The sequence below is a fragment of the Apteryx rowi genome, unplaced genomic scaffold (assembly GCF_003343035.1).
Source record: "Apteryx rowi isolate R43461 unplaced genomic scaffold, aptRow1 scaffold_549, whole genome shotgun sequence".
Lineage (NCBI taxonomy): Eukaryota > Metazoa > Chordata > Aves > Apterygiformes > Apterygidae > Apteryx > Apteryx rowi.
Genome location: NW_020450815.1, coordinates 437,727 through 581,905, shown reverse-complemented (window position 1 = coordinate 581,905; position 144,179 = coordinate 437,727). Strand labels below are relative to the sequence as shown.

The 144,179-nt window shown below is 38.8% G+C and overlaps 1 protein-coding gene across 1 annotated transcript; it reads left to right on the top strand.

The window, feature by feature from the left end:
* Nucleotides 1-50,524: 50,524 nt before the first annotated feature.
* SLC9A3 (solute carrier family 9 member A3) lies at nt 50,525-107,540 on the top strand. Its single transcript, XM_026081386.1, has 17 exons — nt 50,525-50,720; nt 76,024-76,326; nt 82,655-82,815; nt 84,829-84,907; nt 85,290-85,467; nt 86,370-86,590; nt 88,500-88,702; nt 89,526-89,615; nt 91,842-91,912; nt 94,402-94,531; nt 97,947-98,062; nt 99,512-99,641; nt 100,178-100,354; nt 100,914-100,989; nt 102,815-102,928; nt 104,271-104,514; nt 107,216-107,540. The coding sequence occupies exons 1-17, from the start codon at nt 50,525-50,527 to the stop codon at nt 107,217-107,219; spliced, it is 2,493 nt and encodes an 830-aa protein (XP_025937171.1). The 3' UTR covers nt 107,220-107,540.
* Nucleotides 107,541-144,179: the final 36,639 nt, after the last annotated feature.

Sequence of the window (144,179 nt, the reverse complement as noted above, 5' to 3'; positions counted from 1 at the left end):
AACAGAAGGTGTGCTATAACTTTTATCATCCTTGTTGCTCTTCTTTCAAACTTTCCTAGTTCTAATATATTATTTGTTAGAGTGAGCCAGGACTGCACATAGATTTCAAAGTATGGGTGAACTGTAGGTTTGTACAGTGGTGCAATGATGTTCTTGATTTTGTTCTCTGTTCCTCTCCTGAGAATTCCTTACATTTGATTTACTTTTTTTGACTGCATATTGAGCTCATAGTTCTGGCAAAATATATATCACATCCTCAAGAGTTCATTTCTGAGTGGTGATAATACGCTAGTGGTGACTGTGAATCAGGATTACTTTTCTCCACATACACCACTTTACATTTACCAATGCTAAATTTTATCTGTCATTTTATTGCCCAGTCCCTCATACTCCACGCTACCCTGAATAGCTTTGTAATATCAGCCGACTTTCTCACGTTACTGCTAACTACCTCCTTATCCACCATTACATATGGGACAGGATAGGTCTTATCACAGAGTTCTTCAGGACTTTACTAGTGAACTTCTTCCATTGTGAGAACCGACAGTTGAGTCTTATAACTCTAAACTGGTGGTTTTTCCATGCAAGAACTTTCCCTCTTATCCCATGATTGCTTAGCTTAACCGCAGCTCTCATGCAAGTGTAAGTAACTGGAAATTTTCAAAGGCACCCCTGCCATATGGGACCTAGCAGTCAATAATTTTGCTTGATGATTCCTTATCTGCCATGTTTGCCTTTGAGAAAGGTACCCCTAGGAATTTATGAGGAAGGCCTATAGAAAAGCAATTTCTGGATTGAGCAGTAATAAAGCTGTAGAAGATATAGTGTGCTCAAGAGAAAAGACTACATTTTTCTTTAAGAGTCTAGTTCAGGAAAAAACAATGAAGAAGATGCTAAACTAGACTTGACTGGTCAGAAGAAAAAGGGAGAATTGGAAGTTATTAGATAAGGTTAAAAGAGTCTATAAAAATGGTTAAAAATATCTGTGGCTTCTAGATATTGGCATTAAAATAGCTACAAATATGTTACCTTAGTTTTAAGGTGATTAAAATAATGTTTGAAATAAAGTCAGTTCATGTTCCAGGAAACAATTATCAGTTTGGGTTGGAAAAATAAAGACAGGAGGATTAAGGACATCTAAAAATATCTGACACCACAGAACATGCTGCATGATAAAGTAGGAGGTATCATACAAACAGTGGTACTTCTAAGGATTGTGTAAGAGAATGGAATTCATTCCTGCCTCTGTACTGGGGGTCTGAGAGATTCTCTGCACCAGACTTGAAGCTTAGTCACCCTTGCTCTGTGTGAGGATGTTTCTCCGAAATTCATTCTTCTTTTCCATGAGAATGAATATTATGTTTTCCTAAGGTTTTTCTACGTACTTTTCCCTTTCTTGATATATATATGCAAAGCACTGGAGAACTGGGCCTGTACAATAATATTGAAAATTCTTCACGTTAGTGGAAGGATAGAGCACAGGAAGCAAGTTATTATATTAGTCACAAGAAACGTGGTCTTCTAAATTGCAAACAATATTGAGAAATGTTGTAAAAAAGAGACAGATGTGATGTGAGTTATTAAATGTTCTAAGCTTGTGAGATATACAGAATGAATTTCACCTTGCTTATTTTATTTACTCCTTTGGCTGTTAACTGCATCAAAATTCTTTCTAACTTCCTGAAAAAAATGGGTTTTCATAGTAAAGTAGATTACAGGAACAATTCATGTACCTAACCATAGGCAGCAAATGTCATTTTAGACTGTTTATAATATCTCAAGGCATCTTATCAGGGCTGGGAGAAATGACACAGGATATCTAAGAGATTAATGACCTTACAGAGCAGTGGCTGGAACCACAGCAGGTTACCTTCATGTACCTACAACATCCCAAGATGCCTGCATATAGACAACTGAATGCCATTCTGTGTCTATCAAATAGACAACTGAATGCCATTCTGTGTCTATCAAGTCTTGCAGGCTTCTATACTAACACACTCTGATACAACATATCAGTGGCATGTAGAAAAATTCCAGAACACTTAATTAAAAACAAATTCCATAATTATTTTGGGAAGAAAATTCTTCAAGAACCTTGCAAGATATTAAATAACTGTGCACCATAAAATATGATTATTCTTATCTTAGCCTACAGTTAAATATACTAATAAACAAACAGTCTTCTATAAAATTAATACAAAGTGCTTGCCTCAGTTTTTTGGGGGGCAGAAATAGAAATTGAGGGAAAAGATTCAGAGAATATGTGTAATTCTGAAGCCACTTTTAATATCTAAGGAGAAGAACACCAGCTAAACTGAATATCAGACAAGGGCTAAAGCCGTGTCAGTGGACAAAAGAATAGACAACGGAGAGAAAATGTGTTAAGATGGATGAGAATCATTGCTGATGCTGTGCTTTCTCAGCCATTTTCATCTAGAAGACTGGGTAAAGTTTGTATGAAACAACTGAAATGTTTTTATCCCAATCCCCGAGCCTATGTTACAAAACCAAGTGATTTGAGCTAGTGCAACTTTTGAATTGGGTACTTGTGGCAGAGCACAACTGCCCCCCACCCCGCTCCTCCAGTCTCAGGCCCCAGCTGACCACAAATAACTGACAGCACCCAGTGCTGACCAGGAGGAACTAGGCTATACTGGTTGCAACTGGTGAGGCCAGAAGAGGGTGTGAGATCAGCAAAAAGGGTATATTTTCCCCATCAGGGCATGAGGTCGGCAAAAAAGGTGTATCTCCACACCGAATATTGTATGACCATGAGTCAAACTCCATGCCCATAAATAGCGCTGCAGCCTAGAGCCCATTGAGCTCTCCTGCACTGCACTGGGCTGCAGGGCAGTCAATCTCCCCTTGAGTTGGGACACCTCTTGAGGTTACTCTCCAGGAGTTAAGAGAACCTCTGACAAGAAACCGTTGGAGAGGTAAGAAACCGAGACTCAAGCAATAGCAAATGTGCAGTAAGATTTGCTTGCTATGACTACACTGTATCGCCATCTTCAATAGACTTGTTTGCAATAAACCCAGAGTTAATACCCCACCCCCATCCCCTGGTGCAACAGTACTCTACCAATAACAGGAATGTGGCAGAATAGACACATATGTTTTGGGGATATTCAGTATTTTGGAAAGATAAAAATACAGGTAAAGCTGAAGGATAGCATTGTGCATTGAGGATGTAATAGAGGATAGAAAAATAAGAACAGATGATGTAAATAAAATAAAATAGCCATGGATTCTTTTTTTAAGAAGGAATGAAGAAGTTATGATAGGAACCCCCTTGGGTCATATTTGATTATGAGAGAAACACCATTTTGAATTTCATTATTGGGAGACTTCAGAGTAGCCATGAATATTCAGGAAATGGAAGAATGGACAGTTCATTAAATGAAACTCAGAGGCTAAGAAATATAAAAGAATGAATTGAGAATTTCCAAAATTTGAACTGAACTAGACCTTGCAAAAATGCTACATAGCAAAAGATTCTCTAAATATATACATAAGGACAGAACAATAACAACAAACTGAAAAGGGACTGCTTTCCAATGAGAATGGGAGAGGGATTAAGGGTAATAAGTGAGTACTTTTCCTTCATTTTCAATAAGGAGGGAGTTCTGAATACAGAGTAAAGGCATGACTGGTCATGGGAACAAGGATGTGGGAATGGAAAGTACTATGGCCTTACTGAAAACAAAATTTAAAGAACTCAATGCATTTGAATGAAAGGAAGAGCAGAAGAACCAGATAATCTCCATTTAAGACTTCTGAAAATGGTGCCTTATGAAACTGCATATTTGAAATCAAGTATATTTTAAAAGTCTGTGAAGACAGGGTGTTGCAACATTACAAAAAATGGGAAGTATAGTACGTAGATTTTAAAAGGATAAAAACATTAATCTATGGACCTATTAGTCTAACCTTTGCAATATGTGAGAATCTAGCAAATTTTTGAAAGAATGTTGAAAAATTATCAAAACGGATTATGTCAGACCAACCCAACAGAGAAAGGAGTTATGGCACAGCTCATTTGTCAGGTCTTTATCAAATGATTTGATACGATGCTGTAAACAAAATGATGAAGCTGGAGATGTGGTTAGTAGAAAAGTTGTGTGGTGGGTAAACAAATATGGAAACAGCAATGATTATCATTAGAAGGGAAAATATCAAGTCGGAGGAAGTTTACCAGTGTAGTTCCTCAGGGAACAATCACAGTATCGGTTTTGTTTAACACTTATTAACAATCTTGGTACATAATGAAGGAAAATTCCAGTTAAACTCCAGTTATGACACATAAATGGGAGCACTGTCAATAAAGTGGAAGATTGGAATATTGTATATAAAATACTAAATGACCTTGCAAATTTGACCTATATAGGTAGGCTGAAAACCGTGATGAGAGGTTGTGGAGACTTGTAGCAGACTCTAGCTACCTGCTGAAAATTCGTCAGGTGGAAGTAACTGAGAAGATCCTCACAGACTGAAAAGCTTATATCATGCAGTTGTGGAAAAGGAAAATACAGCCCTAGGATGTTCTGAGTGATACATTTCTAGCAGAGTTCCATTATTTCGCTGATACAATTCCAGTTTTGCTATCATTAAGAAGGACTGTTAAGGCATCCAAGACTGAAGAGTCCATTTTATGAGAGGAGACCTGAAGAAGTTTGCCTATTTAATCTAGTAAAGCTGCATTTGAGGGAGTCCATTTGAGTACACTGTATCAGTCTGGGTCACCCAAAGACTGTCCTATAAAAGGATTAATATCCAATGATTATGTGCATTAGTTACTCAGATGTTTTCTTCCACCAATTAATCAGACTGCTGTGACATTGTGTAGCTTTTCAAAATTGGTTTGTCTTTCAGTCAAGTGAGAGTATACTGTTCTGAAGGTGATACTGCCAAGGCCATTTCTACATGTTTTCAGGCAGTGTTTACCAGAAATGAAATACAGTGTGCCCTGTACCCTAGGGTCTAGAGCAGAACACTGAAAGGTATAGAGCAGTTAGAGTCCTCACTACCATATTATGATAAGCAGTATTGCTTTGGGAGTAGGATTTTCTAAGCAAGATAAGTGCCGATTTCTTTTGAATTTCAATGAGAGGCATGTGCCTAGTTCCACTAAAATCCCTTAAAAATCTAAGTTTCATGGCTGAATTCATATAATAAATTAGATGCTGCTGAATTCCATTACATTCTGATGTTAATTCTGGTATGTATATATAAATAAAAAGTCCTTATCTTTTCTTATTGTTCTGTATTTCACTTTTCTCTCTTTGAGATTTTTTGGAGATTTTAATCAGCCTGCAAAAGGTAGTATTTGGCTTTGATAACCACTAAGTTTATATGCTGTAATGAACATGATTAATATGATGTCAGAATTGCTTAAAGGAATTAATGTATTAGCAAGAGCAAAGAGTAAATAACTAGAAAGTAGTGAGATAACTTGAGTATTTCAACACAAGTTTTCTAAATAGTTTTGCTAGATAAAATCCAAAAAGGAGTATGTCATCCAAATCAGCAGCATACCATAGAGTTTTGACTCCCTTCTTCATGTCAGTTGATAGAAGTTTTAGGCTGACTAAGGCTATTCATAAGAAACTAAAACAAGTCATAAGGCATTTCATGCCATATACTTTTAAGATAGGCTGGGAAGAAAAAATATTTATTGCTGAAATTCTGAAATAGCTTGTTAGAAACAAGTGCCACCCTAGAACCTGTTACCATAAAAAGTGCTTGGAGTGCATTCTGCTTGTGGCAAAGATTATATGTTGCAAATGTTGTATTCTGTGCTTGACGATCATAAATTTTCTTTTGAAAAAATGTGAAACTTATAAAGTAAAGCTGCTCTTATTCTTTCATTTCTTCATTCTCAAAGACAAGGTTTACAGGTGCCCTGTAGCAGGTAGCAATCAGGGATGCATGTTGTAGTAGAGATCAGGAATAAGATTAATATCATTAAAATGTTCAAACTTTAATTTGTTATTACTTCACAAGGCTTCTGACTCCATTTACCAGCTGAAAGAAGAAAGTGAAGGTAACACAGTTTAGCATGTAGCACAAGCAGTAATCATTTCATTTCATGTCAGATCAGCTGGTTGCGATTTATTCCATTATGAAGTAGAATGTATGGTGACAGTATACATAATGTTGTAAATGTCATCCTTATCTATTCTGAGTGATTAGGTCTGTCTTAATTTACATATTTTTCTTTACAATATTATTCTTCAAAATAGGTAAGCCTTTACACATGTTGAAAAACAGCAGTTCAGTCATGAATGTGGCACTGTTATGCAAGAAAAACGATGTGAATACACAGTGTCCTATGGTGCAGTATAACTAAAGAAGAGTTATCATAAATAATTCCTATGGAAATGTCTAGAAATTACCATGCAGTAGTTCTTTGGTGATTCTGCTGATTGTGTTTAAAGAAATCTCCATTCATATTGACTGCTGGAAAATGCCACATTTTCTGAATTAGTACCAATTTCTTTGTAAAGTGATTTTTAACACTATGTGCAACATTTTCTTAATGCTTAACTGACTGATACAACAACAGCAAGCATTTTCTAGAACTTTCCTAAGCAGGAATAGAGTTTTAAAAAATGTTAGCAAAAGCAAGAGGTGGTTACAGCAGTCTCTGATTAAGTTAATATGCGAGAAGCACCTGAGCCTTCCTAAAAGGCTCAGATATTTGTATTCTCAGGCTCAGAGATACATATTCTCAGAAATATGCTCTTATATTATCCATTAATTATTATCTGTTAATTGTATCATTATTATCCATTAATTATTATTATCCATATTATCCATTAATTATATGATTATCTTAACATGTCCACACTAAATAACATTTGAAACTGTAGTGCACTGAGACAGGTTACTTTACAGTTATACACTTGAACCAAAAAAAAAGGTTGACAGAATACTCTAACCTGCAGAAAGTATTACTTGCCATATCATAATATTAGTCAATATAGTAGTTTCTCTGTATTTGAACACAGGTCTCTACTGTCTCATATCTGCATACTGTGGAATAAATCTTTCACTGCCCCCACTGAATTCCACTTCATACAGTTTCATGCAGTTAGTATTTAATAATCCAGATAATGTAAGAGTAGTTTCAACAGGGAAGAAGGAGAAAACTTCATCCTGGTATACTGAAGAAGCTGATATCTGCAACCTTTTATTGACATGTCATCAATGTGGGTTCAGTTCCCACATAGTTTAAAGAGATAGGAAATAACTCACTTGGGCTGGGGCAAAATGTCTGATGGGGCAGGCACATGAGCTAGTGATGAGCCAGTATCAGACTGTCAGCAATTTTGTCCATGTACAGTGAGCAGTGGTCATGGGAGTGGGGAGGAAAAGGGGAAAAGCATGTATGAAAACCAAATAATGTGAATATCTCTAAATATTTGGCATACATGCCCACCAGGGTACTTAGAAATGTCTGCATGGAGCTCCCCTAAAACACTTGGTGTTCAGAGAAGCTTGTTTGCTTTCTGTTTCTTCGTGCGAGTTTTACCATCTCACTCTGCAGAACTGACTGCTTGCAACTCCTTACCAGCAAACACAAATGTAGTTCACTTGTGGRTAGTGACTGTCTCATCCTCCATGTTTGCAGGGTGTGGTTAGTGTGTCCATGCTTACAATGGGGCCAGTTAACTTTTGTACTTAATAGCACATCTAAACAGTACATTATTCAGAGTCTCTAGCCATTACCTTCAGAATGTTTTTTAATGTCTGCCTAGTCTTTTGCCCATGCCCCAAGCCAATTGGGCACCATACTAAGCTCAATGTTAAGCTCAATACTAAGACTGAGCTAATACACCCTGCCTGTCAGCACTGCCTTAACTGAAACTACACAGCTATCTCATGTCTAAATTTTTTTAGAGTGTGGGCAAAGTAAATGTTTGCCTGCCTATGCAGATGTATGCTTCCTATCGTTGAATCTCTGTCCTCACTATTACTTGAATAATTATTCTAATTAATAGTTTTCTTGATCATGAGTTCTTTGGGGCTGAATGACACTTTATAGCTGTTCTTCTGCAGCTGTGATAGCAAGCTGAGCAAATCCAGGAACAATTAATCTCATGGTGAAGCTTCCTGCTGCTTTTTTCCCTTCCCACCCTTTCTTTTTTTTTAAAATAGTGATATAGACTGTCACACCCCAAGACTGTCTTGCATCTTTCTCATAAATTTTGTGTTTCTACATGTATATATATCTATGTGAGACAAACTGAGCCATTCTAACAGCTCACAACAGGCTGATAGGCCGCCCAACTCTCCTTGCCTGTGAGCTCTCTTCTAAATATATATATATATATAATTTTTTCCCTTTCACCGTTGAATCAGCTTAGGTAAAGATTAGGCCAATTGCAGAGGTGGTGCAAGAATACGGGTGGAGGTACACAGCATGGAGGGGGTTGCAAAATGGTGGATTATTAGATTAGCTCAGCCGTTTCACCCAATGGCACCCTAAAGGTGAGATTACATGATAGAGTCAATGTGATCTGACAGCTTGCTACCCCTGACAGGGGGATACCTCGCTTCCTCCTCCTCCACTGCTGTTCTTTGCAGTGCCAGTTCTTACCAGGATCATCACAGAACCATGGAGTAATTTAAGCTGGAAAGAACTGACTCAAGGTGTGGTGAACACCAGTGCAGGATAAATGATGGAAAGGCACAACTAGGAGGTAGGGTAGGGTTGGGAGGAGGAAGTGAAGGGAGTGGGCTTTTTCCTTTCTGGAGTGATGAGCTCTTTGATTCACCCAGTCTTAATGTAGTTTAATGTAAGTTTACCTCTAGGCTTGACCTCTGTTTGGCTCTGACTTAACACATATTTAACTCTGATACTCCTCCCTGAAGAATGGTGCATTAGGAGAACTGGAATCATTTTGAGATAAATTGCCAGTCTAATTTATCCCAGTCATAATTCTCTTAGTCCACCACGAGATACTAGTTTAACTCAAACACTGTGTGTGAGGATAATGATACAAAAGTTTTCCAACAAGTTTATTTTCCCCACATGAGAAAAAGAGAAGCCATGTCAAATAATGTCAGCATGATTTACAAATTTGTTTGCCTCTAGGACAAACAGGGGTAAATTGCTCAGAAGCATTAAGATCAGTGGTTTGTTCCAAAATTTCATGTAATGCACGAATAATTTGCTTTCTTGCATAAACTACTACTCACTTTAACAAGAGAGCCATTCAATAAATATTTGATACCTGTAACTAATTGGCATTAGTTATTAAGGCACTTTAATATTCTTTCATTTACAGCCTTCTAAAGAATTAAAGTTATAGCTCTCTAAGCAATAAGATAGCAAGAACTAATCCAGTACTGTCAAGGACTTGAGGATCTCCTGTGCTTCTTATCTAGCATACTTTAGGTGGATGCAAGATTAGCTGAAATTAAGCAAGTGATTCTTCTGTGTCTTAAAAGCATAAAGACATTCAGCATGCCCTTCACCTTTCATTGAAAGGCATGAAAGCCTTTCATTTTCCAACAGGGATATTTTAAAATTACCTGTTTCAGCTGATTATTTCTGTTCTTACGATGGTTCCTAGAACTCTGTCTTACCTAAGACTCAGCTGGCATTAGAAACTACACATATGATATTGAGAGCAAATTTGTTCTTATTTTGATATTCACATCTTGTTTTTTGGGGGGATTTGAACAGATAAGTAGGAAGTGCTGAGTAGGCTACCTGGTGAATGCTCTTACTAATCATAATGGAAGGAATGACTTTTGCTGCATAAAAAAATAGAAAAAAATGTTTGTTATTGCAGATCCTTATAGATCAATGAGCTTGAAAGCATATCACTAATAAATACGTACTGATAAGTACGGTGACCAGGCAGGAACTAGCAGAGTGTATAATCAGTAATCACATTCTTGTGCAGCTTTTCAGGGTTCATGCTTGTGATGATAAATTCACAGTAAACTAATGTAATTAATATAAAATGTGTTTGAATTGTGATGAAGCATGAAAAATTAGTAAATCAGTTACATTAATATTCATTACTAATCTGCTTTTTACAATCTCTTCTTCAAGTAGTGGCAGCTAATATATCATCCCTTGTGTATACTGGGACTGTTAGAATTGACTTACATTTATCTCGTTACAGGTATCTGGATGACGTACCATTTTGTTTGTAATAACTCTTTGTATGTTGGATCATTATTATATGTGTATTTCCATCTTATCTCTATGATAAAATTCTGAGTTAATTCTAACTACCTATTTTCCCCAAGTTTTTCATTCACAGTTAGAGGGTTGACTTTTTCTTTGTTCAGAAACTCAGCAATAACCTTGCTTAGGCACACTTTGTGACATCAGTTCTGCTTTTCTGTTTTCTTTTCTTTGAGCTGCTGCTCCAGACTGCTGGTTTCCTAAGGCCAGATAAAGGAGTCTTTCTAATGATCTCAACAGATTTCAAGATTACTGTTCATTTACAAAACATATAAATTTAGTAATGGAGAACCGACCTTCCTAACCCTGGAGACTTACATCACATATTTTTATGACAGAGAACTGCAACAAGCTTGTCATGTACTTGGGACAATGAATGAAGCTAGGAATTCTGAAAGGAACTCATTTCCAGAAGAGGACAGTGATTTATCAGAGCTCTCACTGCTTCAATGTGGGATGGGGCTCAGCTGGGCATGTGACTTGTCTCCCAGGGGAATCCCCCAATACCAGTTTGGGGAAATTTTGTTAATTCTCTTTCTCCTATAGCCAGAGGTTTGGACTACTTAGTATTCCCTGTGCTGGCACAACTGGTTACTTGAAGTGGGTAGCCCCAGTAAAGGAGCTGTATTTGAAATGTTTGCTAGCCATGTGTGGCTCTGACTGGCCATCCCTGATGTACAGCTTTTTCACCAATGTAATACCTGCAAGTAGTTTGGGAATCATTCTTAAATCAACATTTGATTATGTGTCAGCATCCTTTGATTCCTTTAATCAAAGCTGTTTCACTACAATCCATTACAACAGGTTTGGTGATTATAATTTCAGAGAAGCCGGAATGATACGTGCTTTCAAAGTAATGTTCCCATTAATTCTTGTACCATAGGCAAAATATGTCAACTTCAAGTCTGCAGGATGGATGCGGACTGTGGTGTAAAGACACTTCCATAACATTTTATTTCATGGTGCATATAGTTCGCAGCGTGTAAATTTGTTCAAGGAAATTAGCTGGTTTGGACTTTAATCTTTAAGTTTGATGTAGTTTAAGAGTTTTACAACCACCTGCGTAGGCCTTGTTCCTAAGTCTAGCAGTTAGTAGGTTTTTACTCCTAGTTCAAATTAAACCATGAGCTGATGTAAAGTGTGGCACTGAAACTTGTATGCTTCCATGAGACTCGGTGAATTGATCCAATAGCTCACCGCTGCTGTAACTCTCCTCTCCATCCCCACTCCTGACCATGTGATTCTTCCTTCTCACTGCACAAGCTGGGGCACTTGTGAAGACTTTTTCTGAGCCAGTTTTACTCACAGCTCCATCAGAAAACTGTCCATCTTTGTTGTATGGGAGAAAACATATTCCTTAGAACTGTCTGCTCCCTCTTTTCCTTATGCAGAAATGGTCTGAGAGGACTATAACCATTTTCCTTGTACACTCCTGATAGATTTAAGGAGAAATTTCTGAGTTTTGGGTAGATTAGTGTTAAGAGTGGAAAGTTACTTATTTTTATATTCCTCACTCCCAGGATAGTTCTGCACCTCACACACTGAAGGGTGTTTTTCCCTATTGTACATTGCAAAAATCTCTGTTTTCCTAAATGACTCATTAAAGGTGGTAGGACAGCAATACTTTTTAGTGACTGGTGACTGATCAGCCTATGTAAAATGAGTTGTTAGCTCCTAATGTAACTTCCAAAGGACAGAAAAAAAGATACATGGATAAAAGTCTTCTTTATGGACTTAAAACTGAGGATACCACAGGTGTAGGAACTGCAGTTATTCTGTAAATATCAGTGCCTGCTTCATTCATTTCTTCTCAGAATATGTATGGAGAAAAAATAAAACATTCTGTTTTTTAAATTCAAATCAAATTTAATCTGTTATAGGGAAGTTCCATGAAACAGCTGAGCCAATCTAATAACTGCAACTGCTGGAAGGGGGAGTTCTTGCTCCTGGCTCTGCTTCCAGCTGCCTAGTTCCACCTACTCCTTTCTACCAGGTTTAACGTTTGCTGGACCTTTCCATGATTGATTCAGCTCATTAATGTTGCAGCAAACTGTCTGCACAGCTAAAGCCAGGGTAACAGAAGTACCATGAGCACACAGCAAGAGCAAGACAGCCATTCACCAATGGTAAGCCTTGAGATCTGCTCAGTTTGTCTTATGCAAGTTCGCTCCGAGGACTCCATTTTTCCTCTAGACCACTACAGCTATGCAAAGGCACATGACAACATCTTTTTAGTACTGTTGTCACACAAAATCTTTGGCCTGAATTCAGTTGCTAGGGACAAGGACTGCATGCTCAGTACACTATTTTGCAAATAAATGGATGGAATAGTGCATGGATAGATGTGGTTCTGCCACATTTGCCTTGCTGTGGTGCAAAAAGTCTCTTTCTGGCTCATAATTCCTCACTAGGGTCCCTATGGAATGATGTTCTGGGACAAAACACAGCCTTAATGTTATACTTTCTTTGATGATGCTGAGCTAGTCTCCTAGCTTTACCAGCATAGTAGATGGTTACTAATATTAGTAGATAAGGAAAGAGAACCCACAATGTGGTCTGGATAGATCTGGGAATAGGGTATATTGAATCTTTTACTTTTATATTTTTGAATAAGATGTAAAAATTAATATTGTATAACTTTAATGTGGACAGTCTGTAGCACATTCCTCATTTTATCACTCTGAAATGCTGTGACATTAAAATTGTTATGAAAAATAATTTATATAATTTTATGTAATTTATCTTTTCAACTTATGTCAAAAGTTTTATGCATAAGAGGAAATAGTTTCATCATAAATGTTTGCATATTTTAACTTACTACTGTAAGGAGATATACTGGTAGGTGTCGGTAAGCCCCTTCCATTCAGATACATTCATGTATAAAAAGAGACATCCCTCTTTCCTTAAAACAGGAAAAAAAACAGTGGTAAGAAAAAGAGTTGGATAATTCTTGGTTAGAATTCTTACTTCCAGCACTGCATCAACAAACAAAAGTTTGGGACTGCACAGTTAAGGAATTTAGAGAAACAGAACAAGTGGACTTCAACCAAAGAAACAGTACATACTTCTAAATGTTGTCAAAACTAATTTTTAAAAGTGCAAGTTTTTAAAAAAAAACAACTGGGCATCAAGATAAGTGGAAGCAATATCAAGTCATATTGAGTAAGGTTTATTATTAGGCAGAAAAGGTGTAACTGGGAAAGAAAATTTAAAATCAAGGAAAAGACAAATCTATAGTAGAATTGTTGACAACAAAGGCAGGGACGTTGAAACTCCGTTAACCTGTGATGTTGGCCTGACTGTTTTGCAGTCGGGGGAACTAGCAGGACGTGTCTCCTACTCAGTGCTGTAATTACAGCATTTGAAACATTCCAAGACATGGTTAATTTTCTAGACAGAGAAATAGAAATAACAGAAGTAGCACTAGCCATGAATTCAAGTTATTTGCTTTCAGTTGGCATGAGGTTCATGTACCCTATGTCATTTCTTTCTGGGTCCTAGTGGCTCTTGGCATTCATCTGGGTAAATGAACTATTACATGTTTACTTTGTTATTTTGAAAATGTGTTCTTATGACATTGAAAGATTATTTGTAGTGTGTGTGAAACTGATTGTTTTGAATCACTTGTGGTATATTTATCATAATATCAATTATAACGAGTTTTAGAGTGGGAAAATTTGAGAAGATTTTTGTAGCAAATCTCTCACAAACCTTTGCCCCTTTCTTTCTTTCAAATAGCAAACAGAGCTTGATTGCAGTAAATGTATTTGTTAGCCTGCAATTGGAGTAAGTTTGTCATCCTTTAAATGTAGGTTTCCAAGACTGCGGTACATACACTACTGACAATACGTGAATTTGTTGGAAGTGTGGGTTGTTGTTTTTTTTAAGCCACCCCTAGAACAAAACCTTTAGTTCCARGCAGACAACCATAGGTACACCAAAAAGTGGCAAAGTAGTAAAGAGCCCTAACTGCTCTCAGGTGATTAATATGTACCAGTCGCACCAGTCTCACACTGTTTTTAAATTTAGCAATGCCTATGTAGTGGGTATGGATCTAACTTTCTGATGAGCTTGTCTTCAGCTTAGAGCTAAGCAATATGAACAGTTGAGGAAAACTCAAATTCACTACAGTGTGGACAAAACATCCTTCATAACAGCAGCAGTTTCACTTTCTTCCATTCTTTCCTCATTTTCCTGATGACAGCATCAGCAGCAAGCTCAGTTCTCCACAGCTTTTATCATGACCTCACTTGCTCCCTCTCTCTTTTTCTGGTGCTAGTCCCCTTCCATCTCTCCGCTGCTGTGGAAGCAGCTTGGGAAACGCTGGAGGGGACTGATATTAACAGGGAAGACCAGCTTTTGGCTGGGAGAGGAGGAAGCCCAACTGGTGATGAAGGGGTTGTTGTTCCCAGGAAGGATTTTGGGATGAGCATTCTGTGCCGGGGGGGGGGGGGTGTCAGTACACAGGAAGTCTCAGGAGGAGGGTGGAGGTAAGGAGTGGAGCAGTTACGTACCCTAAGATCAGAGGGTTGAGAGGTTAGAGAGAGGAGAAAATGGTTCCTATTTCCATGTGCCTGATCCTTGCTTCCCTTCCATCTTTCCCTTTCCCTCTTTTTTGAAGTCTTAAATTATTTTTTGCTATTTGCAAGATAAGGAAAAAGTAAGTTATAGATAACAGAAAAGGATATGTAAAGGGTATAGGAAATGGAATGAAAGGACAACATTTATTTAATCTATTCATACCCACTATGTGGTTAGACAAGATAGCTAAACCTGAGCAATAGGTGTTGGGTCACCAACATGGTCACCTCTCACCTCTCCTGTCTCTGCTATCCCATCCTCTCTCTTGCACTGACTGTGGTATTCATCTAATTCCTTGTAACACATCTGGCATTTTGTCAGAAAACTAACCTATAAAAAATGTACAACGTTTCTGCCAGCATACTAGGCTCACCAAGGGGTCAGATGAGCCGCAATGCTGACAACAGGAATGAGCAGGGGTACACAAATGTGGGGGAGGTTAGAGGAACTACCCCTTTCAAGGAGAACGAGGAGTTAGATCTATTTATTTCATTCAAGTAAACCACACCCAAAATTAAATTAGAAGGGTCTCTTTCTGTTTTATCCAGATCACCTTCTATCATTCCATGATAAATAACTTTCAGGGATACTCTCTTTACCCTCCATCTCATGTTCCATACATTAATATGTGAAGCCTTAATCAAGGAACACCCTGTTTTTTGGTGCAACATGTTAATCCTCATACTCAATTTCTTCTTTAAAATGTTCCAGGAGTTCAAGATTTAATTTCCTGAAATGAAAACTTACTCATTTCCCTGCTTTTTCAGGACATGATAGTCTGTTTAAATAAAATGAGCATCATTTCACTTCCTTGAAAGTGAAGATATCTCCTTGCTAGGTCTCTTGTACTTGACTGACCAGTGAACAACTCCTTTTCCCTGGAAGGGGTAAATTCTTCCCTCCTGCACGTGTTTCACTGCCAAGTGTGCTCTACACYGAACCAGTCTGCCCAAAAACAAACCCAGAGGAAACATATACATGTGATACATTTGTATAACCTGTTACTGTTTCTTGACTGAGACTGGTCAGAATAATGCCAAACCTCTTCAGAGTGATAGTGAGTTTGGTAGGATTGATTCCCCAACTATTCTCAAGCATGTTGCAATAAAAGGGAAGTAACAAACTCTCTACCACACAAAAATGGGCTGTATTGTGGGCTGTTTTGATTCATTTCTTCAAATACCATTCTGAGATACAAGTTTTTCTGAGGAATTTTCATTTTGAATATGGCAATCGGTTTGCCAGTGAACAGCAGATTAGCCTGATGAGCTGATCATGTTCAGTGACATGCCAGTTTAGAGACTGAAAAGCATGCCTTTTAATGTTAAGGATGCTGCACTTTATTACAGAAGAATGAGGAAAATGAAATTATTGCTACTATAACCTTGGAAAATGTCTTTGAAATTGAATTGAAAATTTATCCTAACATTGCTGTTGAAATAAAAGATTTTTTTAATTTTTTCAAAATTCAGTGTGTGACTCTAAGATACTGAATAGTTTGTTCTGATCACTGTTAAAATCTCAACTAGCTTTGCTGCAGCATGGGATCACTAGCTGAAGTTTACTGTATCTCATTTTAATTAATCTAGTTTTGTTCTGAGGTTAACACAGATTTCTCATTAATATCAGGGTTTTTCTCTGAAACACACAAACTACCTTACTTTTAATTATAATTTCACAGAAAGGTAAGCAATTAGAACTTTGCTTGTGTTCAGTTTATCTAGATAAAAGTTATTAAAATTACTGACAAAGTACAGTGACATACAAATATATCACTTTGCTATCAGTAGTTTTTCTATCCATCATTTTGGAATTCCGTCACCAGTCATTTAATACTATGCTCGAAGAAACGTCATCACTACTGTGTTTTTCTGTACATGACACTTGATTCATTTGATTGACTTTGATTCATCTGAGGAAGATGATGATGACAAAGGAAACGTAACCATTCAGAAAGAGGCAGCAAGAACACTGACACTAAACGTTTTGCAACAGGTGTTCAGTTTAGTAGATGAAGCAACTAATGTCTTTCAGAACAATAATCTGTTCCAAAAAGCCAGAGGCCTTGAAATAGCCAGCCACTGAAACTGAGCATCTCCTCCAGTTGATGATCATAAAACTCCTGCTCCTGCCTCTCCATTCTCCATGTCACATATATCATCCCCAGGTATTTAAACTGTATAAAAAATTAAGTACACATCCCTGTTATTTTCATTCTTACAGGAAAAATTACTTTGCTATCCATCAAACTGCTAACCATTTTTGATAATAGTCACATTGACTTACAGAACATAAAGCTAAGAATATGCATAAGCCTTGGGAATATTTGTATGCCTATAGTGTTTTTAGTTTCCCTGCAAGTCGCCACAATTGATATATTTGGATTCAGCTTTTGAGGTAAATTTTTAATCAACTTACAACAACACTGACTTAAAACAGAAGTTGGATGTAATCTAAATTTAGAAAATAAAGCCAGTTTAGACAGATGTTCGGACTGTAGAAGCAGACATTTATCCATCTAGGGAATTTCGTAGTCTAAGAGGTAGGTACTAACATAGTTAAGATAGCTCGCAGATTTTTTGGGGTTACTGTGTCTACTCAAGCCCCAGGTTATATCTCAAAAATTGGCTTTGTGGAGCTCACCCTAGGTGAGTACCCAAGCTCTAAGTGTACTTGACAAGTGAGGAACCCAGTGTTACTGTCAGAAAGAGAACCAGCAAACCTGTTTGCAGTTTTCTCTGTCCAAATACTTTCTAGGTATATTATTCTTTGTATACGTATGTCTGTTGAGTGAAACATACATCCTTTAATATTTTCTCAGAGTAATTTCCTTCATTTCTTAATTAAAAAAACCCAAACAGTTAAACTGTAAGTTAAAAAAAAGAAAAAAAAAAGACATTTTTAAGCTGGCTTTTTCAAAGCATTTATGTGAAATGAGATTGTGAATCTCAGGTTCTACAAGTGGCTGAGCTCATCAGATGCTTTTTTTTCCCCTGAAAGGAGCATGTCTTACAGCTTTTTTTCTCCTGCCTTGCTCTTCCCTTTGCTCCCTTGTTCCTGATCACACGCTACTGTCTTTCTGCAGGTCTGGTGCTTTTCAGACCCTCTGAAGAGCAAGGCACTCACTAGCAAGGCAGAAAACTATCTGACTTTACTTTCTTGCTAAACTGGGTTTCTGTTATTCTTGTGAACTAACAACACTCATGGAAAGGTCCAAAAACCCAACACAGGCAGCTGAAGACATGGGGCAGGCTGAAGACAGGAAAGGGAAGGGGACACAGGTGGAAGGGAGCAAAAACTCCTCCCTTTGGCAGCAGTGAGCATCAACTTAGCTTAGCTTATGCTGAGGCGTCTTGAAGTTGGATCTTCAAATCTAAATTCCCTTTGTAGTCCATGAAGAGAAACAGGCATAGCCGCATAATAATTCATCACATAGGACAGCTATCTAAGACAAGTTGTAGGAATCACCTTTTTGTAATGATTGTTTCTTTGTGGATTATAAAAGGAGCTGTGGGTGAATAGGGTACTCACATTACCTATGTAATATGTATAAAATTAAGAGAGATGAATCTTATTTTCCTGGCTTTCAGCAAGTCTTAGAGTAAGATTTGAGATCCCATTTTCCTTCACAATGTATTTTAGGGCAGGCTAACAGTACACACATATTCAGTTACAACAGTTTAGCTGGTGAGTGGTCACCAGGTAAGTTCTGTTTTCTCAGCTGCTTGAGGTCACTGGTCCATACCATCAGCTTCTGCTCATGCTGTAGCCCAAGTTGGCAGGAAGAACAAATTCTGCAACTGGCTGCTGTAAATTCCTTGTTCACTATTGTTGCCCCTGGGAACAAGTTTCAAGGGAATGGGCTGTGCCACAAAGCTGAACTATATTATGTTAAAGGGCATCATGTTGTTCGGAAGAGTTGTCATAAGTGGAAGAACAGATATGATATGCAGCTCAGAAGCAATCAGCACAGTGGTGTGTTGCAGAGTATGGGCATGAAACTTATTACAATTGCTTTGTGTTTCAGAAGCAAGCTTTAACCATATTTCTGAAGTGGAGCTGAACAAAATTTGTTTTTATTTATACTTCCTTACCTGTAATCTATCTATAGATCAATCTAAGCTAACAGCCACTTGTAACATTCTTGTAACAGTTTTTCTATGTGATAGAATATAGAACATGTCTCTCCAGAAAGAATATTGTACTCCAGATCCCTTGTAAGCAGTATAATTTAATTTTTGTATTGTAATAATTTTTCCAATAGATGGCAGTATCTGCTTATTAGCTGTTAAAAATTACCATTGGTAATACAATATACAAACACAAAGCAATAAGGACCAAATATGTTCCTATATACATACTTCACACAATTTGACAAATAATTTGATATATACCTGTTTTCCTCTAAGGTGATAAGCAGTTTTAAATGTGACTTACTGAATTTCATTCTTAACTGTTTTAAACTGACAGAACACTGTTTCCTGCAACAGATTTTCATGGTTTTTTTTCCACTTGTTTTCACCATTAAAGGCTTTAATTGAAGTTGTTTCTTATAATGTTTTAAATAATTTATCTCACTATTTAGGGAACTCATATTTGAACCCAAAATGCTTTATGCATATTTTTCTTTTGAGTCAGTTGGTTAGTTCACAATTATTTGATAGCTTTGACTACTGTAAAGCTAAAAAAACCTCTTATGGGGTTATTTAGGGTGTTAAAGAGAAATATATCTCAGAGCATGCTTCTGGAAGTGCTTCATGTGTCAGGTCCCTTAATCTCTGATATTAAATGATTAAGGATCTTCCAAATTCTACAACAAAGAATTTGTAGCAATGAGTACAAAAAGAGTAGAGACTAAGTCTTCCTCATTTATTACTAAACATGACAAGCCCAGATGAGGTAGTTATCTTCATCTTTGGGTACCTAAATACTTTCCGTAAACGTGGCCTCTAAACTGAGAAAGGAACTCATATCTAATTTGTGTTGCGAAACGTCAGGCTTACAATTTAAAAAATTGGAGCGCTTTCTCACCAATAAAATAAAATGTTATTTTATTCAAAAGGAAAAAGTTGAAATAGTTGAGTAATTCACTTACTTAAAATCAAAGAGCAACTAAGGACTTGTGCTTAATCCACAAGCTAGCACTTTTTTCTCTCTTTTAAATTGTAAGCCTGACATTTTCACAGTGGTGCTACATAAATTAGATATGTGATCCATCTGCATATTGAAACAAACACATTTCGAGTTTTGTTTAATTATAAGTAGGACTGTAATTCCAAAACATACATAAGCTTAACAAAACTGACCAGTCATGATGTCAAGTGTCTTGATATCATGCCAGACATCATATCAAGTTTTATTTTTTATAGGAAATTTTGAGGTTTTGACCTCTATTTGTCCATCCTTCAACAAGAGGCAAGGCCTGTGGGACATTTCTCTATGTTAAATATCTGCTTTTAGAAAGCAAATTGGAACTTCTTGATTTGGTCCACTCTGAGCAGAAGAGCAGGCCCAGGCCCTTTAAGTCTCTCCTAACAGAAACTTGGGAGCCTAATAGAAACATTTCACCTACAGTGAAACCTGATGGTAATAGCTTTGGAAATTTGTCAGTCAGCTGTAATTGGAGCTCATGAGGATGGGGGCGGGGAGGGAACTAGTAAATTTGGTGCAAGTTTTAATCTTTGCTAAATAAGGTTCTTACTACGCTGACTCCTCACAAGATCATGTATTTCAGGAAGTTCTCATTCCCATAAAGGAAAAAGTCCTCCTGAAATACACAAATTAAATGCACTTACAAAAAAGAAAATGTGTAAATATAAGTAACAGGAAACTACTATTGTGCAAACACTGTTATATAGTCTATAGAAACTAAGAGGTAGAAAATATTATTTACTCACAGGTGCACATATAGACACAGATATATTCTCTTACATTAGAGTTTAAGTGTCTATAGTAATCTTGCATTTTTGACTCAGTTTAATTCAGTTACAAGCTTTGAATACCCCACCTAATTTGCGGGAAATCCTTTTTTTGTGTTTACAGATTTTTTTTTGCAAATGAACAATGGTGGCGCTTTTATAATGCTTTTTATCTTTTGGAATTCTTAGATGTCTCACAGCTCTGCTGTCCCTAGATCTTTTAAGAGAAAGTTTAGCTTTCCCAGGTTGTGTGTACTGTAAAAGAATAACTCTGTTTTGAAACTTACAGCCTGCCTTCCAAGGTTTTGTTCCAAAGTTTTGTGAAGCTGGCTGAAGTGCTGCATCTTTTTAGAAAAGGTAAAACCAATTCCTTTTTTTAGACACAGCTTTCCAGCTGATATAATCCTGCCAAATCACCTTAGCTAGTTTGCTCTAGGCTAATAGAAATGAAAGAGGGATGTAGCTTCAACCCTTGCATCTGATGACACTGCATCCCGTCATTGGACCTGCATTAAATTACATTGCAGGCACATGCCTCTGCATTGACAGCAGATACCTGCCAGACCCCAGGCACCCCCCTTGCATTCTGGTCTGAGGTTTCCTTTTATCTTCTCCCCTGCTACAGCCTTCCCTCCAATAAATACCTTAGCAGTTTCAGAAGCAATGATCAGGGCAGGGCAGGGCTGGTCTCAGCTCAGTTTTCTGAGGTGGTCAGTGAGTTTATGCAGTCCATTTTATCGCGTCCTATCTTGATTTTCAAATGATAATGGTTAAGACCTCTTTCCAGAGCATGTTCAAAAATTTCATGTAAGACCTAAGTGAAAGTATTGTTTGGCTTCTCCATTTAATATAAATCCGGGGTCTAAATATCCTCATCATAACTGACAACCTCAGACACTCTTTATCCCAGAGATTATGTAGTTTATCTTAGATAAAATACAGATTTAGATAGAGACAGAAACATATCACTCAGGTACCTAGATTGTTTATAGATCACATATATCAATTTTCATTCTGATTTTTATCTGAGTTGTAAATTTCAGTGCATTATAATATGAGTTTGACTAAAAGGTGATGATTTTATGTGTCTGACGATTGGGGGAATGGTTGTATTCAGAAGGACTTAACACTGATAAAATAACATTAACAAGTTATGATGCACATGTAAATTTGCAATAAATAATTTGTTCAGTTTTTCAAAACTAATTTGTTGCAAGTAGCCATATGTATAGTGCCAAAACCTAGCTTATGATGCAAAACTTAAGGTCTTTTCATTCAGGTGCTGATGAATAGTAATATGCAGTTTGTCTAGGAAAGCGAAAAGTGATTGCTGGTCTGTTGAATAAAGACTTCCTAAATCATTCCTCACTAGAAGACAAATCAGCTACTTTTGAGCAAAATCCAAAGAAATAGCTGGACAGTTAATCTGTAAAGGCGTCCCATGGCTTTTGCTCATAGTTCAGTTTAATTATGAAGGGAAGGCATCTTTCTGAGAACAAAATGTTATTTAGACTATATAAATATATATACTATCATTTAAAATAATATGTTATTTTTAACACATTAGGAAATAAAATAATTTAGTAAATGCTGCTAGTGGGTTTCTTAACCCTGATGTGCTATGTACTTGAGTTTTCTCTGCACTTGTAAGGCGGTGGCTTTGGAACTCTCCTTTATTGATATTTTCCCTTTTAGTATGATATTGTGGGGGTTTAAGTAAGCTTTTGTGAATTGATTTTGAGTCTAGTCCACTATTTCTGTCAGGTTATTTGTCCTTATTTCTAGTATTTCAGAAGTGTTGCTCAATAGCACAGTATCCCCAAAAGCTAGGTCCTCTATGGTTCTGCGTATACTTACTCTGCTGGTGGTTTTTTTTTTTGTTTGTTTGTTCAATTCTTCATTACCAAGTCTGTGGAAATGCCAAGCAGTAGTGTAATCCTGTTTTAACCTAATGATTCCATATTGAGTTGTTCTGTCTTCTGAAGGTTAAATCCCTATAAATCACTTTCACACATCTGAACATGATGATGTTGATGCCAAACTGACATTCCACAGCATTGAAACACACTCCACACTACAAGTCTTTGCAGGATAACACCTGCTGAAAATGCACACATCAGGTGCTGTCCAGTCTATGCATACCTCTTTGAATGTTCTTAGTGTGAATACCTACTAGTATGCAGTATCTTTAACATACAGTATACAGAATAACAGTATCTCTAGGTCTACTTTCAACCTTCTGTAAGCTTTGCATGCAGCACATGAGGCTTTTGTATCACACAGCACAAGGCATTTTCTCCAACAGGGATTATCAGGACTTCCATCCGGTTGCACTCAGCAAAATGTGCTTTGTTGGTTATTCTATCAAAGGTTCCACATCGCTTTCAGTGAGTGGTGGGTCCCTTTCTCAGATGTTACCCAACAGTTCAGTTAGGTTGTCAATTTATTTTGAGGGGCGGCTGCTCTTATAAACAGTGCTCTGACTTGAGTGTCTCATTTTGCTTCTCTGTTTTTCAGTTCCTTGATTATAGTCTATCTTTCTTGTATTTTCATTGGACTGATGGCTCATATTTTTCACCAAAATCAAGTGATGTGCTGAGTCAGCAGACTGTAAGGAGAATCCCTTTGAAATGCTGTGCCCATCTGCTTATTTACCTCCCCCCCTCAATTATGAGTGAGTTGATGTAGTATGAATAATTGGATATTCCCAACACATGTGCAACATGATTTCTCTCTTTCATCTAATGGCTCCCTGATTCCTTCAAGACTATTTTAACAGCTTTGATTGGTTGTACTGCCTAAAACAGCAAACAGAGATGAACTTGCAACCTGATGCTTTCCATGGCATGCCAAATAAATAGATCATTACTTTACCAAGATTCCTCCAGATGATGGTGGAATGCAATACAGTGAAATCCTGCTTTGACTGAAAAGCAGATCCTTCTGTCCATAGCCTGCAGCTTTGGATATGTCTGCATCCCGGAGTGTAGCTTTACATAGCAAAGCTGGAGGCAGTTCTGAGCAAGCTGGTATGTTTGCAGAGTGCAGCTCAGTGCCATACAGAGATACTAGCTTTGATTCCCAAAGCAATATGATCACATTAGCTCAGGCTCTGCTCTCAATGATACATCCTGTCTCCCAGTAAGACTAATTGCCCAGCACAGAGCTTTACACTGAGGTGGCTGCCCTGCTGAAACCTTAGCTAATTTGTTTTGAATTAGCTCAAGTATCTTGATAAGGCTGTGCCTTGTGCTGCATACAGGTACTCTATATTGCAATGCTAACTTATTATTTCACCTTGTTTTGTTGAGTGTGTGTTGAAGAGGAATGTGGGATAAAGAAAGGGGAAAATTTCCAAACTAATCAAGGTCTGCTTGTAATTTCGGACTTGAATTCAAATGTTTCCAGGGATGCATGTGAAAAGAAACATGCTGCTTGGTTTCAGTAATTATTCAGTAATCATTCTTTTCCCCCACAAGGAGCATTGACTCAGCTATCACAGCCCTGCAAAGGGTAGAGTCCACCTTATCCTTATTAAGGGTCACACAATCCCATAATCACAGAACAGTGGAGGTTGGAAGGGACCTCTACAGATCATCTAGTCCAACCCCCCTGATCAAGCAGGGTCACCTAGAGCRCATTGCCCAAGACCCTGTCCCGATGGCTTTTGAATATCTCCAAGGAAGGAGAGTCCACAACCTCTCTGGGCAACCTGTTCCAGTGCTCTGTCACCCTCACAGTAAAGAAGTCTTTCCTCATGTTCAGACAGAGCTTCCTGTGTTTCAGTTTGTGCCTGTTGCCTCTCATCCTGTCAGTGGGCCCCATGAGAAGAGTCTGGCCCCATCATCTTTACATCCTCCCTTCAGATATTTATATACACTGATAAGATCCCCTCTCAGCCCTCTCTTCTGCAGACTGAAGAGTCCCAGCTCTCTCAGCCTTTCCTCATATGAGAGAGGCTCCAGTCCCTTCATCATCTTAGTAGCCATTTGCTGGACTTGCTCCAATAGCTCCTCAATATTCAGCACAGCTCTGTTCTCTCCTCTTCATCCTGAAAACTTATTATGGTAGTTGTGCTAGATTCAGACTATATAGTGCTTAAGAGATATCAAAGGTTGACTTCAAGCCCTTACAGATACTTAAGCTTTAGGGAGTCACTTGATGAAGGTAACGTGGATGTTTTAGCTCCTTTGCTTCTTTGTGAAAATTTTCTTACCAATGTTTGAGGAGATACTGACTGAATTTTTCTCTAAGTGTCCTGTTTTATGTGTGCTTATTTAAAAAGCCAGTGGAGACAATGGGTGCTTTGATGGTTATGTTTAACTGTGTTGTCTACATTGAATATTTATTTTGATACCAATCCTCCATTTACAGTAGAACCTCTTTCCCTCTCATTTCCCCATCTAAGCACTTTATAATGAGTACAAAAAAAATTGCAAGTTTTCTTCCCATTTTTTAGGAAAAATTTACCCATACAGTACTGGTTTACCTAAAGTACATTATCAAATAAACTACCAAGCATTGACTTGCATATTATGGTTATTTGTTGTAAAAGAAAACTAAATAAGTTTCTGTAATTCAGGTCAAGTCTATGCAAGCTTTTGTATTGAAAAAATTATGTAGGTGGGATATAATAGTATGATCAATATATAATATAATCAATAACAACACAGTTCCTCACTGCAGTGACAAGCTTTTCCTAAAATAGTAGGTTTACTATCAATAAACTTTCACAGGAAGTTGAGGGAGGGCGGTTGGTGTCACATTGTGGCTGAGACAAATGAACAGCTTGCTCCTCTTTCTCCCTGCTCCCCACTCTGTAATTCCCTCTCCACCCTTTTGCCAGTGCTCCTTTGATTACGTTGTAGGCTGACTCAGTTCACCAACTGAGCATTTCTTAAATTGAATGAGCTCACAGTGCAAGCAGAAAAGTGTCAGAGTTAACACAAGGTAAAAATAGTGTTTGATTAGGAAAGGAAGGTGGAGAACAGATGGAAAGAGGAAGTGGGACCTCTCCTTATAAGTGATGAAAAATTATTAATTTGGCTCAAACTGTAATATAAAACTACATTTAATTATACAGGTAGACTGAAAGTACAGTGACTGTTCTGCAGAGACAAGGATTATATCAATAAAAATATCTAACATTTCTCATTTCTTTGACGTGCTTGAGAATTCATAAAATGCAGTGGTTTGCAGGATGGCTCACACTCATTAATAAGAACAAGCACAGTTTGACTGTAATTCATGTTCTAGAAGAAAGTTACACATTGTTGAACGATTTTGGCTAAAAGCCTGTATTACCTTCTATGACTTACATATACAGCAATGTAAATTTTATATTCACAACACTAATTGCTAATGAAAAAAGGTATGAACTAAGTGACTCTTGTTAGGCTGCTTTTTGCTAAACTCTGTTTCTAAAGAAACCTAAAAAAATGTCAAACTTATTAGGCAAATCTAAGATGACAGATTCTTTGCTCTCAGACAACTTCAATTCAAAATTCTTTGGGCAAGCTACCGATGAATAGGCTAGAATACGCTAAGGAGTAAATACAGTTTGTCAGAAAAGAGGAAAAGTACCTATTGAAGTCTCCTTTCTAAAAGTAATCTTCAGAACCTTTTTTCTGTGTTGTTGTTGTTCATTAGTGATTTGCATGTTTGAAGCAGAGAAGCATACAAACTTTTCTGTGAGTAGCGCTACCATTGCCAACTGGGACTATGTAGAGCCCCACTGTTTCTATCAGTGGAATTACAGGTCATATTCCCAAGCTTCTAGGCTAATCACTTTAGGGACAATGTAACTGGAAAGTCAGGAATAGAGATTTAGCAAAGAAATTTCATAATCAAGTCAAGTCGTTTTGTCTTTGAAACACTTAGATGTTAGAGATACACCTTATCCTCATCTGATTTCACCTTTTCTGTGAGTCCAAATAGGCAAAGCTCTTTTGCCTGCAAGACTTTGTTTCCTGTATTGCCACTTTAATTTGTCATCCCAATTGCTTCTCAGGCAAAGTTCTCCGTGGAAGCATCAAGCTTCCCTGCAGTGTGACAACTGTCAGGAATACAGGATGTTAACTGTTGCAGACAACCTAACACGTATATTCAGCATAAAATGCAAACTGAAGTTTACAATTCATTCAGGTATTTCCCACTCTGTCCCAACCTCTTCTAATCAAAACCATTTTCTTTAGTATATTATAAGTTTACCTATATGTAGTTTCCCAATACACTAAAATATCTTCATTCAGAACACTGAATGTTGAATTTTACTTATTATTTAAAATACATACCTTGGGTGTCTAGATTTAAAAAAAGCAAATAGAATGATTCTTGCCTGACAACATATGTTCTTCCTTATTCACATCCACAAGTCTGAAACATTAAAGCTTCAGTCCTCAGTTAAAGCTTCAATAATAGTTTGGCTTGGTATCTGCTGGTCTCAAGATTGCCCATCAGTAAAGGAAGTGCTGTCTTTTTGTAGTTCCAGGAATGATCTGATGGTTTTCATATTGGAAGAATCTTGGTTTTATGATTACCAGTCCATTGTGCACTCAGATAAGGCAAATTTTAGTATATTACTTCCTGTTATGCTTCAGGGCTGATAAGAGGAAAAGATTTAGGCATCCATAGGAAAAAAATTAAATGGAAAAACATCCCACTCAACCCACTGTGGTTTTGGTGGTGGGATTTATAGCTGAAGGGAAAGGCTCTGAAACAAAAGTTGAAAACTGATTCAGAGTAGTCTTGCACTTTTTCTGGTCACTGATACCAGTATAGTTTAGATATTACACATTACATATATTTTGCATTCAGAAAGGGGTCATCTCCCTGTGTTTTAATTTAGAAATTCAAAAGTTTCAAACCCGGTTTTCTTGAAGCATCACTTGGCAAGAATGACACTACCTCAGGAGTGCCCAGACTTGGAAGTTCTCCCACTTCAGCTGGGTTGGTAAACTCTTTAAAATAATTAACAGAGGTGTCCTTCCTCAGTTTTACTCAGTGGAAATCAATAGTCTATTGAAAAACAAAATAATAATCAAAAGGTTCTAAATTACCTGATTATAAAACCTTTCCTCACCTGTTGACCACTGTTCACTTTCTCAACTTTTGCAATGCCATAATTATACTTGTTATCCAGTTGCCATGTAGTCTCTATGATAGATAAGACAACAGTTTAGATCTGTCTGAACTATTGTTTGTATTGGAGACATATTTATATGTATATACATATATACATATACATATAAAACAAAAACACATCAGCTTTTATTCATACCAGTCACTTCCCTTCTGCTATTTCTTTTACAGATTTAGAAGGAAATTGAAGTATAATATCAGTTCATGTATTTTCCATGTATTGTTAGGTCAAAGTTTTAACACATCCTGCCAGATTGTACTCTGGATTTCTTACCCACACTTCATTGTTCAGTTCATCACAGTTATTTTCAAGGATCAAAGGACTGGGTAAGGTAAGGAAAAGAACAAAAAAGAGCTGTGAAAAGAACAAGGAAGGTCTACAGCTTTATGTACAATGGTAATAATGAGTCAATATCTTGAATCTTGAAAGAAGCTACAACCAGATGGGACAATCTGCACACAAGGTCAATATTCAGAAATTCCAGAAATTTGCTGGCAAAAAATTTTCATTAAACATAACTCGTGCCTAGGGGGGAAGCACTGGACACCCCAGAAGCAATGGGAATTTTGGAGCCCATTTTGTTTGGGCCAAATTTTCCCCAGTAACACATACTGCAAGTCAGTATAGGTGCTGGGAACAAAATTAGTATGCAGGGAATGTTTCAAACTAGTGGCCAGTGTTGAGGGTTATGGACACCTGCTCTAACAGTCATGTTACAGCATGATCCCATCCAAGAATCTTTATGACTATGTTTGTTGAGCTAAAGAAACCAGTTCTTTAAGCTTAGTTTGATGTCATCAACCAGCAAAGATGTGATAGAAAGCTAGGAATTAGCTGTTTACCTGTAAGGCTTATAGCCCTAAGACTTTCTCCAATTTTGTCTATGAGAACAGTATAGAAATCATGGTTCTACCTTCACTCCTTAAAAGAGGTTCATCTTTTATCTCAAAGAGAGAAATGCATGTGGACTATTGCAAAGTGAAAGATACAATGAAGATAAAGTGCCTCAGGTTTAACAGTTAAGGAGTGTGAAACAGGGATACTGCCTTTCTGATAAAATTGAAGCAATTTGTCTTCATTGTGTTCTTCCTCCAGGAGGATTCATCGGTTTTGATTACCTCAAAGTCAAAAGCAAGCAAGCAAACAAACAAGCAAAACCTACTGGGAAAGCAGATATTGAGATGCTGTTTCTGGCTACGGTTGGAGAAAATCTTAGTTAAAGCAAGCCTTTTTGGATTCAAACTATTTCATATGTTCTGGTGGAGCCTTCAACCTTTTATAATATTTTTTTGTTACTTTTCAATAATTATCTTTTCTTAGGATTATACAAATGATTCCGACTATTTTTTTAATATTTAATTAAATGAAGCCCAACATAAAAGTCTTACTTTTAAGCTTACTTGTATTAAGTAATTAAAACATGCAGAACAAATATGCTTCTTTTCTTCCCTCCGGGCTTTATTTGGCCACCATTTTCCACCAATAAATACTTCCAACTACAYGTTTGCCTGCAACTAGGTAAAAAATGAATTAGAAAGAGACAATAAATCTAATTCATATAAAAAATATGAACTAAGCATCAAAAGGAGAGTAGCAGGCCTTGTGGAAACCTGAATTTTTGCATAAATTCAGTGGGAGAATCCTGATCTCCAGTGACTGACTTGGACTAGGCACTTGCAAAAGAACCTGGGGAAGAAAGACCCTCTCAGATACACTTCTTTTCCTCTCTCTGTGCAGGCTGCCCACCATGTTAACATGCACAACCATCTCAGGGCATGGAGACAGTAGAAAACATGGAGGAGAAAAAGTCTAAGCTTTACCTCCTACATGCCCCAAGATGATGGCCAACATTGCTGATGGAATAGTAAATTATTACCCCCCTAGAGCAATGAGGAAACAAGGTATATGTTTTGCCCCTGAGGTGTGTCTCTGGGACACAGTGCTTCCTGTGACTCCCACTGCCATAATGAAGGTTAAACACCAACCTTTGCTTAGGGCTGTTCCCAAAGGTAAAATCTAGCTTCCAGAAGAATATTCAGGCTTTATTTATGGCCTTAAGTGCATGCAGTTAGCCATGATACTGAATAGGGAAGACTATATCAGAAGAGGCTTGATCCTCCATTACAGTAGTGCTAGGAGAAGGCTGACCAATATTCAGATATTCCTGAATCAGCTTTGTGTTGTTCTATTTAGTTGTGGGTGAAATGTTGAGACTTCCAGAGCTCTAGTTTCATAAATATGCAGATGACATTTAGTTTCAATATGTATTTTTGTTTCTTTTGCTTTCCCTGGGATGGGTGGAGCTTTGATTCTGGATGAGGTCAAACTAGGCAGATAATAAAGTGAGCAGAATGGGCTGCAGAAAACTTTTAGAGAATAAGACTTATTTTCTAAGGGATTGCATCCTCATGAAAGAGTCAATGATTTGGGCAATAGCCTTTTGATGGCCTTTTTGTATCTAGATTTTTCCAGTATTGTCTCAGATCTGAGCCTGGCTGCTAATGTGAATGCAGTGGTATATTTCAGGGCCACTATATAGTGCTGTTACTTACCACATCGTGTATGTGGGAAATGCTTTTAGGAGTGTTTGCTTGAATCTGATTGTGGCCACCTAAAGCTATAAAACAATATGAATGCATTCTATAAAGCTATAAAGTAATGTGGATACATTCTATTAGTGCTATTTGTTACTTAATGTATTCAGTAAATAGGGCTTGTTTACCATGATGTTCTTTGAGGCTTCTGTGGTATATTTCTACAATACATGGAATTTTGCAGTGCAAAATATGTCTGTACTTGTACTGTCCTAGACTAGAAAGTATGTATAGGCTCCTCAGTTGCTTTAGCACTCCTTTCTGCTAAAGCTGTATCTCCAGACTACTGCCTAATGGCAGGACAAGAGGCAACGGGCACAAACTGAAACATAGGAAGTTCCATCTGAATATAACAAAAAGCTTTTTTACTCTGAGGGTGACTGAGCACTGGAATAGGTTGCCCAGAGAGGTTGTAGAGTCTCCATCCTTGGAGATATTCAAAAGCCATCTGGACAGGTCCTGTGCAATGTGCTCTAGGAAACCTTGCTTGATGAGAGGGATTGGACTAGATGATCTCCCTTCCAACCTCAATCATTCTGTGATTCTGTGATAGTGGAAAGTCTGAGAAAGTGTTGCATCTTATTACCTACAAAAGCAATTTGCTGGACCTCCTGAGTTGAAAATAACTTAGAGACAATAGGGTGGAGGCCAAGACCTGATGGAATACCCTACCTTTTTCAGTTTGTCTGTCTCCACCAATTTAGGTTGTTAGCCTTTAGGGCACATTATTAGTCTTCTTCTTGAGGAAGTAGGGTGGAGGGGATTTCAGATAACCTCATATGCTCTCCTTATATCAATAATTGAGGAACTTACAGGATACAAATAGCTATGATTAATATTACATTGACCGACCCAGAGCTTCCTGAAAATGATCATTAAGCCTCCACACAGGCACATTAGTGTTAGTTTATTCAGAGAGATTCCCAGGCAAGAGCCAAAGGTTGTGAAATGGCCCTTTGCTCTCTGATTAATGATAGACTGGCCATAGAACCATGTAGTCATGGTTCATCGGAAATATCAATATTCCCCTGTCCTGAAATACAGAAGGTAATGAAGTGTTAAGCCTTATGCACAGTGGCAGGTGAAAACCCAAGAGAGAAAGAGACCTGCTCCATTAACCCATGTGTGCAAGTTTAGGTAGTCTACTACAACAGCTGGGGAGCAAATTTCCCATTCATCTTGGCTATGGTTACTAATATCCTCATTTTTTCTGGTCTGTCTCACTTTGATGTCAAACTAGTTATTAAACAACTGAGTATCTCCTTCTGGCAAAAGCCCTTCATAGGAAGTCTGTCCACAGATATGAAAAGGTGATAGTGAATGACAGAAATAAATATGCCTTGTAGCAGTTCATGTAGATTTGCCAAAATGCCAGCAGAAGTCCAACAAAAGGGGACTGTTAATTGTCTGTTAATAATCCTGTCTCTATGATACATAAATTATTTTTGAAAGGTGACCCATCCCACAAAAGCCTTCATAGCAGCTAGATGTGGTTCAACAGAAAAGAAACTGTCATTTAACATCCTGCTTTGATAAATTTCTAACCAATTACTGAGACGTGCTGTAAAAGCACATGACATCTGCCATCTAACTTACAAATCTTTATTCAGGGATTTGGGTACTAGCTTTAAGAAATGCGGTTATGTATTACTTTTGTCTGGTTTCTGTGTATTTTTGTTCCTGTATAAATAATGCACTGAAGTATGTTTCCTCTTGGGCATAGTGTAAAGAGAATCCTATGTGCTCCGTATGAGTGATCCCAACTTGTTTGTTAATGAGTGGTTCACAGGGGTGAGACACATGGGCTTCAGAGGTGAACTATAACACAGGGCCCAAATAAATAAATTCTCTGTTTGTACCATCAAACTGAGTTCGAGTGGCTGCCCCAAACACTGCTGGAACTAGATGTGTTAGGGAACGTGGTTCACACACTAGGGATTTTGAATGGCTTTATCCGATCTTGTTAGTTAGCAGATTTTTCCAAGGGACTCTGTTGGAGCACTTTTTTTTTTGTGTGTGTGTGTGGAGGGGGGTGTTTTTGTTTTTTTCCTGAATGTAAAGCCTGATAAGGAAAAGCACTCACTGGTATTCCTATCTGTCTGTTCTGGAGTTTGAGACAATGTTTGTCCCTCCTAACTGCAGATTCCTCCAGTGGGGCTACATATATCAAGGGACTTTTATACTATTGCTTTCAGGCAAAGGGATTTGACATTAACATCAAGATTGGTGTGCTTTAAGCCACCTTTCTGAGCCAAATGACTTCATTTTAGTGAAAATCTGAGGCTGATTAGAATATTTCCATAATTTCCATCTAAAGTTGTATTGTTATGTTTTTGAAAAAAGATTACTTCAGAAATACTGACTTGGATTGGGGTCATTTGAGTTCTTACTGTGTTGTGGCAACAGTGGGAAACATTCCCACTGAAAGTGGTTTAAGTGCTTTTTAACTTGTAGCACTAGGTGTGCAGCTCCCTTCCTTCGGTGGTGGTAATTTCTTTATCTGCTCTCACAGTTCAAAATCCTGACTTGACTATATCCTCAGGTGAGTAGTAGGGCATCAGAGTTTCAGGGGAAACTTCAGGGGGACTGGAGTTTGTCTCCGGAAAAGCAAAGTACTACAGACTTTGCCTCAGGACATTTAAACTAGTTCCAAAATGAAAAGTCAGCAGACTGAAATGAATAGGTAAATAGTCACTAGCATCTATCATTCATGCTGTAAGACCCCTTTTTATACACCACTTGGTCAAGGAGTAATAAAAGGAAGAAAATTTTAATTTTCAAATGTTGCTGTTCCCATTGCAGTTTTCAGTTTTGAAAATTTTAATAATCATATAAAGTTCTTCCTTTTGTTGCCTTGATCCTTGATGCTCCCTGTTTTTTCAAGAAAATGAGTTTATTATTGCTCAGAAATTTTTTACTCGTGTTCTTTTGTTTGTTCAAAAATGTCTGCCTAACCAGATCGGATTGTTGTACAACTGTGATGCTCAAGTATGCAATTTGAACTCTTCTGGGAGGGGCAGCTAAAGGGATTTTGAAGAACAAAGTCTGTTGTAGACAAGTCCCCATGGCTATGACTAAGCCAGTCAAGAAATCCAAATTAAAAGTAAACTCTCTGCAAAATCCCACCAAGTATGTAAATGGGGCAGGTGAATTACCTTGCTTTGAACCAAAAGTGGAGAAGAAATAGTCAGCAAAGTGTAATTGCTTAATGCAAACAAGAGCAATTCAATCCTGGCCTCTGACACAGATGCAGATTGCTTTTCAGTGCACGTCGCTGAAGTTCTGTGGTATGACTGCAGAACCATGGCAGAAGGTAAAAGAGAGGAGAGAGAAAGGATGGTGGTGGCATTATAGCTGATAAGAAACCTGGTATCAAAGCCTGAAAATTTCACTGGGAACCCATTTTCCTCTAGCATTTGACAGCATCAGCATCCACTCTCCTGAAACTAATGGAGTTACTGTGAATTAAAATTAATGTAAATAAGGAGAGAAACAAAGCTGTACCAACTGACTTAGGAAATAGCCTTTCCTCATGGCAGCAATCTGAATACTAGTTTTATCTTAGTCTTGCCTTCACCTTACAGTATGATTTCTTGGGTCCTTAGTGAGTTTGCTGTGATGGTGTGACTAATCAAATCTGCAAAGATATATATAATCTTCTCTTTTACATGCATGGAAGAGTAAAAATCAACCAGGAAAAGAGAATTGGTTATTTCTCTCCCTCAATCAAAGTCTGATAATGTTCTGTGTTCCTTCAGCAGCAGAACTGTAATAAGTGGATGGTGCCAAAGCTTGCAGTGAAAAAGAAGGGATGGCAATAAAAAGATTTCTTCCTGCTGTGCTTCTGCAGCACCTGTGTGACTGACTTTGCTTGTGGGTCCTGACAGCAAAATCTGGGACCATACATGCTGGAACTTTTCCTGAAATTCGGGAAGTGAGAAAGTAAGAATAATTGCATCATTAGTCACACACATCCAGGATGACAAAACCAGAAATGCCAGCAAGACCTTCGGAAGGTTTGCCGACTCTTACTATGCATACTGTGTAGTTATTGCATTGCTAAACAATGACAGAGTGATCGTTTCTGCATCCATATCTCACACAATCCATATCTCACCATTCATAGGGGATGCCCTACAGTTGTGCAGTGTTTGAGGAGATTGAAAAGAGAATAAACTTACATCCTTAACAGAGTGGAACATATATTGTTCTCTTTGACAGCGTAGCAGAGAAGCATGTTGCTGTGGCATGCATTTCCTGGGATTTTGCAGAGGGAAATCCCACAGACATTTCTCATTCCCTAGCACATCCTCTTCACACCAGAGCTAGTAACAGATTTTTCAGTGAAACAAAGATTTGCCAAAAAATATTGATTTCTTGATCCAGAACATCAACACTTGAGATTTCCCTGCCATTGAAGGTCCTGGAAGCCTAATCTCTCTTTCTGCCATGGGGATCCTGAAACTTTAGGATAGGTTTCATGGTTCTGTGGCTTCTGGCCAGCCTGCAAGGTGAGCCTGCGCCAGGACAGGTGTCGATTCCCACCCATGCTGCTGCAGTTGCTCAGTGAAATTGTCATTCCTGTCAACTCCAATTGGTAATTTGTTGGAACAATAGCAGTAGCTACATGAACTTTAAATTCCTTCAGCAGCTGCAAGGCACCCAGGTCATTTTTCCTGGAATTTCAGGATGTGAAAATTAGAACTAAATAAATAAAATGTTGTCAGACCTCTTTAGACCAAATTTAAACGAGAGTAGGAAAACCCTGCTTTTCAGTGAACTTGACACCTCCTTGTACTTCATGCTTTCTTCAGCAAGGACTGTCTTTTAGTAGACATAGTCTAGACACTAACATTTTGAAATTAACTCAGTCTCTGATTTGCTGAACCTCAGCTCACCTCTTTCTTAATCAGTTACTGTACTAGAATAACAAGTTATACTTGATTAGAGACCTATTGTAAATTGGAAGAATTAGGGGATGTGCAAGGATTAATGTTCTAAATTAATATAATGCAAGTTTGTTTTTGAAGTATTTCTCTTAGTGTTGATCAGTGTCATTTCATTTATCTTCCTGTGTATTACAATCGATAATAGGACAGCGTTGTTCTCTGTTGTGCCCAGTGGATCATGCGGGAACACTTTGATCCCAAATCAATTAGGATTGCCAAAAACAAAGTCAGTACAGAGAAGCCATCATCAGGCCAATTCACCCCACTTACCTAGTGTTGAGAAGAAACTAGTGAAAACAGAAATGGAATGCAGGCCTCGGTCAGGCCTTGCGTTATATCTGAATCTACCTTATCACTCTATCAATATGGATCAAGCCAGCACTTGTGTCAGGAAAAAAAATTAGAAAGAATTAGTAGTGCTTCCAAATTCTTTCTTTAGGGAGAGATATCTCTCACTGATAATAAAGCAATTCAGAGAGTAAAAATAATGATCACTTTGCATATTGTTGTCTATACTTAAACCATGTCAATTCTTTTTTAAGAAAGTTCAGTGATAATCATAATTCCAAGAGGACTGAACTGCTTATTGCAAGATAAGTTTTACCTGAAAAAATTGATGAGAGTGATGAAAATGTTAAAATATCTGAACTACTGATCCCTTAAAAACTGTCATTTTTAACTATGCTAAGTCAGGTCTCTTAGTTTCATGTAGACCACTTCTTAGAGATTTTAAATGATTCCTGTAACTAGTAGGATACCTTCATGTAGGATTTTAAAATGTTGGATCTTTTATTTTAATGCTTCTTAAAAAAAATTATTTAGCTATTGGTATTAAATAAATGTCAATAAAAGCAAATATTTCTTAACAGTTTTATTAAAATAATTCTTTTTCATTTTCTCAGCTTTCAATTTCTTGTAATGTCATTATTTCACTCTTTCTATAGTCCTTATAGAATCTTCCCATGCAGCTATATTTGGTGTTACATGGCAGCACAGAAAAGTCCTCATTTTGGTGTACTTTATGTCAATAAAAAGGAAAAAAAAAAAAGACCTAATTGCCAGACACCTTTGTGATTGTAGGCAAAAGATTACTTGACTCCACCAGTAAAAACATTCCTGTCCACCTCCCCAGAATCACAGGTGCAGAACAACCATTTGCTTTTCTGCCATGAGCTATCCCTCTGCTGTAATTAAAATAAAGTTTTCTGGAGAAAGTATCTTAATGATCATGTTGCAATGTACACATATTTTTGGTACAAAATCAAGTGCAATAAAGCAATTTTCTGGGAAAAAAATGTAACAATTAAGTCCAGGTCTGTAGTGCTTTTTAATTTGAATGGAATCTTGTGGTTTCGGCTAAAACATTTCAAATATGCCAGATAACAATATGACTTCTTAATGATAATATGTGGGAGGCAAAAAAAATTTCCTGCAAGAGATCTTTCCTAAGTGTCCATTCCCCACTTGTCTGTAATATCTCTGGTGGGGTAGTCACTGTATTCAATTTCCTAAACCAATACAAGTTACAAAGACCCCCAAAAGGGAAAAGAATGACTGAGGTTGTATTAAGCTTTGTGTTTGATTTGTAGGAAGTTACTCATAGCTGTAAGGAAGAAAACCTTTTAGAAGTGGCTTTGTTGTTGTTGCATTTGTTACATTGCCAAGATTAGAGTTTACCAAAGATCATAGTTCAGTTTGAAAACTAAAGCAATGTCTCATTTGATCTAAAATAAGATCATACTCTCATTAGTTCAGCTGAAAATACTAATCATTTTTATAAAACTGTAAAACTGCAGAGAGATTTTAGCCATTGTAAATAGTGCTTCTGAAAACAAATTTGCAGGTAATATCATTTTACTGATTGCAAAAGACTGAAAACCTTTGAATCAAAAGAAATTGAGCCTTAATTTCCCTCCTTAAGAGAAAATAACTTTATATGTATACCACTTCCTTGTTAAAGATCATTTTAATTTCAAATTTATTTAAATTGTGCTAACTTAAATTTAATACTCTTGGAAAATATGTGAGTGATATATAACTGAAATTAGTCAGCCAAGAGAAGCCTATGAGGAACTTCAGAGGCACTGACTAAGCCAAAGTAAGCGACGGCGCAAGATGCTGCACATCAGTGTTGATTAATGCCAAGTATTTGTTGGGAGAGGGGGAGATTGGAACTCCTCACACTGCTCATATGATTCTATGTAAACCGTATCATCCTCAGGAAAGGTGTATGGAAATCATAGCTGCAGCTCAAAAAACCCTCTGGCAAACATGTAACAGGAATAAGGATGCTAGAATCTGAAAGAAATGAGATGGAATATTGAAGAGAATGAGAAAAACATGCTACAGCTTGCAGGTGCACTCTCCTGTAGAAAACCTCATCCACTGTCTGTTACTTCAGCCCATGTTCTTCTCRCTTAATTGTTAGATCCTCACCAAGGTCCCTAAATTACGGTAGTAGACCCCTTCCATCCTAGTTTCAATAAGATAAACATGGACACTTCCAGAAGGTAATTCACTTTAATGGGGAATGCCCTGAGTCTCCCCACGGAGTGCCTGTGTCTTTCTGCTGAATACAGGAAGTCAAAGTGAATATGGTCCTAACTTCTGTCAGATGCATAAAGCAAAGTTAAATTAATCTGAATCCAAATCCAAAATACCAGAGTGGTAGCACTGAGGAAGTTGGGAAGCATGGGAAAAAACTCTCATCTGAAGAGAGAGTGGAAAAAATTATGTAGCTTAAGAGTGAAGTGAGTAAGAGGGTATATGATAAGTGCATGTGGTAAAATAACACAGGAAATAAGAGTGGAACCTTTTGTTTTTCCTATCACATAACAGGAACAAGGAAGTATCCTGTGAAATTGTAGGATAATAAATTTAAAACTCATGAGAAGAAAAAGATCACTCAGTGCCTAATTACAATCCCAGAAATTAGAGGTGGGAACAACAAGGGAGTTAGTCGGTGCTTATCAGTGCCAGGTCATTTCTTGTAAATAATAAAATCACTGAATGCTCTGTTCTGTAGCTCTAAATCCATCCTTTTTTTTATTTGTTTAGAAATCTCCAGGCTTAAATGGTTACTTACTTTATGAAAATCTCTCATACTGAACTTTGCTTATATAGTGYCTAATCATTCCAATTATTTTGTAATCTCTATCTCTGCTTATGATTTCAACTATTTTTTAAAACTGCATTGTTCATATGCTACTGCATTCTATTTCATAGATCTGGTAATGTTGCCCTTTATTTCCCTGCTACCTTCTCATGCATTCTGTGTATTACATCTAAATATTTGGCTGATATCTTGCTTTGAATGAGAAACACACTGCTTAGCTTGTTTCTTTCTTTGCTAGATTAGTTACTAGGTCATAAAGTTTGCCCTTAAAAGTTACCGATGAGCACCACTGCTAGAGCTAAATGCAATAGGATGGTAAGGATATAAGAAAGGCCATACTGGGTCAAACCAAAAGGTCACCTAGTTCTCTGACAGTGGCAAATAACTGGTGACTAGTGAAAAGTTCAAGAACAGGGTAAATATACCTCTGGCATCTTTTCTCTACAAACTGTGTATTTGTTGTTGGAATTTTGTTTGAATTTTGATTTTCAGCTGCTATTATAATTTTAGGCAGCCTGCAGGTTGTCAAGGTGCCTTGGAAGTCACTTATGGGAGTGACTTCTTCCTCTGTAGATTATGGCTTAGACTATCAGAAGAATTTCAGTGACCTCCTTCCACTGAAATACCTTTGAGCCTCTTCTTTCCTCTCTCCCACAGCTTGCAAACCATTATAGTCATTCTCTCATTGATGTACTTGAGAAGTAAATTGATATACTTGAGAAGTAAATATGATTTTTTGAATAATGTCTCATGCCCAGCGAAAGGATGAGAGGCAACAGGCACAAACTGAAACACAGGAAGTTCTGTCTGAACATGAGGAAAAACTTCTTTATCGTGAGGGTGGCAGAGCACTGCAGCAGGTTGCCCAGAGAGGTTGTGGAGTCTCCTTCCTTGGAGATATTCAAAAGCCATCTGGACAGGGTCCAGAGCAGTGTGCTCTAGGTGACCCTGCTTGATCAGGGGGGTTGGACTAGATGATCTGCAGAGGTCCTTTTCAGCCTCAACCATTCTGTGATCTTAATATCATCAGCTAAATTATGGTACACTTATTTACATGTAAAGTGACCAGAATTTAATCTGCTATAATTTACTATGGGAGAGAAAGAAAAGGCATTTTCTCAAGAGGAAATGAGAAACAAAGGCTTTTACTGATACTTCTTGTAGATCTATCACCATTGGTAATCATGAGTATTTAATCTGTTCTAGAGATAAAAAAAACTCTATATAAGCAAGGAGATGACATGACAAGCCATTTGATTCATCCTTAAATATGGTGTTCAATCTATAGTATTCAAAGAAGCAGTACCATTATGCAGTACAGAAATCCAAATAAATTAACAGAATTAAATCATTTGATACACATACACGTATGTTTTTCCTCACACCGCTTATATTTTGATAGGTCTTCTTTTTAGTGGCATTAAGGTTGTAATGTTTCTGTCAAAGTGACACAGCATCCACATTGTGACATTATCCTTTCTCTTGGCAATTTCTGAGAACTCTCTGCAAGTAGGGCCAGAGGGCTGAAATCTTTCCCTTGAGTCATAAACATGGCTTCCTTGAGATTCAAGAAGATCTCTGATCTAACTGAAAAGCAAGAACTGTGATATGTGTCTTGTACACATGTCTGAACCGGACACTAGCTTATACTGCATTATAGATATGGCTTCTGGTATGATTGCTTGCTTTAGAAGGTACTTGCCACTTTGACATGGCGAAGGGTATATTCACCCCGATCTGACATTGAGGAGTGGGATAAAGATACTTGTTGCAAAGTTACTAGCACAGAACATGATGCTGCACCAGATGATACTAACTGATTTAGTAGAAACCAAGACTTTATTCTGTGACTCAATATCTGGACTCTCACAGTTGGTTCTCAGCCAGGAAGTTGAGAAGTGATACTTGAGGTAGCTTGTGTGTTTTCCCTCAGATGCAGAACACTGCACTGTTGAGTTAGCGTTCTCTTTGTCTCTCTAGAGAACAAAATAAGTGGAGCAGACTTCTAGTAACACAGGAAATAAGTAAAAATGAACATGAAATAAAGTTAAGGAAGTTGCTAATTTGTTTAAGGGGAGAAGAATGTGAAGCATATGGTATGTTGACATCGTATGTTTAAAATGTTATCAAAAAGAGTAGTAAAAAGTTATTTCTACTGAATCTCAATAAGCAAAGYGTTAGATGTGCTTCTCAGTGATTTATCTTTCCACAGTTATAATTAAATGAAGTAAAGGTAATAAGCAGAAGTAAAAATGCAAACTGTAATTATGTACTGTTTTCTATCCTGTATTGATATTAATATGAAGATCAGTAAGTCTTAAAAGTTCTCTGGAGCCCTACAAGAATGTTTGATGCTTGCTTTGCAGAGCACCTAATAACTTTAATGGTCATAGCAAGAAAAGAATAAGCAAGACATGCATGAAGCAAGTGACACAGGGAAACATAGAATTTGGCTGATGCCTTTTAAGTGTAGATCTTAAAAACACTCTCATGGGAAAAGCTTTGGGGAATATGTTTGTACTTTACAAGCTAACTTGGCAAAATATAGTGTTTTAGTTCATTTTGGGGCATTTTAAACATTCTTTCCTTTTGGGGGAAATAAAAACATAATAGGCCTACTCTTTATGATTTATTATCAAATATGAAAACTAAATGTTTTTCTTGCAGTCTTGAGAAGAACAGTTTTTGGTAAAAAATAGACTGCTCCATTTCAACAAAATTGGACTTTCAATGAATGAAAATCCAGGCCAAATTTTCTTTTATAAATATTTAGAAGGGGATAGAAATTATGTAAGATTAGGGAACACAATGGAGTAAAAGCAGTTTAGGTAATTTTTTTATATTTAATTTGAATTAAACTATTCAGCATTGCCAAAAGGGAAAGACTTTTGTTCTTTGCCTTGCATCTGCTTCTTCCTCCTTTCCATAATCTGGGACATCCAGCCCTGATTTCTTCCTTTGCCCCAGCTCTGAGGCAAAGGAATTGGATCTTTTATAGACCAGTTCAGCTCACTAACTCAGCAGAAAACTGTTCTGCTAGGTTTTTTTTGTTTGTTTGCTTGTTTTTGCTGCACTATGAGTTGTGTCAGGTCCAGGAGGGTTCTGTTGACTGTTAAAGCCAGAACAAGGTAAGTGGCAAGCTGCAGCAGTGAGGAAGTAGAGAAGGGCAGGAGCCGTGGGGTCCTCCCCCTCTGATGATGTTAGGTAAGTTCTCAGCATCTCAGTGGTGAGATGTTAGATCAGTTCACTGTATCATTTGAAATTGTAGACTCACTTCATTAAAGAAGCAAAACAAAACTGGATGGTTATTCTCAAACCTAGCTCCAAACTTTCTCACAAATCTGAAAAAATCTATAGGAAACCACAATTCTTCAAACTGGACGTAGCAGCTTTTGATGACCATGGGTTTCCCAAATTGTCATAAACTCTGATTTGGTTTAAGAAAAAAATTAAGCTATATGAATGCCTGTTGCTGGAGTTGCTGGTTCTATATGTGGACCACCAGAGAATATTATAGAGAGAATATAGGAGAATATACATATATATTAGAAAATTCAAATAGCTAAATCTGTTGAGCTGACAATTTGCTAAAAATGTGGGCCTAATTTTGTTTAACTTGATGTAAACTTTTTTTTTTTTTAAACTAATCATGATGGTGAAAATTTTGCCCCAGTTGTTAGTGTGTACCATGCTGCGATAGCATTATGTGTTCTTTCAGAACATATATAACTGGAAATAGGTACTATTGAAAGTGGGGGAGATAATCAGGCTGGAATGAGGGAAAAAGAGGAATATCTCAGTGTTATACTTTAGGATCCATCTTGTTTAATATTTTTGTCAATAATCTCATCATCCGGAATAGAATTGCTGATGATGCAACGTTGGGAGTCACTATCCATACAAAGGAAGACTGTACTGGAAGGACACTGAGGACTCAAATAATATGAACATAATGGAAGTCCACTCTGTGAAATAAAAGATCATGCAATGCCAATAAAATAGTCGACAGTTAGAAGTTCATTGATTGGAAATCCCCAGAAAAAAAGTAGGACTTGGGAATATTACTTGATTTCAGGATAAGTGTTGTGATTGCTTCAATGATGCAGCCATTAACCACAAACACCACTCCAGCGCATTTCAGGAGGGGTGTTTCTGCAGTGATAAGGAAGTGTTGGTGCCAGCTTACAAAGCCTTAGTAAAACCTCACCTGTCTGCAGGCCTGCTGAGCTGTGTTTAGGCAGGATTAATCCAAGCTGTAAACTTCTTGGCAAAGAAGGACTCCTCAGGTGGTCAGGGGATAGGAGAGCCTGTCACATGAGAGCTGACTAGCTTGGTTAGGCTAACAAAAGAAATGCTGAAAGAGGGTATCATTACTGTTATAGGATAAAAAAGATCAGCGCACTGTGGTAAAGGACAACACTGACACAAGAATAAATAGGTTATGAACTGTCCGATGAAATTTAGTCTAGAAATCATATGAATATTCATAACCAGCAGAAAGCATTTGAGACAGTGTTTTAAGAGGACATGTGGTTATGCAGAAAACATACAATATGATACCTTTCATCCTAGGAGACAGGATTTAGTGACCAAGGCAGCCCTTATGGTCCCATCTTTGTATATCTCTCTTGGATGTTTTCTGTATTTCCATGCATTTTGCTTCATTTTTTAAGATGAGGTTAAATATATACATCTTGATGATGTCCTGGACTGAGACCAGGCTGGTGAGAAATACTCAAAGCAAGTGCCTCTGCTATTATTATCATCCCACGTGGGGACTGCAGCAGACTGCTTACTCCACTGGCGTCCAACACTCACAACTTGCCAAAAGAGCCACTTCTAAAACAGGAGGGGTTCAACGTGGTCTCTTTAGAAGGGGTGGGAGGGCACAAGTTGTGATCCCCGTTTCTCCCAGAGACATTGTCACTATTGTATCTTAAAAGGACATTTTATGGCAAATGAGCTGGCTTCCCCAGTTACCACTTCTTTCCTGCACTGTCGGAATATTCCCACTCTCTCTTGTGGCAGGTGCAATGTTACAATGAAATAACCTGGTAGAAAACTATTCACTTTTTTGATGGACTAGTTTTCTGCCAAGAGCTGAAGGGGGTCACCAAAGGTCCGGCAAACAAATAGAAAGAAAGCAGTAAGGCTGTGCAGCCAGGGGCAGGGAAGCCTTAGGCTCACACACAAGGTCTCCAGCAGCTCCCAAAGATGCAGTGTGTCTCTGTGTCATCACACTGAAGTGTGCCTCCAAGATTGCTCCACCATTAAAATTTAGAAAGATTTTCCTTCCTAATTACTTGTTTGCTATGTGGATTTTTATTTTCATCTAGCAGAGTAAATGAATAACTCTCCTCTGGGATTTGTGAGGTTTATCTTTCTGTATCTCCGAAAACATAACTTTGAAAGAGAACAACAGTTTAAAATACGTGAGACTGACAAAACCCTGTTCCACTGCATATTTTTATCAAGCCCATTTATACGGCTTCATGACAATAATTTCTAATAAGTTTCTTTCTTGTTTTCACTGTAAAGCTATCACATTGTAGTTACTTTTTTCCATATCTTAACTGATTCTAACAACATGAGATATTTTATATACTCTTAAAAATTTAATACTAACTCTGATCCAGCCTTCCTGGATGGCAGAAGTTTGTCAAACCAGATTGTTGTAGTTAATTGTTAAATACAATAGTGTCAAGATATTTTGCATACTTAGAAAAAAATCCCTCTTGCTGTTTACACATTCATTTACTGGTCTTAGTTTATGACCGTTATTTTGGTAATGTGGAAGCGCATGCCACGCGCATACTGCACCTCATGGCCTTTGGAACTGCAGATGATAAGCAGCAATACAGTTCAGATTCCCTCAATTCAAGGCAGAGCTCCCTCCTACTTCAAAGAATCACTGTCACTTTTTGCACCAGCAGCAAAAGTCACTGTCTCCTCCATCTCCACTACTGTCCAATTGACGAGACATGTACTGCAGTCCTTTTAAATTGACATTCAAAATACCACATGCAAACTTCTCCAAACTCATTATAACTTTTAGCACCGTTACTGTAAACATTCATGTACTGATATCATAAAGGCTTTAGAAAGCTCAAACTGATAGAAAACCTGAGTTCTATTTTGCTCAGCAATTGAAGTTTCAACAACTGCTTTTGTTTCAGTACAGAACAAAATGGAACTAGAACCATCCTAATTTCTTCTAACTCATGATCAAGATCAGGGCACTTGCCTGAGATTTTTGAGGTTCAAGATTATGTTTTGAGACTGAATTAGGTGGATTATTGGGGTTATCATTGGCTGTGAAGTTTTTTTTTCCTCTGTAGTTTTGACTAGGAATCCCATTCTGATCCTAACAAAAGATTCATAAAAACATGTATGTTCTCATTAAAGTGTTCCATTTCAATTACCTGGAATTAGCCAGTAAAACTCTCCACACGCTCTAATAACATCCTGCTTAGATATCTGCAAGTTTTGAACAATGCATAAACAACAAGGAAGCAGTGACTGTTATTTATGCCTTTATTATTGCTCAAATTGCCAGAATCAATTCCTTAAGCCATAAATAGTGTCAGGCAGATTTTATTTGCAGTTTAATCCATTTAATGGTTTGGCTCTTTAGTTCATCCAATTTAAGTTCAAACTTGCTGCTAATTATTATATGATCACTGTTACACATCAGTCAAGGTTCACTGTTCTCTTTTTCACAATTGAGGTGAATGGAATAAAAGCCAAACACTGCTCTCGCGAAACCTCAACTGCCTCCTAAAAATGTGTCAGAGGAAGGCATTTGTGTGTAATGACAGAGGAGGGGCTTTGTTCGGGCATCATGACTTTAGGAGGTGTCGTGGAGGTAGGAGGAGCTTCGAGCAAGCCTCAGGTGGATGCAGCTGCAGGAGGCCCTGCTCCCACCCAGCAGGTCACGGGCACGCTCAAGTCTGGGTGGGCTGCAGGGTCGCTCTCTCTGCTGGAAGAGGCTTCAAATTACAACGCGCAACTCAATTCACTCCAGTAGCTGAGCTTTGAGCATTGACTTCCACCCCATGGCCTACCAATAGGAATAAGCGAAAATCACTGTATGACTCTGGCTGCTGCCAGCTCTGCAGACAGCAGGAGGCAATTTAGGGAGGCCACAGGAGACACTCTCACTTAGTCTTGAGGGGGAGAGATCCGGAGATATCACGGATGATTTTGAACATGTCCTATGTGCCTGGCAAAAGAGGAACACTGGGAAGGTGAAACTGAATTCTGTAGTTGCTGTAGGTAAAACTAGCTGGACTTTTTAAGGTGAATGTACAACGTGTTAAGCTAGGCATGGGACGTGGAAACTATGGACTTCAGAGGGCTACGGTGAATGGAGACTCAATAAACAGGAAAGACTCCCTCACCATAGATCTGCTCAAATCTTAAGATCAAGAAGCATCTGAGCCTAGATACAGAAGGAAAAAATAACACTAGAAGTATCTTGCTAGAAATTGAGACTATTCTATTTAGCTGCTTTTGTTATTTAACATGTGCTTGTTTTTCCTCTTAGCAACTCATCTCTGTTTTGCTTTCCCTTTCAGGTTAAGCTAGAGAATGCTGAATACTTACCCACTGAAACAGTGCAGAGAGATGCGCTTTTATTTCCTTTTTTACCAACTTTATGTCTGAAATCTGTGGTTGTGGCTTCTGTCACACACACACACGCACACACACCAGACTTTTTGACACAGAGCAAAATAACAGTTCATTTTTAAAGACCAGCAAATATATACTCATTTAGGACTAGGCAAACTACTAGCGAGCTGTGTCTTGAGACTGGTATATGCATTTGTTTTGGTCTGGCTGGCGTGAGTAGCTGAAAAAAGGATATGTGGGGAAACATGACAAAGCTGAATTTGGAGGGATATAGAGCAAGGCACGTGGGAGATTAAGGACTGGGATGAAAGTTCATATGCAAGTAGCCATCGAGTGTTCCTTGGGTCTCAGAATTTGGGATTCTTGGTGAGCATGGACAGAAAACATTTATGGAGAGGAAGGAGGCAGAGACCAGGAGCACAGAGAAACCGAATAGAAATGGGATGCCAAAAAGGGGGAAATGTGAAGGGTGCAGTATGAGTAGGAGAGTAGAAGATGCAGGTTGGAAAAGATGAAAACTCTGCCATCTTAAAATCTAGATTTAAGGATTATGCTATGTTCTGTATTTGACCAGTACCAAGCCCAGGAAAGTCCTATTCCACAACAGAAAAATGGTCTTTAAAATAGGAAGTTAAATAAGGAGGAGTTTTTATACAAATGACATTTTATAAAAGCATATTTTTTTCTGAACATAAGATGATAAAATGTATTAGGTATCTGGTGTCAAAAAGACATGGGACTAAAAATGGGTGATCTGGTTAAAAATCCACTCTATCTTCTGTCCTTGAAAATTCAACTAGTCATGTCTTGAAATGAATCACGAAAAAATCATGCAAATCTGCTCTGACCTTCCACTTTCTAGCCAAAAAATCCACCCATCTCTCCATCTGACTCACACGGCCCACTCCAGCCTTCTTTTTGTCCGCTTAAACTTGTAGTAATGTGCGTGGGTTGTAATAGTACATTGCTTCTCACAGCCATTTGAGAGGTCCATACTCGTCATGCTGTAACATAATATTCTGCAACGTTACTCAGTTCAGCAATATTTGTCCGACTCTTTGTAGCATAAACTGGTAGAGCTGCACTCATTTCATGCAGAGAGAAATTGGCACGATGTCAGTTGTTGTATCAGGTAGGTTTAACTATAAATTAATCCAGCTCTGCATTCATCTGCATATAACCCACATCACATTAATAGTACAGGTATGTTGGTTCCATGCCATTCACAAGAATTAGTGTTCTTTTTAATTATTTACTTGCTAGTGGAATTATGGCATGAATATATTCTCTGGAACGATATTCCTTTCAAAATCTTACCTTACCTACTCATGCATTTTATAGGCATTAATATGAAAACAGTGCATTTCTTTGAGGGAAGTTGAGGATGGTAGTGAGTGGTGGTCATTTATATTGTGGCAGGAGATTTTCACACTTCATTTGCAGATTCTTCACTTAGATTTATTTATTTTCTTTTACAGAAGTCCTGGGTTCCACAGGAACATATTTCTTAATTTCACCTCATTTAAACACATTTGTTTGTAAATGTCAACATTCAGCTTTCTACCTCTGTCTGTGGTTAGTACAACTGAAATTCTCAGCATATGCTTTCTAGAGAAAACTAATGTAAAGATTTAAATTTATCTTTTTTTATTGAAATTGTTTTTACCTCATCTTTAAAATAATCCCCAGAGATTAATCCTGTAACACATAGAGCATGTGAAGGGTATATGAGATATTACTAACTGCATTCAAAAACCCTAAGCAATTATTTACACAGTATTCCCAGAACAGACAATGTTGGAATTTTTTATTTATAAAAAAATCACTCAGGTGCCAGCCAGTATTTCATAATAAGCAGAAATGATCCTTTTGTAATATTTCAAAACTCTTGTCTTATTTTGGAGAGTCAGGAAATATCAGCTGTTGTGTGATAGGAGATTTTTATGGCAAACATAGTGCTGAAGCTTCTGCTATTTGTTGCTGATACAGAATGAAACTTCAGGAAACTACTTGAGGACTTCCACAAAGGACCTTCAAGAATATTGCATCTATGAATAAATATATACATGCAAACTTATTTTAATATGGGATTGCTCTTAATGTGCAACTATACATTCTGTACATGGGTGTGTATATATTCAGTGGACTGCTCTTTCAGTATCTATTCATGCACATGTCTGTGCTAAGATAATATTGCTAATATTTTTCCTGCTCGCTAATACTGCCTTAACTCCACCAATATCAGGAAACTGAAAGCTTTCATGTAACTTAGTTTCTGTGTTGCCACTGCTGCCACGAGTGGAGCATTGCCTAAGGACAACCAGAAGCATGGTCTTGGCTGTAGCTCCTCCAAGTGAAGTGTCAGCCTCCACTTGTCTGTGGAAAGGGTCCATTGGAGGGTTTCTCATATTTTCTAGCACAGCTGCATGTGTTCATGCTCTCTGACCCATTTGTCCTAACATTGATTAGCTTCAATGCTTTTAATAGTCAGGTTTATTTTTAACCCAGTTATCATTCCGATGGAACTAGATTTGAGAACGATTATGTACATAAGCTGGAACACTATGGTAGTTGTGGCACCCTTCTATCAGCTGCAGCTAAAACAAGCTATTTGATTGTGATGTGATGGAATAAATTGAGATACTAAAAACTGTGCTGACAGCTTGTTTCCACTAAAGTTCCCCTTTGGCTAACATCAGTGAATGGAACTGATGCAGACAGCAAGGAATTGCTGCTATCTACAGGTCTCAGCAACTTAGGATACAGAGATGATCGGCAGCTACTTATTTCCTTCCAACTATAGTTTTTTCCATAATGGCAGTGCACAAAAATGTTATTCTATGATTGGTCAGAGCCATTCGCAAAAAACTTTTAAAAAACTAAAGCCCAAACTCTCTAGGGTATTTAGGTATCTAACTCACACTTAGAAAAAGCTAGAAATAGTAAAGATAATTTTTTAGTTGTTAGGCACCAAAACATTCTTTTTCTACAACATTTCCTAAATGTAAAGAGAGTATATTACTGTCTGTGCTGTTTCCTAATAAATTGCCCATTCCATCTTCAGACTGTCTCCTAGTCTAAAAAAATCCCACATAATTTTCTTACCCTTAAGTAATGAAGAAGCAGGGGAAATGAAAAAAAAAAAAAAAAAAAGATATTTAATTGTTTGACGAGAGGCATCTGGGCAAGGCTGGCACTTGCTTTGAGGTTATAACTGAATCTTCAGTGAATTAACTTAGCAGAACTTTGCTCCCTGAGTTCCTTAGCTAAATAAGATTATTATGTGATGATGGACACCCTTCGCAGCAATGACATTCTATGCAAATTTATTGTTTTAATTGATTTATAGAGTGTCTGTGCAGGCTTTTACCATACTTCACCTAGGCTTCCAAAAAGTACCTTGTTTTTATCCCAAGTGATTAAAATAATCAGAGCTGTTTCTTTATCTTCTGAACATTTTGCAGGAGAGTTTATCAAGCTCATTTTTGAACTCTTAACAAAACCAGCTCTCGCGTAAGGAAAGTGAAGAGGTAGTATTTTTCCATCAAGAGCCCCATATGCAGCAGACTGCACGTGTGGCAGCCGGATTGCTTCAGAGCACGCAGGGGAGCCGGAGCTGCTGCTGTGGCGGGGAAAAGGTGCGCTGAGCTCTGCTCGCCAGGAACGCGCAGCTTTGCTGCGTTTTTACTGCGGGCTGATGATTGTCCTGGCTCCACCTGCCTCCAGCGCATGATACGCACCGGCTCGGAGATCAGGCAAATGGGGTCAGCGAGAAAGAAGGCTTGGGGGCAAGGTGACAAACTTCCGACAGACTTCACGTTATAACCATATAAAAGAGCAGGGGAAGAAGTCAGGGAGCACTTTTAATACAGCACATCTTAACAAAAAGCTGAAAGCAGATCTAAGCACGCAGACAAGCCCTGCTTGCTAGTACGACCTCCCCTAGCGCCCGGGAGAGAGGTGCTCTCTGGCGGACAGAAGAGCAAGCTGGCGTGAGAAATGCACTGTGCCCTCAGAGCCTGGCGGGCCGGAGCCCGGCGCGGTGCGAGGCTGAGCGGCAGCAGGAGCGCGGACCCGCGGCGGCGGCTGCGGGGCAGAGGCTGGCGAGGCCCCGCGGATTTCCTGCTGGCCTGGCACGAGGCGAGGCGCCCGGCGCGGCGGCTCCGCGGGCGCGGCGGGAAGGCTCCGCCTCCGGCGCTCGGGGCCGCCCCATAAAGGCAGGTGCGGGCGGGCGGCGACCCCACCGCAGAGCATCCGCTGGCGCACAGAGCCCCGGCGCGGCCGCCCCGTCCAGGCGCGCAGAGCGACTCCGCGCGGGCCCGAGGAGCGGCGGGAAGGCTGGGCTTCTGCGGGCAGAGGCCGCAGGAGCTGGCTGCGAGGTTGGGCGATGGGGCCGGCACCCTGCCTGGGGCTGCTCCTGGGGCTGCTGGCTCTGCCGGCGACGCTGGGGCAGCGGAGCTCGGGCAGCCCTATAAATAGCAGCCAGCCACAGAGCTTCGCTATCGTCTCTTTCAAATGGAATCACGTCAAGGACCCTTATATCATTACACTCTGGATACTGGTGGCCAGCTTGGCCAAAATCGGTGAGTCCGGAGTTATATCTTAATGCATACGTCCTCTCCTTTCCCCTCCCCCCCTACCTTCTCCCACCCCACATAAATGAAGAAAGCTTATCGTAAGTCCACTGACCCGTTTTCAGGGGTTTTACTGTACTCTGTCCTGATTTCATAATACTGTCCTCCACTGTGCTTAGCAGTGTGATTTTTTTATTTTTTTTTTCACGTGCCCCTGGCGGGTTACCTGGTTCGTCTTCAGTGCCTGGGACTGCGGCTTTTCTGCCTGTCTTCTTGCAAACCCTCGCATTCCCTGAAACCTTGCCTTACTCTTGCTCCTGGGAAAGGCTTCCTACGGGAGTGAAGCGGAGATCGCGTCCTGCTGCTTAGACAATTATGGCTGCTCTAGCTTATAATATACCGTCCTCCTGATTATGATTGGTAGCTATATTACCTAACGCTCTCCCAAATAAACGCCGTAAGCAAGACTTACACGATCTTAACATTCTCTGTTCTGCTGTGCGTTGTTTGAAAGAGAATAAGAAAACAGAGTTTGCAGAGAAAGGTAATAGGTTTTATCAGACCATAGAATGCAGCTGACAAAATACAGACTCTTGAGCACACAGAATTTTCTTCAAGAAAATGGAACAAGTGAAAAGCAGGGACTTAGCAACTGGAGTATGAGTAAATTTATATGTATGCTCTAACTCCTGTGTTCTGAAGCCCGTGACTTTGCCAAAAGCAATCTTATATTAATAAGCCTCCAAAATCAGTCTCAACTTAGAAGGCGTTATCAACTGAAAATCATGCAAATGCTTTTCTGTACTTGTATTGATAACACTACTTGGAGATACCAGAATCATCTTGCATGTCACACAGAGTCAGCGATGTAAATGGACAGCACAGGTATACACTGACTAACACACAACCTAAATGCAATAAGGTTTGGGTGGAAGTGCTGTCTCCAAATACAAATAAACCCTAATAAAACGTTTAAAAAATGAGGGGAAACATCACATAGGTGATGTTGTAAAACTTTTTTTTTTTTTTTAAACTGATACCTGCATCTTGGGCTTCAGTGGTTTACATGTTCATATATAACTTTAATATCTTTATCTGGTTCACTATTGGTCTACACCTTGTAAATACTTTATGTTCAGATAGTTGATGTGTTAATGACATTATAGAAAAAATATAATTTTGATTTAATTGACTTCTATTGATGGGCTGTATCAACCAGAAGGATAGGGGAACCAAATACAGGAAAAAGAGTGTCTGTGTTGATTCCCTGTAAATTTGTTCTAAGACACAGTTTTCTAGTTAGAAGAATATCTCAAAAAGAATATTCAAAGTTAATATTTGACTTTGTGTTATTAAGGTTTGACTGCTTTGTATATGTGTCACTGATGTACAGAGTAGTATTTGTGCTGCACAGCTATATCTGTGCTGTGTCAGAAACACCATACAGCTAACAGGACTGTGAGATTGTCCTGTATTTAAATTGCAATGGCTTGGATTAAGATGAGCTGTTTTGCCATGAAGTACTCAGTACACCTATAAACTCTTGATAAAGTACTAAGTGTTCTTGGATTTTGTGCAGTATTACTTCAAAACAGAAGTAAGAAGTTCAGGAACTGAATGTTGCTGGTTCTATTTTTAAATTATGTGCACTCCTTTCACAGCTGCACGGAGCATGTCACCTACTAGTAGACAGCATCTATCGTTATTATCTGCATCAGTTTCCTTCCCCAAAGCTCTCAAACTTCATTCTCTTCTCTTCTCTCTTCACATTTGTCATTGTAATGCCATACTCCTCTGGCCATAGTCTCTGAAGAAGCAATGGACAACTGCTGTGCTCCACTGAGAGCCTGTGAACCCCCCTGGCTTTCCCACTAGCCACAAATAAAATACAGATGAGCAGAAATGTACACTCACTGTTCAACAGCTGGTTGATGCAGAAAGCATGGAGGGGTCCATACAACCCAATGGGAAAGGGCACCGAAGGACAAGGAAACCTGTGAGCCTCCTGCCAGCTGGGGTGTGTCAAGGGCTCTGGAGAGTAGACCAGAAACCAATTAGAAGATTTTGAAGAGGAAAAGTGCCAGGACCAAGAAGATAGATTCCAAAAGCAGATGTAAAAGAACTGAGGAAGAAAACACAGAACACGTGCCCCTGTGTCTCTTTGCTACCTGAAGGGGGGGGAAAGGCAGCAGAGCTGAACCACAGCCTTTGCTGTGTGTTATTCAGCAGGGTGAGGGGCAGTTCTCACATATTCTGGCTTGTCTCTCAATGGCTACAGAGGATGGTAGAGATATTTTACTGATGGATAGGTTTTGATGGCAATTGAGTTAGCAAAGAGTCTTCTGGGAACTGCAGCAACTTGATGTATTATTGAAAACTCAGGATGAAAATTGTACAAGAGGATCTTGCATTCTTTTGCTTTAGGAAAACCTTAGTTTTATTTTTTTTTTAACAGAACTGATTCATTTCATTATTTTATATGGCTTGGGGGAGGGTGCATTTAGTAGGGGATTCATGTGGCTCTACTGAGACTTGATATTCCTGTTGTGTACATAWAGAATGCAAATTAGTGCTGACATTGTGTTCTGTAACAAACTATTGTTTGTGAAGTCTTCTAAGCATCCAAAATGCACAAAGAAGCACCTAATGTTTTGGGCTTTGTGGAAAAGATGCCATTTTTTTCCCCATTCTTCCTTTTTTTTAAAAAATGTGAAGGATACTTATCTCTTGGGCAAGCCTAAGTATTGTTACAAATAAAACTGTGGAAGAAGACTCTTCATACAGCTGACTTTCATGCACTACAGGAAAACAATTAATTTGTCTTGTGTCTAGTATGAAACTTTTGATGCCTCTCAAGGTACTGTTTTACATATTATAACTGATTTGATCCTCTTCATTTGAAATGTTTGAACCCTTTATTCTAAGGTACAGAGTGTTTCACTTTGGCTAATGATCTTTATTTCYGTTTTTGATAGGCTCTCTTATCACTACAAATGAGTGCCCTTATGGGATAAGGCCAATAAACTACTCACATTTGTAAAGTTAATCCTTAAAAACATCTTATCTGCATGAAGAAGGTACGTGAGGTACATCTGAGAAACCCTCCTAGTGGACTTCAAGAGTCCACTTTCTTATACCCCACTTTTCCAAATGGAAGAAGCAATACCAATGAAAAACACATGTGCATGCATGCACACACAATGTATGTATTTTATATAAATACATACAGATAAACACATACCTATTTAGTTATAGACTAGGGCTTTTCCTAGTGTAACCATGTTGATGAGGGATGTAACTTTTTTTTTAATTCAACATACTTACACAATGTAGTCCTGACTTAAGATTAGACATACACGCTGACGAGCCTTGCACATGCTTTCTAAGTTCACTTCATCATGTTCTCTCCTCCTTCTTTATATGTCTTGAATAGAACACATCTTGAAAATAACCTTTTAATAAACAGGAATGTAGGCAATAAACACAGCAAGAGATGAGTCTGCTATAGTGGAAGCCAGAAGTAGAGGAGAGATCAAAACCAACTTTTTAAACAGGTAGAAGGAAAGGAATAATAAGCTCAGGAGAAGGAAAAAAAATAGGCAAGAAAAGAATAACACAATTTTTTTCTGAGGACAGTGGCTATTGCCTAAAAAGGTATGCTTTTTACTGGGGGCTATTCACTGCTGCTACTTTATTTGCTCAAAATACTAGGAGGGAGAGAGATTGTAATTATATTTTCATTGAGTACTAAGCTGGGGAACTCATTGTAAAATTTCTTTATGTGATTTACATCCTTTTGTGTACAGTAGTGTTTTTCAGTTTATTGCTTATCCCACAATAATAATAAAAACTACAGAACACCTCTTGTTTTTCTTTTTTGCAGTGGTAATGTAACTGGTGACCATGAGGCTCATTACATTACCTACCTGAAGTCTGAATAGTAAAATTTAGTGCCTTCACCTCTGTCATCTTACCTATTAACTTTACACTTTACTGGCCTACCCAGCACAGGTCTCCACAAGGAAAGTTTTACCAGTGTAATTATCTCAGTATGGCCAGATTGGCTAGATTAAGCTAATTGCTGCTGTTAAAAAGGTCATTGCACTCTTCCATTCTTCTTCATCTGTCTGTCCCATGTTTGCACTGATACCAGTACCCATCTGAGAGATAAAGTGACCAGCTGTGCCCTGCTCCCTCACCCCCCTAACATATACACTTTTTATTTTCAAGATACTCTTTCTGCCCATTTAGCTCCCTGAACTTGCTTATTGTGGATCAGATAAGCATTGGAGATGGTGCAAAAGAGACAGGGGGAAAGTGGACAGCTATGGACAGGAATTGGGAAAGGTACACTGCCCTTTCATTATCTGATTCAAACCTCTTTGCTGATTGCTTTTGTTGGTATAAGTTATGCTGAGTCTAGGAATGTCATAAAAGCTCTTTTTATGTCTGCATAGTTACACCCAAATTCTGAAGTCTGTTATAATAAAAATTTAGAAGTGGTAGTGAAATTTGAATGCAGGGCAGCTGGTAAATCCATCTTCAGGAATGCCACCATCCTTCAGAGGAGGAGTGGGGAGGTGGGATTCAGTAATAATGAACACTATGGAGAAGGCTGCCTCAATGATATTTCAAAAAGATGCTCTGTCAGATGGACTTGTGTCCATCATCMCTAAAATGTCATAAAACGCATTGTATCTCTAAACTTATAGAGATATGGGTTCCTATTTTGAATCAGCAGCATGAGTTCTATGAGTTTCTTTTGCTGAAACCCTGACAGCAAACTACCCTAAAATCAAGGTGTGGTTATTACACCTATAAATAAATTGACTTGGAATGTAGGGGTACATTAAAAAATAATTAAGAAAGTCTTTATCAAATTTATTTTCATCATGTCTTAGTTTTCCTTTGGTTCCCCAGCCCTTGGGACACTTAGATCCTATGACCTGAGAAGCTCAAAGTGGTCTCCTATAAATGTTCTGGTTCCTACAAGCCCAGGCTCCTTCATATTGTTTAGAACTATTCTGAGAGCTGATATAAATTCAGAGAAAGGAGCTTTTCGGATGGAGTATTTTGTTAACGCCAACATCACTGTGGAAAATTTTAAGCATGTTAGGGATGGGCTAACAAAGAAGCTGTGAAATGCAGGACTAGCAACCCTCCCAGTTTAGACCCCTGGGCAATATTTTCTTTATAGAAATCATTACCCCTTGCTCCAAAGCAAACTGTCAAAACAAAAGCCCATTTCACTCCAGGTTGCTCCTCCTGGCATTTTAGTAGTAGTGAAAATAGTCAGTTACTCAGAGAATAAAAACAAAATTGTAAGAATAGCTGTTCTGTTGGCCATTCTGTGTGTCCATTTTCAGTAAATAATACCTTCAGGAAGAAATGTTGAAGGATGCTTAGCAGAACTTTATGGGAAGTGTTTAATTGAAAAGGGCATGAGAGACTCACATAGTGATGACGCTACCAGTGCCTGCAAAGTGAAAAGCTAAAGTGCCAGCCTTATCATGACTGTAGTGCTTGTAAAGAGCTGTTTTCATTAGCACTAAGTGATAATATGAAAAATGACTCTGCACTGTGACTAGTAAGACTGGTCTTGGTTTCCTTCCCCCATAGTCTAAACCCTAGCCTAAGGGAAGATACTTGATGAATAGAAATGTCTTGTACTGTATTTCTTGTTTTATTGTTTCAGAAGTGATAAGGACTTGACGTTTTTTTCACTGATCTCAGTGGAAGCTGGAATGGGTTGGCATTTATAAAGGAGGCACCTACATTTCCTTCCTGGATATACCTCTTTATTATCTCTCTTAGGGTAGCAAAGCAATTGCATAGAAATGCTATCCATTTGTGTTGGCGACCATATTATATAACTGAGGTACCTTCATGTTGGTAAGACACTATATTTCCTCTTGCACAGTGTTGTTCGAAATACCTGTAAGCTAGCAATATTAAGTAGAGTAAGATCTCTGCCTTCCAAGGAATTAACTTATCTACACATTTTAGGCAACTGAAAAGCAGGTTTCCAACACAGAGTTATAGCTTAGCATTTGCAGTTCTAGGAACAACTGTGTAAGCCATGTCTTTATTAAATTTACAATCTATAAATGGATGCCATTTCTGCATTTTGTTTCCATTTTACTTTTGTATGCCCCTCATCCTTTTCCTGTCCTTCCTGCCTCCCTGAAACACACGTCTCTCTTCTCTCCTTCCCCTCCCCCCAAGTCCTGCGAGTCGCAAGTCTTAATTATTTAGAGTAAGGAAGAAGATATCAGGACAGTATAATTCTACAAGATTCAGATTACATCCCCCGGCGAATAGCAAATATACAATGACAACTTGTGTGAATTACATAAGAAAACTATGGCATTTTGAGAATGGCCCTGAGTTGAATACAGTGCAGGCATGCATACCTAAGAGAGGATCTCTGCCATCAATTACTTGAAGGCACCTGTGTGCAAAGTGCTCGGTGTTCTCTGTAGAACAATGCGATCCTTTTAATACTGTAGTCATAGGGTTGTTGAAACCATTGATTTACTGTCTTCAGAATTAAAGCCACTTATTACTAAGAGTGATCTACAAAACCCAGAATTTATTGCAAGTCTCTCATGTGGTAATGCAGCAGACCGCAGGCCAACAAGTAATAGGCACAACCAGCAAACACCTTGAGGTGCACACCACTTCTGCAGGGGAAAGGCTTAGCGAGATCTCCTCTGGTTTTGTGGAATTTTGAGTGTTAGAGATTCATAGCAGGGATGTTGGTATTGGAAACATTGATTCATTATTTGGACCCAGCAGTAAGAAAGTTGCATTTCCAGTGGTTTTGGCTCTTGTCACCAGATGTCTACCAAAAGTCAATGAGTTTCACCATCAGCTTACCTAAAGAAATGTTTTGAATTCAAATTCAAAACTCCTTTCCTTTCTATTTACCATGTTTTCATTACTCTGAAATAGTAACTTCAGAAATGGGCTGATGACTGTGGTTTTCTATAGCTTCTGTCTAGCCCTTTCTATTCCAAGATGAAATGCTCTGTCCAAATACTTAGAGGAACATTTCTTATCTGAATATTTTTTGTTTACTTTTAGTGCAAGTAAACTAATGTCCCAAGGGACAAGGGCTCTCAATTCTTTATCTTGCTACCAAGTGGAATCCATTTACAATTATAGACTATTAAAAACAGTCTTTGTAAACTGGAAAGCGTGTCTGGCTGGCTGGACTCTATTGTAATATTTTGATTCCTTTTGTAAAAGAGCTTATAAACCGTTCACCTCTATGAAAGGAGTGACGTGATACCCAGTTGGCTGCAACGTAAAGCACTGTAAAGTCATAAATACTGAAACTGCAGGCTGACAAGGAAGAGCCAAGATGGAATGCAAGACCTCAAGTGGAAACATTTTTAATTAAGGCACGAATAGTTAATGACTGCTCATGGAAGAAGAAAACTGAAAGATATTCTGAAAGGCCTAAGCAAAAGCAGGGTTTTTAAGTAGATGGCTCGGGGAGGGGGTGTTCTTTTTTCAATAACTGAAAGTAGAAGTCGTTATTCTGAATTCACTAATATGTGCCTAGGTGAGTTCTGCTTTTATTTATTGAAGGAAAAAATGTCTAGCCCTTTTGCCAATCCCAAATATTAGACCTCACGAAAAAAAAATCCCAAGTAGTTTATGTGCTGGTTTTAGAAAACATTTGATTATATTTTTAAACATTTTTTCTTCATCCATTACCATTTTTTTTCAAATGAAAAGTGGAAGCTTTATGGATTTACTTCCTTTGAAAAGCTGGGTTTTGAGGAAAAGTATGAAATATTCAGAGACATGTAAATGTCTTGAGCCAGTAAGATTTCACTGGTCATTATGAAAATTTCCCAAGTGTAAACAGATTGTAACTAATGCAGTGACTTATCTAAACACAGTTTTGCTTCTATGTCAAGTACTTTGTCATAGCTAAAACATTATGACACCTTCATTGACATGAATGTTGTTATATTGGGTCAGTGGTATAAAGATATTCTTATTCGAGGACAAGATGACATAGGTTGGTATAAGATGGCTTTATGTTAATATAAGTACATTGATACTAACAGTTTTACTGGAGGTATAATTGTAATGTGACAGTTTAATATATGTAATAACTAAAAATAGGTGCAGTATGGATGTATTACAATTAAATCCTGCTACTGCAGTGGTGTAGCAGTACTGCTGGAAATTTGTATGTAGATTCTCAAGCCTCAACAGCTTAGATGTGCATTCACTTAACAACTGTTATTTAGTTGTTTAACCACATTCTCGGCAGATTGAATGAAACAGTGTTTGAATGCTTGCTCTTCTGTTTCATTGCATAGCCTAGAGAGTTAGTTTAAATTGCTATAGGAGCTAATTTGAATTAGGTTGCCAGCTTTAGCCCTGAAGCAGCTAAGATCCTCACCCATGCCATTCTGTTGTCTTAGTTTTGGGGACAACTTTGGGACAATAGTGAACTGGGAAAAAGTAATCTTTCAAACTGGGACAGCCAGTGAGAAGTGACTGTGTTTAATGCTTAAGTCCCTGCTCCCATGGTGTGACTGTCCCAGAAGCTGAAGGCTGGGGAGGAAGAATACAGGAATAGTCTCCTGTAATACAGCCATCTAGTTCAGTAATGTTTTTTACTGGACACTGGGTCTGCTGTAGGGTCAAACCTGCAGATCCTGGTCTCTGGATTGGCAGCGTCCATAGGAGCAGGGAACTTTATCTGCATCATACCTGGTCAAAGAAAGCAACACTTCTGCTGTCTCTTTTGATGGAACTAGTGTACTTTGATTAACTGGAGAATGCTAACATACAGAGGGGAGGAGAATATATGGTGTTAATACTGGGCCATGCCATCATGAGTTAAAGAAAGGAATGACAAGATGCCAGGAGAAAATTCAACTCTCCTCTAACCCAGATTCCTTCTGATCAAAATGGGTCCTATTTGCTTTCACCAGTTTGGATAAGCTATGTTGCCCACTCTTCTGCTTTCTCCTAGCTGATACAGTGCAAGGTCCATCTCTTATTTCAATCAACTTAAATCATTCCCCATGATGAATTGATGTTCCAAGGAATAGTATTACTTGACTGGAATGTGTAGTAGTGAGGACTATTAACTGGTAGTGCCAAGTTCAAGCTGTAGCTAGCTAATTCAGCAGGAACATGGGCAAACCTGGAGGTGCTGGATGTACTGTTCCATAGTTCCTGCAGAACATGGTGATAGATCTGCTTCATCCAGATTCCTCTCCGCTTACAACTGTATATCAGAAAGCACACTTCTGTAGCCCTTCTCTGAATGAGGTAGGTATTATTTCTGGGTCTTTCACTTACTTCAATTGCAACACTGGTACTTTTTTTATCCTAGCTCAGCTTCCCCATTTATAACATGATTTTCTCAAGAAGCCTCCCCTGGTTCTCCTACAAAAAAGCAAAACAAAACTCAGGCAGAACTATGCGGGTGGATCATTACGTCATTACAGTCCTTTTCTCCCCTACAGGAAAGACTAGGAAATCTCAGTTCTTGGCAGTTGCGACCATGGTGGTCTCCTATCACTTCGTTATATGATACTCATTTATCTCCCATCTTCCTTTTACTTCACAATGGACTGTGCAAGCTCTTACTATAGCTAGGATGACATTTCTCCTAATCAGACTGGTATTTTTTCAGGGTACGTTATTGGAGGGTATTTGAGCTCAGTTATCTGTTTAGATTAGTTGCAGTGGATGATCATTAGTGGAGGACAGAGCACTCTTTTTTTCCTAAACAGAAATATTCCATAAATACTGTGTTTGTTTTCATGCATTACTGTAATACTTGCTACCATAATAGATGCCATGTGGAAGTGCAATCAATAGATACATTTATAAGCAAACAACTAATTTAAGTTGCATGCACACTTTTTCAAGCATAATGAGCTGAGTAAGACAGCCTACGTTCAAATAAAAAACAGTTTTGTATTGATCAGTGTATTGATCAATAAGGGAAAAAAGTAGGATAAAAAAGTACTGTGAGAGAAAGGACAGGAAGGAAGAGACAGATGAGGGTGCTGTTATATATACTGCATAGAAATGATATAATTAGATTGTGAGGGAAAAAGGAAAGAGAGTAGAAAGTAATGATTCCATGGACATCTTAACATTCAGTCTCTATACAGATCTTTTCACTGAAGTATTTATTTCTTAATTTATGTTCATTTGTTACCATAGAGGAAATACATATTTGGCCATAGTTCAAGAGGTTTTCTGATAACAGTTGTTCCATTCATTAAAAGGATTTTGTCATAAGCTACTGCCTGACAGACTCTGTAAATATGGCCGTTAGTCATAATCTCATAGCATGAATAGGCAAAGTAAGATTTTTTAGACTTTGCTCTATAGAGATTCAAGAGGACCTCAGGGTGACTTACCTGTGGTTCTATATGTTGCCCTATAGAATACAGTGTCTGTTAGAGGATATTACCTTTTAGATGGGTAAAAAGAAAAAAAATGCATAGCATGGCTTATTTTTTCCCCACTAACAAGGCAACTCCTAGACAAGATGGATAGTCAGCATTGCTCTGGTCTGTTCAGTGCTGTGCTAAGTATTGCTTCAAATCATGGAGCCACCTCCCTATCTGCCTCCAATAATCCTATAAATCTTCATTTTATCTGGGTCAGGTGCTACATTGTTGCTGACCTGTATAGGCTTATATCTCACAGGTTAAAAAAAAAAAAAAGAAAAAAGTGTAGAGCAGCTATCCATAGTTGCTGAGAGTTTGAAATGCACTTCTTGTTTCTACTTCTTTAGTATCTATTCTTTTTCTTTCTTTTTCTGTGTTCCACAGTCTGTAATGCAGCAAACTCTTATAATTCAAGGACAAAGAGAGTGAAAGATACCTTTTAAAACAAGGAAGGTGGGAGCTAGCTCAGGTTTTGGTGGTTGTGTAGGGTGTTATGGATGGACAGACATAAGAAAGCCCTGCAGTGGTGAAAACTTAGATGGCTTATGTTACTTTTTTCTTGATAATATTTAGAAAAACTTATGCAAGCTTCCAAGATTTTATTAGAAATAAAAATTATAGCAAGCTCAGAAACTACTCTTCTTTTCTCAGTGCAACAGGTATAGGATTGAACTCAGATGAAGATAAATGCCTTGTAATTCACCCCGCCACCCCCCTCCCTGCCTGAGTTAATTCAATCAACTTTCAGCCATGCTCTGGTCTGAGGACGAGGGTATTACTCTTCATGTATAAGTCTAAAGAAAGGGCTGTCACATTATCATGGGGTGAAGGGGAGTGGCAATTCTTTAGTATATAATACATTAATCTTATTTGCAGCCTTATGTTCCTAAGCATTTCAGTAACAGAAGTACATCTTGTTTCCATGTCTCAAATATTTGTGCTGAAGAAAAAACTTTTTTTTTTTTAATAGCTTTTTCCTCTGAGGCAAAGCATTTCATTTTGAACACTTGATAGGGCATCTTAATTCTTCAGTCTTTCCTAAGAAATATAACATGTAGTTTACCTTACTAAAAAGCATGGTTTTCAAGGCGTGTTCACTTGAATAGTGCTGTTTGGTGTTTGAAAGTATGAGGATGCAAAAACAGCAGGAGGAAGTCTGAAGTTTCCTTCTGTTTATTGTGATTTAGAAGTAAAGAGTAAAACCAGTCCAAGATAAACCTGCTGCTGAAGGTGGAAGCTGAGCTTGTGTATGTGTCTTGAAGCTGTTATGTCGGGAAAGACCTATCCAAAAGTAAGGATAAATGGTCTGTAGCCACCATTTTCCTAGTGCTGCCTGGTGTAGCCTGTTCTGTGTCACAGGATGGAGGACTCCAACATTGTGAACATCAGTAGGAGCTGGTCTATATGCCCTCATATGATAAATGTTTTGTGATGATAGTCCAGTGACGCGGTGCCATATCCAACAGCTCCTGCAGCAGCGTCATGTTGTAGTGCCAGAAACACAGAAGCTATACCCATGAATGAAAGAAACCTGCTAAGCAGCCCCATTCATCAGGAAGTGCTCGTCAGTTTGGAATATCACTGCAGTACAAATAAATCACCAAGCAGATTTATTTGTTGACAAACTAAAATCTCATTACAAAAAATGAAAATAGTGAAATATTACTCAGATGCTAGTGGACATAGCAGAAAGTGCACAATCCACAGATTTAAGGAAAATTCAGCTGCAACTTTCCAGCTTGACTTTTGTTCATCTTTCATTTCACTCTGTCAGGACTAGGAGCCTATTCAGGTACTGAGTTTCTAGAGATCAGTGGAAAAAGCAATATTAGCAGAAAATTATGAAGTTTAGCAGTTCATAACACTTTGTGTTTTAGACAGAAGTATGACTGACCCATCCACGTTCATTTATAGTTGGTATAAAGCAATGTCAGTTCAGCTAGGTCTTTCTATTGGGTTGATGCTTTTTCACCCTAATATTTTTTTTCAGAATCTGTCCTGGCCTTTACCTATATATGAAGATGCTACACTATTTCATTTAGAATTAAGTCCACATATACATTTTTTTAGATAAAAGCTTTCTCTTGCTTCTGATTTTATCTGAGTGTAAATAATTTAACTTCCTATAGTGAAATTAGGCTCATATATATGAGCTTATATGTTCCATATATATGTGGTTCAAGCAGACAAAAAAGCAGACACTTCTGTGCATATACTTGGTGTAACATTTGGCTCACACTGAATTCTTACTGCTCACTTACCAATGAATTTTTGCACAGCTGTTTTTAGGGATATTACCCCATGCCTACAGATAACCCACTGTTTCTATATAAAGCAAAGAATCTTATGTTGATATGGTTTTGTACATTGTATCATGTTATTCTATGTGTATGACATTTTGGGATGCTGTTTTTTAATTAGGAGAAAGTTTGCGTCTTATTTCTACCCTCTTTTTTTTCTTGAAACAGACAGTCATCAGCAGTAGCTAGAAGGTTTGAGTTGTGAGCAACTTCAAATACAGCTTGAGACAGTTGGAGATTTTTCCTTCCTTTTCTTTCTTCAGCATGGCAGATTAGCTTAAACTAATCTCCTTGTAAACTTCATTTTGCATGCTTAGCAAAGCTAACCTTTCTCATTTTCCTTGTGTATACAATACAAAACACTAATGCATAACTGAAAAAATAGCTGCCTCACCATCACCTTTCTACTCCATTTCAAAACATCAAAGCTATTTTCCATGTACTACATTTTGCAGTATAAGGACATTGCTCAATCCACTATTCTTTCTGCTATTATCACTGTGTACTTCACCTCTCAAGTGAGATAATGAAGAAGGCATGAGAGTTAATGTATTACTTCATCAGAAAAACTAAGAGTAAGGAGAAAAATCAAAAGCCACATTAAAGGACATTCAATAATAGCAGTATCTCAGAGCCATTTGCAAGAAAAGTGATATAAATTAAGTTGGACTTTGCTCTTCTTAAATCTGTGGGGAAAAAATCATGTAGCTGGATTTCTGAGCAACATATTTTCTTTATGGGCAGGAAAGAGTGCATCCAGTAAGGAAGCATGCAAAGTCTTTTGCTCTCTATTGTCTAAGCCCGAAACTCCCAACCATGACTGGTGAAGTTGGTGCTTTCCTGCTGTGGAACAAATAGACGGAGCAGTGTGCAAGTATTGCGACAGGAGACTCCCTGCCTCCATCTTTCCCACCTAGCATCTGCTTCACTGTTCAGCTCCTTACTTTCTCCTTTCTGACTAGCACTACTAATGCTCAAAGAGCCACTCCGCCGTTAAGTAAAACTCCACAAAGGGATTTGTATTTGGAGAAATAGATGAGTCACGAGTAATTTCATCAGCATTCTCATAGAAACAGGTTTCTATCTGCTTCTTCTCCATCTCCTGAAAAAGCTTTGGAATCCAAAATATAGCACTGAGGGACTTCCACAGCCCTGTAAAAATCCCAGGCAAAAACTCTATCCTTTATGTGTTGGGCTTATTCTGTTTGCCATTTTGGAAAGCTTTTAGCAATAGGGAGTGTTTCACCTTAGACTGATTTTGACTTGTTATTAAAAATAATCTCATCTAGAAAATCTAAGAATAACCAAATTCATAGTACATGTAAATAATGTATTTGAGTTTCTGAAATTATTTCCAAGAGCTGCCATCCATCATGAAACTCTTGTCTTATCAAGCTACTGGAGCCTTTCCTCCAGCATGAGGCACTGGCAACAATTTGAAGACCTGTAGGGTGTGCAGGAGTGCTCACTTTCAGCAGAAATGAGCCATGTGTATTTCTTAACTTTGCTCAAATTATGTTAGTTTTCAGTATTAAGCAAGAGCTACTTGATACTTGTGAAATTTTTGTCTGTAGCATTACTGCTAAATTGGAGTACCCTGATTTTGATTTTAATTTACTAATGTAATCAATCGGGACTACTTCCCCTGTAGTCCCATGTCATTCTACTTGGACTGATTAGGATCTCACCAGGGTGGAGCATAAGGTGTAGGAAGCAAGGCAACCCATCAAGGCTGGAAAGGGAAGCGCTTCCTTATCCCATGTCTTAGAGCAGCCTTGATAACTATCCCCCTAGCCTATTCCCCTAGTGCCTCCAGTCTCTCACGCACTTCCTAACAGGAAACAACCAGTAGCACATCCTTGCCATGCCCTGCAAGAAACAGTGCTGGGAAAGAACAGGAATTTCCTATAGTGTAAGGAAATTTTCAAAGTGCCTGAACCTCCTGTAGGGCTTCTTTAAATGTTCTTCTTCATCTTGATTTTCTTCCTTGTACAGTGGACCTGAATCAAGGAGAAGAACTTGTTCTGTTGTGTGTTCGGGCTTGGATAATTCCTTGCGCAATTTATCTTGGCACCAGAAGAACTGCTTCCATGCGTACTAGTAATTCATTTCTTTGCTGTTCTTTATCTGTATAAGCAAAAGCCAAAATATTCCCAAATTGAGATCTTTGTTTTAATTCATTTATCATGTTAAAGTGAAGGTCAAAAGGAAACATTTTTTTTTTAATTCGTGGTGTGAAATGAGTTAACTCAGCATTTCTTAGCATTTCTTCATTTCGCTCAGTCCTTCCTATATTATTAGAATATAGTTTGCTATATTAAAAATAAAGACAGAAAAAATTGTTTATCTGTCTATTAAGTTTAATGTATTTTTGAAGACTATTTTAAACCTGGAGGGGCACACCTTTAATAAGAATTAAATTTTACCCTGTTTTCGTGCCCTGGAATGCTCTTTTAATTTGTACTGTAAAATCAGCTGGTGGATTTTTAGACCTCAGGCAATCATTTTAGTCAAAACAGCCTTAAAAACAGGTCAGGAAATTACTACTAATTCTACGTATAATTATTGCTGCCCTTTTAACATTTAGTTGGAAAGGTCTGTAACAGGAGCAGAGGCTCTTTTTATCCTCTTGTATGTAAAGTAACTCTAGTATGTAACACTATACAGCTGTATTTGAATTATATTTGTATTCAGGATGGAGTATTTGTATTGAGAGAGCATCGTAAACACAGTAATCCTTAGCTGAGTTCATTCTGTGAGAAATATTAACTTGGCTATGAAGACTGTCTTTCAGACTTAGCCTTCAATCTAATATCTTTGCATAGGAAGTCCAATAGTCCTGATATGTCTGCTGTCCTGTTTTATATCCTCTACTATATTTCAAGGTGTTTCTAAAGTGGTCTTTGCTCTCATTTGGAAATATTATTTCTGACTGTTCCCATTTTTCTTTCAGAGCTGTTCAGTTCTATAAAGGCCACATTCTACCACACTTGCACTGCAGTGGGACTGTTCCTTCAAAAAAGAATTATTTGGCATAATTATGACAATCTGTCCCTAACTGTTTAAACCTCATTATGTTCTAACTGCCCACAGAGGTAATAGTTGCCTACTCACACACTTCCTTGAATGTGACTTGGGGCTATTATGTTATGTTATGACCTATCAGCTGGGAACCTTGACCTGTATGTTGGTCACATTTTTAATTGCTAATGTGTTTTGTTAATTGTTCACCTACAGAGAGCAGCGACCTAAAATCTCCTATTTAATGAGCTCGTTGCAATGCTGTACACTTTTTAAATCATTAAATATGTGGCAAATAAAGAAAGCTTCCTTGAGCTGGATAAAACCAAACTCTAACCAGTTCACTCTAAACAAGTTCAATATGAAAGACTTGGCATTTTGCTCAGGGAGATGCCCAGGATCAAAAGCGAATAGTATTAATATTCATGTTCATATAGCATACTTTAAGACACTCTCCAAGGACCTATACCAAAGTGTGTCTTGTACTGTCTTGTTGCACAAGACACTGTATTTATCTCTGAGTTTCTTCAATAAATCTTTCAATTTTTGCCAGATTTGGTAAAAGCATAAGATACTGTTTGATACAAGGATTAAATTTTTGCCTAAGTAATGTTGGTCAGAAGAAATTAGCAAAAGCTTCTTCTTTAAGAATAGTGTAACATCTGTCTATAAACAACTCAAAATGGCAGAATCAATTCATAAGACCAGCAGAATACCATTGTTGAGAGTTCCACAGAATAGAATCTCTTAGGACCATAAAATATGCTATCAGTTTCCTGACCAGGAAAAAAATACTGAGTGCACCCCATTGCAAATGATTAAAAAGGCAAATGCAAGTAGTAATGATCAGTTTCAGCCACCCAAAGTCTGCTCAGACATCTTCTGGACAGACTAGAGAAGCAGCAGTTCTAGTGTCTGAATTCTTGCTTCAACTGAACCACTCTAAAAACACAGGAAGAAAATTTTTTCTTCACTGAGGCCTAATTCAGCTGATAATAAGACAGGGCTGAGAGGAATTACTGGGTGGCTAAGGAARAGACAACATAAAATACAAGAAGGTTATTAACGGGAGTCTTTAGGTTTCAGTTTTTCGACTAGTCTTACAAGACTTTTTTGGTTTTGGATTTGTTTTTTAATAACCATGACACAAAGAGGTGAAGTATCCTGCTGAAGGTTTCTGATGACACATTTCAGTAGGCACTATCAGAATCCATGTAGATCTCGCTATTGTACTGGAAGAACTATATAATCTTGAGACCTAGCGGAATGGAATGAAACACAGTAGTACCAAGGGCAGTTTCACTGACTTGGTGACTAATAACAAGAATTTCTGCATGAGATTGTCGATGAGAAAGAGAGGAGGGGTACACTCGTGTACTAAATGAACACAAGATGACTGCGAGTCACCAATATGATAGTGAATCCAGGATGTAGCTGAGTATAGATTCCACCACTGTTAGGAAATTATTAGCACTGTTGGACCTGCTTCCACTGTGACTCATGCAGAATACAGTCTATATTTCTGAAAACTCAAAGTGAAGAAAGATGAACTCAGATTGAAATGGATGAGAGAGGGCTGAAGTGGAGACTAAAAGAACTGGTTTAGTTTAACAAAACAAAGACAAACAACAAAAAGAGAAGATGTGTTTTTCTCTGTGCATGCCTAATAGCAAATGAGGGATATAACATTAGGGAAAACTGTTTAAGAAAATTACATCATTGTCACAAAAGCAAATGGGTGTAAGCTACCTGTGAACAAGTTCAGGCTAGAAATCAGAAGAAAGTGTCAGAAATGAGAAGAATGTCTGTAACCATGAGGAGAGGACTGCTGGTGTGTCTTCACGCAGGCTTAGCTGGAGCAAAAATCTTCCTTGATAGGGTTCATAAAATATAATGTGAAAATGGAGGACCTCGTTACACAACCAAGTAGGTCTTTCAGTTCTTATAGTCTTAATTAAAAACCTTAGATCTGCTGTGCAGACTACATGAGCAATGGTAATTAGCTGGGAGGTTTGCATGAGGCTACGCAGGCAAGACATGTTGTGTTTTGTAGTTTCAAAGGTGGAAAATGTATGTAGTCAAGTCATGAAGGTCAGTGCATAGGGATGCAAAATTGGCGTGTCATATGAAGATAAGAAGTGTTACAAGGAAAAAGCAGAAGGTAAAAGACATAAATAAGTGAAGAGAAATCAAGTATAGCAAAAGCAGGAAGTTTATTAGAGAATTAGTAAGTGGACTGAACTGCTCAGAAGTAAAGGGAGCCATAGCAAAAGATAAGACGAATGCAAATAAGGAAACAATGTCAGTCTTCATTACAAAGGAAAATAGGTGAATACCTTCTCTTGGCAGAGGAGTGGAGTAACCAGAAGGTGGAGTTATCAAAAAGAGTGTGCTCTTGAATAAATAAGTGAAATAAATAGCAATTAACACCAATTACTTAAGGGCAAGGTAACAAAACCTCTGAAGAAATTTGAGACTGAAGCTGCAGAAGTATTAAGAAAGTTGCTTATCAGAACAAAAGACAAGGTGACCTAAGACTGGAAAGAGAACAAATACTACCCTTCCTTTAAAAAAAGAAGAAAGAAAGGGGGACAGAGAGAGAAACACTAATGGTGATTAATGATAAGTGTTTTCCAAAGCAATCACAACAGTGAGGTTTCCTAAGGGATCTCTACTGCTCATTATTTAACAAATAGTCACGATTAATCTGGACCAGGTGATGTGCAGCATGAAATGGCATACATTGCTCTAGTTATCATAAGAGGACTCCAGTGAGCACTGGAGGCAGCCAGTAAAGGTCAGGGACTAGATGGGACTGTTAATAAATCAATAGTTAGAAGTAATTTGAAAACATTGCTCAACTTCATTTTAGATGCTGGGGAAGTCAGGGTACCTGGATCTCCTACATATACAGTTCAACAAGAAAAATCTTTTAATGAACATTAAGAATTTAAAATAACTGCATAATAGAGTTTGCAGGTAGAAAACAGTAAAAAAGGCTAGTAAAAAAGTACAGCTCTCTCTGCCCCAGCATCCACACACAGTTCCTACACCATGAAGGCTGCAAACTCTGCCCAGGGAAAGATAGAACCTACTTAGGCCATACCACACACTTTTACAGCACTGTCACTGCTCTCTCTGTGTGACAGGTGCATGTGATTAGTCTGACCTCTGATCCAACAGCCAGCTGCAGCTAATGTGTGGAGACATGGAGCAGGAAAAGGGCMAGGGATGCATACCTTTTAGGGGTGGTAGAAGCAAAATGGTCCCTTCTTCAAAACATATGCTCCAAAATGTATTTTAGGCAGTGTGGCCTGCTCTCCTGTCAAGTAGCCTGATGGTATTATACGGATTGATTGGGACTTTCTGGAGTCTTTGGGACTACGTTACTGCCCAGCCATGTTTGATCTATTTAGTTCATAAGCTGGTCATGGCTGACCTGCTGAAAGCAGCTCTGCAGAGAAGGATCTGGGAGTCCTGGTGGGCAACAAGTTGACCATAAGCCAGCAATGTGCCCTTGTGGCCAAGAAGGCCGATGGTGTCCTGGGCTGCACTAGGAAGACTGTTGCCAGCAGGTTGAGGGATGTGATCCTTCCCCTCTACTCAGCCCTGGGGAGGCCACATCCAGAGTGTGTCCAGTTCTGGGCTCCCCAATACAAGAGAGACATGGAGCTACTGGAGCGAGTCCAGCAAAGGGCTTCTAAGATGAAAAAGGGACTGGAGCATGTCTCATATGTGGAAAGGCTGCAAGAGCTGGGCCTGTTCAGCCTGCAGAAGAGAAGACTGAGGGGGGATCTTATTAGTGCATATAAATATCTGAAGGAGGGTATAAAGAGGATGGAGCCAGACTCTTTTCAGTGGTTCCCAGCAATAGGACAGGAGGCAACAGGCACAAACTGAAACACAGGAAGCTCTGTCTGAACATGAGGAAAGACTTCTTTACTGTGAGGGGGGTAACAGAACACTGGAGCAGGTTGCCAGAGAGGCTGTTGAGTCTCCATCCTTGGAGATATTCAAAAGCCATCTGGACAGGGTCTTGGGCAATGTGCTCTAGGTGACCCTGCTTGATTGGGGGGTTGGACTAGATGATGTGCAGAGGTCCCTTCCAACCTCAACTGTTCTGTGATTCAGTGGTATTTGGCTATATTTCTCAAAATTATTCAGGCAGGGTAAGATAGATTTTTCCATGTGTGATATTAGAATATATTTCAGATTTATTATCATTTTTTAAAGTAATAACATATATTTCTTCTGCAGAAGACACGACTGTAAAAACTGCATGAAGTGCAGGAGCCAAATAGGTTTTAAATAGAATTCCCTCTTTATTAAGCTAAGAGAGATAAGATAAGATAAGAAATGAAAACTTCACGCTTGCCAGGCAGAATCCAACTGCATGGAGATGTTTAGAAGATAGTTTTCCCTTTGGGCAGGGTATTACTTTGTGGGATTTCTTAAAGCCTTTGTGGCGTTTTCTTAAGTAGCTGCCATGTGGTGCCATTATAGGAACCTGATTATTCACGACTTTAAAGATACTATTGTTATTAGCATCTCTGCAAAGAGAATGCAAATAATCACTAAGTAAGAGCTCTCATCTTGGTCATTGGTAAGTGTTCTCACAAGGCCAGCAACCTTCTCTTACAGAGAATCAAGTTTTGGATCTTGTGTTAGCGGGACTCATGGCTTGATCTAATATGATAACTTCAACCTCCTAAGTGAAAATAAGAAGTCAAAACCATAGACTAATGGCACACTAATAGTGCATATTTAGATCCACTAGCAAAAATGCAGATAGTAGATCCTGCACCTGTCACTGGGAGTGGTAGGAGGAGCTGAAAAATGTCTGCAAATTCATTTCTATGCTTCTGTGTGAACTACTGAAAGCTTAGGTCCGAAAAAATAGGATAAAAATCTTTCTGTAACTTAAACTCTATTGTGATTCCTTGGATTTTATTCAAAGATACATGGAAATAAACTTCAACAGAGAATTAGTAGTATTGTTATAAGTCAGTTCCTGATTTTTCAGGATCATATGTTGTATATTGTTCACACACAGTAGATTTTGTGACTGGCTGGGACAGCGATACTATCTGAAAAAATTTTATCAGTGTTTTCTGGGCCTTGATTTTCCACCAACAAAGTTAATGGGAGTTTCATCAGTTACTTACAATAGTGCTGGAGCAACTGTATAAATCCAGAAATTAAACCATATATCAAATAGGTAGTTCTGTTAGAGACAGTTTGGAAAGAAATATGGGAAAATCCTACTTCTAAAAGCTTTTGTTTTTATGTCTACAAATAGTAAGTGACTTGAGCATGAATTTTACATTCTCTGTTCTTTATTCTTGTTATTGTTCTTTATTCTTGTTAACCAATCCTTTGTGTCTTCATTTTATTTAGTGAATGAGAAAAAAAGGTTATTCTGTTGAATCACTTCCTGCAAAGCAGTCTCAGATGGTGTCTTAGAAAGCAACAGACAGTTCACTGAATGCTCTGAATTCCACTGTAGGATTTCGTCTAAGTTACTGCATTCTTAAAAAGTGATTAAAAATAACTTATTTCTCAAAGTATATTTCTTTCTTTGAGTCAAAAGAAACTGGATCCAGCTATAAAATCATGGGTTGTTATTTTGTTTTGTTTTCTTTGTCAGACATTTTCAGTGTCACAGTCCCCTTCCTTGGATCTCAAAGGCAGTGTCAGGAAAAGTTTTAACAGGAAGTTTATACTATGTAATTGTTTCTTAACTTTGTAGAAAGCTTCTGCTGATGCTCAGCTTGAATCTAAACACAGTTTACACACTAGCCAGTCCAACCCGTTTTCAAGCTGGGCTTAGCATGTACCAGATAAAAAGCATATGTTTAACTTTTTCATCAAATACTATTCCTAGACTGATGTACATAAAGTCTAAATTATGAAGCAGATCTCAAGATTTCCCTGTGGATTGTTATTTTCCTTATGCTATGGACTGGATATTATTTTTCTTTCTTTCCTTGCTCTTTTCCCCCTCCTCATTAAAATACATTCATCTAGTTTTCAGCATTAACAGCACTGAAAATAGACTTCATTTCCTCTCTGGGGCCAGCACAGAGCCAGGTGTCTGAGCAGCCTGGCATGTGATCCTCGCTGGTGTCTGCAGAGCTGCTGTAAGCTTCTTTCACAGCAGTAGAATTAGACTGAGCCTCTTGCCCACAATTGCTGGATTGTGTTTTACTCCTGAATCAGGTGAAATATTTAATCATGGTAGATAGGTAGATGTAACTAAAGCTTCTGATACTTTTACTTTGTAATGGGCACATGCTTCATTTTGTGGGCCAATTCCTGCATCTCTGCAAAGTTGGTAAAGGCCAGCTTTATGAGAGGAATGTACTGGCCTTATCTCTGCTTGTAACTGACTCCATGTGTAGCAGGGACATAACTTCAGGACAAGGAACTGTTAAAAAAATTAGAGGGTGAATTTGAAATTAATCTATGTCTATAATATTCTGTAAATACAAAAACTAATCATAATGCACAACCTGAAGTATGGTACTTTTATTGAATGTAATTCATGCACACATCCAGAAGAGAAAAAATCAGTCACTGTAAGTTAAAATATGAATTCAAACATCTGATATAAGTTTCAGTCACATCACAATCTAAAGTTATTCCATTCAATTGCATCACTTTTGGTATTTCCTTTTACATATTTCCAAGTTCATAGACACCATGATTCTGCTAATCATACTGAGTACTATCTGCCTGCAGAGGTATCTAGGCAGTTACTGTGAAGCAAATCTGGTCTAGAGTTCAGAATTAGACTGTGTTTGGGCCAAATGCAGAAAAACAAAGGGAAGGCGCTTCCCTCACTTCTCTTTTTTTGGATTTGCCAGTATTAGAGCCCTGTTTCATGCAGCAATTCCCTATCCCCAGCCTGCATTCTTAAGCTAACAGAGTAGGAGAGTTTATTGCTCTTACTATACAGATCTGGTACAGTTCATCAGATTGGTGTTATGGGGAACACAGAAGGATGTGGGAGTTACGTAGCTGATTCACTGGGAACATGCAGCACCTAGCTTTTAGGAGGAGACTGTTATAAGCAAAAACAGGTTGGCTTTCCAGCACTTACTGGAAAAAACTGGTTCTTGATTATAAAGGTGAGAATTGTACAGAATATGAATTTTTAGCTGAAGGCCGTCAAGCTTTTTCCCAACATCTAATTCTGAAAAGTCTGCACAGTTTTGTTCTAAACTTTTAACTTCAACATCTTGTAGTCATGGCTTATCTGCAAACATAGCAATAGGAAAAACAGACTCAGATTAGTAAGACTAGCTCAGCAACATTCATTTTCAGGGATAAGGAGGTTATCCCTTCTCTGTGAGGTGATAAATTAGTTGATAATTCACTGACTGGAAATTCAAGGAACTGAGGGAATAACACTAGTAAAGGCTTTTGAAAAATTGAATACTTGTGGCTAGTTGATTTTCTTTTTACTTTTTCTTTTCCTTTTTGGCAGGCCCAAGGCAAGGTAGAAGAGATTTTATTATAAAGATAGGAAACTAACTGTGAACACCACAGTGTTTCTCTGAAGTGTTATTCAGCTATTGATAAATGACCCAGATGTTATAGAAAACTGGCAGGATTTAGCCAGCTTTACTGGATGCAGTTTGCTTCTGTGTCTGATTGCTGTCGTCTTAGTTCCACTCTGGTCTCATCTGCATACACAAGAGTAAGATATGTTCTAACATGAATTAATTTTCAAGTCTTGTCTATGAACACTTAGGAACATCTACACCAGCGCTCATCATGGGGGGGACATTGGTATAGGTCTACTCTGATGAGTCCATGGAGGTTGTACAACTACTAGGTGCTAGTATAATGATGGACAATGTTCCTAACATTGTTTGTACAAATGCAGCCATGGTGAAGACAGACACCTCAGGAATGGGGCCCTTAAAACACTCTGAAAGGTAACTAGTAAATGTTTCACTAGAACAAATACTTGGCTGGGAGATTCTGAGGGAAAACAATGGTCTTTGAGTAAAGTACCCTGTTCTAACACCTCTGCATAGTCATGGGGAAGATTCTTCCACTATATCTTAAAAAGCTGGAATGCTTAATGACCGATTCTTGTCTGAACTAGTTTTGAGCTAACTTGGATTAGAGTTGTAAAAGCTTCAACACTTCAACACATCAGGAGAAACTTTTTGGGTTTTGATGGAATTTTCTTCATATATTGAAACTCACATTTTCAATACAAAGCCATACATAAACTCCAATGTATTGGGTCAGTATCACAAAGTGTCAGAGTTTGGGCCACCTGAGTCATATCAACATTTAAGACAAACTGAAGAAAAAGCTCACATAAATGCTAAGGAAGTTAACTGTGTGAAACCACCTATGCTTCCTTACTGTCAAACACCTTTGTTGCCTCCTCCTTTTTCATGTTCCATCTTTCTCAGGAGCTTGACTTCTCTCTGTTCTCCTTCCTGCTTTTTTTTTTACACCTAACATGTATTCTATAAATACATGTTGCCATATACATATATACACACTCTTGCTTGTGTTCTATCATCTTGAACAGTCCATTTTTCTCTCTTGGCCTTGTCATCTTTCCATCTCTTTAGATTCACCCATGGAATTCTATGTATTTTTCTCTCCCTCTGATTATTGGTTAATTTAATAGTCTTACCATACCATTACATGTTATTCTTTAATACACACAATATACTGTCCATCTGCTATATTACTACATTTTAAATCCTACTGTAAGAAACAAATTTTAAGACAGCATTTACACAAAAGGAGGTAGCTTCATGCAGAACTGTTCACCATGAATATATCTGTATATAGAGAATGCAGAATAGGAGATACAACTTTCCCACTAAAGCTCCAGTTCCTTCAGAAAGCCTCTGAATTAACTGAAATCCTTGCTGGGGAAATTTTGAGGAAAAGAGCCAGCAGGGATTTCCCATGTTATCAGCTCCATTTTGCTCTTGCTGCAGGCTATGTTGTAATGTAATATTCTTCATAAATTTACCAAGATTTGTCTTGAAATTAATACATTTTTTGGCATTCTTCTTCTCCCATCCTTCAATAAAGCTATTATTATAGAGCTTATTTTAAGACAAATGTTAGGAGGTTAGATGTATATTTTAGATATAGAAATGAATCATATAGTCATAAATTTCCAGCACTTTTACCATTTCTTGCAGTCTTGCACTTACTGCTTTGCAAAGAACACTATCTTTCCCTAAAACAAATCTTGCATAGCAAAGACAATCCAACAAAAGAAACATATATAATGGAATGTTGCTTTCATATAAGCCGAAATGTGAATTAAAAATGACTTCTGAATATAATCTTAAAATCAATCTTTTTCTTTCATTTTATAAATAGGTGGATTCTGGGTTCTGATACAATCTGTATCCCATGCATTTCATTCATGCTTTGAGGTCTAATAGTAATAAAAGCAGCGAGTGTGTATGCAGTCAAAATTCCCAGCTAACAACAGTTCTGTCAAATTGTTTCTTCACTCCAGTTCTAACACGTTGTTTTCCTTTTCCACTGCAGTTTTCCACTTGTCCCACAAAGTCACTCGGGTGGTTCCAGAGAGCGCTCTGCTGATTGTTCTTGGTCTCTTCCTTGGTGGCATAGTATGGGCAGCAGACCACATTGCCTCCTTCACCCTTACACCAAATGTATTTTTCTTCTACTTACTGCCCCCCATTGTTTTGGATGCTGGATATTTTATGCCAAATAGATTGTTCTTTGGAAATCTTGGTTCCATCCTTCTGTATGCTGTCATTGGGACAGTCTGGAATGCTGCCACCACTGGCTTATCGCTCTATGGTGTCTACCTGACGGGAATAATGGGTAAGTTTCTTCTGTTAAGGCACAACTGTGAATGCTAATGGATGCCAGCTATTGGAGTAGGGTGATACTTACGCTTAACAAATTTTTTCAGTAGAAAAATGCAATTTTAACTGGAGAAATTTGTAATATTTTTAACCAAATTTCAGAATGATCTGAGAACTCTTCTCTGAAGCAAGCACAAAAGGGACTTGAACTTAAGTCTCTCATATTTCCCTGTCCTRAATTATGTGTGTGTACACTCTCAGGATCAAGCTCAAGATTCATCTTGCTAATGACAGAAACACACTCTGAAGGGCTTGTTTCTTTCTTCTGTGAAACAGCCTTCAAAGTTACTGTGAAATGGAACTGCCTTCCTTCAGACAGAGCTCATATTAAGTAAGCAATAGCTGTTGAGTGTGTATGTATGCATGACAGATCTGTATTTTGTCTTCTGAGGCTAGAAACTGTAAGTGAAGCCTTAGTAGCACAAGCGAAGGCCAAGTAGTCCATGTGAGAAGTCTTCCTTGTCTTCACTGTCCTACGGTATCATGGGTTGCTGGAAGAGGCACAGAACAGCAATTTTTAATCTTCTCTGCAGGTGTGGTGTGCACATAAGCTGAACAACAGTAATTCACACTACATGGGGGCTGCACATGTTTCAAAACAGGTATCCTATCCATGCTTTTTAGTGCCTGTACTGAAGAAGCTCAAGAGCCTTTCTAGTACAAAAGGAAATTTTCCAAATTGTCTTAGGTCAGCGAGTTCAAGAAGGTCCTGACAGGGCACACCCAAGTGCTGCTGAGAGCTGTACCAATGTGGTGCTGCTGTGCCTATTCACTCCACCCATCTGTCCTTGGCATTCAGCCCTGAGGCCCCCGACTGAGTGAGTGGCCCCAAGGAGCCAAGATGTGTGTTATGATGTACAACAGGGCCRTCGGCAAGTCATGGGGCTGCTCTCTAACCACAGTGATGCAAAACTGACTGCGAGTGATTTACCACATGCTGCCTTTTCAGTCCAGATAAAAAGAGTGCCTCAAATGTCAGAAGTTGACAACAGTGCAGAGAAGAACGTTTTTGTCAGGAAGAATTAAACTATCTGCTGATTATTATAGAAGCTAAGATAGTAAAGTTTCGTCCCACCTTCCAGCCTGAAAAACTGCTCCCAGCATCCAGCATAGGGAAGCAGCATAATTTTGAAACAGAGCATAAAATTGGGCCACCTTTTCCGTCCATTTTAAGGGGAACCTGTGACTAAATTTCTTGTCCTTATTAGAAAATCCTAATCTGGAAGAACTGTGCCACAGATTTGGTCATATGAGATTCATCTTGCATAACCTTAGATGTTTATAATGTAGACATTTATGGTTAATTTAATCTACATTCTAGGTATTTACCTTATTAGGAGATAAATCATGTTTTGTAAGTAACAGTTTTTCCTAGTAAAATATTAGGGTGACTAGCTCCAATGCAGGCACTATCGACATCTAAAGGTAGGTGAGAATTTTAAATGCTTTCACTCTGTAGATGTAATATAGGTTTTCTTTAAGAAAAGGTCTATGAATTTGATTGGTTTGTTCGAAAAATGTACCATTGATATTTCAATGGTCCAGTCAATAAAGGTGTTCACTTCAATACTTTGTAAAGCAGTGTCCAGATGAAAAATCAAAGATTTCTGTTGTCTGAGCTTAGTAAAGGAAAATGAGAAAGCAGTTCAGTTGTTAACATCTCAGAAATAAAGATGATTTTCTTGCAAATGAAATCCCAAAGGAGATGGAAACTATATTCTCTCTGAGGATCTGGTTTTATGTCACACTTGAAATAGTATATGGACATATTTATATTGCTTTTTGACTTTATAATGAAAGTAGATAGGCATGCAGGCAAGGTTTAGGGTTTTTTAAGATTTGTTAGACTTTTTTTGAAAAAAAAAAGGTCTGTGATTATCCATGACACTGCTTGGTATCTTGAGTTGCATTTTACCTGTACTAAATGGAATGAGATGTGAGTAAATGTTCTTAGGAAACACAAAAACATCTCTCAAGCCATGCTGTGTAACAGCTAATCTGTCATCCAGATTTAGCCGTATCAATAAATGTATATGTCCCATCTTAATTTAGTTTTATTTTTCTCCCATTTCCTTTCTGTTTCCCCCTTCCCTTCAAATCACTTATGACTGCAAAGAGTGCCTTCTAAGAGTAGAGAGGACATAACCAAACAGTGCTGTCTTCTCCATTCAGGAATATTCAGAATGGATTTCAACTTCTCAGTCAGAACCACTCAAGAGGAAGGGGAGTCTATAACTCCCAGGAAATCAATGAAAGACAGCAAGAAAAGCAAGCTTCTTGGCAGTGTGCTTACATGCTCCCTGCAGAAGCCTGCATCTCCTCCGGAATATTTTGGGGAATCTACCAGTCAGTAAAACAGTTCAGAACCCACTGAAGCAATAGCAAAGAAAGGTGTGAACTCTCCTGTCACCTTCTATTAAACTCATTAAGGTCTTATCACCTACGAGGCCAAATGATGACACTTTAAAAATGTAATAATTAACAATTTGTTCATAACTACAGCAGCTGATATAGTGAAGAAGTTGGGACTGAAGTTTTACAGGGAAGGAAAAAGGTAAGGAAATCCTGAAGAGAGATACAAAGGGAATAGAGAGAAAAAAGATGACAATGGGAAATGGAGAAGGAGAAAACAAAAAGCATATCATTAAAAACTAGTGTGATTTTCCACATAGTGATGTTCAGTACGGCAGTAAATTGCCAGCTAAACAAAAATAGATTGGACAAAGATTTCTTTCTTTAAATATCCAAGTTGTTTTTGTTTTGGTAGATTCATGGAACAATTTAAATGATCACCAAAGATATTTTTATTAACATCTTGTTCTGGAAAATATAATGAATAATAATTACTATTTAAAATGTGTCGATAAAAATCACAAAAGGAGAACTATGGATCACTTTATGGAATATGAAATTGAAAAGTCAAATGTTTTTCTGAAAATTTTATTTGAGGTGAAAAAAACATTTCTCTCTTGCTCTCCTCCCAATCCTTGAACAATTCTTGACTAACTGTAAAAGCTATATTTGATGATTGCACGTTCTGCTTCATCATTATGCAAATCTGTCAGTGACAGTATATACTGCAACTCTGAGCTTATAGTTGAACAGTCGAATCCACACCCACCACAGGTCACAACTAAAGCTCTACAAACTAAAAATATGGAATGTTAACCATGGCAAAATATAAACTTACATGCCTGACAGCTTTCCATGTTTAGAATGAGATCACTTGAGTGTTAATTAATATAGTGTGTGGACCTTTCTCTATTGACAAGACATATTATAACCTCCTAATTCTCATTTCAATTATGGAAAAGGCCAGAGGAGTCTCTTCCTGATTCAAACTGTGTCATTCTTCAGCAAAGCTAAGTAGGACTTCAAAATATGTACCTGATACATACCTACTAACCCCCTAAATGCACTGTGTTGATCCCCAAGATGGTAGCAAGAACTGGATTCAACACTTTGTGAAAAGTTGTGCTATTGTGCTGAAGATGTGAGAATATTGAGTTATTTAATTTTTAGGAGAGTTCATAGCAGCCTCTGGTTGAGGTTCTAGGAGATGTTTTTGTTTCTACATCACTTTGTATATAATTTGAGTGAATAACGTTAAAAGTAATATCACTAAAATGTAAGAATGTAAGAATGTCTATCCACTATAGACTAAGAGGTACTAAAAAAAATTACTTCTAACTCTACTGTGGAATAGGCCTGTACTAGTTTATTTAAGACTGACCAGATATGAGAGCAGTTAATCCAAATTGGGTTACATAGATATCCTACATAAATAAATAGAAACAGTTCTTTATTTACACTTAACATCCTTACAACTAATTTGCAGAAAGAAAAAGAGAGAAGGTAATAGTAACAAGGAAATCCTTCTTTAGAAGTGAAATAAAAAGAACAGCACCTTAACTATTTACTAACAGCTACTGTGGCCCTTCTGCATTCACTGGATAGGAGGAAGAATCTAATCCTAAATCTTGCTGTCTGGTTCCACCTGAGCATCTGCTGTAAAACTAACACACGCAGCAGTGCTATCTGCACTGGAATAACTGTGGTTGTGACTAATGCTTACAGAAGTTGTTCTTGTACAATCTAGGTCACGGTGGCAATGTGCTGGGTGTGGGTGGAAGTCTTAAATTGGGCCCAGCAGCCTTACCTCACTCAGGTGTCACCATTGTCAGCAGTCACTCCAGACTCTGGAGAGCTGAAGGGGGCAATGGTCATGTACCACTTGGAAATAACTTGCATTATTCATCTAAGTAAAAGTCTGGTTTAGCAATCCCGTGTCTCTTGACACTGTTTTGTACKAATTATAGATGTGTCCTGAGCTTTCCATAAATATTTGCTCACTAGCTTTGCAACTCTTCCAAGAATGTACCAATGATTATAATTGGTAACATATAAAAAAGATAAGCAATCTCAGTGAGCCCATTTATTTTAAAAGCTTATGTTCTATTGTGCCCTGATATCTGATAGTTATTGTCAATGGGCTTGTACCTTTCTTAAGCATGGCAAAGAAGGACAAGTCTTGGTGGAATCATTACTTAGATTCAGGTTCAAGGCTGTTCTCAGAATTTTTGGCACAGACTCCAGTACACTGCCTGAACATCTCTCCCACAAAAATGGAGAGTTTCAGTCCTCCTTGTTCACAGCCCACTAAGTCCAAGAGTGGACAACACAATCTCTCTTTTTGAAAATACAGAATAGCCATATATACGTGCGAACTAGGGGTTTATGTTCTCAGGACCTTACCAGAGTCATTATAAACTGTACAGAAAACATTGTATATGCCCTGATTGGCAGAGAGCAGTTAAGAGAATATCTGCTTCTACACTCTCCCAAATTGTGGGCCATTATTGTGTACAACTGGGTGTTGTCTACTCCTGTTTCCAGCTTCCCCTGTTAAGTGTTCTTCTGAGTAAACATGTCCATTCATTTTGTAAAAAAAAGTATTTGGAATCTAGTTTCTCCTTCAATTGCCTTCCAAGCACAAAACATTCTGGATTTGAAAAATTACCTCCTAAGAGCTCTTGCTGAAGGAGTGGCCATGATGTTCTGGTGTACCTATCAAACAATATTGATCCTTTGGCTAGGGCTACTGACTGTTCATTGTGTGACCGATGCTTCCAAACCATTTAATCAGATCCGTTTTTCCCTCATCCAGAGAAATCATGCCTGACACAGCTGCCTATTATTTTTTGGGCATGAGCCTCTGCACTGTGTTCTCATGAATGAACTCTCAGCATATCTGTGCTTTGCTCTTTCTCATATAATTTTGGGCTTCACCACCACTTAATGAACCTTGCTTCCTCCTCCATCCATTAATGAATACAAAGGGAATTTTCCTGTTCTCTACCCTTGAAAAAAATCTGTTTTCCAGAAAAAAAAGCCTGGGGTCCCATTCTTGATTGCATGAAAAGGGTAAACTTTGCAAGATCTTTAGGAAGTTGAGCAAAGTCATTTTTGTGGCTCTCCCTTTTCTGATACTCTTAAAAGGATAGAGATGACATTCTGTTTGAATATATTTTCTTTGTTTCCATAACAGAAAAAAATGATTCTGACTAACAGAAGACAAAAGCTAATGAAATAAATACTGAGTTACGTCTTTACCGTAGTTTTGCAGTTCCAAAACTTTTGAAATCATTGCCAAACACCCTTCAAAATTCCTCAGAGGCTCCAAAACAGCTGCTGAGGTTGTACATTTTAGTCCTTCATCTTATTCTGTGGTCCACTTGCAGACCATTTAACAGTGGCTTCATGAATCATAATTTAGGAACACCTGGCTTAAGTAATTTCATGCAGCTATCAATAAATGTCAGCTTGAATGAGGAGGTCAGAAGAGCTGTTTAAAGACAAAAACTGTACTGAGTGTACATATGAGCCCCCTGTAGGGGGTCTTGTGACCAAGTAGGCAGGTCTTAGTGACCAAGAGTCAAATTTGGGCTATGGCTAAAGAATTTTGGAACATTTAGTCCAGGACTACTGGTATATTCCTCTTACCATCTTGTCAGCTCTCAGTTATCCTAGGGTAATTTACTCAAGTTAGATAAACCATACCACAGGCAAATACAAAGCCAGTTCAGATCAGTTCTTGTAGCTTGCAGGATACAACGTGACATGATGCTGTACTTGTAAAGTAGTTTCTGTGCTGTGCTTCCCAGCTGATGTCTTAGGATCCATGTTTTCAAGGATTTCACATTATCTGTAATATCCCAGCCCCCCATTACTAGAGATAATGTGGAGCTGATAATGCTTATACTTTGCTTGCTTTGTTTTTGAAGGCCACCTGGATATTGGACTGCTGGACTTTCTCCTGTTCGGCAGTTTGATAGCTGCAGTGGATCCTGTAGCTGTTCTGGCAGTGTTCGAAGAAGTCCATGTCAACGAAGTTCTATTCATCATTGTTTTTGGAGAATCACTTCTGAATGATGCTGTAACTGTGGTACGTAAATTATATATCCAAAAGTCACCCAATTCCAGAGGGTTTCTTATGAAGTACATTCTCCCCTTAAATGAAATGGTGTACCATTTGTGTGTATCTACTCATAGGCTAGTCTAGCCTAGCTCATGGTGTTCTCTGTCTTACTTACAAACACTGTGTTGCAAAGATTAAATACTCGAACACGTAAGTTATTTGGAGCCATAAGTCACATAATAATATACATATTCCCAGTCTGTGTGAGTGTAATAACATTTAAAACAAAGTTTCTGGTGAGTATGTTTTATTTGCCTTCCCTATTCAAAGAAGAGATTTTAAAACTTTCTTTGTTTTTACTTTTTAATACACATACTCTTTTCTGCCTATTTCCTTTACATCCTTAATTTATACGCATAACTTAGATATATAGACAGTGGGAGATAAGAGTACTCCCTGAAGTGCTTGTGCCTGTCCCCTCTCTTACTTCAGTCAGATGCTTATCAAATGGATATACATCAAAAAGTCAAACAGGGAAAACTGGTGGGACATTTTAGAAAGTTCTAGTTTGTTTTGTCTTGGTAGCTTGTTGCTTTCTGGTTTTCCATTCTGAAAAAAAAAGGAAAAAAAAGACTTAAACCTGCCCCAAATTTCCACTGATGTTTTTATTTTGATTGAAACAGTTCTTTTAATGCAAATTTTTTCTCACAATAAGATAGTCACCAGTTCTGCAGTAGGGTTTTAGTTCGCAGGGACTAGGAAGTCTTATGGCAGAAGGATGCTGTATGACTGACTCACTATACAGTTTCCCTTCTCTTCTTGGATCATCTCCCATTACCTCTCCTGCATATCTTCAAAGGAAAGTAAGACACCTTCAGCAGGCTCAGTGATTGATTTTTTGCAGCCCAGCCAGCTAGGCACTGCAAGGTCACTGGCAGCAGCTTAACTGTTCACATGTTTTTGAAAATCCCATTTGGGACCTCCAGAGAAACATAATTGTCTTTAGAAATGTCTCATTAACACTTTTGAGGTACTACCAGAAACAAATATTAAAATAATCTCCTGATGAACTGAAGTATCAATATCACTACCTTTCAGAAAGAAAGGACTTTCTGTTACTGCGAAATGAATAAAAACACTCACTCTACAAGTAAAAGAAGTTTGGCTGTTTGTTGGAGAGAATCCAGAAGGGAATGGTAAGCAGGATCAAGAGTTAGAAAGCATAGCCTATGAGAAAGTTTGAAACAACCGGAGTTGTTTATCTTGAAGAAAGAAAGACTGGAGGCTGGGAGAAGAAAGTGGATGATGTAGCATTTTTTAAATGTAAATATGTAAAAGACTGCTGTTACTGAATAAGAAAGTATCCTGTTCTCCACAGCTGGGGTATATATGGTAAGTATTAATGAGCTCAGAGTGCAACAAGGAAAGCAGAGCACGCCATAGTAAAGCTCTCCTCCATCACTGGAGGTCTTTAAGAACAGGTTAGAAAAACACTTGTCAAGAATGATGCTCATACAAGCAGATCACATCCTGAGTCAGTGGTATGGATTAAATGACTTCTTCACTTTCAGCACTACCACTGTCAGTCAATTTTGAAAAACTTTAGTATAATTTATTATAGTTTATTCACTTTTATGCTCAACTGATTTCATGTATGTTCAATGTATTTCAATCCAGTCTCTTATGAGGTGTCATTATTCAGGCAATAAAAAAAAATTGCCAAAAACTGGGATTTTAGAGTGATAAGCACTTTAGAGAACCCTTAGACATCTAGATTTAACCACCCATCTTATAGATAGAAATCATGTTGAAAGAAGAAATGGAAAGGGTTTTTGTTTGTTTGTTTGTTTGTTTTCTTTCTATTACACTGTATTTTTTCCATTCTGCAAATTCAAAAAATCTGCAAAATCTTCTCCCTCCACAAAGAATTTCCCTCAGTCATAAAAAATTTCAGAATTCATAATTTTGGGGCCCATAACGAGATAATTTAACAGGCTTAACTCAGGAGCAAATACTAAATGAGTCTACTTTTCTTTTCAGGTGCTGTACAATGTGTTTGAATCTTTTGTTGCAATTGGACCAGAGAACGTGACGGGGATTGAATGTGCCAAAGGCATAGGTGTGTTGTGTTGAATTCTGCATCATGTCATTGACTTTTAAACAAAGTATAATTATTGCTCTATCAGTAAATGTTATTTTTCAGTCCATGCCCTTATCGCTCGTATTCACACAGTCCTGTGGCATATCCTAAGAGAACAAACCTAAAATAATGTCTCAGGAGAATAAATAAGTGACTATGTGGGAAGCTTGAGAGGATTTGTTTTATTCTGAGGAGAATCAATAGATATGGAGTTCAGCTGTTAAGACCACCAAACTTGATGGCTATTTTTGAAGTGTTCTCCAAAATTTTCTCTGATTTGCTGGCCATACAATAGAAGAAACAATATAGTTCAGACCATTAGATTTCTACTGTTTAAGCTGTGTTTGTTTTTGCATTTCAGTGTCATTCTTCGTGGTGAGCCTGGGTGGGACACTGGTTGGCATTTTCTTTGCATTCCTGCTGTCATTGGTCAGTCGTTTCACCAAGCACGTTAGAATCATTGAACCTGGATTCGTGTTTATTATTTCCTACCTGTCCTACCTCACAGCAGAGATGCTTTCTCTTTCTGCCATCCTTGCGTAAGTCCCCTTTTTGTTATTTTCTGTGAAAGGGCTGAGAAGGGAATACAGTTTTTAAAAGCACGGAAAGGAAATACCTAAATTATAGAGGGAAGCTACAGAATATGACACTCACAGAGCTTGTGCTGATTATTAAAGTCTTTGGTTTGCAGTAGATTATAGTTTGCATATACTATCATTATTCAGCCTTGAAAAGGAATGCAAGTTTTCTAGTATCTGCTGTTCAACATGTGAACTTCCTTTGCAAAATATAGACCTGATAGACCTGACAAATATAGACCCTTTATGAGTAATAATACTTCAATAACTAACAGTTGTCCATTCATATTGACATTTTTCCATATAATCTGTAATTAAAACCATCATTTTCTAAGACATTGTGTGACAGAATGTCCATTATCTGCTGCTCTCACTGTCTGGACTGGCCTTTTTGATTTTTGAGCATTTTGAACAACTAGATTTTTTATTGTTCTTAATTTGTAAACTTTAAAATTTTCTTCATATGGCCAATTACCAATGGGATCAGTCAAACAGAACTTGGTTTCAGTTTGCCTAAACCTTGTCTGTTTTGGCTTGAGTCCCACTGTGGTCTTTCTTACTACTGTATCCCTTGATTTGTAGCATACCTTTCTCCTCAGTTTTGCTTGCCATGCTTGTAGATGTTACAGTGAGTATCTTCAAAATCTGAAAATCCTACTGCAAAACTTCAGATCTTTTGGGGTCACCTCGGAGTGATTATTTGGGGTATGCTCTTTGCCTAGATTAGGCTCCACAATGGATCCTGAGTGTGTTTTTTCTTAAGAATTAATGGTGGGTTTTTATCACTATGTGATGGACTAGGTAGAAAGAACATTAAGTGTTACAACAAGTATTTTTTGAACAACTGATGGTTTTCTTTCTAGGATAACCTTCTGTGGCATCTGCTGTCAGAAATATGTCAAGGCTAACATATCTGAACAATCTTCTACAACTGTAAGATATACCATGAAAATGCTGGCCAGTGGAGCAGAAACTATTATTTTCATGTTCTTGGGAATTTCAGCTGTAAATCCGGAAATCTGGACTTGGAACACAGCTTTTATACTGCTGACTCTGGTCTTCATCTCAGTATATAGAGTCATTGGTAAGGAGGCAATCTTCCTCCTGTCCTTATATTGTGGTGCTGTGCAATCACACATTCTTTGGCCAAAAAGGATTTGTATTACCAGGCCTGTCCTTTTTAAAATATCCCATTGATTCTACTTGAAGCTAAGGTTGTTGCTGGGTTAGGAGGATAGATGTTTATAGTAAGCTTCATCATATGCTGAAAATATAGTAGGATTTCACTTCTGAAGACCTGAATAGCCTAGTGGTTAACAGGAATCGCCCAATGGCTAACCTTTGTTGACCAAACACATGGCATTGGCAAATTCTCTTGGTGAATTGAACTTTGTTCTTTAACTTACAGCCTAACAAAAGACTTGTGAGTCCTGTCAGCCATCTCATTCCTTCAGCTCCTTCAATTTGGAAATAAAGAGATTGTGTTAAGCTAATTTTCTGCTTGACTTCAGGTTTGAGACACAGTGATGTAAAATCGTACACAATTACACTGCAGGTTCTCTGGCTTAAGAAATAATGCCCAGAGACTAGTTAAAAACAGAGTAAACAAGACTGTGGCAGGTAGAGATTACCTACTGTCATTTTACTGGCTTTATATAAGTTTGTAAACATTGCAAAATAGAGGTGATGATTTGTTCTATTATTTAACCACTGTTTTGTGAAATAGCAAATGGCTTGAAATAGCAAAAAGGCATAGAATGAAGTACTTCTTGAGAATAACACACATAGTGATTTGGTGTACATACTTATATCTAGGAATAAATTAAACAGGATCACTTGCCTGTCTGTCTTGAATATCTGAATTGAATGTAAATAAAAGCTAAAACCCCTCACTACCTGGCAGTTTTCCCAGACTCTGTATTGTTATTCTGACTGGAGATTCCTGGGCTTCTTGAAGGGCCTAGCCCCCCATCCTCCTTTTTAAGTAGTTTGTAGCCATTGTTCAGTTAGTTACCTCTCAGTAGCCACTGATGTGTGTGAACTGCTCAAACAAGTTTTCAAATTGTTGACTTTGTCACTTGTTGTTGTATACCTGGAATTAGTGCTTAACAGTCTTGTACTAAAGCGTGATCGATAATTAAATAGTAAATATTCAGCAATGACAGTAAGCATCCATGGAAGTAAATAAGCTTAGACTGTGATAAATTACTAAAGACCTGATGATATTGGGCCTTATGTAATTACTGCCCTCATACCCTTGGAGAAGTCAGATTGGTGGCATGAATTTATTTTCCAGGTCCCATCCACCAGAAGCCTTGCTTTCAGTGATATGCTTTTCACTTCCCTTAGCACAAGTTCAAAGTGCTCTAAAAAGAGGGATAACTTTCACACTGGTCTGGCCTGCTGCAGAAGGTCATGCATGTCATGTGTAGGGCTCCTGCAGCAGGGAGCAGCTCACCTGTAGGCCCGAATATGGCGTTAGCATAAAAACACTACCCTGCATGAGGCAACAGCATGATATTTTCATGTGACTTGTAAACAGTATCACATTTCCTCTCTAAATCAACACTATTTCCACCTATTTCTCTTTTTGTTGAAAGACCCCATGCGTATCTCTTATGGTGCTAGAAATCCCTTATTTCTGAACTGTTCATTTCAAAGGACAGCACATACTTGGATCTCACCTTCCCTGCCTATGCTAGAGGAAGAAAAAACCTTGCCTCACACCAGGGGACATCTTTCTTGGGCAGCACTTTCAGCAGAGCTGCTGGATCATAGAAAAAGCTGCATCTATTTTCTTTGGTTCAAGGTAAAGGGGAAGGTACTGAGTGTGCCTGACCTCTTTGGTAGAGTAGCAGTAGTGAGGGAGAAGTAGATGCCATACAGACTGTATTATGAAAGCAGACTGGTGGTACTGTTTCTGTTACACATGGCTGAGGTTGTTGGCATTTCATAAGGATATTTCTAGACATCCTGGCTTTTGTTTTTTATAGGTGTAGTTTTACAGACATGGATTCTCAACCACTACAGAATGGTCCAGTTGGAGATAATAGACCAGGTGGTGATGTCTTATGGAGGACTACGTGGAGCAGTTGCTTTTGCTCTGGTTGCGCTTCTGGATATGAACAAAGTGAAAGAGAGAAACTTGTTTGTCAGCACAACTATCATTGTTGTGTTTTTTACTGTTATTTTTCAGGTAATTCAACTTCTCAATTATGCTTGTTGCAGGGAGAAGGAGTCCCCCCAGACTACCACATGCTTAAAGTAGTTCTCTGCTGAAGGTTGTGTTTTGTTTCACTGAACCAAAAGCATAATTAACTTCTTAATTTTAGTAACGAAGATCCTATTTTATGTTTTCACATGGCACCACAAGGGACAAAACACAATTTCCTCTGTGCTAAAAAATGTTCAGTCTAGCTTCTTGGTATTAATAGAACTCAAGTTAATATCTGATGAAGCATCCTTCACCTCTTGTGAATAGCTGTAGGGAACAGTCCTTTTTACTGGCAAGTACAATTATTACACTGATCTACCTGAACCTAAATTCTCATTTTAAAATGTAACAATAAGCAGTGGGACAAGAAAGTATTTAGCTTCCAAACACAATAGCAATTTCTGGGTGAAAAAGACATTAATGGAGATATGCCAGTATATACCAGCTCAGAATGCTTCTCAAAATTATAAAGCATATTTAACAATGTTTCACAAACTACTGATAGGTGCAGAAAATACCACATTAACTGGTATGTGAAACAATTTCACCCTTCCACTGCCATATTTTCCTGTATAAAATATATATTTTCCCACTGTTTTGTATCTTTTCAAAGCTTTCAAAGCTTTGTAACAGGAGCTGGGAGTAGTGCATTATTTTATCTCTGAAGGGGAACAGAATCGAATGAGGAAGCTTGAGAAACACCGTATAACACATAGGAAAATGTTCTTTATCTCTTTAGCACAAACCAGTTGGAGGCAATTCTAAGACAATTACTAAATGTTTCTTATCATGTTTCACTGCCTAGGGTTTGACAATCAAGCCGTTGGTGCAGTGGCTGAAAGTGAAGAAAACTGAGCATAGAGAGCCCAAACTGAATGAGAAACTTCATGGCAGAGTAAGACTTTTTAAAAAAAATATCATGGTATATTTTGGACTTTTACAGAGTGCCTTAAAATAAAAAAAAAATTAAAGAAGTTTTCTTTTTGCAAGGGGGGAAAATCAAACTGAAATTTCAAGCACAAAATCCTTCAAATGTTTTAAAAACGATCATGTAGGCTGTCATTTGTCCTTAGGTTGAGCCTGTGAGGGGATTCTCAATTGAGAAGTTCTGGGCTTTCACTTGCTAATTCCCTGGTGCTGACAGCCCTGGGGAGATAGCACAGCTGGGAATATGTTCCCTTCCCTTCAGCTAAAAGAGGAGTGATGCACTCTTGATTGTAGACAGCTAGAGCAAAGCATGTGGAAATAAGTTTATTTATCCTTCTTAAATTTTATTTATTTATGGAAGAGAGATGAAAGCAGGCTTTGTAACTTGCATATTGCATAGAATGTTAGTGTACTGCTCAGTGGAGGTCAAATATTAACACTCAAGATTAATGGCAGTATTTCTAGTCCACTTTGAATGCTTTGCGTACCTGCATTTCTTGCACATTTGAAAAGATTTTGAAACATGAGCATGAAACATCTCTTCCAAATCACTTTCACGTGACATTATAATGTAACTCAGTAAAAGAAAACATACACTTCCAAAACATATAGAGGTTAAATGTCAGAAGACTATAAGACATCTTGCATGGACTTCTTTAAATTAATAAACTCTCCAGATTTATACAGGTATCCCTGCATTGACCATTTTAAAATATTCTTGCATGAGCTCATAATTTTGTCTGTTTTCAAACTAGAGGATACCTGAAGTGAATTAGCTTAGAGATGGACAGGTACATACCAGAACATTATTTCAAGCTTGATAAGTCACTGACTCAATTAAAAAAAACCCTCAAAGGTGTCCAAAAATATATCTAGGGATTTGCTTAAGATATCTTTGGATCTATGTCTGAATATTTCTAGGCTCTGAAAATTCCCTACGGGCAGAATTCCTGCTGTGGGTTTACACTCTGTTCAGAAAGGCATCCCTAGCTATGCAGTTTTGCATCACATCTTGAAAAATTCTCCTTCTCTAGAAAAAGTTTCTCCCAGTATTACATTCATCATCATGACCCTGCACAATCTGTTTGTTTCTGAGGGGTTCTGTTCAAAGGCTACAGAGTAAATACATTATGCTTTTGTTACCCAGCAGAAAAGCTGTTTGATTTACGAATAGAGGGAATTTCCCCAGCGACACTGTTTTGGTTATCTGAAAAACAGAATTTTTCCCCCAGGTGAGGAAATACCTTCCACCTGCATTTATGGGATATATCTTTACATGTCAGTGGGCAGTGGAGGGCTGAGCAGTAATGTTAATTCTGGCACTTTGTAAGGTGTGTACTGATTCACTGCTTCCTAGAGTATTCCAGCAGACCTTGTCTCAGTGTCTCTAGCTCTCCTAAACTGTCGCTTCCATGCCTTCAGAGAGAGAAAGCACTGTCTGTCCTCAGAGAGTGGGCTGGAAGTACCTGACTTATAATATATTTTCCCCCAGTTCCATGTCCGATATCTCCTGAAGCAATAATTAATATTATATTCAGGAATAATCCATATCACCTGTGTGGTTCTAAACCCAGCATTCTGTAGACTCTATACCATTCAGTCCAATGTTCAGGGTGAACTGTTAAAAACTGTTTAAAGAAAAAGACCAAATTATACCTGCAGCTTGAATAAAGTTACACAGCTCCAAATTGCCATCAACCATGCGATAGTCAACCCAGCACAGGATTTCACACTGGTTTCCAGTAGAATGGCTCCTACTTTTACTCTGATGGAAGTACTGATTCTTGAAAAGTCTAAAAAGAAACACTAGGGGAGACTTTCAACTGATTTAATCACCAACAGTAATGGTTCATGTACTTCATAGGGCAGGAATGAAGATGGTAAAATGAGTTGATAAAGAGTCTTAAAACAGACTGCTAATAAAAAGGGGGTTTAATTGCCTTCTTGTTGAGACCTGTGTAGATCAGGAAGAGTTAGTGAATTTGTAGTAGCAAAGAACTGGTTAGAAAGCAATCAGAACCTTTGAAAAAAAGCATATGGCAGTCGCAGTATTTCTCTAAATGGGAAAAAATTCTGTTTAGCATCAATAAAATTATCCTGCATAGTTGCCTAGTCTAACTTGATATAAATTGAGTTATTTTCTAATTGTGAATTTAATTTCTGTAAGATATTAATTTTACTTTCACTTTCCTAGGCCTTTGATCACATTCTTTCTGCTATAGAAGACATCTCTGGTCAAATAGGACATAATTATCTGAGAGATAAGTAAGTAGTAACTAACTTGGAAAGCTTAAAATATTGCTACAAAACCGCACCTGTAAAATAAGAATTTTAAGTCTTTCAGTTTGGGAGAGCAGGGATGTAAAGCATAATTTTAAAGGTTATTCACTGAAAACTCTGGAAATTTAGGGAATGTGAAAAGAGTGCACTTCCATCCCCTGTGACTGGATTCTTCTCTTTCACTGCCATGAATAAAGTTCAGACTAGGCCTTCGCAAATGCCTCAGTCCACATCTAGGGTTCAGCTCCTCTCAAGATTTTAGAATTGGCCATTTGCACAAGATTTGACCTAAAATATAACATTGCTCTTTCTCTGTGATACTGCATTTCATGAACAGTATTTTCATGGGGAGTGGAAGAGAGACTAAGCTTCTCTAAATTAAACTCAAAAATGCTTGCTTTTTATCTTAGTCCTACAAAGGACAGGTTCAGTATCTCCAAACGTGATCACAGAGAGTGCTTTGAATTGACTCAGATGCTTTAAGCCTATTAGCTTGAAACTAGTAATGAAATTTGTGGATCATTTCCACCCTGCTCTGTTTATAGTCAATCCAGCTTGTGGAAAGCAAAATTATTCAGTGGAAGATACAGTCACCATTTTCTTTGAAGTACACGTGAAGAATTACTGTTGTGATGGGCAGACTTGCATAAGCTAGATGGATAAATGTGAAAAAAGGACTTCAAAACTGGACTTCTTTAATAATGTTATATAGGGCTAGGCAGTTCCTTTCTCCCTGGATTTAGGTCATTTCATAGGTGCAGACAGTCAACAATCCAATCTGCTAAAATATTGATCTGACTCAACACATCAGTTCCAATCCGCAAGCCATGTGGTTGCGCTAGTACACTGCAGAGCTCTCCCTTAGATCTCGATGAGAAGCAGAGAATATTAGCTCAGGTTTAACATCATGCTCAGATGACTATACATTTCCTAGGCTGGAGCTAGATTGTATCTAGTTAGTTTGGAGCTCAAGCAGAATGGCTCAGCTGTCTCTACCCAGCTATAGGGACAGTCTCTTTCATTTCCTCTTTTTCTCAGTTTAACTCTGCAGCAGCAGAATATGTATGTGCATATACACATTTATGCTTATACAGAGTGAGAAAGCTTGAAGAGACCAACAGTTTGAGGCAAGCCAAGAACCTCAGTTTAGGATTTATCCCACCATAGTATCTGCATTTACACATGTGAAATCATATGTGTAGGTATTTCTCTTGCTCTGTGCTCATTTATGCAGTGAAGAATTTTCATGAGGCATCACAAACAGAACACCTTTCTTTTGGTAATCTTTAGTCTTTAGTTTATTTGTTGGGAATGAATTTCAGCAGATTAAAAGACAGGGGTATACTTCCTCAGTTTTGAAATACTGACTGTCAAGAAGATGGGGCTAAAGATTTTTGAAGTGGCAGACTAGAGTTTGACTTCTTTGATGTCAGGGAGTAATATCCCCAAGTAAAAAGAGAAGGTGTGGCTTAATCTAGGGTCACGGTTGAGTGCGTGGTTCAATGACTAATGTATTTTGAATGAGACCACCTTACATCTGCTTCTTTTGAATTACATCTGCAGCCAGAAGGCTCTGCTTCCTCAAAGAGGTGGCAATCCCCTAGCTTCTTCACTAATGGGCTCAGGTGTGACAGCCTGAAATAGAGACTAGGACTGCTTGTCTGATGTTCTGGCTGAGGAAGAGGAATAATTATCAACCCTGTGAATAATGTCAACTTCAACAACAAAAAGACTTCCACTATCGGAATAAAAAGGTGTAAACTCAAAATAGTCATGGGACAGGATGGATAGAATCACTTTGAATAGTGGTAGGTCTCTGAAGCTGCCTCATGTCCTGTAGAGAAAACCTCTAGGAAGGTAGATGAAGGTAAAGCAGCTTTTATCTTCTGGAGTCCAAATATGAAACAGCAGATATCCTTCTCTCACATAAGCTTGAAAGTGGAAATCACAGAAAATACACACCACTCCTATCCCTCAGGGTACACCAATGGCATGAATAAGGCCCTCTGTCAGTGCTTTTAGAGGGCGCCACTGTGAACTCACTTTTTAGGCTGGCTGTCCTACAAGACAGCTGCTGAAAAACAGATTCCCTTAGAAAGGAGGAAAGAAACTCGTAGCTTTTAGAATGAAGCTAGTTAGTATACAAGTGACTAATCAGAAGTGGAAAAATAAGATAGCATGATTTCCCAGAGTATAAAAAGTCCTAGTGATTCTGTATTCATAGCACTCTTGCTGCTGTAGTGGTGCTTGTTAAGTGCACCTATTAAATGCTTTGAGACAACTGCTTAATTCTGTAACAGCCTTTTCCTTAACTTTCGTTAACTCCTAATTGAAAAGCTTCAAAACCAAAATCCTCCACCTTGCTATGCTCATCATTTTTGAAAGTGCTTAAAAGGTAGCATTTATCCTAAACTAAAAATGCTGTGACACTAAAATTGCTTGCTGTCATTAACATAATTTGTTTAAATTATCAGGTGGTCCAATTTTGATAGGAAATTCCTCAGTAAAATACTGATGAGAAGGTCTGCTCAAAAATCAAGGGATCAGATCCTTAATGTTTTCCATGAACTCAACTTGAAGGATGCAATTACCTATGTGGCTGAGGTATGAATGCTTTTTTACACATTATAGCACCATATTCCTTTTTTTTAGATTTTAAAATGTAACCTGAAGCTGAAACATTGCAAAAAAGATGTCTAAAAGAAATCTATTTTCTTATCTGCTCTGCTTTTTTTTTCTAAAAGGAATTTAAGTGTGTTCACCCAATATCACCTCTCTGGGTGGCTGCAGTTCTCAGTATTATGCCTGATCCCTGAACATTAGTATACTGTACATGTCAGTGTTTTTTTAGCATATTGTACATATGTCAGTGCACTTTCCTGTTGGATTTTACTGAAGAGCTTTGTTTCTACCTTCTTTGCATGAGGAAACACTGTAAATCTAATGGGACCAGGCAAATTAATGCATATTTCTAAATGTGTCAGCAGAATGTGGCTCCTGCAGAACAGTGCTTCTGTGTGAAGTCAAATCTGATCTGAAGAAGACCCTTCCAAATGGTGTGGCCATATGACTCRAAGTGGTGAACTGCTACAATCCCACTCTGCAAGATCAGTCATTCAAAAGATTTTTGAGGAGTAACTTTAATTCAGTTGAATCACAATTTCCACACTTCAAAAACTAGAGTTAGAGTAGTATATTACAGATGGCAAATGCAATCACAGTATTGTGAAGTTAGAGAAACTTAAGACATAACAACAGGAGCACATTTAAAAATTACTGAATTGAAGGAAGTTACTGACCTTCTGCTGGAGCATGATTCCCAGAGCCAAGCTATGTTAACAGATCATATAAGAATTCCTAATCCTCTTCAGTCAGTGTGTATTAATGTGTGTTAATCAGACAGGTTAGTTCAAATCACTGCAAATATGCAGCATCCACACAGTGCAAAGGATAGTTTTAAGCATTAATATCTTAGTGATCTTTGAAGTGATAATCTATTGTTGCCCTTAATCTCCAACTGAATTCATTTTCACAGCTAAGTGATCTACCAGTTCATTTATTTAAAAACAATGTTTAATAATCATCATCATCATCATCATCATTATCATCTCATTTTTTGGAAAATGAAAACAGCTGGGCATACTTCTTTCAATGAAATCTGAAGTTTGAGAGATCAAAAGTATTCACAGAATTAGATCAAATTCAGCAAATATTTTAGGGCGAAAAGAGAAAGAGACAAGAAAATATTTCAGTTTAAAATTTTCTAAATTACCCTTTCAGTTTTCAGGCTGTTTGAGATCAAGAACTAATTTTCTTTCTCATGGGCGTTTCTGGGTCACACCTCAGAGAAGGAAAGTTAGATGATGAATATGATGTTCAGAATCACTGCTGAATCTGTTCAGCAGATTCACTGCAATATTCTTTCCCTCTAAAGAAATCACTAAGTCTTGCAGATTCACCCTCAGGATCTTTAGCCAATAATGTCTTGAACTCCATACAGTAATGTCAGTTTAAATTAGATTATTTATTGCTTGGAAGAGTGATCTTTCTCACTATACATTAGTACAGTGCGTGACACAAAGACGCTGACTTTTGACATGCTACTGAAGTTTAAATAATGTTTATGTAGAATGTGTCCTGCAGACAAATTGTATTTTAAAATGTCTATTGTTTGGGCAAAAATAAAAAAAGAAATTAAAAGTTCTTTAGATTCTACAAAAGGGTTGCAACATGGTTTCCTCCAGTGGAAATTAGTTAATCAGTCATGAATTGTGAATCCTGAAGTCATTCCACCTTTCTCACATTAATACTTGCTTCAGTGATAGACTGCTTAACGATATTTTATTGACTTCTGATATAGCTCTCTGAACTAGATGGCTGTGAATTTACAGGCTGACATTGATATGGAAGCCATTTCTTCAAGGAGGAATATAGATCTGCCTCCCCCAGATACCTCTTCTCTTCTGAGTTGCAAGAAACTCAGGAGTTTAAAAACTATTTTTATAAATTTGTCCTTCTTCCAGCTCTGCTGTTATGTTGCAGCTGTTCAATAAACAAGAGCTTGAGAGAGCTCAGTCTGAACCTAAATAAATTCCTTACAGCTGTGAGAGGAGAGCCTAAGTCAGCTGAGCTCAGAATAATCCAGAGCAAATGAATAGAAATGACTTAAAATACATTTCTTACCTCTACCACTTCTCAGAGACATAGTATAGGATTCTCAAATAGCTATTCTGCACTCTCATCAGGGTACCAAAGTTCTAATAGTGTGTTCTCATGAGGGGGTACACTTCCAGGAGTTTTTTTATTTAGCTTATATACACAGTTTTTGAAGTGGTAATATTTTAACATTGGCCATGCTCTAAAGAATGTGGACAAGTGATGCAGAAGAAAGCATTTATAGCAAAAACTTATTTTAATCCAGATCATCTCTGAGAAATCATAAACAGCAAAAATGTCCTAGGATATTTTGTACTGGGAGCAAATTATTGTTGCATAATTATACAATAAAAAAATATAACAGATCAATAAGGATCAAGATAAAGGCAATAAACAACACTTTTTCATAAGGAGAAGAAAGATGGTTGTAATGCTATTGTTCTAGAGTGCATTTTTAATGTAAAACATCTTGTGGAAAAATCAATATTTGACTCCTACAGATTCTTGGTGCAGACAGCAGTTCTTTCTGCTGTAAATAACCACATTCCCTGAGTACTGGAAAGGGATGATGAAAAGAATTTGCAGTTAGTAACTTCCTGTTGGCCAAAATTCCTCCACTGATGACATGGTATGATATATGTATGAGACATTAAACTTGATTTGAAAAGGAAGTCAGCCACACTTAAGAAAACGGATGAGATGATGCTGACCCAGATTTTACCTTTTTGTCTTTTAAGTTTTCTGTCTACAGAGATCAGAAAGTATTTAATGCCACTGAATTGATCCAGCACAGATTACTGTAACACATAGGTGGTCTGTCGTAGTACAAGGAAACATGTTTGTTTGATTTGCTCTGTGAATATGGAAATGTAAAAGGGACACAACACAGAATGTGAGAAATGTAGATAAAAAACTTTTAATATTCTGCAAGGGAGATTGTTTTTCTGTGTGTATCCTTTATAACAATTTAAAATGTAGAGGTCTGCTATGTGACTTCTCTCTGCTGCTATTCAAAACCATAGATGGATTTGGCCTGTGTAACCATGATGTCACTCAACAGCTCCCTTCCTCAAAAACAAGGGATTTTGCAAGCATTAGGGAAAAGTGTGAAGACAGAAAAACGAGCTTTCCCAGAAGTTCTCTTTGAGACACCAGTTTCAGAACTGACAGCAAATCTCTCTTCAATGTCTCATCTCTGAGTCTCCCCAGTATCTTGCAAATAGACATTTTCTGATACGCATTTTGTCCTAGGTGCTTATGTTAACATACTGCACTGTGTATTGCCACCCTCATGTTAACACACTGTAGCTTTTGACAAAAAAGTACTGCAGTGGTAATGTGTCTCGTTTCCTGCTGTGGCCAGGGAGAACGCAGAGGCTCCTTAGCGTTCATACGTTCACCAAGTACAGACAACATGGTGAATGTGGACTTCAGCACCCCACGTCCCAGCACGGTGGAGAGCTCTGTCTCCTACTTACTGTGAGTACCTGTGGCTAATTGGTTGATTGCCTTTTATTTTTGTGTTATATGATGTGAAGAAGGGCAAAAAACGATGTGGAGGATTAAAGCTAGAAATTTTTTAAAATGTAGCTTGTAGGGCCCTCATTCACTACTGTTTTGTACTTTCATTAGTCTTTTCCTCCCACATAAAATGGGTATATGATGCTATCAATGCTCTTGTTTCACTTTACACACAAATTTTTCAGTGCAAACTGATGGCAGAGCATGAGAAATTAGAAAGACTTGTGTCTTCCCTAACTCGTCCCTGGCTGCTTCACAGAATAGACAGACTGATGTAAACAGAAGAATAAGACTAGAAAGCAAAAAATGAAAAAAAAAAATCGAAAATCCACCTGAAAGATAAGAGTCAATAGTTTTTAAAAGGGGAATGTACACACTTCTTCACACTTGCAAAATTGTATCAAAACTTTTTAAAAATCAAGTCACTCTTGGTTAGAGCTCAGCATGATTTTTTTCAGATCTAAAGGTGAATTTTTCAGCAAGTGTTATGCATCTTAAAAGAGGGGTTTAGCACTCCTTAAGCATTGTATCTGTAGCAAAAGCTTTGTGAATTCTGTAATTCTACAACCATCACAATCACTGGGGGGAAAGGGGAGTATCCACACAGCTCCACTTTAGACATTTAACTATGGGAACCTAATCTAGGAATCTAGTTTCTGTGTATAATGAAGAGAAAAAGCCTTCCAAGGGCAGTTCAAAGTCCCTAATTGTTGCCTAAATTAAGGTGCTGAGAGTCATCTTCTGTAAACAGCCTTTTTTCTCCACTGCCTCCCTAGAACACCTAGGTTCCTACGTCCAGAGACAACCTCTCTTGCCCAGAAAATCTCTCTCATCTCCCTTTGTATTGTAACTTACAGACAGGTAACTGTGATTATGGATAATAGAACTTCAGTCCTGCAGTTACAGGAAGGTAACTGGCATTTAAAAAAAAAAAAAAAACAGATAAAAGCTCATAAAATAGAGCACATATCTGTATTCGCGTTGGTTCACGTGGCATTAGAGTGCCTTTTGCTCACTGACTGCAATTGACAGTGCTGGATGTTGTTGCTGAGTCTGGTCTAGAGAGGTCTGGTCACAGGCGAGGCAAGGAAAAACATTGCTCCTTCTTTAACTCATTTGTGACTCTCAGGGAATAGGCCATGGAACATGCAGACAGAGAAATAAGAGTAGTGAATGCTACACCCACCTTAAATACAAGAAGCCAATACATTTTAAAAGGGAAACGTATACTCTTTTCACATTTCCCACTAGCTGTTTGCTCACTCTGTTTGCTCCATTTTGACCTTTTTTTTTTTTTTTTTTTAGTCATCTTCATTTCTCACTCTCCTTCCCCACTTTCCTGTTTTCCCTTCCCCTTCTGTAATTACTGATTTTTAAAAGTGCTGTTTGTAATTTGGTATTCTTCAGGAGGGAAAAAGCTGGACCAGTTTGCCTTGACATGCAAGCTTTAGAGCAGAGGAGGAAGAGTATCCGGGACACAGAGGATACGGTCACACACCATACCCTACAACAGTACTTGTACAAACCCAGGCAAGAGGTGAGAGCGGGAGGCCAACATAGGACAGATTCTCAGTCTAAAGCTGGGAGACACGAGGAACCAAAAATTTGGGAGCGAAACTCAGAAGAAAAGAACACATACGCAAAATCCACCCTTGAGGAACATGGGATCTTTGTCTGTATTCTCTCCCACTTATGAGCAAGGCCTCATGCGCATAGCTAGTGCCTCTGATTTCAGCAGGGCCAGGGGAATGCAGGACTGGATCCAAAATAGGTTCTAAAGCAGGATGAATGGAGCATGTAAACTGAAATGATTCACACACACATAGGGAGAGGCTTCCTTTGAATGACTGTCACTTTTTATTAGTTATACTTAAAATTCCTGGACTAATACCAGTTTCATCATAAAGACAGAGAAAGAAAATACAAGTTTCCATTAATGCCTTTAGATTAGTCTTTAGTTCCTTCTTTTTTTAAGCAGTTGGTTTTGTTTTCATGGCACTGTGACTGCATTAATCCAGGGCTTCCAGCAGCATTTCTAAATAAATGAATATTGTTTTTCCTTCCTGGCCACAGCACAAACACCTGTACAGCCGACATGAGATCATGCACAATGAAGACGAGAAACAAGACAAGGAAATTTTCCACAGGACAATGAGGAAGCGCTTGGAGTCTTTCAAGAGCACCAAACTAGGAATAAACCATTCCAAGAAGCTCAATAAAATCCACAAGCGAGACCGGGGCCAAAAAAGGGTAAAATACTCTCATGAGGACTCATCTATTATGCAAACTAAGGGGTGGGGAGGGCAGGAAGGATTCTAAAGGGTCCCATGTCCTTCAGTTATCTCTGCCCTATAGAACTTCATGACCTTAAAGAGTCTAGGCAAGAAGAAATTGAACTGTGAGGTGGCTCAAGGGGCACCTTCTCACATGCTGCTTTTCTCTATGCCTTCGGACCCTTCTGGGTGAGAGACTTTTGATCACTTATAAAACAAGAGAGCTTGAGTCAAGTGGGAGCACTGCAAGGCGATGTAGCAGGGTAGAGCTGCAGCATGGACCATTCCACAAAATTTGCATGGAAGTAGGAGGGAACTGGTAGAATTTGAAGAGCCAAAGCCCCTTTCTTTTCCTGTAGTGAGTAAGAGGCAGAGCGGGGAAACTAACATCATCAATATTGGGACACAAGCAAAGTTTAAAAGAGATTTCAGAGATATACCATGGAACTCTGGGGACTTTACAAGGACGTCTCTGCCATTGCTATCTGATGATGGCAGCATTTCTGGTAACCATTCATCTGTTTGTTTTCTTTCAGCGAAACAGCAGTGTTATACCAAATGGAAAAATACCTTCAGAAAACCCAGTACAAGATTTTGCTTTGAAGGAAAAAGGTAAACAGACTGTTAGACCAGCTTCATTAACTGCATTTTACCAACTACATTGTTGGTAAAAAAAAAAAAAAAAAAAAAAAAAAGCATCAGTGAAAAACTTCATGGCATGCAAAGATGAGGCTGGTATTAAAAAGGGACTTCTGCTAATAACCTGAGTTGGGCAGGTCTGCTCCATACTTCAAAATGTAGTGTCTGAATGATTTAGCAGTTGTTTTTCTAGACAGCTGGATGATAAATCAAATTTTAATCAGCCCTCTCACTCATGCTTTTTAAATGTCATGTTTACATTTTGAAAACTAAAAGATGCAGGAGCTGTGATGTAGATGAAATTTCAGCTTCCTTTTGAACAAGCTGCAGAGAGCAACTTTTGCTAATGTCTTTCTTTTTGACCAGAGCAGGATATGTCCGCCCATGACACCACATCATATAAAATTCAGTAGTTTGATGGCATTCTAATCTGAAATAGGGTCCATTTGTTTGAAAGGAGTCTGGATCAGAGTTGAAAGCCAAGCAAGCATGAGAGAGTAACTTTGAAAGGAACACAGTCAGAGGCCAGTTTCAACACTGGCTCATCCTTCATGCTTATCCACTAAACCTAATAGGAGTCTACTTTGAAGCTGACTACCCTAGGGAGCATCCCTAGCAAAAGAAGGAAGGAAAAAAAACAAAATCTGACATCTTGGTTGCGCATATAAAGCCCCCAAAACTTTGATCTGGCACTTTAGCCATCTTTTGGCCTTCTGTCAATAATAACAAGACATGATGAAGACTGATAGGTCAAATTATAATGATATATTATTATTTATATCATGTGACTATCATTTACATATATATCTAATACATCATATATTGTGTGTATCACATATATATGATAAAATTATCTATATGTTTCACTTGAGAACTGAAATGTGATTTAAAAGCTGCTGAACTAACACTTATTCCTGGTCTTTCCTCTGCTTATGCAGGCAACCCCTTGATCTCAAAGAGAACTGAAGTAAAGCAGAGAGAGATTTCTTTTCTCCCATAGCTCCAAGCAAAGATTTTTTCCTTATATATGCYCTTTAAATCATTTTCTGAACTTTTTTCTTTTTTTTTTTTGACTGTCAGAGGCAATGCATGCTGGCTGAGTGACTATAATGCTCTAGACTATCTTTGCTTGGGAAGAGCTTTCCAAATGCTTTTAAGTAGGTCATCCAACRCTCTCTCCTTACAGCACATTCTTCACAGAAATCTCTTCATCCTCTACCTTAAAAAAAAGTTTCTTTGGAGGACAGTGTTAAGAAGTGGTTTGGCAGCAGACAGAAACACTCTTCACTTCTTTATCCAAACTATAGTAAAATGAATTCTCCCTCAGTAGAAGCTTATATATGCAGCAATGACCTCACCAGGTTGGAAATCAGTCAGGATACTAACACCAGCCTCTGTCTAATGATGAAAACGCAGTAACTGGTTGTTGTAAGGGGCCACAGTTGACAAGACCTGAGCATTTAAGAGGAAAACAGATAGCGGCACAGTGGTCTCATGTCATGTATTTGCTCATTTCAGTGCCAGGAAAGCAAAGTCTCTCAGCCAAGAGTGTATCTGGAATGCACCATCTCTACCATAATACCAGCCACTAATGCAAGGCTGAAACCTGTGCTGGGTTTCTTAATCTAATTGGTGTCTAAGCTGCAAACTTACATACAAGCTCTCTTTTGCCCTTATCCAGATCCTTGCTAATGATATATCTTAGATAACTATCTTAGCATCAAAAGAGCTAACATTTTATATCAAAACTGGTAGAAATGTCTAACCAAATTGGACTGACTTTTTTTTTTTCTTCCAGATTTGGAGTTTTCTGAGCCAGAAGACAGTAACGATTATGAAACTTTGCACCTCGGCAAAGGAGTTGATTTCCTGGCTGATGTAACCAAGCAAAATTTCACAGATACACCTAGTGGTAAGACAATCAACTACATATGGATTTTTTTTCTCAAATATAAAACAATTTATTAGCAATGATGCTGCTTTAGCTTGTATTTGGGGGGGGGTATTTGATTTGTTCTCTTAAAAATGTTATTTGCTTAATATTGTTGTTAACACATGAAAAGTTTGGGATATTTAAAGGTACGGAGAGCATCAACTTTGCAGCTGATAATACTGACAGCAGTTGTGAGCATGACGGCATAATCCAGACCTAAAAGCACTAATTATTTCTAGCAACAGAAAACATTATCTTAGACTTGTCCTACTTCACAAGACCAGCCAATACCAGTCCTTTGGAACTGATTTCTACTAGCATTTAAATCAACTTTGCTGTGTGATACATTTCATACTTCTTCTTTCATGTGGAATTTTTCATCTTAAATTCACGACTCCCTCAGATCCTTACAAGGCTGTGTGCTGGATCATTTTAGAGATACTACAAAACTCACAGTAGTCACAGAAAAGGGAAGGTTTGCAGCATTTCCGGGCACTTACTGTATTTGACTTCTGGTCCTGAATGGCTCCAAAATATCAGATTGAAAATATATTGATATATATAAAAGAAATAATATGGCATGATTTCAAAGGTTTTAAATTTTAATATTTCTCTTTAGTCCTCTTCTGTTTGAACTCTCAGTGTGCCACTGTATGGGTAACATGCTGCATGTAGGGAGGATAAATACTTGTGTCAGAGCTCTTGGCAATCATGCTGATACACCTTTTCACTGCATCATCACAAATTCCCTGTTTGAGTTTATATAAAGGCATCCAGAAATYGATCCAGAAAAAAGTGGGTGGCGAGATGTAGACCTAGACTGTTTTTAAATTTTCTTTTACTGTTTAAACACTATAGATTTGGTGTTTATATTAAAAAGCTGATGTTAGTTACTTTTGACTGTTCTGTGGCCTGCTTTGGCTCCCTCACACACATCTTGTACATGTACGGATTTGAGCACTTTAAGCTTTTTTTATTATTATGTTTTTTTTTCTTTTTTTGTAGGTTTGATTTGAATGTTCTGCAATTCTTTTATGTTTTGCTTTATTTTGTTTGAGGGACGGGTTGATTTGTTCTTGTATTGATTTTATTCATTGTCTGGAGACATCCCAACCATAACTGCAGGTTATATCCAATTTTTCTCTTTAAAGGAAATCCAAGCTGACTAGCAATAACCAAGCCAGTGAGAGCAATCTGTGTGTGTATAATAATATATCTGCCAACAGGTTTCTTCACTATAGCCCTTCTCCTTATACATCTTATTGTATTACCAAGAAATTACTTTAATTAATTGAATTTGTTACTCATGAACTTTTTGTAGGAATTGATAACCCAGTATTTTCAGCTGATGATGGTCAAAGTGTCTACATGAAGTTCTCACCATGGTTATCTAGTGAAGATACTGTGGTACCATCACAAAGGGCCAGAGTGCAGATCCCATATTCTCCAAACAACTTCAGACGGCTCACTCCGTTCCGGCTCAGCAATAAATCAATAGATTCCTTCTTGCAAGCAGATGGCCCAGAGGACCGACCCAGATCTTTTCTCCCAGAATCAACACATATGTAATATTTTAAAACAGATTATCATCATCTTTATTTTTAATCAGTCTTCCTGTCTACCTTGACTACTGATAAGAAGTTTATTTTTCTATTTCTTTTCTCCCAGAGTGTTTCTTTTCTTCTTGATTTATTTTTTTTCTACAACTAAACGTCTTCTATTTTCCTCCTGTTTGAACAGCTAAACATTTTTCTATTTTCCTCCTATAGAAATGCTGCCCAGCTGTAAATATTTGGGGTGAAATGACTAGTTATTTTTACAACAGCTAAGGATCTGGCTCTTTGTTTTGGCTTGAACACTTTAAATGCTAAGCAAAAAATATTCCAAACACCAGAATGTTGTGTACCTGTTTTCAGAAGGATCCAGGTTTCTTGATTAGCCAGTTCTAGATGATAAAATTCCTATCTGAATTGCCTAACATGAGGCAATTCTGATTCAACCCTCTTAAAAAGTGGTTGTTACTCTTTCAAGTAACATTGTCAAGACTGTCTTCAGGCCTAAGCAAACTAGGTAATTACCAAGGACAGGAGACTAATAAGAATAGCAAATCAGTCTCAGCCAATGCTGGCTATCTTACTTATGCCGAAGCCCTGGAAAGACAGTCTGGTTGCTGATGCCAAAGGACGTGGTTTGCCTGTAACAGTTTGGGTGTCATTTAACCCATCAGATGTGCAATAGGAACAGAAGGCCTAGACCAACAATGGGCTGAGCTGAGCCACTCACTCTTAGCATCACCATATTGTGATTTTGCCTCTGTTGCTGAGAAGCCTTGCACCAGTTCTTAAGATCTGGCCAGGTTCTTCTTTATCCTGGGYGTAGCCAGTGAAAATGCTCCCACTGTGCAGGACAACTGTTGAATGACACTGCTGATTACACCATTAAGCTGCATAAGAGAGGGTTAAAAATGAAGCAAGTTTTGCACTAAAAAGCATCAGGGTTCCCTTACACAGGTGGAGATAACTACACAACAGCCAAAACCAGAGAAAAGCAGAATTCCAGTTTTGGTTAGAGCCCAGCCATTTGTCTTATCCTTAAACTGTGATTTTTTTCTTGAAAAAACAGAGAAACGTTCATCTTTTTCATGCAGTAAATAACCTTATGCCTCTAATGTGTTAGAGGCTTAAAAATAAATCGACTCTGGGTTTAAATGAATATCTTGGTGGCCCTTTAATTCTTGTTCTGTGACATTTTTCCACACCATAAAAATCAGCCTTCATTTCTATAATCAACATAGTGCTGTAAATGAGGTGGCTCAGGTCACAGTTCAGCCATCATAATTGAACGGAGCATAGGGCACTGCAGGGATTATGCAATGAAATCCAATCCTCAGTTTCATCGGGAATTAGCTTCTGGGGAATCTGTGATCGCAAGTGTATGACCTAGTATGCTCTGTGCATCAACAAACACAGGAATGTGGTAAATTGAGAGTACTTCTGCAGGTAGCTGATGAACCTTTGTTCAGACAAAGATCTCAGGATGAGAGTGACTGCTACCCAATTTTGATTTGAGAAGAATTTCATAATCTTTTGAAAAGAAATGGAAAATAAAGTTCCATTTTGCTTCTGTTCTGGCTTCTGTCCCTACAGAAGATGTGCTGGTTCAAGATTAATTCCAGGTAGCACATTACTTTCTTCACTTGAGTGTGCTGCAGCGCTGTGGTTGGTTCTAGTACTCAGGTCTCTATTAGTGCATCTTCTGATTATTTTTAAATGGTGTTTTAAAATAATTCACAATCTTTTAATTAATCCAACCTGTAAATTCCAATATTCTGATTAAAAACTCAACACTGAACAGCATTCCAAAATGGAAACTTGTCCCTGACATTTATCCACATTGAAAATCTCTTCATGTTTTTTTCCATTGAAAATATTGTCATAAAATACTGGCTTATTACTCACTGAACTATTTCTTGCTAACCTTTGTTCCTTTCCTCCATTCTATTGCCTTGATTATACCTGACTTTATTATTTAGAATTGCTATGCATTAGTTCTTGTGCAAGTATATTTGATATATCAAAGTCATTGGGCTTTGACTGTGTTTCTTAAGAGGCATTTTGGGAAACTAGATTGCCTGAGCTAACAAGCTCAGAGCTAAATTACTCTCAGAAACAGTCCTCTGAACTATCTCCTATAATAAAATGTCCCAATAGGAGAATGACATTGGAATTTCGGTTAAATGGTTTTAAAAACAGTATAGATTGGAAACTAAATGTGAAGTTTGCCTACACAACATAAAGCGTACAGAAAACTGAGCATGGGCTCCAGTCAAGAAGAAATTGATAGTCTGCTGATACTCTCTGTTCATTGATTAAAAGAGCACAATTTCAAAAGTGTCTGAAAGATTTCCTCGCTGAGCCTCACGACTAAATGGTTCAAAAGCAAAGATACACCTTAATGATGAGGTGATGGCTCCATCTCCTAAATATTTGTAACATGCAATGTTCATCAGTGGACTCAATTCCACCTGATATTTAGCCAGGATAAAAAGTTTGATAAACTTGGTTGAGGTTGTACAATATGGCCATTAGGACAGAGCACAGTTCCCCAGCTCAAAAACAGTCTTAAACCACTCACTTTCATAAGGTTTTCAGCAAAATTACCCAATTCAAAGGATTCCCAGAAAATTAGTATTTAAAATAAAATCAAGCTTGCACTGGTATAGAAAGTCTGTGTCTACATATGTTTCTATTTAATTTTGCCCTCTAGGTGAGATGGACCATGATGTTGAAATGACAGAATACTCCTCTTCAGATGACAAATTGCCTCCTTATACATCTGACCAACCAAACCAAACAAAAAGTGTTTCAGAAACTCCCCTCCACTTCTTTCCATCTTGTCTTCAGATGCCTTGGACACAAGCCTATTCTTCCTTGGAAAATAGAGGGAATATATCTCTTTCTACTGTCTCTGAGTATGTAACTTCTTGTGACCCAGATGTACCTGATCTCTACTGGGAAGCAGATACAGATATGAATAACAAAGAAACAATAAACTCAGGTTATTGTTCTGAAGTTAGCTATGAGCCAGAGAATTCACAGGAGGAGAGTTCTCTCTCTGTGCCTGAAGGGCTGGAAGACTCTTATATTAAGGAGCCCCAAGAGAAGATAATGTTGCTTGATGTACAAGCAAACTACAGATCTGCTGCAGCCAGGCGTGTACAAAGCCGACGTTCATTTCACAGGCCAAAACCATTGCAACACCCTAAGCTTCAGAAGCTAGCATCACTTCCAGCATCTTGTCATGTCCCTCCACATTCACTGGAACAAGAGGAAACACAGCTGTGAACCAGGACTTACTTGAAAGGAGAAGATGAGAGAGAAAAAGTTGAATATAGGGCTTCTGTAAAAATAGAGAGCAACCTGTTGGTTTGCTTTCCATCAGAATGGTTTCTGATGAAAAAGGAAGTGGGGTCTCATGATGTCAGAAGCACTGGGGCTTTCTATTGCACTTACATTTTTAAGTCCTCATTCATGCTGAAAGGGTGCATGGTGAAGGGAAAATATGTCTCCTTGCTATTTTTTCATGTTGACTGTTACAAAAATCAATCTTATTTTTAGAGGGCTAAAGCAGGAAGCTTTTCAAAAGGTAAATGTTTGGAGGTTTTTTACATAGAAATGATTTATTATGCCATATATTCCCAGTAAATACATTTAAAGAAATAGGCTGCATTTGCTGTATCAGTAATGGAATTCAGGATTCGTGATGTATGAAATTCATATAGGAGGAGCCAATGGTGAGCCTTTTGCCTGCTAAGTCCATTCTGATTGGAGTGGATCAGTGCCTTTTTTTTAATTGCAAGCTAAAGAAAAATTATTTTCCTGCTCTTGAATATTAGTGTCACTGTGTACCTGTGGGATATTGACTTTGTTGGAACCTCTGGGGATTAGGGGAGAGGAAAGTCCTGGCCTCTTGAAGTTTAGTCAAGGACTCCAGGATGGCCAGTGTTTGACCTTTATTTCCCCTATTTAGTGGCACTGGAATAAAAGAACATTCAGAATTAGTAGAGAATTTTACTTTGTGTGGTCACAAGCATCTCATTTTATATTCTTAACTAAGCTGCTCAATTTTAAATAGCTCACGCAGAAGTGTAAATACTTGTCATTTGTCCTGCTGCTTGTGTGTCTTCCAAATATTCTGTTAGATCATCTTGTTAATTTATGTACAACCTTCTTGCAACAACTGATCAGCATAATGGCCTCGCAGATGCTATTCCATCTTCTACCACATGGTTTAAGTGCCACAATGACTCAGGATGTTGATGTTTCAAAGTACTGTACAGAGATAGTTTGGCTACTGCATATGTATACGCTTGTTTGTGTCAGGAAATTGCATTTTTATTTTCCACTTTTCTGTTAAATGAAAATAGTTAGGATTGCACTATTATATATGAATCTGATCTAGTTTCTGTGAAGCCAGCTGGAGACAGCAGTGAAACCTGACTCAGATGAAGACTTAACAAAAGTAAATGCTCCGAGATCTTTCATGGATGTATAATGCTCCCTGCTGGACTGCTTCAGGCATAGTCCTATGGCCTAGCTCTTTTTTGCCTTGAGTGGCTCCAGTCCTGAAACTTTGGCTTGCAATCTTCAGTGATATAAATTGCTAAGGTTCTGTGATATTAATAGATGAGTGCTTAGCTGCTTCTGTGAGCCTAATGTGTACCTTATTTCTATTTGAGAACCATGTAAACCATTTGTAAATGAGCTAAACCAACTTCAGGGAGGTATCTGAATTGTTTAACACTGGTCCAGTAGAGGCTTTCTTTGGTAAAAATTTACCTTACCTATAGGAATTAGCGGGTACTTCACTCTCCACCCATCCCTAATTTTGAAAGGGATCTGGGTAAGTCTGTGTCAGATGTCCAATTTGAGATTCACCCAGGCACCCCAAAAGAATGGAGCACTGTATGAACATTCTGACTCAAAGCTTTTTCCTATCTTTGTCCTCTTTGCAAAAGTGCCCATTAGGCTAGTACAAGTTGCAGAAATGTGATGGCAAATGTCTGATAGCTTAGCTAGCTACATAACCTATGCCTTTAGAGACTAGATTCAGAGTACTGATTCTTTTGATATCAACACGCAGGCAGCTGCCTGTCTGCAACCATCTTGGATACTGATTCAAATCAGTATCCCCAAATGTAAGGTTCCATCACCCAGTACTGAACCCAGAGCTAGTCTTGTTAATGAGGGCCAGGAGACATAATTTTGTAATTCAATAATGTAAATACCATTTTTTGTGAACTGGATAAACACGAGCATATTATTTTGGTGAAGGAGAGTATTTTTAATGCTGTTTCAGATATTAAAATTGGAACAAGTATTGGAATTTCAGTCATTGGCACCGACATACAACAGGACCCTTACTGATCCCAGATATTAGCACAAGGAAAGTGCAATGTGCCAAAATCTCATCTCCAGTCTCATAGCATAATGCCTAAGTACTAACACCAAAGTTGACAAGATGCTGGCTAGGTGTTGGCTTTGAACTAAAAGCTTTCATTTCTTATTGCTGTTGTACAGAGGTCATTGCTGTCTTGCATTCTGAAGAAGAACCACACTGTGGGCTGCATTTTCTGTGTGCTTGTTAGAGCATTCATAATCTATTTGTGTACAGGCTACCTCAATAAAACATCTGCAAGTCCTCATCAGCAGGTGGGAATTTTTGCCAGATAGGTGTTGCACACATAAGTGTATGCACTTTTGAAAAATCTCAGGTTATGAGATTTTCATGTTCTTGTATGTTGAAGTTATAAACACGAGAGGATCAGTAGACACCATAGTGTTTACAAATACAGCAGTCTCTGGGAGGGGTCAGGATTCTGTATGTTTTGGAGAAGGCTTTGGGCTGGTAGGAGTTTCTTCAAAACAGAGAGGAACACTAAGCCATTCTTAATAACTGAAAAATGGAAAGGCACTGTATACAAGGGACTTAACTCTCCATTTATTGTCAAAGGCCTTAGGCCTTGTCCATATTATAAAGGGCTCTGTCACCATAGTCGTACAGGTGAAGCACAGATTGGCCAATTCTGATAGTGAAGAGACCTTTCCCTGGAATAGCTTATATCATTTCTGAAGCTCTTATGCCTCTAGAAGATGTTTTCTACTATAGTTGTCTCTACATTACGGCTTTGGTTGGCACAGTTTGTAAATTTGAAATGTGATGAAAAAAGTTTCAAGCCCCTAATTTGCACATTGGGATAGTGTTGGGAAAACAGGTAGATCTCAACTAGTACGTAGTAGGTTATAATCACTTATTTTTTTCCAGAACAATTACTCCTACCAGGAGTCTACCAGGGTATATAAGAAGAGTAGGTCATAAGTTTATCATCTTTCTCACAGTTTTTACTCCATGCTATTTTTCTATGATCTTTTGAGTTTCAGTACATGTCCTGTGGGTGCAAGTTTTTGATTTCTTCTTCAGCAGACTTAAATCAGTCAGCCACCACTAATTTCATCACAGCTACACAGATTTAGAGCTGCTGAGAAGATGGCTGTGTGCTTCAGCTTCTTTTTACTGTGTGAGGGAACAATGAATGAGATTGGAAAGATCCATTTGTAAATCAGGTCACCTCCAGTGAGGCTGGTTCAGTTCTTGCTGAGCTACGCTGGCTGAAAAGTCTGTCTAGAATTTATTTGTGACATGCTCTGTCAAAGAAAGACAAGTTTTGTGGTTTGTGGGGAATTCCACAATTGCTATTTATTGAACATGTAACTATGGGCTACCTTGTTGTACAAAGATGGAATGCAGAAATGTGTGATGTCTTTCTACATTTTGCTCCACAGGTGGGATGCTTTTTAACAATGTTTATTATGCTGCTCTATGGCCTAAAAATGTTAAAAATAACAAGTGTGTCACCTGCATTCAGATGAATTCTGTCTCTCTGAGCTGTGAAGCTACTTATTTGGAATTGTTTTACAAATATATGGTCTAGTCAGAGATTTATGTAACAAAAATTGTAAAATAATCATGTGCCTTAAATTGTCACTCTTTAGAGAGCTGCTGTTTGGAGATTTTTTTGTGTGCAATTTCCAAGCAGTGTCAACTTCCTCCGTATATTTTTAAACAAGTCAAGTTGTTCTGCTAATATGTCTTTAAAAAAATGTTTTAATAGTATATCATGATGAGAAGTTTGGCAATAAATTGTATCACTTTGGTGGAATCATTCTGCTTTGGCAAGACTCATTGATTTGGCACATTTAGAGATGACTTCTCATACAAGACTTCTGAGAAAATGGACTGTTTGAATTTCTGTCCCTGAATCAAATAATTAAAAATAAGTGGCAATAATGTAATGCTGATCATTCATGTCATTTATAAAACTCAAACCACTAAAAGCAGCAACAAAAGCTGTAGAAGATATCCCAAGTCTCACACTGACCACTGTGATACTTTTGGTATAGTCCTAACTCCATCCAATTCAGTGACAGAATTCCCATTGACTTTATAAAGCCAATAATTCAACCCTTAGAACACATGGAAATCCATTTTTTTTCAAGATATGCATACTAATGTTGTCATTATAACAACACAAGTTATTCTGTATATGTTATGATATATAACATAGCATTATAATATCAGTCTTTTGATGAAAAGATTCAAGCTACCTTTTGGGGTTTTGTTTTACTTTGCAATGTTTTTTTGAAGATTTGGCAGCAGCAATAGCTTGATTCAGATTTTAGTAGCCCCTAATGCAGGCCAGCTTCATTTCTCACACAGAAACCAAGGAAATTTAATCTAAACTGTCTTGAACTGGATGAACCAATTTTCCCTGAAGGCTCTGTGTACTCAGTGAAAATTACTGTTTCTATTGTCATCCTGCTTGTTAGGATGTTTCCATGCCTGATACTGCTTTCTACAAGTATCCCAGCACTACAAGGAAGGTGTGGGGTGAAAAAAATAATGAATAATAACAGTCGTAATATTATGAAATAAACATTTAATGGAGTTAAATTAGAATTATCTTCCAAATTTAGATCTGAAGAGATTGAAAAGGATAGCATAGATGACCCAACCATACGCTAGCAAATACAATTCTGCAGCTGCAAAGGTATATAAAGATGTTTTCATGGTCTGTCCATGCAATAGCCAATCTGCTAGTAGGTCATCAAATCGGGGGGGGGGGTGTCATCCCTTGACACTCTTGTTGATATGTTAAGCATAGACAAGCAATGAACAGCCATTTMTGTTGGAAAAATTAAGCTTGCAAATCAGTATCCAAAGCCACTGGTAGATTCTGATAGGTCAAGTTTAACAGCTTCAGAGTTTAATGGCCCAAGAGGTCTTATTAGCTAATTACATCACACTGGAATAGATCAAGGGCTTTTGACAAATGACTTGCATAACGCAACTGGCACAGAGAAGCAATGGTGAGGATGACTGAAATCTATGTCGTCCATTGTATCAAAACACAAACAGTTGCCAAATTGTGGTCAGCTCTGTAGACTCAAGCTAGTTCAATAGTGAATAGTCCAAGAGGTTTTGGATAGCACTACTCGGTATGAACTTTAAGCCCTGATAACAACCATGAGGAGATTATAACTAGGCTTCAGATCATAGCTGTTTTTCATTTTTTTAACCCAGTCTTGGATTAAATGCACTCCACAAAAAGCCTATACGCTTCCCCTTTTATGCCTCTTCAGGCTTTCTTCACCCTGTGGAGCATCCCAAAGCTCTGTATCTCTGAGAACTGAGGATCTGGGCTGTGTGAGGAGTTCATATTTCTTTGAGGAAAAAAAGAAGAACCGAAGAAGTGTTTCTTTGTGTTAAACTTAATTTGCATGGGATTTATTCTAACTGGCCAACTTAGCTCCAGCCACTTTATTGAAGCTGAGAGTGACTCCACTCGCTTCAACAAGAAATAGCTATAACAATGTCTCTCCTTCTGTTCTTTCCTCCATTCCAGTCTGTAAGGGAAATAACTTAATTAGTTATTGTTTAAGTGAACCAATTATTGATAGGAAAAGAATGCTGAGATTTCAGAAATGAGAAAGATGAGATTTCTGCTTGGTTCTGCCAGTGACAGTAATAGCTGTTCAGTTGTTTTCTGTAAAAGTATATTCTAGATCTAACTTTTGCTTACATGAAAGCTACCAGACTGTAGATGCAAGCCTCCTCCCACCAGACTAGATGGAGGTCCTGTTTTGTGAAAGATGGTTTATTCTGAAAGCTGATACTGTCAATGTTAACTAGGGGTTAGGATGAGCACAAGGCTTTCATTGTTCTGTGTAGTCTTACCTTTCAATTTTTGTTGTATAAATATTACATAACAGAATATTAGGCATATGCTGTAATGGGATTGGGTAAAATTTCTCTTTCCAAGCTGGAACAAATTTTTTTTCCATCTGTTTTCGAAGTCAGATTGCTAGACCATGGTGTCCTGCATAGCATAGCTGATGAAATTTAACTCAGCCTCCTCTATGTCAAGCCAAATAACGCATGTTTGTGGACTCCAGAAAAGGGCACATATAAGGACCCTCCAAAATTAATATTACTTCCTTATTTCTACTCACTGTATTTCCTCAGACACCAAAAAGTCAATTTATCCCAGTGCACCATAGCAGTTTACTGTGAGCTCAGGTTTCATTGCTCACTAGCTCCAAAAAAAGTGACTGTACTTTCACATTACAGCTGCAGATCCCAGTCCTGGAATATAAACTATCCTTGTGCTTGTGAGGAGCTTCACTGACTCCTCACTGGCTTTTGGGATGAGCCAATCCAAGGACCTGCCATCCTGGTTCACTTCTAAGAGTGGGACTTTAGTCCTTGTTTCAATGAGAATTTTTTTTTCCTGGAGGAAGCAATTCTTACTTCAGAATTCAGTCAAACTAGAGTTAGGGCACACTGAGCCAAACCAACTAAAGACACATTCTATATTTCTGAGGTATACAGCAGGAAAACCAACAATTCTTTAGAAGAAAGCTTCAGAGAAGGTTACAATACAAATGCTATCTGTCTGCATCCCAAATGTTTAGCCTAAGATTCGTGCTATTCTGATGAGCTAAATAATGTTTCTGTTAGGAGCTGCCACATTCAGCAGCCTGATGGAGGCAACTGCTGCACGTCCTTGTCCCCAGGTCCAACCATTAGTGACACTGAGCATGTATTCCTAATAGGCGGACACACAAATACACATATGCAATACACATATACACATGCACATGGACAGCCCATAAATCAACACAAAGAGAAAACACAGCACTCACAAACACAAACAGCACCAGCAGCCTCATCCTTTCCCCCTCTCTATCTGATCAGGATGAAGGTTTCTTAGAGGGAAATATGTACATATACACAATGTGGATCCCTCCAGTATCTGACTTTAGACAGTCTATCCAGTAACTGTCCTGAACCCCCTGGCTTTCCAGATACTTTGCACGCCCACATGCACATTGGCACCCAGATGCATGCACTATGGATCCCCCAGTAAGTGGCTTCCAACACTCAGGCTACCCAGTAGCTGGCCCTGAATCTTGTGTCTCCGCAGTTTCTGGCACCTGGGCATACAGACTCCTGAAGCAATGCAAATGGGTCTCGTAGGTGACTCCCAGATCTTACAGTCTCCCCAGTAGTTGGCTTGACCTCCTGGTGCCTCCAGTAGCCAACTTTTTCAGTTGCCTCACACACAGAGATACAAACACAAGCAAATGGGTCTCTCAGTCAACTCCCAGCCCCTATGATCTCTCCAGTAGCTGGCTTGAACATCCTGGTACCTCCAGTAGCCAATTCACAGACCTCTGGTCTCTCCAGTATCCACCGCAGACTTATGGCTGCTTCGATACCTGGCTCTTAAGCCACTTATTCTACACTTCAGGTAGTCCAGCTTGATTTTCACTAGCAATCACACACTGGCATACACACCCACCCAGTATGCATGCAGTCTCTCCAGTTGCTGGTATCACAAACTGGTATCCTTATGACCTGTGGTCTGACTCCAGTGGCATCAGGCACTTTGACCTCCTTATACACACATATATACAGAATAGAAAGCCCTTCACCCGGGGAAATGGAAATGGAGTTTAATGAGAAGATGGGATACACTGGTGATTGGGCACACAGCCAACTGTTCACACACCACCAGTTCCTTTTATCCGCTTATCCTTCTATTTCTCCGTGCTTGTTCCTCCCCAAACCACCCTGAGCCCTCCCTTTCCTTTCCTTTGGTTCCTCTCCAAAATATCCCATAATAAGTCTTTCACAATCCCAACCCAGCACCCTATAATGAGTCCCATATACCGCTGTAGGCACTAGCTCCCCTCAGTCTGGAAGGTGATCTAGAGAGCCTTTCCAGGTTGATTCATGTTGATAGGTTTCACCCCACAGACAATGTCACAAGATCACCTTCTTGTGACAGCCCTGGAAGGAGCCAGATCAGGGTGCTCCAGTTTCTCGAATCAGAGTTTCCTGCCTATGTGCTCCTTTGTGAGTGTGGAGGCGAGGTTTTTATCAAATAATCTAACAATATCAGTTTCATCGTAAATATGGGGAAAAGGGTGTTTTAAGATTATAAATACTTTCAGCCTTTACTTATTAAGGGCTAAATAAATATAATAAAAATATATATTTAGTCTACCAAACTAAACACACATCATATCCTGCAAATGCTTGAGCAGTGCAGAGGTGCTCACAAAGCCCACCCTTGCCAAACTGGCCTGCATAACAACAGCTGATAGGATAGGGATGTGGGTGGAAACAGCACGGATGAATGGAGCACTCAAAACTGTCTGAGGGGCTGTTTGCCCAAAACTGATAATGTTTACAAAATGACATTTATACTTTAGTTAATTAGCCAGTCTAGATAAGTGTTTCAGCAGCACAAGTTATCACATCTTTCCAGCAAAGTCCCACTTTCTTGGAAATGCTTAAAAGCCATATCAAACTGACATGACAGGTAAAGTCCACTGGACAGTGCCTAGAGTTCTTGGGTTAACAGGGCTATTCGGGCATTCTGCAATGGTACATTTTACACAGGTAAGCATGATGTCAAACACCCTTGTCTAAACTCACATAGCAAAATGCCTTTAGGCAAAGGCATTTCTTACTTGGGAACTGTAGGGTCTATCCCCACCAGTATTTTATAGTCTTTGGTAAAACCTGAGTCTTGTTTCCCTCTTGTGCTAAGCATGGACAGTACACATGGTAGCATCAAGCCTGGTACTGCAACTCACCTGAAGAACAGTCCAGGGAGCACTGGTAGGAACAAACACAGAAACATAATTTTATAATGGAACAGAATTGAAACGTGACTTCAGAATAGCTGGTCATGACAAGCCAGAGACAAAGTGAAGGTAAAAGCTCTGAAAGCAGCATAGTGTACCTCAGCTTGAGTACAAGACCTCCCACAAGCATAGTTGAACAGACATAGTAACACTGTGAGAAAACCATATTCAGTTAATTGCCTTTTAAAGACCATGTCATCAACAGTGCTATGAAACAGAAATTTTCATGGACAGACTACATGTATATCTGAATCTGTGTAGACTGGAGAACCAATGAATATTATAGCACTTGAGACCCCCAAAATAGAAAAAACAGGTGCTATAGTCTCCATTTGTAGCCAGGGACACTATCAGAGGACCATCCACCAAACATGTGAATAATCTCCTCTGTCTCTCTTGATTACAGAGATATCTACAGCTACTCTACATCTAACCTGGTGACCTGCAATTAGCTGAGCTGAATATAGGCCCTGATGAGTATAAAAGATGGTAGCACTCATAGAATTGTGCTGTGGTCCAAGCTCATACTGCCCACATAACAAAGCAGAGTTAAACTCAAAGGAAGTTTATGATGATGCCATTACTTTCTCTTTCCAGAACTACTGATTGGCTCTGGCATCAGAAATCCAAGGGAAAAGACCCAGAGTTGGATCTGATTCTTAGGTGGTATAAATATACCTACCAAACATCTGACCCTTACTAGAGAGAGATCTAAATAGATCTCAGGGAACACTTAATTGGTGCATTGGTACTGGGGAAAAAAGCATAATCCTTTAATACTGGCAAGTTATATATTTCCCATTGCCCTGTATGAAAAGGGCAAGGAGCTGATTTTATTCTAAATGAAATCAGCAATAAGAAGCAAATCTTAAGACTGGGCTCATTGTTAGAACATAATTTAATAACTGAATTTAACTTGACTCTTAAGCTGAGGGACAAATTCTAAAATATTTTTTATTTTAGTCTGTTAAGTAGATCTGAAGGAAAAAATCCTGCCATCCACTAAAATGCAGTAATACAAGACCAATCAGCACCTGCAGAATGGTCATTTTAAAGAGCTTCACGTACAGCTCTTATTACTATCTACTAAAACAACTCAAGCCATAGAGCATACTCAGGTCTAAACTTGCTGCAAAGGAGAGCAGACTCCAGTTCAAAGAACCCAGTGGGGAGCAGGAAAAGGAGAGAGTATAAACTCTCATTGCTAGAACTGGCACCATTTATTTATTTAGAATGAGGTTGTCAAAAACATGATCAGTAGAGTAAAGTCCTATATTAACTCTACTAGCCCACTTCTCTAGATGTAGTACCTAGAATGACATTCAGGTACAAGAAAAAATGCAAACAGACATTGAGTTAAATGACCTACTTCAGAAAATGTAAACATTTATTCTCACTGGCCTTTCCAGGCTATAATTTCATAAAAATTTTCATTTTCATAAAAAATGACTGACTATAGAAGATTTCATACTAGGCTTTGAGGGACTAAATTTAAGCTGTATTGGATCATTGGGGAAAATAAGACCTAGAAATTTCAACACTGCTGTGGATAAGTCCTATTTTTCATACCCAAGGGTGAATATATAAAGACTCTGAAAAAATTTTCAGATTATCTAGCATAGGCAGTTATGTATAGCTAAAAGTATGTCTCCCTGCTAAATAAAGCCATGCTAGGGCATGAACTGGAGCACTGAACCTCTGATCATCACCACTGCATAATTCTTATTTTATTATTAGGTTCTTTTCCAGAGAAATCCAATTAGCTTTGTCTGAGACAAAACCTTAGTGCAGTTTAAGGGATTATTTGCCCCAGGGACCACTGCCACAGGCAGTGTGGATGACAGTGCTATGTTGCTCTGCAGAGTCCTCAACAGTATTCCAGCAGACCTTGTGCTTTCACATCTCTCTGCATACTACATGCTGCCCCCCACCCCCATCACCTCTACAAACATAATTCCTAGCAGCCTCTGAACTAGGTTTTTCATCAGTCAGGGGTATATCAATGAGTGTGAATGCTTGGATGGAGCTGTACAAGTTCAGATCTCTTTCCTGCTGTCAAGAGATTGGCAAAGGTGGTGGCCAAAAGAGCCTCTCAGGCTGGTGCTCAACATTTAGATTTCTGGCATCTGTCTCAGGCATGACCTAGCATTCCTGCAGAAAAAGTCCCACTTATCTGATAAAATGCAGATTGGCAGAACCCCTGGCTCCACAGGAAGAGGGAGGCTGGCAAACTGATCAGAGAAAGAGTCAGAGTCAGCCTGGCATGTACATGAGCAGTGAAGAGAGCACAGCAGGATCAGCTACAGCTTAAGACGTTGCACCAAACATGGTGGGCAGTACGCTATTGCAGTGAGTGCTAATCAAAATCCACCTGCAAACACAGAATTCAGGAACCCTTTTGTAGAGCTTTTCTGCAAGTCCACACACTATGCAGAAGCAAAGAATGGAGAGTAATTTATACAGCGTGCTGAAGAGGTTTGAGGATGAATAGATGCAAAGGCATGTGATATAGTCCCCAAGCTGGAGATGTCTCTAAATAATACTCAGTATGCACTCTGCTTTGTAATGTGAAGGGAGAAAGACAGGGGAAAATTTTAGGTATGTGCATCCAGGTGAATGTGTGCTATACTGCCTCTAGACCAGGAATTACTCCCAAATGCTGTTTCATTTAGCAGTGTAAATATAGCCTAAGATATTATTCCTTCCTCTGATCAGCAAAGATACCTTGGCTGAGCTGGATCCCATTAGTAGAAAAATGACGAGCCTGAAGGTCATCTGTCAACACGCCATTGCGTTATTTCATTGGGGCCGTCATAGCTCAAGCTGTTCAGAACATGTTGTGAAACCCAATTCTTCACATTTCAAGAGAGGAATATTGCACAGGCCTGGCACAGGCCCCCTAAGAATGCACTGTGATGAAATGCATGGTGACTGATGTGTGGGATAGGGTGACTTATAATAATAGATAAAGTCTTTACTGCTGAACAGGCCCTCATTTCTGTTCCTTTCCACTGCTGCAAAGGTCCAGAGCAAAATGGTGATGCTTACAGTGGCCAGGACCACAAGTCTGTTTTGGAACTAACCTAGTAGTAACACCTTGGGTCTTTAGGTGCAAAAAAGCAGAATACAAGCATTTCAATTTTGAGATGCTGATCTTCCAAATGATTCATTCTGATTTCATATGTGTTGTTCCTCATGAAATACTAACAGGCACCAGTATAATCTGGTGCTATTTTATTGATGCGGCTTACTCTTAGCATCAATTTGACCCCCGAAGGTTGTAAACAATAAAATAAAAATTATCAACAAATGCATAATTAAAAAAAATGCAGAGTTTGGTTTGAAAATTGTTAAGAAACTTCCATTCCCCTCTGGACAAAACTGGAAAGTTTTGAAAAAGATCCAGAATATTTCCAGAAAGACAGCTATGGCAGAGCAGGCCTCTCAGTTAAGAGAAGAAAGCCAGCAGATCAAAGAAGATCACACCAGGAAACAAGTTAATATCTCCAGTAAGCGTTACTTTTTTCAAAGGTTGACAAACTGTTTTTCAAAGAGTACATATGCCATTGGAAAGAAAGCCCTTTAAGAAAAGAGGATTTAATGTTTAAAGAAATTTCAATAAGAAAATAAAATACAATAAAAGTACTCAACTATAATGTTAACATCAAAGTTGTTTAATTTCAAAATTAAAAATCCCTAACTTTAAAATCAAAAATACTTGAATTCAGATCCTTAAGTCTGAGCAGAAAACGCAACAAAAATCCTTAACTCTCTGTTTACCAACTATGCTCTATCTGTGCTCTTACAGAGGATCTTAGATATCCAGACAAACATCATGTATTTGCCACAGATCCTGAAATGACCTTAGAGGAATTTTTTCAAAGCCTCTCCTTCCTTTCTCAGGCCACATAAATCAGATGTTCTGTCCACATAATATTGATTGTTCCAGTGGTATTCTGCTGGTCCAGGGCACCCTCTTGCCAATTTTCAAGTGGATATATTTGTAACATGGTGACTAGTTGGCATTTTGTCAAGCTATTTTCAGAACACCTTCTGTACTGTTTCTGGAACTGACAAGCCCCAAAGATGTTTCCATGTTTCATGTAGTTCTCACAGATATCATCACAAAATTTCTGAATCTGCTGTTTTTGAAATCTGCTTCTAGAAGTTCATATTTTGCATGTGATTATAATGAAGATCTCCATTTAACCTTAATGATCCTGTACACTATCTTTTGCTCTGGAATACTAAAGCACTAAAGCCAGTTTCAACAGGCCTACCTTTTCAAATTGGTAGGAAGTGGAGGAATATGAAACTGTACACTTCACTATGCAACTCCAGGTGTCAGCTAATAAACTGCCTGTTTCCCTGTCACCCTTTCCATCCTCTGTCGCGTGCRTAAGTTGTGGGAGGAAAAGGACAAAGAATGTGTAAAGTCAAGTCAGCACAGGTGAGAGATGTTGGAGAGAGGTGAGAAAATCATAATACACTCCAGGTGAAGTCAGCAGCAATAAATTCCTTCCAGAGTAGTGAAGAAGCAAAGAATGAAAGAGCAAGAAGCATATCGCTAAATCATAACGTTTTCCCTCCTGCTGGTTTTGTACCACCTGTACACTACCTCTTGCCCAGTATCGTTCTTCAGATGAAAACTCCCATCCAAGGATTTTTCATCAAGTAAACTTTAACATTTGCTAAAAGCCTTGGTAGCATTAAAGAACGGCTGATAAAAGCAGTCTTAACAGTCTTCTAGGGTTTATAAGCAATGAATTTTAAGTACAATGTAAGAATTAAAATTTGGCTTACAGAAGACATTTCCTTAAACACAAAGTCTCATTTGATAGGAGGAAAACCTTCTCTTTCTAAATGAATAATAAATAAAATAAATAAATACTAAATAAATAAACTTTATCAGCTGCTAGTAGTTCTCATGCTCAGGCCTCCAACCATCTTGGTGGCCTTCTGCTGGATTCTCTCCAGTTTCTCAAAAATTTTCATATACTGGGGTGGTCCAAAAACTGGACAAGTAGATGCAGCCTCACAAGTGCTGAGTAAGGGCTGAGTCATAGAAAATAGGTTTAGAAGAAATATTTTTAGAGGGGACTATACTAATTAATGTAGTTTACTATGGTTGATCTGGTAGACCTACTCATCCCTTAGGTTTCATACACATTTTTACTAGTGATCTACTGATTTCACACTCTTCTTCCTTTTGCTACATATCTGATACATTAGTTTTAACAAGTTACATGCATAGTGTAGCATATAAGGCTGCATGAGGCTGTGAAACAGAAATACTAAATGAAGGTTTAAGAAATGACAGAATTAAATACATTGCTTTGCCTGTTAGGTAATCACACACAGCTAGATAACCCAACTGCTCATAATGCATATTGATTTGAGCTGTGCACTAACAGTCAGAAAAAACTGACCTTTTTTTGACTTTGATGATGGCCCAAAATAGCCACCATCTCTGGAACTTTCTTTGGGGAATATCTCAAGTCTTCCATCTGGACTGGACAGGTAGAAACTGTCTGTAGGGGAAAAAAAAAAAAAGTCTTTCAGATTTGCATGAGGAAGCTAACAGAAAGATTTTATATATAATTGCATATTTAAATTGGATAGGAAAGTGTTTCTAAAGGTAGCCTCACTGGAAAGACAATGAAGGGAATTAGTGAGCTAACAAGGACAGCTGAGCTCTGTGCAGATGACATAAAGCTCCTATTTTTCAGGGATTTATAATTATCCATGTTTCAATTACTCTGACTTTTCCTAAACTCAGAATAAGAAATGCCCCCATGTGGCATGCTGAGAGATTACAGTTTCCCAAACAATCTTGTTCCAAGGCACTCTTATACTGCTGTCCTACTCCTTGTCACCCTGGCCCTTGCACCTTGTTTTCCTGTCAAATATTGTGGTTCTGCACGTTTTAGCTGTTTAGATTGCAAACATATTGTTACATTTTAGGATGGTTTTGCTCAGAGGTGTAACAGAAACACGCATGAAAAGCAAAGGGCGGAATCTGACTAATGTGGTATTAACTTTTCCTGTGCACTAAACTGGCACAAAGAGCAAAGCAATAAATAATATACAAATAGAAAATCTGCACTGCTATAACAGTGTAAGCTAATCACAAGACTTTCAATAAAAGTAAAATCTGGATGCCAAATGTTCACCCCAGCTGTAAGGTGCTCTGTGGAAGTGAGGCAGGACCTCTCTTAAAGAACAAGTGTTCCAGAATGTGTATTTCAAGTTGCTTGATTCAGGTGAGTTGACGCTTTCCTTTTCCTGGTAGAACTGACCTTCATTCACTATTGGCTCTTCACCCAAATTCCTGGTCATTGATCAGATCATTTGTCATATCCACGAGAGACTGTTATATCATCCTGCAGTTTTTTTTTATGTTAAAGATCTTGGGTATATCCCAATACTCTGTTCAAAGAGCTTTATTTAGTATGTTAAGGTGTAATTGATATTTCAGCAGACAGGGTGCTCTGTCATTCTCTTTCTATGGCAGGGCACTAGCCCAGTCATAATCAATTTGTCAAGTCCTCCCAAGATGAGAGTTAGCTAAGGAAAAAGAAATGATGTGGAGAACAGGCAGCTGATTTTGAGGGACAACCAATGAAAAAAGGGGAGAAGTGTGAGGGTCAGAGGTTAAAAAATGGATTGAGAAGGCACCAGAGGCAGGGGGGCACTGAACAGAGCACATCTACAGCAGTACCTGCTTCTGGAAGGCATTCAGAGAACTAGAGGATGGTGCCCAGTATTGCTCTGCCTGGAGACGTCAGCAGCTGAGGGAGCAGGCACACAAAACCACTGTAACTGAGATCTCCTGTGTTGATCCTCCTCCTGGTGGCTGGCTTGGCCAATGCCAGGAGGTGGCTGACAGGTAAGTCCTGTGACTTAGGGGGACCTTGGACAGGGAGGGTATGAGTGAATGAAAACTACAAGGGGACAAGTGCAGTCAATTCACTTCTCTGTGAATTGTTTCACTCTAAGGTACAGGCAAGCCAATTGGCAACCATTGTGCAGCTGGCTAGTTCACCCTTCCCTGGGCTATGTCATGACTGGAAAAACTAGACATGACTCAGAGGTCAATTTGAGTCTTTGTGACAGGGTCAGAAGATTACTATGCTGGAGTCTAGAAATTCCCTAAAAAACTTTTGGTGCAAGAGTAGTCTGTAGATGTGTATGGGGTACTCTGCTTGTAATTTCAGTACTAGACAACCTTTTGTTTACAGACACCACAATGAGAGTGTGCTCTATAGTGCTAAAGAGCACTACATTGAAGAATTAAAACAATATATCATCCATGAACACAGAAAGGTAAGGAAGGAATAAGCAGGCTAGGACTTCCCTGAATGGAAACTAGATGGCTGCCAAGAGAGATGACAGAGGTGTATAAGATCACGAGCATCATGGAATGGATGGATAGGTAAAAACTCTTCACTCTTTCTTCTAGTACAAGCTCTCAGAAGCATCAGATAAAGCTGGCAGGTGGCAAATTTAATACAAACCAAACGAAAAACTTTTTCATTCAGTGTGAAATGGAGCTGTTAACCACGTTGCCCCAGGATGTGGCAAATGTTTACTATCAGAGTAAATTCAGGGTTAAGTGAAAAAGTTCACAGAGGGGAAATCTATCCAGGGCTATTTAAAACAGAAGAACATCACTTCCATTTTAGAGACTGCCCTAGCTAGAAATTGTTCGAAACTGTTCTGGAGAAGTGAAAAAGCAAAATAATTGTATTCTTCACTTCACTTTCACTTTCTCAGAAATGTTCTGTATGCCCCAAGTACTAAAATGTGGTCAATATTTAAAACTGATCATTTGCCAAGCTTTTTTTCCCTTTCACCAGCAGAAAATGTATAACATACCTTAAAATGTTTTGTTTAAGGTGAAGGAAAGCTTGCATAATAAAATGTATTTTTGCAACATGTTTTCCTTATGTGGATGGCCTCAGCCCTGTATGTACATACAGAAGAGGCTAGGAATGGTGGTTTCTCTGTGCTAGCATGCTTCAAGTATCAGAGTTTATAATTTCTGTCTTGTACATCCAGTGGCAGGGCCTATAGAGCTTTCCAAATGACATTTGTTTTCATGTAATTCAAATACTGTCACTTCAGGTGGTTGCTGGAACAAGTGGTAGGTCCTGAACCTATAATCAGAGGACATAAGTAGCATCTATACAGTACTTAATCTCATACATAGTAAATATTGTATCTGGCAAGTGCTGTGAACTTTCATTTGATCAAGGACTTCTCCCCTGATTATTTTGGTGACATCATGCAACTATATGTCTTTGTGGAACGCAGAACTAGAGTGTAACTATTTTTCTTGTTCCGTATACAGGCTCTAACCATCTGAAACCTAAAAAACAGATACAAAATGATTTACAAGGAAGTGCATGGTTTGAACTTGGACAGCACCTGCAGCTTCAGCAAAATCCTGTCTCGCACCTGCTCATACCAGAATCATCATCTTTGATATTTGGAATATGTAAATCAACTACAAAGCCTCTATGCCAGCACCTCTATAAGGACCCCAAGAGCCTATAGCTGCCATAAAACATTGCTCTACTATGAAACATGGATTTGTGTCCAAAGAACGCTTCTTTGAATGCCACAATAGGATCATCTTTTATCATTGTTACAAAAATCTAACTGAACAGGAACTCCAAGCTATTTAAATTCCTTCTATCTGCTTGGGTAAAGTCAGTATTTCCAAATAAAGCATCAGTGTGATTTGTGGAGTCCTGGCATAGCTGTCATGTGGAACTAGCAGCTGTAAAGAGGGGTCAGCAGTGACGGTTTCTTTCACACGGAACCGTGATTTTGTGAGGCTTGAGTCACTTTGCATTGGCCTTAACTAGACAAACACCCGGGTGGGAGTTGCTTCTCCTCTGGGCTAAGTAAAAGGAGAGAACAGGTACGTCTCACACCAGCAGCTCTCACACCCGAAGCCCGGATCTGGTCACATATTAGTAAACGGTTTCGCCTTTTAGGTCTCGTACGACGTAGGTCCGCTGCTCTCGGCGGGCCCGTTTGAACCGCCGTGCCGGGCTGCCGGGGCCGCGGCGGGCGCGGGGCCGCGCCGCCCCCGCCCCCGGGCACCCTCCCCCCGCGGCCGTTGCCACCGCCTCTGCCCGCCGCCGGGGGGGGGAGGGGCCAGGCGCTCTGCCGCCGTTGGCGCGATAGGGCTGCGCCCACCTGCCTGCCGCGGGAGCGCAGCTGCTGTGTGGGGCCCGCCGCGGGCTGCGGAGCGCCCTTTGTCCGCTGGCCCGGGCCGGCCAGCTGCTGCGGGACTCGCTCGTCTCCGTCCTCGCCGGGTGCAGCGAGCCGGGTAAGTCCGCGCTGCCCCCGCCCAGCCTCTCCCTGCTCGCCCGGCGGATCCCCTGGGTACTGGGAGAGGGGGCAGGTGGGGGCGGGCGTCAGCAACAGCTTGTTTCCAGAGCGAGCTTGTGTGCCGGCTGCTTCGGGACTCGCAGTCCCCGTTAGAGCAGAGGCCGCCGGGCCCCGGGGCGCCATGTCCTTGAGGAAGCGGCGGTAGCTGTTTGCTCAGTCCGGGATCTGCGGGGGCTTCTCAGAGGTTGGGTCTTGCTTCAGCCGGGCTGCCTGTAACCTCCCCGGCCCAGGCGGGCGCCTTCGCCCGGATCGCTGCGCGGCCGCGACCTCGCGCTCTCGACTCCTGTTTTTACTTGCCTATAGCAGGGAATATTAGTGGATTTTTTTTGTTTGTTTTGTTTTCTTTTCCTGTGCTCTAAATGCTTGGTGCAAAAATGGACCCCAGCTGCAAACCGTGATTTCTTCATGACATGACTTGCAATCTTTATTCTGCCTTTATTTTGGAAAACAAAGTTTTTGCCATCCTAGAAACCCCTGAACCACATACTTTGGGGAATTAGCATCTTGCTCTCTACAAACCTCCTAAACCATCCACTGTTAGCTAATACCACTAACTCCCCCCCTTCTCATATTTCACATACAGATGAAAGGCTGTTAGCTCTCCTGTTCAACGTTCTCTGAATATCAAGAAATCAAAGCATGCCACATCTTGTTTTTTGTATATTCCCCAACCTAGCTATTTTCTTTAAATCTCTTTTCCTTGTGGGCAGAAGACCCAGTCTTTTTGCATCTCATGCCCACAGGTTTGAGTAAATCAGAGCTTCCTCTTTTGAAGTTGCAGACCACACACTTTCATCCAGTAAAAGCAGAAAATAGACTTCTAAGCAGCAGGCTAGGATGTTAATCATTTACCCAGCTCTCAGTAAGACACTTTGTGCTGCCACACAAGACTCTTGTGCACTGCAGGAATTCCTGCTCTCCATGAAGCTCCTGTGTTCATTCTGCAGCTCCTTCTGCACTCTCCTTGTCTTGCAGAGACTTAGGAGCAGTGAAGCTTTACCACTCACATCTCTTTTTCATCCTGTCTTCTGAAGTAATGCAATCATTAGGATTCTCACTTTTTTCCCTCTTCCACATCCTTTCTCATTCAGATTTTTCTATGTGGACTTTTAAAAGACTTTTTCCAGGTACCAAGTAATAAGGAATGCTCTGTAAGTGATTGCCTTCATTCAGATTTTCTAGGTTTTAAATACCTTTTATTTTTACTGACTTGGAGAGATCCTATAGAAATACACGTGTTGTTTTAAAATAACTTTTAACTTCAATCTGTCAAATTACAGTTGAGATTAAAGATCTAGCGTATATGGATTAATTCCATGGACCAAGCAAAAAAGGCATGAATTTATGGATTCTGTGTTGCAAAACCACGTAGAACTACTTTCTGCCCATTTTATTGTGCCATTCCATAACAAATCCACTGCTAAAAAACAGACAGAATTCCTAGAGAAACTGGAAAATTGATGAACTCTGGGCAGGAGCCCTTGTCCTTCAGTTTCTAAAATGCAGCTTTGGTCAACCTAAAAAGAAAGAATGGAAGAGGCAAACAAACCCCTATACTCTCTAGTCTGTGATTTTCCATCAGCAGGCACACTTCTCATCCATGCTGTGTCTGTAACAGTTAAAACTCGAGGAAATTATGAAATTAAAGGGAAATTTTAATTTTGCTTTGTGTACAACCTATATGTATACATTCCATTTCCAGCTAGTTATTAATGTGAAATGTGGAAGGCTAGAAGATTTTACATGCTTGTCATCATTCAGTGTTCTTTAATGTTCTTCTTTTTAAAATTAGCACGAGAAAACAGAATCATACATAATTGTCTGTTATATTGTTTTGCCTTTAGAGTAAATCTAGCTGTTTTAGCTTAAACCAATCTTGCCAGCCTGCTATAAAAAACTTAAAACCAACAACAACAACCCTAAATTTGTTGTTCTTGCGTGTGGGAGAGGGAAGGGCAGGCAGAGGACAATTTTTACTTCTTGTGTGAATCAGCCACAAAGAAATTCTGAATAGAGGCTCATGGAATATCTTTCCTGAGATTATTTTCTTTATCCTCTTATCTTGGAAAGTTCAACTTCCTGTTGCTGAAAAGGGGTTCTGCTTGATTTGAAGGTGTGCTTAGAGATTTGCTATTTCTATGAAGCTTAGTAGGGAGCATATATGCCAGTCACATGCACTCAGAATGTGCCAGAGCCCTTTTTAGATATATAAAAATAAAATGTTAGCAATGACTACTGAATTCTTTTCCCAGTATTAGCATTTTTTAGCTCTTTTGGGATAAATGCTGTTCCTTTTCATGTGTCTAATCTGATTTCAGAGTTCTGTTCTTCTGTGGCAACTGATGATGGTGAGAAATACCTGTATCTAAGGGAATAGACACAGAAGTAAAGGGAGTAAAATGGAAGGCATGGCTTACTGCTAGGATTTAAGACAGACCTTTGCTGGTTCTTCCACTATCCAGTGGGTACTACTTTCTCAGGCAGTTGGTGACGTCAAAGACGTATGGCTTCTGCTTTCCTGCCTTGCGGCAGAAATGTATATCCCTGCATATTAAATAAAACCCTTGAGTGGTTTAAGAGAAAACAGAAAGCTAGTGTATACCCACCTAAGTTTGAGGCTGTGGACATGTTATGATAGTGATGTAAAACTCAACAGTATTTTTACATGTAATTTAAAATATTTATTCTACCTATATTAATGACAGTGGCTTAGATTAGCCACCTATAGGCTCTGAAGCAATCCATTTCCCACCTGAATGGAAGGGGATGCAGCTGCCTCCATGACAGTCTTGTCTATCTCCGTTGAGACTCCCTGGAGGCTCTCTGTACTAAGTAGGAGTCTGACAACTGATGGAACAGAGTGTTAAGGATGAATGGGTGGAAGATGTGGAAGAACATGCAGAGAATATGCATGTTATTTCCCCTCCAGTGTTGCAAAGAACTGTATGGGAAAACAAGCTATTCTGTGAACCGCAGAACCACACAAATTCACAAGAAACCAGGCTCTATTTGTGGTTAGATAGTCATGAATGGTGTTCTTCTCTGTGAGCTCTTAGGGGTTCTTCCTCTTCTGCCTAATCACTACTTTTCACAAGATGTGAAAAAACATAATTATCTTAATGCTCTCAAATTTACCTGTAGTCAGCCAAAGGGTTCAAAAATTGTGGAAGGACAGACCAAGGGAAGTGCTCAGGATGATCTCTGTGCTTAGAAAACCTGGCTAATAATAGTATGGCCTTTGATTCTGTTCCTGGGTGTAGTATCAGATGTGGAGGAAAGAGGGGAAGCTTGTCTGTAGCATGACTTTAATTTGGGTGCCATGTCTGAGAGTCAGAAGAAGAAGGAGTTGGAATGTGGAGATCCTTGTGTGGGATCACAGGATTGTATTGTGGATTGCGGGAGAGCTGTTGAGTTGGAGATGGCTTTGGTGATCTGAACAGGCTGTGAGGTTTACTTCAGGAGTTCCAGAGTTCCTCTAGCAGGCCTTCTGGTTGCCGCTTTTCTGCTCTCCATCATCCCATCTGGGAAGCCAGAAGCATTATCAGGATGAGAGTATTCATTAGTGAAGTGCCTGCTGGCATGAGCAAAAGCAATTTTGCACCGCCACGTCTGGATGCAATTCAAGATCACTAGCTATGATATAAAGGGGTTTGCGAATTTTCATGCTGATTTGATCTGCAGACTTGCCTGTTCTTGTTTCTTCTTGGTACCATTGTCCACCATCTGTTACAGACCTTGTACCAAACTCTGCATGGGAATAGCACCATCGAATTCAGCGTCTTTATTACAAGACAGACCTCTGTGAGCACTGTAATGGGTGGCATTGTGGCTCTGATGCACTTTTTACTTCGGACTCCTTCCTCACCTCACATCTTTGGAATGATGCTTTATCTTTGGAAGTGAAGAGCTTGCAGATGTCCATTCACTTATACAATTGTTTTCCTTGTCCAAGACTAGACTATGTCATGTAGGAGCAGTAAAATGGCCTTGGTTCCCATGCTGCTTATGCTTCTCCTTGGCATTTGGTGCTGTTTATGCAAATGTGAAAGATAAAGTCACCAAGCAGTTAGTTTGAACTGATACTTTTATTTGCTTTTGGGAAACATAATATACCAGTAATTTTATCTACTGTGTTTCCAACTCAGAGGAAGCGTTCTTCATTACTGCCACCCTAAAGACTATTTGATAGAAAAAGAAAGATGTTTCTACATTCTGAAATTCAATGATTTCACATTTTTATACCTAAGGATTTATACTCTTGTCTGGTAGCATAAGTCTGAATAAAATGACTGTCTTTCTTCACTGTTTCCTTGAGGAGTGAAGGCATTTTAACATAAAGATATTTATGCTGTTCTTTATGAGTAGTAGCTGATGTTTTAACTCTGACATTAAATCAGCTAGGTAAAGGAGTGCTTTAGAAACTGTGTTCAGTCAATGGAACAGCTAAGAGGGGTAGCAGTAGGGTGCAAATAGTCCTTGCACTTAATTAGGAGGATCTGCTGAAAAGAGGTAGCTACGCTTTCCTTGCAATGGAGATGCACAAGAGAGATCTGGAGAAGTGGGTAAACTAACTATTAACTTTAACATATTTTTCATGATATTTGTATTTAGTTCAAGTTGTCTATCAATTTTTTTAGAAGATGGTTTAGAACATCATAGTAGCTTTCTTGAAAACCTCAGTTCTTGTAAAAAGTCAGTAAATTTGCATTTCCAGAAGGAGCAACAACAACCAATATCAGTATAAAATCCTGTTAAGAAATCTAGAGACTGAAGGAGCATTCAAAATCTCTACATGTGTATTATTTTCACTGCATTTAATTTTTCGCATCTAAACTGTTGGTTTCAGGCCTAATATTGTAGTGACTTAAAATAAGTGTGGCTGGCTCTCATTGATCTCTGTGGATTGAACATGTGACTGATGTCTGATGCCTTTGGTAGATGTTGCCACTCCTAAGCCAAGGATGTTTCTTTCACTTGATCAGTTCTTGAAACTTCTCAGGCTCATTCGTTTACCTAAAATAGAGTCAGTTTGTCTGTAATATTCTAAGCTAGTCAGAGCAGGAATTTAGTGGATTAGATAATCCGACCCTGGGCTGGCAAAATCCACCAAGGGAGTTGGATGGCTGGAGGAGGCAGCAAGTTTTGCTCTCTGATCTAACTTTCTTCACCACAAACCGTCATATGAAAGAATGTAAGCTCTCCTTTCAGAACCTTACTATAAAAACATGTTTGGGAATGTAACCGTAGATAATTGTCATAAATTAAACTGAATACTTATAACACCTATTAACACTGCAATTAAAATCCTTGGCTCTGATTTAGCACTTTTTTGTTCATGGTGTTGTACTAGTTATTACTACTTCACCAAAAGTGGTGGACAGCTCAGGGACCAAGAGACTTGTTTGGTGTCCCCCAGGAAGACACATCTGAGACTTGAAACCAGGTGTCTCAAATCCTGCGAGTTAGTCCCTGTCCATTCTTCCTCTTTAATTAGTCCTGGAGATTTTTGGGATTCTCTTCTTTTGAACTGTAGCTCTGTATTCTAACTATGATTTAAAAACTTGTCAGGAGACTTTCAGCAACACTTTAAAAAAAGCAATGGTTTGCCCATGTATATATAACAGAAAAGGGCTATTAACAAATTATGTAGAGAAGAGTCAGGAGTTTCAAATGAAGTACTGGGGATCAAATGCACAGGACATAATGAGAGTATGGTATCTTTGTCTTAACCTGCTAACTGTTTTGGTCCCTCTCTTCACCTTTCATCATCCTTTTTTCTAGATGCTACGTTTGTAAAGCTTCTATTTATTCTTGTGTGATGCCACAACACTGACAATAAAAGGAAGCTCAAACTAAAGGCCCAATGATAAAAACATTTAAAAACACAAGTGCTTGAAGCTTTCTTTAGCTGAGAAAGTGATTTTATTTCACAGAATCAAGTTTAAGTGAAAAAACAAAACCTTCTTATTTTGTGTGCCAGGCAGCCTGTGCTGGTGGGAGCAACAGCCCCTATCACTAGCAAGCAAGGATTTTGTTTGTGTTTGACCTAACAGGAATCACAGAATCACAGAATCGCTGAGGTTGGAAGGGACCTCTGGAGATCATCTAGTCCAACCCCCCTGCTCAAGCAGGGTCACCTAGAGCACATTGCACAGGATTGCATCCAGGCGCGTTTTGAATATTTCCAGAGGAACAGAGTTAAAGCCAGTGCTGAGTGCATTTGAAAACCTTGTTCATAATGATTTCATTCATCTTGCAATAAAAGAGAAAGAACAAGTGAGTGTATCCTCACAAATTTCACAACCTATTAGGAATGTTTTCAAATAAGTGTATAAACCTCTTAGACAACCTAAAGTTTCTGGACAGCTTCTGTTCTCTTATATCTTATCTGTGGTCACAAGCTGCTGTGGATCATGTTTGTCCATCTGGGTTGTTTTTCTTCATTCTGATGCTTTTGAAATGAAAAACTGCCAGTTTTGCCTGATGTTGTTTCTGGAAGGATCCTTTGAGGAGGAAACTTTACTGTTAGCATAAGTAACTAGAAAAGAAGACCTATATGGGAAGGAAGAAGGTATAAGGAGTAGAGAGAACAGGAAGAATGGGGACTACTGAAGAATGATACTGGCTCAACTATTTTCCACGTTGAATTCAATGTTGACTTCTGAGCAGAGCATGTTTCTTTGTAGTCCACACTCATGGGAACCTGAGACAGAGGGAAGGAAAGTGCAGATGAACCCAGAAAATAAATCTGAGTCCTCCTGCTTTCTCTTTCTCCTCCTTTCTTCCCATCCCCAGTTAAAAACAGAAAAAAACAGACTTCCTTCCTTATCAGCATCTGGAACAAAAATAACTTTAGTTGACTTTAACATCATGTATGCAACATGTACGTGTGTGTGAGAGAGATTTTACTGAGGAAAGCTAGGGCTTTGCTCTGAGCAGATTTTGTGATGATCAGCTCTGGCATATTAATTAGACTGAGCTGACAATGATCCTCACCTGTACAGGGATCCAGAAAGGGAGGATTGCTGTGATACATGGGATAGTTTGAGACAAGGAAGAAAGAGGCTGGTAGGATAGAGTCAGGGTGGGCTGGGGGAAGGCTGAAGTATCTGCATTTGGTAGAAGTGACTGTCTGCTAAGAAAACATAGAGTGAAACTAAGTTTATGCTTTCTCCCATTGCAGGACATGTACTGCCTTTCAGAGAAATGTGTGAGAGGAGAGCCAGGAAAGCTGTGACTAGACAGTGCTGTGAGTGCACAGGTACATTAATCATTCCTGATCTCTTTCAGCTTGGTACGTGCAGGAACAAGAGCACCTTAATAAATTATCTTCTTCTAATGTGAGTAGAAAGAGTTGCTTCTCCTTCCATCTCTGAAACATTGAAGGGTAGATGTAAGTGTTGGATCTGCTGCCCCAAGAGGTCTGTTCTGTAGGCAGTCTCTTCTTGAATGTGTGTGGGGTCAGTGTGACTGTCTCATTTGTTGTGTAAAGTGAAGTTTTCACACAAGTGAAGTTTCCTGATCTAAAACCAGGCTGACACTGAATGTGTGAAGTTCAACAAGCTAAATTCAATATTTACACATACCCAGTTGAGGGAAATGGTGGGTATAATCAGAAACTGCAAATACAAACAATAGCCAAGATAGATCTGAAGACTCCAGAGATATTTGGTTTCATATGGGGTTTGATCATCCAGCTTTGTCCATCTCTCGTGTTCCTTGCTCTCTTTAGTCTATTCCCTTTATTGCCTGCCTCCTTCCCCAAATCATATGCTATTAGGATTTTTTTTCCCTTTTTACGTTAAGATCTTTTCCCGGTGCCTAAAAGCTTTCCACTTTCTCTTTGCTTTTAACAGTGTTACAGTCATGTGGGAGAGAAGAACGAGCTGCTTCTGGCTACTGGCCCCAGAATTCTGCACTATGTGGAAAAGCCATTAGTAATTCTTACTATTAGAACAGTGCTTAATACCCAGACAATTTGCTATTTTTGCTCAGTGCTGTACAACTACATGATGAGAGAGAGATCCCTGTCCCAAACAGTTTCTGTTCTGAGGGGAGACTAAATGGGAAGGTAGACATTAAAGCTTCAAGCTAAATGAAACCATCCTAAATTATCAAGTGCCAATGTGAAATGTTGGGTAGAAAATGCTCTGCTGAAGCCTTTCAGTTTGAGGAACTGCAGTCTGATTTGCAATTATGATTGGAGTTTGGCACTGACACCATTTCCGTGCATCTTCTCAAGTCTGAGAAGTCAAACATTCTAGATCCCTCCTGAATTTAAGGATGCTTCTCCCCACAAACCACCAGCGGTAGAAGCTGTCACTCAGTTGGTAAACCTTATTGCAAACCATGATTCTGCCAAGTTTGTCTGCGTGAACTTATTCATACTGTTTTTCGAGATTTTTTTTCCCCCCCTCTGAAGCTGGATATTCACTGTTAAAAGTCTTCAAGTGCTGTTGAAACTGAAGATGACTTCATTTAGTTTGAAGCAAACAATTGTGTTTAATAACTGCTGTTCCGTAAGATACACCGTTGGCTGTGTGAACGCTTAACCATCATCTTCTCTGTATTTTTGCAAGATACAGCAAGCATATCAGGAATTACTTTTTAACCGTACACCTCTAAATGCTACCATTTCATAATTTTGTACTAAAACACACAGATAATGGACCTTCCTGTTTAGTTAAGGTACTATGGCCTCTAATTACTCACCTGGAGTTCTAATCTGTAAGAGTTGCTAAGTAGCTGGTGAAGTTATTTATTATGATAATAAAAGAGCTGTCAGTTTAACTGTGCTGCTTTATGGTAGTTATGCTGAATGGACCACACATTCGGATGAAGGGTCATTAGAAGGAGAGCTTGAAAGTTAGTGAATACCTTTAAAAGTGATATTTCTGGTAGATAATATTAGAAGTATACCCTGGGGGGTAGGGAGGGGGTATCAGAATGGGTCTAGTTTAACTGCTAAGAAAAGTAAGACTGTGATTCTTGAGTGGTCCTGAACAGAAATTTGGGGTGGTAGGGGGTCTAGTCACCAGAAAACTTTCCTGCTGCTTTATTTTCTGTTAAGACTTATACAGCAGCGTGTGAAAGCAAATTAGTCTCTGAAAATATAGAAAGTGTATATATATATCTTTTGGTATTTTGACAAAAATTGCTTAAGATTGCTGTTGAATGACCTGGGAAGTTCACTTTTCAGAAGGGTTGCTCTCCCTCTTTTTTAAGTTAGCCCCTTAAAAAAATTATTTTTCCATAACTTATTTGTGTTCTTTAAGGCATAGTCCTGCTGCAGCTGTGATCTGCATAATTCCCCTCTTAGCGTAAAATTTGTTCTGAATGGAATCGGAGGATTTGCTGTTATGAAGAAATCTCCTGGTTTCTCAGAGTAGGATTCTTATGAAAAGGTGCTCACTGAAGAGACTGAGAAACCAACTTGGTCACTTGACTGTGATTTTTGGATTTAGTAAATATGAACATTGTGCCGCTCTATTTGCATGGTAGCTGTATTCTTTGGGAGGTTTTATTTTACATCCTTTCTTCTATCCAGATGATTGGATCTTCCTACATGTTGATTATGATTAAATTATGCTTCATAATAACTCTTAGTTTTCTTAACATGTTTCTATATGTTTTGCAGTTTGAAGACTGATTTATTAAATTTTTAGTCAGACTTAAAATACACTAACTTTATTAAAACCAAAAAGATTTTCTAATTAACATTATGCTATATATCTATATATATATAAACCCCCAAAATATTACATAATAATATGTCTTATATAATATATCATGTTTTTATATAGAAATGGTTATATTATCTCTACATAAAGAGTTGCATGCGTCACAGAGATGTCTAGGCAATGCAGCAAGGACAAAGAGTCAGGGTTTGAGCCTGACTGGATAATATTTTTTGCCTATTCCTTGCATACAATGAATTCCTATGTAACAACTATAAGTCGACATTTATCTTGGGAGAAAAAGGTGAGCTGACAGTTCTGTCATCTTCCTTCTCTTCCCTGTGTACCTTGTGCTAATGTTAGTCAGCAGCTCTTTGGCTCAGCATCCAAATAGAAGTCAGAGGATTGCATTGTTTATGTTTGAAAAGTAAATGTAGGAAACTGGAGGGACTTTGTTCCAGAAACTTATATTGTACATGCCTTCTGTTTGTACTTTGTTGTGTCTAGATGCATTGGCCTGGATTTATCCTTTTGGAAACTTTCATATTGCTCTTGTGATGGCTGTGTGTCACTTATTTCTCAGATGGAGTAGACTCTGCTGGCTCTGCCTTCTGAGGTGAAGATTCTTTGTGAAGTTTAAGTTACTGTGTTTTGTCCTCTGCCTCCAGACATTTTTTCCACCTGTAGCTTTGGTCACATTCCACTTGACCTATAGTGATTGTTTTGAGGTCCAGGTATCAGGATACCAGAAAAACCCTATCCCTCTGCTAATCCATTTGTAGAGAAACCCGTCTGCAGCTAGGCTTTTCGCAAAACCTTAACAGCCAATGGAGCAGACTTCAGTGGTGACGTGCATATTCTTAGGCAAGGAATTCGTGTGAATTGGATTATATTGGTTGAGGAAGTTTGCACTGGGGTTAGCTGTGGAAGAAATGGAGGCAATTCCCAGGCTGGAATTCTTCTTTGTGAAGAATTTATAGGAGATCTGTCTGAAGTAGAAACAGCTATTGGAAAGATTGTGAGTTAAACTGACAAAATGAACTCTAATAAATCACAAGGACAGGATGGTATTCACTCAGGGAATCAAGAGAATTTGAGGATGAAATACTTCTGAGGATGAAACACCATTGTCTGTAGAGTGTTATCTCTCATTTAAAACTGCCTTGGTAACTGAGAACTGGAAAGTGACAACTGGGACTTTCAGAAAAGTTTGTACAGGAAGCTGGATAAAAACAGACTTGTACACCTGCTCTCTGTACTGGGCAAATTAGTGGAAACCATAGGAAGTAATAGAATTGTAATTGACACCAGGACAAATATATCAATTTAAGAAGGGTCAGTATTGCTTTTTTAAAGGGAAATCCTGCCTTGCAAACCTTTCATGTGTTGACCACTTCAAGAACACCATCTAAATTAGGATGATCCAGTTGATACATGATCAGGAAAGCTGAGCAGCCATGGGATAAGAGAGAAGGTCTTTGCATGGATAAATAAAAGGCTAAAAAAAGAAACCAAAGTTTGGAAAAAAATGGTAAGCTCTTGCAATCTCCATTGAAGGTCATCAGCAGAGTTCTCTGGGGACCTATGTTTTTCAGCACAGACGACCTAGAAGGGGCAGTGAGCAGTGGGATGACCAAGTCTGATGCTGTTACAGAGTTGCTGGAATAATGAAGACAAAAGCCGATTGCAAGGAATTATTTGTAGACCTTATGAAAGTGAGTGATTGAGTAATGAAATGGTAGCTGAAATTTGGCATATCCTCCTCAGTTTGAACTTTGTGTGAAATGACAGGCTTGAAGCTCAACGAGAGCAATATCTTGTGATCATATTATACACCCATGAGAATATCAGCTCAATAATGGTCAAAAAAATTAAATATTAGGAATTTCTAGGGAAGGAATAGAGAATAAAAAAGAAAACATCTTTTTACTGCTGTAGAAATAGATGGTTTTTCCACTTCACATGCTCTGTGCATTTCTGGTCACCTCATCTCCAAAGGGCTATATGAGAATTTGAAAAGAAAAAAGAAGGAATATTAAAGATATTCCGACTCATGGGGCAACGTCAATACATGGAATGACTGTCAGGGTAGGACTCTGGCATGAAAAAGATTTCATGGAAGTGTATGACAGTTGTAAAGTCATGACTGGCTTGGTAGATAGTGTTCATCACTGTCTTTTCCACTACAAAAGCCAAAGGGCATTGAATGAAGCTAGAAGAAGTGGCTTCAAAACTGACACAAGAACGTAAGTCTTCCTGCAGTGGCTCATGAGCCTATGGAATTTTTGCTAGAGGATATTGTGTTTGATAAATGTTTAATGAGTTCGGGGGCAGCTTGGAGAAGTACTTGGAATTTCACTGAGAGTATTAGATAGAGAAACTGCCTCAGCATCAGGAAAACTTTTGAGCTGAAAATAGTAGAAAGCCAAGGTCCTGAAGTATCATTATATGCTTTTCCTACTTTGGCTGGGCATCTGTTTATGGACAGATAGGATTTGGGGCTAAATGGACCCTTGGTCTAACCCACTATAGATGCTCTTAAGACATGTACAGAAAATATTCCTATGTAAATATTAGCAAATATAAATATGTAAATATGAATTTTAACAAATAGAGAAGACTTTCTGTCAAACATCCTTAGAATATTTTATTTTTTTAAAATATCCTAATCCTAGGTGGTAATTTACCATTTTCATTGAATTTCAGGTCCTCCCACACTGGTGAATTAACTTGCTTGCTTAGTGAGGAGAAAGAGAGATTAAAATAAAAAAAAAGGTTTTCTTACAGAAGAAGACTTGAAAACATGCTATCAGTACCTTCCTATTAACATTCTTTTTATTTTAGAACTTTTCTGTATTGTTCTGATTTGATGATTGTCGACTTGATCTTATGTTCTTTTGGCAGTCAAAATATATTAATAAGCGCCTTTGTGGGACCACAGATCTCAGACCAGTCATTTTTGGAAAGGCTGGTGGAGCTCTTGCTACATTTGTAGAGCTTTCATGGATGTGTGCTGCTAACTCTGATTAATTCTGGCTACTAAATTGTAGTAAATGTAGCCTAAAAGTAGGTGTCACCTTTCCACATAAGCAGCTCTGTAGTTTCCACAGTCATTCTGTGTTACTAAGGTGATAGTCTGTCCCCATCTCTAGTTCATAATGCTTCATATTCTGAATATGTGTGGGAAAACCTGTTGCACTATCCTTAGGGGGCACAAGAACTCCTTCCACCTCCTGCACATTTTGCAAATGGCCAGACATCTGTGAGTGGTAATTACTGGAGAGCCAAACATCTGTGAGTGATAGTTATTGGAGACTCCTGCTTGTGGAGGGATGGAGTTACCTATCTGCTGACTTGACCTGATGTCTCAGGGTGTTTGCTGCTTGACAGGGGCCAGAATCTGGGATGTTGCAGAGAGACTAAGACTTGTTGGCCCTCAAACTATTACCCCTAGATGCTCTTCCATTAGCTCACTGACAATAGTGCTGGGGTAACATGGAGCATTTTAAGAGTAAATGCAGAGTTCTGGGGGTGAGGGTGAAGGGCAGATGACCCAGGTCTTGTCTTCTCAATCCTTCCATTGATGGGGGAAAGGTGCAAGTAATAATGGACTCATCCATGTCAGCATCCAGGGGTCAATATCTGGCTGTGTGGCTGATGTCGCAGGCAAGGTTTTGGCTTCAGTCACCTTCTCTGAGGAGCAAGGGTTACTGAGCTGGAATGGGATAGATATGACAGTTGGGCAAGAGCATGGTTGCAAACAAGGTTGCTAACCTAGTGAGGAGGGCTTTAAACTTGGTATGCAGGGGGAGGGTTACCATAATTTGAAGAGAAGTGAGGGCACAAGGGGCACAGCAGATTTGCCTAGGGGACAGCATAACGGGGGAGGCTCTCACACTTTTCCTGTAAATGCAGTACTACCTGAAGCCCATCTCAAATGCCTGTACACAAATGCACATAGCACGGGGAACAATCAGGAGGAATTAGAAGTCTGTGTACAGCCGCAGAACTACCACTTCATTGGGATTACAGAGACATAGTGGGATAGCTTTCCTGACTGGGGTGCTGCAATGGATAGATATAGGCTTTCCACGAAAGACAGAGTGGGAAGGCAAGGAGGAGAGGCTGCGCTCTGTGCAGAGAAATATAAGGAGCTCTGTCTTGGGGCAGGTGATGAACCAGTAGAAAGCTTGCGGGTAAGGAGCAGAGGGCAGGCTAGCACAGGTGATGTAGTAGGTACATGAGGCCTTCTTTAGGCAGCTGGAGAAAGCCTCGCAATTATAGGTCCTGGTACTCATGGTGCTTTAACTACTCTGAAGTCTACAAAATGCGTGGGTGCAAGCAATCCAGGAGATTTCTGTATGTTTTAAAGACAATTCCTTGATGCAGATGAACTGACTAGGGGAAATGATCTGTTGGACCTGCTACCCACAAACATGGAAAAAATGGTTGAAGATGTGAAGGCCGAGAGCAGCCTTAGCTGCATTGACCATGAGACTGAGAGGAATGAGCAAGACAAAGAACAAAATTACAACCCTTGACTTTAGAAGAGCAGATTTTGCCTTGTTTAAAGATCTGCTTGGCAGGATCCCATGGAAAACTGCCCTGGAGGGTAAAGGGACCCAGGAGAGCTGGTTGATCTTCCTGGACAGCCTCCTTAGAGCACAAGAACAGTCCATTTCAATGTGCAGAAAGTTGAGCAACCATGGTAGAAGGCCAGCATGGATGAAGATGGAGATTCTGACTGAGCTCAAACACAAAAAGGAAGTACACAGAAGGTGGAAGCAGGGACGGGCTAATTGGGAGGAATACAAAGATATTGCCCGTGCATGCAGGAATGGAGTTAGGAAAGGTCAGCCTGAGCTGAAACTAGCAGGGGAGGTGATGGACAACAAGAAAGATAAGTAGCAAAAGGAGAGTATGGGACCATTGCTCAGTGGGACAAGGACCTAGTGGGAAGGGACATGGAAAAAGCTGAGATACTCAGTGCCTTTTTTGCCTCAGTTTTCACTGATAAGGCTTGCCCTCAGGGCTCCCAGGTCCCTGAGCCTACTAGCAGAATGTGTTGGAGTGAAGCAGTACCCATGGTAAAGGAAGAATGAGTTAGGGATCACTTAGCTCCCTTGGATATGCCCAAGTCCATGTGACTGGATGGGTTGCATCCAAGGGTACTGAAGGAGCTAGCAAATGTCACTGTGAGGTGCCTCTCTATTATCTTCTAAAGGTATGGTGATTGGGGAGGTTCCTGATGACGGGAAAAAGGGAGCTATCACACATTTTAAAAAAGGCAAGAAAGAGGATCCAGGTAGCTACTGTCCAATATAACCTCAGCCCCTGGAAAGGTGTTGTGGGCAGAACAGTCTTGACGTGGGGAGCTTTTACTAAATTTAATTTATTGCTAGTTATCACAAACTTTTAATCACTGATTCAGGTATTGACAATTACAAAACAAACACTTAAGTAAACACTTTTCCTTCCCCCTTTCCCAGGCTCAACTTAAACCAAACACCTATCCCCCTTTTCCTAGTCTCAACTTGTCTCGTTTCCACTGCAGGTTGCACTCACTCTGTCTCTCGGTGAGGCAATGGGCAACGCAGGAGGTTGGAGTCATGCGCGTAATGGTTTCTTTCTGCTGCTCTGTGCTTCTTACTGGGTTTTCTCTGCTCCTTTGTGCTTCTCAGTGTCACTGCTCAAGCATAGTTTCTCCACAGGCTGCAATCTCTTCAGGGGTGTACCTGCCCCAGTGTGGGTTGCCCATGGACTGCAGTCCCTTCAGGGGACTCCCTCCCTTTGGCATGGACCACGTCTTTCCAAGAGCATGTTTCCAGTCCCATATCTCCTCAGCAGTCTTTCCATTTGCATGTTTCCAAATGCATCTCTTCTGCATGTCTCCCCAAGAGTGTCTCCTCAAGTTTCTCCAAACATGTCTCTTCTCCAAGTGACTCCTGTTCTTTCTTAAATATGTTTAAGCAGAGGTTCCATGTGCTGCTCTGATTGACTGAAACTTTGAAGTTTGATGGATTGTTTACATTAGTTTCAGAGATGGCTGGAATTAGTTGTGATTGGCACATAGTGCTTTCATGACCTATTCACACATAGATCATCCCTGCAGCCCCCTGCTACATAAACCCTGCAATTTATGCCCAGTACAGAAGGTTATGGAGCAAATCCCCTTGGAAGCCATTTTTAAAGACATGAAGGTCAAGAAGGTGATTGGGAGCAGCCAACATAGATTCACCATGCCTGACTAACCTCATTGCTTTCTTGATGAAGTAACTGGCACTGTTGACAAAGGCTGGGGAGTGGATGTAGTATACCTTGACCTTAGCAAGGCCTTGGACCCAGTCTCCCATAATCTCCTTATCACTAAATTGGTGAAATATGGTCTGGACAAGTGGACAATAATGTAGGAGCTGTGATCAGTGGTGCAAAGCCCAGTTGATGGCCAGTATCTAGTGGCATCCCTCAGGAATTGGTATTGGGACCAGTACTGTTTAATGTCTTCAGTAACAGCCTGGATGACAGGATGGAGTGCAGGTTTGTGGATGACACCAAACTGGGGGAAGTGGTAAGTACACTGGAGGACAGTGCTGCTATTCCAAGGGACCTAGACAGGCAGGAGAAATGGGATGACAGGAACCTCCTGGAGTTCAGCAGAAGCACATGTGAAGTCTTGCATCTGGGATGGAATAACCCTGTGCAACAGGCTGTGGAATGACTGTCTAGCAAGCAGCTCTGCCAAAAAGGATCTGGGGCTGTGGTGGACATCAGGTTGAATGCGAGTCAGCAGCGTGCCCTTGCAGCAAGGAAGGCCAACTTAGTAAATGTGTAGCCAGCAGGCCCAGGGAAGTGATCCTTCCCCTCTATTCAGCACTTGTGAGACTGCATCTGGAGTCTGTATCCAGTTTTGGGCTCCCTAGTACAAGAAGGATACTGGAACAAGTCCAGCCAAGGCTACCAAGATGGTCAGGGGGCTGAAGCACATGACATATGAGGAGAGCCTGAGAGAACAGGATCTGTTAAGCCTGGAGAAGAGAAGGCTAAGGGGAGACCTTATTGCTGTCTACAACTACTTGATCAGGGGATACAGAGAAGTAGGGCCAGACTCTTCTTAGATGTGCACATCAATAGGATGAGAGGCAACAGACACAAGCTGGAACATGGGAAGTTCCAATTAGATGTTGGGAAAAATTGTTTTATACTGAGGGTGGTCAAATACTGGAACAAGTTGCTGAGAGAAGCTGTGGAATCTCTGTCCCTGGAGGTGCTCAAGACTCAACTGTGCAAGTCCTTGAGCAACTTCCCCACTACTTCCCACAAGGGAGGAGGTTATGCACAGATGGGAGCCAGCAGATGTAGGGAGAGACTACTGTGTTTTGGCATCAGAGTTAGCTTATCTTGGATCAAAATTGATACGAAAGAGTTGCTTTTAACTGTAGTTTATCCTAGGGTCAATTTTTCATCTTACTCATATGACTGATATCATTGACTTACACTTTAAGTATTATATTGAATTGATTTCTGACACTGATGACTTTAAGAGACTGTTGTGTAAATGACTTGAGCTGTATAACCTATTAAAATTTTATATACAGGGAAATCTACCGCTATTGGGATAGCATGTCATTTCCAAGAGTCGTGACTTGCTTACTAAGTATGAGTTAACCATATGGTGAATAATCCACATCCAAGTGTATATCTAAAATGGGGGACATTCTGTATGTTGGGAGAGAATTCTGTGGGACAAGTATGGGGTTCTGTTGTATTACTGCTTTATTTTGAGACTTTCCTTTACTAGTGAAATAAATACTGTTATGAATCTTTGCTTACTGACAGGTTCATTAGAAAGCTGATTGTACCATATCTGGGGTACTGTCTTTATTCATCTTTTAAGAAAGAAAAAGCTTTTTTATTTAGGAAATTCCTGGTTAGATAGAAGGAAGAGAGTTATGAATAACTGAATTCTGCTGAGAACAGCATTGTTTCAACCAGGAATAATGTAGTGCATGATAGTTCAGGGAGTGCATAAACAAGTAAAGTATAAGGGATGTAGAAGTTTTGTGTATTACTTGTATTTGAATGGTTTCTTTAGCGTGTCTGCTGAATATGTAAGTATTTAAATAACACTCCATGAAGAACTGGACTGTGTGCCCACCTAAAAGAAAGGCTAAATAAATTTTACTCCACATCTATGAAGTGCTACTTAGCTTTTTATTTTTTAAGGTAAAATAGTAATTATATATATTAAAAATCAGCCAGTGCATGCAGGTTTTGGGGTGAAATCTGCTTTCAGAGGACACTTGCACAGAACTAGAAGTTAAAATAGAAGTATATTAGATAGTCTGTATTGGTTTGGTGCATATCCTTTTAATA

Bases quoted from the DNA above. Each gene is read 5' to 3' on its own strand.
- SLC9A3 (XM_026081386.1), top strand. From the start codon at position 50,525: ATGGGGCCGGCACCCTGCCTGGGGCTGCTCCTGGGGCTGCTGGCTCTG. The intron at 82,816-84,828 runs GTACGTAAATTA...TTTTCTTTTCAG, and splicing joins TGAATGATGCTGTAACTGTG to GTGCTGTACAATGTGTTTGA. The intron at 84,908-85,289 runs GTGTGTTGTGTT...TTTGCATTTCAG, and splicing joins TGAATGTGCCAAAGGCATAG to TGTCATTCTTCGTGGTGAGC.